General features: G+C 41.7%; 1 protein-coding gene across 2 annotated transcripts; it reads left to right on the top strand.

Annotated features, from left to right (window-relative positions):
* Positions 1-37,418: 37,418 nt before the first annotated feature.
* On the top strand, positions 37,419-100,178 carry Phf6 (PHD finger protein 6). Of its 2 annotated transcripts, XM_042668238.1 has the most exons (11): positions 37,419-37,647; positions 42,087-42,270; positions 42,524-42,625; positions 69,497-69,630; positions 69,887-69,930; positions 81,453-81,619; positions 81,770-81,913; positions 84,479-84,583; positions 89,616-89,749; positions 96,514-96,643; positions 96,986-100,178. In XM_042668238.1, exons 2-10 carry the CDS (start codon positions 42,133-42,135, stop codon positions 96,641-96,643), a joined length of 1,098 nt encoding a protein of 365 aa, XP_042524172.1. In that variant the 5' UTR covers positions 37,419-37,647; positions 42,087-42,132; the 3' UTR covers positions 96,986-100,178. The 2 variants fall into 2 exon arrangements, with proteins under 2 accessions (XP_042524172.1, XP_042524173.1); XM_042668239.1 differs by lacking the exon at positions 37,419-37,647 and adding an exon at positions 37,704-37,803 and having other exon boundaries at positions 96,514-100,178.
* Positions 100,179-144,179: the final 44,001 nt, after the last annotated feature.

Raw genomic sequence — 144,179 nt, 5'->3', positions numbered from 1 at the left:
AGGCATTGACAGACTGAAAAAAAAAACACTGGAGAGCAAATAAATGGCAAGAGGAAGGACTTGGGGCTGAAAATGTTGGTAGAAATGTCCCTAGCTACTTCTGACATCTGGTGACTAGGTAGAGGAGAAGTCAGGTAACAAAGGCAAGAATATAAACTCCTGTCCAGTGAAAGGTAGACAGGTATGGACATTAGATGGGCAGGCTTCTTACTTCTATTGACCTCCTGGCTCTGGTTAATTTTGAAAGGGCAGGCACAAAGTGGCTGATGTGACATCATCTCCTCTTACTCCTCTCCATGTTCCCTTGTTCCCCAGACTGGCTGAGTCTAGGTGCTCATTGCTAGGATGGCTTTTCCCAATTGGTATTCATGGAGGTTTGAACTCAAGGCCTGGGCATTCCCTGAGTACTTCTGCTCAAGGTTAGCGCTCTACCACTTTGAGTGATAGTACTACTTGCAGTGTTTGCTGGTTAATTAGAGATAAGAGCCTCTTCAGCATGCTTCCAGCCTGGCTCTTTGCAGGTTAGTTGGGAGATGGAGTCTTAGGATTTTTCAGCCCGAGCTGGCTTTGAACTACAATCTTTGCCACAAAAGCCCTTTATTATTTCCAATTAAAGCAACAAGGAGATCATGTAGAATAAGTAGAGTTTACTTGGTTTTGTTTTGTTTTTTGGTTGGTCGTGGGGCTTGATCTCTGGGCTTGGCCGCTGTCCCTGCGCCCTTCCAGTGAGTGCAGGAGGAATTTCAAAGGGGTTTCACGGCTCAGGTGTGACTTGCAGCACCCCAATAAATGTTAGGACAGTTATTCTGGTGAGTGAAGGAGAGCTGACCAAGCAGAAGCAACATCCCAACTTCCCCCAGAGCCCTCTAGAGAGAAATGGCCAAGCCCCCAAAAACAAGCGACCTCAGCTCCGGAGGTGACCGGCCTTTCAGCTAAAGGCCATAGGAGCTCTCTGGCATGGCACCACGTCTGGACACAGACTGAGTGACAGAGAACCATAGAGAGTAGTTTCACTCACCAGAGTAGAGAAGTGGTGTGGACGTGGATGTGAAGGCCAGCATGGTATTGGTGAAAAGTCTCACGTGGTGTCTCCAGGCATTTTGGTATGCACAAAAGGAGTGGTTAGGAAATTCTAACATTTCCATCTCAAAAACCCCATATGAGTCACGGCACTATGTGTAAGGTATATTAAATGGGTAGGTTTCATTAGGTAACCAATGAAGAGAACACCACGCGCTATTCAGGCAGGAGAAGTTTATTTACTGAACTGCTGCCCCTGCCATGCATGCTGGAGAAGCTTGGCTGAAAAGGAAAGGAGTAGCTGGGCGCTGGTGGCTCACGTCTGTAATCCTAGCTACTCAGGAGGCTGAGATCTGAGGACCCGGTTCAAAGCTAGCCCAGGCAGGAAAGACCTTGAGTACTATCGCCAGCCCAGGCAGGAAAGACCTTGAGTACTATCTCCAATAAACCACTAGAAAACCAGAAGTGGTGCTGTAGCTCAAGCTGTAGAGTACTCGCCTTGAGCTGAAGAGCTAAGGGACAGTGTCCAAGCCCAGAGTTCAAGGCCCACAACCTACAAAAAAAAAAAAAACAGAAAGAAAAGGAAAGGAGTGTGTGTGACCCTCCTCTGGGCCAGGACTTATCTAGGCCAGGGATAGGCAGAGGTGTGGCCAGGTGGGGAAAAGGTGTGGCCACACTGGATCTGGATGTGACCTCAGGGTCTGGGACCCTCCTAAGGTTAGATAGGACGTTTGTGACCAGAGGTGGCCCAGGATGTGGCCTAGCAGGAGAGGAAGGTGACTGCTTCCAGGTCTGCCAGTTACCTAGGTAACAGATACTGGGTGCAAACTTAGCCAAGGAGGGAGGTGTCCCTGTTCAGACCTTACACTTAGAGATTTTACTTTTTGGGGTTGAGAAGGTGGCTTGGTGGTAGAGTGCTTTCCTTGCATGCCTGAGGCCCTGGGTTCAATTCCTCAGCACCACATAAACAGAAAAGGCCAGAAGTGGCGCTGTGGCTCAAGTAGAGCGCTAGCCTTGAGCTGAATAGCAGAGGGACAGCGCTCAAGCTCAGAGTTCAGGCTACACAACCGAACCCAAAAAAGAGAATTTACTTTTCCATTTCTGCTTCTTTCTGTCATCTAAATTAAAACAAGCGGTATGCTGTATATAATCTGCGCATTTTTCTCTGTGGGTTTAAATATGCATTTATCTGAAGATTCATGTGTTACATTTGGAGATTCAGTGGACTCTAGAATAGGAGTTGACAGTCAATATTTTTTTCAATGCAGTAAATGAGCAAAAAGCATCCTACCTGCTATTAGAGAGGAAACAAAACAAAACAAAACAAAACAGCTGGGCACCAGTGGCTCACGCCTATAATCCTAACTACTCAGGAGGCTGTGATCCAAGGATCACAGTTCAGAGCCAGCCCAGGCAGGAAAGTCTGTGAGACTCTTATCTCCAATAAACCACCATAAAACCAGAAGTGTCATTGTGGATCAAGTGGTTTAGCACTTGGCAAAAAAGTCAAAAAATAAAAACAAAAAAAACTTAGCTACAAAGTCCAAACCCTGAGTTCAAGCCTCAGGACTGGCACACACACAAAAATACAATGCATGAAATCAGAGAAAATATTTGCAAACCACTTATGTGATAAGGGTTCTCTATCCAGAACATACAGAGAATATCTTACAATTCAATAGTATTTTAAGTGCTCAATTTTGAAATAGGAAAGAACCTGAATAGGTATTTCTCCAAAGAAGGACTTCAATAGCCATTAAGCACAGGAAAAGATACTCAACCTCATTAAGCCATTAGAAAAATACAAATAAAAATCACAATAGAACACCATTTCTTACACACTAGAACGTGCTGATAGTTAAATTTTATTTGCTTTTTGGAAGGATTTAGTGAGGGTTTATTTTAGTAAAACAGTTAAAATGGCCTTTAATCCTAGCTACTCAGGAGGCTGAGATCTGAGGATTATGGTTCAAAGCCAGCCCAGGCCGGGAAGTCCGTGAGACTCTAATTTCCAATAAACCACTAGAAAACTGGAAATGGTGTTGTAGCTCAAGAGGTAGAGCACTCGCCTTGAGCTGAAGAGAGCAGGGATAGTGCCCAAGCCAAGAGTTTAAGCCCCACAACTGACAAAAACAAAATAAAACAAAAAAGTTAAAATAGGGAGAAAAAGAGAAGAGAAACATTCTTGCTCCCCATGCACGAAAACAGAGTGTTAAAAGACTCAATAGTGGGGTGGGAAGGTGGCTCAGTGGTAGAGTGCTTGCCTTGCATGCTCGAGGCCCTGGGTTCAATTCCTCAGCACCACATAAGCAAAAAGAAAAAAGCCAGAAGTGGCGCTGTGGCTCAAGTGGTAGAGTGCTAGCCTTGAGCTGAAGAGTTGAGGGACAGCGCCCACTCCCAGAGTTCAGGCCCCAAGAACGACAAAGCAAACAAAAACAAAAACAAAAACAGACGACTCATAGCAATTCCAATTTGTAACTTCCATACTTTTTCTTCTTCTTCTGAAAGTCTTGGACTGGGAACTGTCCCTGAGCTTCTTTTGCTCAAGGTTAGTTAGCACTGTACCACTTGCTACCCTTTTTTGTAGTACTGTGGAATACAACCCAGGGCTCCATGCTTGCTAGGAAAGCACCCTACCACTAAGCCACATTCCCAATCCTAACTTCCATATTTCCTGAGCTAGGAAAAAGGTTGTGACTTCTCAGCAGTCTAGCAACTTCTAATCTGTATGCTGTGCTTTTGTGTGAGTTAAGATGGGTGAGGCCTGTCTAAACCCAGGACTTCCTTTTGCCTCAGGAACCTTTTGTTCTTTCAGCCTTTACTCATTCCAGAAGAGTTTTTTTTTTTTCCATTTCAAAAGAGGAGGTAGATTCAGAGAACCCCTCCTAAATCTCCTAACTTTGTAATTTAACATTTTTAGGATGGGGAGGGGGGAGGATGGAGTTTCTCTACCTTTCACTTTACTTTGTGGTTATAACTTCTATAGCCACAAGTCCTGATGACTCTTGCCCTTAATCCTAGGTTCTCAGTATCTGAGATCTGAGAATCTCGGTTCAAAGCCAGCCTGAGGAAGTGGCACTGTGGTTCAAGTGATAGAGTGCTAGCCTTGAGCTGAAAAGGTCAGGGACAGTGCCCAGGCCCAGAGTTCAAGACCCACAACTGACCAAAAAATCCCCAAAAACTGTCTGCTAATGACTCCCCGTCTGCCGTGTGTGTGTGTGTGTGTGTGTGTGTGTGTGTGTGTGTGTGTGTGTGTGTGTGAATGGAGCAGGAAGGGGCAGATGGCTGTTGTTGGTCCTTGTGTAGAGCCTTGGTGGGGTGAGGTCAGTGCCTAGCAAACCTGCCCTAGGTAATGGGTATGCAGGTTTAGGGGAGCCAAGTTGATCCTGGAGACGCTGTGAATTTCTCCTACAGGAGAAATTGAACTTTCTCAATTGTATCAGTAGTGCAGTATTTTGTATGAAAAGTGGGAAGGTGGCTCAGTGATAGAGTGTTTGCCTTGCATGCACGAGGCCCTGGGTTCGATTCCTCAGCACCATATAAGCAAAAAGAAAAAAGCTGGAAGTAGTGCTGTGGCTCAAGTGGTAGAGTGCTAGCCTTGCGTTGAAGAGCTGAGGGACAGCGCCCAGGCCCAGAGTTCAGGCCCCATCACCGGAGCCCCCCTCCCCCAAAAAAAACAAACAAAAAAAAAGTGGGAGACTTCTGAATAATAATTCATTTAACTGCAAGATATTTTGAAATAAAGACAAAACACCAAGCTGGGCGCCAGTGGCTCACGCCTATAATCCTAACTACTCAGGAGGCTGAGACTGAGGATCATGGTTCAAAGCCAGCCTGGGCAGAAAAGTTCATGAGACTCTTATCTCCAATGAACCACTAGAAAACCAGAAGTGGCACTGTGGCTCAAGCAGTAGAGCACTCACCTTGGGCTGAAGAGCATAGGGACCTCGCCCAGGCCCAGAGTTCAAGCCCCAGGACCAACAAAAGAAAAAAAAAAAGAAAAAAAATCTACTTTAAGAGTAGATGAATCAACAGATTTCAAATACCTGATTACTTCTTTGTATACTTTCCTCTTTTCTCCCAAATAACTTCTTTCAGATAAATGCAAAGTAGAATTCGTCTCCCTTATCTTTTGCCCTCATAATCAGATTCAATGCTCTTTTAATTTGACACATTCTTTTATTTTATTTTTTATTTCTTTTTATTGTGAACATACTGTACAGAGGAGTTACAATTACATGGGCAAGATAATGAGTACATTTCTTATCAAGCATTGTAGCCTCCTCCTTTGTTTCCCCTTCCCATCCCTTCCCATCCTCCCCCCCCCCCTTAAGTTGACACATTCTATAAGTGTAAAGTATCTTGTGTTGGCATTGTGTATGTGTTTCTTTTGAGATGGAATATTGGTAGCCTTTAACTCATAATCCATCTACCTCAACCTCCACAGTGCTGGGGTGATAAGTAGATATCACCACCCCTGAATTTGAGATAACCTTCTTAATGGCTGCTGCTGCTTCCTTTTCTTCTTCTTCTTCTCCTCCTCCTCCTCCTTCTCCTCCTCCTCCTCCTCCATCAATCAGCTCGAGGTCAAAGCTAGCACCCTACCACTTGAGCCACAGCACCACTTTCAGCTTTTTTTGCTTATGAGTTGCTGAGGAATTGAACCCAGGGCCTCATGCATGCAAGGCAAGCACTCTACCACTGAGTCACCTTCCAAGCCCTCTTAATGGCTTCTGTAACTTCTTTTACATGTTAATACTTGTGAATGTATTATGTAACATTAACCCTGTTATAACAACCTGTCTCTCCCCTCTGTCCCCCTTCCTTCCTTCCTTCCTTCCTTCCTTCCTTCCTTCCTTCCTTCCTTCCTTCCTTCCTTCCTTCCTTCCTTCCTTCCTTCCTTCCTTTTCCTGTCTCTTTATCTTTCGTCCTCTGTGTGCAGAGGGTCTAAGGGCCTCATACATATTATTCAAGTGCTTACCACTGTGAACTACATCCCTAACCCACATTAACCCATTTTATTGACTCCTATAACATTGCACAACCATTTTCTATTGCCATCTAGTCACTGGCCCTGTGTTGCAACAACAGGCTTGCTTTCCAGTCAAGAATTTAATTGCGTCGGGCACCGGTGGCTCACACCTGTAATCCTAGCTACTCAGGAGGCTGAGATCTGAGGATTGCGGTTCAAAGCCAGCCCAGGCAGGAAAGTCCAAGAGACTCTTATCTCCAATAAACCACCAGAAAACCAGAAGTGGTGCTGTGGCTCAAGTGGTAGAGTGTTTGTTTGCCTTGAGCTGAAGAGTGCAGGGACAGCGCTCAAGCCCAGAGTTCAAGCCCCACGACCATCCCCCACACAAGAACTTAATTGCTTTTTAAAATTTTAAGTGACAAATAATTCTACGTAGTTATGACATTGTGGAATGTTTGTAAACATCGAATTAATCAATTCATCCTCTCACAGAAGCCTTTTTTGGAGTAAAAGCATTTAGAATCTAGTTTTAAATTGCTTTGGATATGTGTGATACACATGATGATCACCATGCTGCCCAATAGACCTTAGCATTTTTTCCTTTTGTCTAACTAAAATGCATGCCTGTAATGAAAATCACATTTCCCACCCCCTTCAGCGTCCAGTATAATAATTGTATGTCATTAGTATACATGGTAATTATTTATAGTCATCCCACTGTGTAATAGAGCACTAGAACTTTTCATTCCAATCTGTGATTCAGCATCCATTGATTAATCTGTCATTCCTTGATCCCCCTATTTTCCCCAAGTCTCAGGTATTTAACATTCTACTCTCAACTTTTTTTTTTTTGTCATTTGCGGGGTCTGAACTCTGGGCCTGGGGCTGTCCCTCAGCTCTTCAGCTCAAGGCGAGCGCTCTTCCACTTGAGCTACAGTGCCACTTCCATCTACTCTCAACTTCTATATCAACTTCTTTTCTTTTTTTTTGTGGTCTGATCCCAAGACTCAAACTTGATATGTGACACTTTTGCTCATTGGCAGGTGCTCTACCAACTGAATCATGCCTCCAATTCGTCAATTTCTTCATTTTGTACATATGAATGAGATGATGTGATACTTGTCTTTCTTCACCTGCCTTATTTCACTTAACATAAGGATCTCCAGTTCCAATGATGTTGTCACAAATGATAGGGTAATGGGCTGGGAAGGTGGCTCAGTGGTAGAGCGCTTGCCTTGCATGCATGAGGCCCTGGGTTCGATTCCTCAGCACCACATAAGCAAAAAGAAAAAAGCCAGAAGTGGCGCTGTGGCTCAAGTGGTAGAGCGCTAGCCTTGAGCTGAAGAGCTGAGGACAGTGCCCAGGCCCAGAGTTCAGGCCCCACGACCTGACTCCCCCCCCCAAAAAAGAAAGAAAACAAATAATAGGGTAAGAAATGGATTTGATGGATCATTTGGTAGTTCTACTATTAGTTTTTATTTTGAGAAATTAGCATGTTGTTCTATATTATTTACATCTCCATCTTTAGTTGTTAGCAATCTTTCTTCATAATTTCCCCAGTACCATACTGTGTTGATTTATGTTCTTTGTAATGTATTTGTAAAGACAGAGGATATGTTCTTTTGGACCAAAGTTGCTTTTGCTTTTCAAGTTTTTGAACACAAAATTTGAGAATTTTGCACACAAATTTTAGAATTTTTGTCTATTTCTTAAAAAACAAATGCCAGTCCTGGGACTTGAACTCAGGGCCTGGGCTCTGTCCCCGAGCTTCTTTTGCTCAAGGCTCAGTGCTCTACTTGAGTCATGGTGCCATGGTTGTACTGAGGAATTGAATCCAGGGCTTCATGCACTCTACCACTAAGCCATATTCCTAGCCCCAGAATTTTTGTCTATTTCTAGGAAAAATGTCATTAGGACTTTTTTCAGTGGTTCTGGAGTTTAAACTCAGGAGTACCATACTCACCAGTCTGGTACTCTATCACTTGATTCATGCATCCAGCCCTGCTTTTGGTTGGTTATTTTGGAGCTGGCATCTCACAGACTTTTCTGCCCAGGCTAACTTCAAACCATGATGCTCCAGGTTTCACTCTCCTGCATAGACAGTATTACAGGTATGAGCTGCTGGCACCCAGGCAGATTTGTTTTTAATGTGTTAGTGGGACTTGAACTGAGGGTTATACATTTGCTAGGTAGGTGCTCTATCCTCTGAGTCACATCCCAAGTCCATTTTGATAGGGCTTACATTGAATCAGTGTATCACTTTGAATAGTGTGGATACATTAGCAATATTAATTCTTCTATTCCAGAAGCACAAGGCATCTTCATCTACTTCAATTTATTTTATTAATGTTTTATTGCTCTCATCACTACTCTTTCACATCCTTGGTTAAATTTACACCTAAGGAATTTTTAGTAGTTTTTTTATGTTAGATCTTTATTTGTTTATTTATTTATTTATTAGTCGTGGGGCCTGAACTCTGGGCCTGTGTACTGTCCCTCAAATCTTCAGTTCAAAGCTGGCCCACTACCACTTGAGCCACAGTGCCACTTCTGGCTTTTTCTGCTTATGTGGTGCTGAGGAATGGAACCCAGGGCCTCAGGCATGCAAGACAAGCACTCTACCACTGAACCACCTTCGCAGCCCTATATCTTTATTTATGTATAGAGATATGAGTGATTTTTAAAGTTTATTTTATTAGTTTGTTGGTCACGGGGCTTGAACTCTTGGCCTGGGTGCTGTCCCTCAGCTCTTCAGCTCAAGGCAAGCACTCTACCACTTGAGCCACAGCACTACTTCTATTTTTCTGGTGGTTAATTGAAGATAAGAATCTCGGAAATGGTGCTGTAGCTCAAGTGATAGAGTGCTCACCTTGAGCTGAAGAGCTGAGGGACAGCGCTCAGGCCCAGAGTTCAAGGCCCACGACCAACAACAACAAAAAAATTGTTTAGCTGGGTGCCGGTGGCTTATGCCTATAATCCTAGCTACTCAGGAGGCTGAGATCTGAGGATTGCAGTTCCAGGCCAGCCCGGGCAGGAAAATTTGTGAGACTTTTATCTCCAATTAACCACCCTTATCTCCAATTATCTCCAATTAACGAGAAAACCAGAAGTGGCTCATGTGGTAGAGCACTTGCCTTGAGCTGAAGAGCTGAGGGACAACACCCAGGCCCAGAGTTCAAGCCCCATGACCGACAAAAAAAAAAAAAAAAAAAAAGAATCTCACAGACTTTCTTGCCCAGGCTGGTTTTCAACTGTGAGCCTCAGATCTCAGCCTCCTGAGTTGCTAGGGTTACAGATGTGAGCCACCAGTGCCTGGCTCCTTGAGCTTTTTTGCTCAAGGCTAGCACTCTACCATTTGAGTCATAGGTCAACATCCAGCTTTTTGGTGATTAATTGGAGATGAGTCTCAGAGACTTTCTTGCCTGGGCTGATTTCAATTCACGATCCTCAAGATCTCAGTCTCTTGAGCAGGTAGGATTACAGGCATGTGCTACTTGTGCCCAGCAGGAGTTGCCATTTAACAAAGCGGTTTATGAATACACTATGTCTTGATCAATGCCACCCATTCCAACATTTGCTACTGAATATGTAGCTTGAATTTTGCGTCATGAGACTGTTGAATGTTTATGAGTTATACTTGCTTTGGAGCAGATTCTTTATGATTTTCTCTATGTTGTGTAAACAGAGATAACTTAATATATCCTCCAATTTGGATGACTTTTTTGTAGAGTTCAGTTGCTCAGACTAGGAGTTCACACAGTACCACAGAAAGCACAGTGATGTGTGTGGGCATCCTTGTTTTACTCCTGGTCTTAGAAGAAAAGTTTTCCATTTTTTCTCATTTACTATGTTATTACATGTGAATTAGTTGTACTTGGCCATCACTCTGTTGGGGTATATTCTGTTTTTGTTTTGTTTTGTTTTGTTGGTCCAGTCATGGGGCCTGAACTCTGGGCCTGCGCGCTGTCCCTCAGCTCTTCAGCTCAAGGCGAGTGAGTGCTCTACTGCTTGAGCCACAGTGCCACTTCCATTTTTTTTTCTTTTTGCTTATGTGGTGCTGAGGAATGGAACCCAGGGCCTCATGCATGCAAGGCAAGCACTCTACCACTGAGCCACCTTCCCAGCCCTGTTGAAGTATATTCTTTTTTTTTTTTTTGGTCCAGTCGTGGGGCCTGAACTCTGGGCCTGGGCACTGTCCCTCAGCTCTTCAGCTCAAAGTTAGTGCTCTACCACTTGAGCCACAGTGCCTCTTCCAGCTTTTTTCTTTTTGCTTATGTGGTGCTGAGGAATCGAACCCAGGGCCTTGAGCATGCAAGGCAAGCGCTCTACCACTGAGCCACCTTCCCAGCCCTGAAGTATATTCTGTACCGAATTTGTGGAGAACTTTCATCTTAAAAGTATGTCAGTGTTTATCAAATATTTTTTTTCTGTGTCTATTGAGGTGATTTATGTCTTTCATTCTGTTAATATGGTATATCACATTTTTAACGATTTTCATGTATCAAATAATCTTTATATCCTAGGGATAAATCTCACTTGATCATGGTGTTTGATCCTTGAAAGTACTGTTGAATTTGATTTATTAGATTCTATTGAGAATCCTTGCATTTCTTTCCATCAGGAATATTGCCTTTTAATTTTTCTCTATTTTGCTTTGGGAGGGATGGCTTTGAAAAATTAGTTTGAAAGTCTTTCTTCCTCTTTATTTTTGGGAAGATTTTTTTTGCCATTCCTGGTGTTTGAACTCAGGGCCTGGGCTTCTTTTGTTCAACTCTGCCACTTGAACTGTAGTACTACTTGCAGCTCTTTCTGCCTATGTGGTACTGAGGAGTCGAACCCAAGGCTTCATGCATACTATGCATGCAATCTACCACTAAGCCACATTCCCAGCCCTTTCTTGTCACTATAAATAATCAGTTTTACCCCTCTATGTATTTGTCTTCGCTTATATGTCTTCTCCTTTTTTGCTTTCAATCACTCATTCATTCAATCATTTTTCCTTCCAGTTTTCAATCATTCATTTATTCAAACAATCAGCAAGTGCTAATTGAAAACCATATTTACGGTTCAGGCTCCCAGTGGAGCATAGTGGTGAGCATGTCCTTGTGGAGTTTATAGTCTAGTGAGAGACACAGCTGAGAAGACATGTATACTACAGTGTGAAATGTGCTATAGTAAAGGTACAACAATGAATTCTGTAAAACTCAGAGGAGGGAGGGTATTAAGCTATGACAAGTGAGTCACACACTTGTGGCTCATGCCTGTAACCCTAGCTATTAAGGAGGCTGAGATGTGAGGATTGGGGTTCAAAGACAGCCTGGGCAGGATAATCCAAGAGACTCACCTTCAATTAATCATCAAAAAGCTAGATGTGGATCTGTGGCTCAAAGTGGTAGAGTGCTAACCTTGAACACAAAAGCTCAGGGACAGTGCTCAGACACTGAGGACACACACACACACACACACACACACACACACACATACACACACACACACACAAGGAAAAGAGAGCTAGATAGGAATATATTAGGGCTAGACTATAAGTGCACAGGACTACACTTATTGCAGTGGAGAAGTGATCTGAGTGGTAAACTTGCAGGGACTTCTAAATTATATTTAAATGACTTCACTTCATCCTAAAGGTCACAGGAAGTGTTTGACTAATTTTAAACATGAAAACACTAAGATAAGATAATCTTCTATTTGCTAGTCCTTCTGGGAGAAGAATGGAGAATAAGTTGTATGAAAATATTTAAGAGGGGCTGGGAAGGTGGCTCAGTGGTAGAGCGCTTGCCTTGCATGCTTGAGGTCCTGGGTTCGATTCCTCAGCACCACATAAGCAAAAAGAAGAAAGCCAGAAGTGCTGCTGTGGCTCAAGTGGTAGAGCGCTAGCCTTGAGCTGAAGAGCTGAGGGACAGCACCCAGGCCCAGAGTTCAGGCCCCACAACCGGACCCCCCCCCAAAAAAAGAAAATATTTAAGAGAAGAAAAAGATGAAAAAGACGAAGAAGAAGATAAAAAGGAGGAAGAAGAAGAAGAGGAGGAGGAGGAGGCTGGACGATGGTAGCTCATGCCTGTAATCCTAGCTACTCAGGAGGCTGAGATCTGAGGATCACCGTTCAATGCCAGCCCAGGCAGGAAAGTCCATGAGACTCTTATCTCCAATAAACCACTCGAAAACCAGAAGTGGTGCTGTGGCTTAAGTGGTAGAGCACTCTCCTTGAGCTGAAGAGCGCAGGGACAGCACCCAGGCCCAGAGTTCAAGCCCCATGACTGACAAAAAAAAAAAAAGAGGAGGAGGAAGAGGAAGAAGAAGAAGAAGTGGAAAAGGAAGAGGAGAAGGGGAAGAAGAGGAAGAGGAAGAGGAAGGGGAAGAAGAGGTGTGAAGGTCAGTGAAAAAGGAATTTCCTGGGGTGACAGGTTGAAAACCTAATCTGAAAAACTGGTGAAGCAAAGCAGAGTTTTCTGGAGTCTCCTAGTGCTGATGAATCAAAGAGCACCATTAAGGGCTCCCAGGGGGTAGGCCTTGGTAAACACTGAGGGCTCTGGAGGGCTCCACACTGGAGCCCAGGAGAACCAAACTAGCCCAAGCATTCCCCACTGCAACCAACCTCTATCAACTCATACTTTGTGTTGAGAAAACTATCTGACCTGACTCATTCAATCTGCCAACCCAAGAAGAGGTGGTGGTGAGCGGGGGGAGGACTTGAGGGGGAAAATGTCAGCAATATTAGCAAGAATCAGTTTTGAGCTGGGAATGTAGTTTAGTGGTAGAGTGCTTGTCTAGCATGTATGAAGCCTTGGGTTTGATTCCTCAGTACCACATACACAGAAAAAGCCAGAAGTGGCCCTGTGGTTCAAGTGGTAGAGTGCTAGCATTGAGCAAAAAAGAAGCTCAGAGGCAGTGTCCAGGCCCTGAGTTCAAGCACCATGACTGGCAAAAAAAAAAAGAATCAATTTTTAATTTTTATTTTGTTTTATTTATTTTCAGGGCCTGAATGCTGTCTCTGAGACCCTTTGTGCTCAAGGCTAGTACTCTACCACTTGAGCCACACCGCCACTTCCGTTTTCTATCTATGTGGTACTGAGGAACCCAACCCAGGGCTTCACGCATGCTAGGCAAGCATTCTACTCTACCACTAAGCCACATTCCCAGACCCAAGAATCAATTTTTAAATCTTTCTTTCTTTTTTTTTTTTTGTCGGTCCTGGGACTTGAACTCTGGGTGTGGACGCTGTCCCTCAGCTCTTCAGCTCAAGGCGAGCGCTCTACCACTTGAGCTACAGCACCACTTCCGGTTTTCTGGTGGTTTATTGGAGATAGGAGTCTCATGGTCTCTCCTGCCCGGGCTGGCTTTGAACGGTGATCCTCAGATCTCAGCCTCCTGAGTAGCTAGGATTACAGGTGTGAGCCATCAGCGCCCGGCTCTTTCCTTCTTTCTTTCTTTTTCTTTCTTTCTTTTGTCGGTCATGGGACTTGAACTCTGAGCCTGGGTGCTATCCCTGGGTCTTCAGCTCAGGCTAGTGCTCTACCACTTGAGCCACAGTGTCACTTCTGGTTTTCTAGAGGTTTATTGGAGATAAGAGTCTCACAGACTTTCTGACCCGGGCTGGCTTTGATTCATGATCCTCAGATCTCAGCCTCCTGAGTAGCTAGGATTACAGGCATGATCCACAGGTACCCGACTAAATTTATTTTTAAAAGTATTATTATAATGCTGATGTACAGAGGCATTACAGTTACATAAGTCAGGTAAAAAGTACATTTTGTTATAGAGTATGTTACCCCTTCCCTTATAATTTCTTTTTGTTGATTGTGCAGCCTGAACTGTAGGGCCTGAGAGCTGTCCCTGAGCTCTTTTGCTCAAGGCTAGTCCTCTACCACTTTGAGCCACAGCACCACTTCCCATTTTTGTGTGGTTAATTGGAGATAAGAGTCTTACAGAAGCTGAGGGCCTGTAATCCTAGCTACTCAGAAGGCTGAGATCTGAGGATCTCACTTCAAAGCCAGTCCAGGCAGGAAAGGCTCCCCCATTTTCTTAAGTCAAGTAATGATGATTTAGAATTTCTGTCAACTGCATTCATGATAAACACGCATATCCAGGGATCAATGACTTTTTCTTTTTTTTGCCAGTACTGGGGCTTGAAATCAGGGCCTGGGCACTGTCCCTGAGCTTCTTTTTGCTCAACTAGCACTCTACCACTTGAGCTACAGAGCCACTTCTGGCTTTTTCTGTTTATGTGGCACTGATAATCAAGCCCAGGGCTTCACACATGGTAGGCAAGCACTCCACCACTAAGCCATATTCCTAGCCCAGTGACATTTTTTTTTGTGACGGGGATATTATGTATTTCAGACTGGCCTAAAACTTTACATTTTTCTCTACCTCCTGAGTGTTGGGATTACAGTAGTGTGGCAACACACTTGGCTTAGAGACAAATTTTATTGTGATTAATTGATTGCTGGCCCTGGGACTTGAACTCAGGTTAAAGATAATGTGTGTGTGTGTGTGTGTGTGTGTGTGTGTGTGTGTGTGTGAGAGAGAGAGAGAGAGAGAGAGAGAGAGAGAGAGAGAGAGGATACTGCAGCTTGATCTCTGGGCCTGGGTACTGTCCCTTAGCTTTTGCACTTGAGTCATTCTTCCATGTCTGTCTTTTTGATGGTTAATTGTAATTAAGAATTTCCCAGGCTTTTCTGCCTAGGCTGGCTTCATGAGATCCTCAGAACTCAGCTGCTTCAGTAGATAATAAAGATAAAAATGCTTTAAAGCATCCAGAAGAGGAAAAAAAGATAAATTACTTTCAAAAAAGCAAACTGACATGTCCATTCCACCTTTAGGTTAAACCTAAAATCAAGGATACGGATACATGTATGATGATATCTTCAGTTCTTTTCAGTACAATTCCAATGCATTGTCAATACAATGACCTTCGGGGCTGTCAGCCCTTCCATATTATCAACAGGTTATTCAGAATGAGGTCCATGGCTCAGCAAGAGGTTGGATGTACTCGAGCAAATTAGTGCCCCTCTCTCAACCTTAGTGATGTTTCTCATCTGTAAAATGTAGCCGGTATCCACTTTGTGGGATTAATATGGCAGTTATGTGAAAATTGCTTTTACTAGTGTCCACAGGAGTTCTGTAAAAAGCAGTCACTATCTTCTTTGTGTTTGTTCTTTAAAGAGCAGTTTTACGTTTCATAGCAAAATTGAGAGGGAAGTAGAAAGCTATCATACCCCGCTTGCTTTCCAGTCCCATACACAGCCTTCTAATATCTTTTTTTTTGTATGCTTGTGAGAGTACTAGATTGAACTCAGGGCCTCATGCTCTAGCTCTGCTTTCTCACTCAAGGCTGCTGTTCTACTCCTTGAACCACACCTCCAGTTTGGCATTTTGCTGCTGAATTGGAGATAAGAATTTCTAAGATCAGTCTGCCTGACCTAGCTTTGAACCCAGATCATCTGATCTCAGCCTCTTAAGGAGCTAAGATTATAAGATTATAGGCTACTCAAAAATCTTTTAAAAAGTTGTATCTTGAGCCTGGTACTGGTGGCTCAAGCCTGTAATCTTACTCCGGAGGCTGAGATCTGAGGATTTAAAGCCAGCTCAGGAAGGAAAGTCCGTGAGACTCATCTCCAATAAAACCACTCAGAAAATTGGAAGTGGTCCTGTGGCTGAGGTGGTAGAGCAGTAGCCTTGACTGAAGAGCTCAAGGACAACACGAGGCCTAGACTTCAAGCCCAATGAGAGAGAGAGAGAGAGAGAGAGAGGTGTCTTTTTTTGGGGGGGGGGTCCATCATGGGGCCTGAACTCTGGGGGGAGAGAGAGAGAGGTGTCTTTTTTGGGGGGGGGGTCCGGTCATGGGGCCTGAACTCTGGGGGGAGAGAGAGAGAGAGAGGTATCTTTTTTTTTGGGGGGGGGAGGTCCGGTCATGGGGCCTGAACTCTGGGCCTGGGCGCTGTTCCTCAGCTCTTCAGCTCAAGGCTAGCGCTCTACTACTTGAGCCACAGCACCACTTCCGGCTTTTTTCTTTTTTGCTTGTGTGGTGCTGAGGAATCGAACCCCAGGCCTCGTGCATGCAAAGCAAGTGCTCTACCACTGAGCCAGTTGTGTCTTTATTTTGTTATTTACCATGCTGAAATAAGGATACAGGTTGACCCATTGTAACAATGAGATGTACAGGACACTATGTTGAAAACAAACTTTGCAACTTGGGTGGGAGGGAAGGAGGAGTTGGGGAAGTGGGAGAGAAGGGATGGTAGGGGAAAAACAAAGGAGGGAGTACCAATCCTGGATAAGAAATGTACTCATTACCTTACTGATGTAACTGTAACCCCTCTGTACGGTACTTTTACAATAAAAGTATATATATAAAGAAAAAAGAAGAGAAAAAAAGAAGTTATATCTTCAACAGAGCAAACACAGCGTTTACTAGATGTTTCCCTTTTGGCACAAAGGGAAGAAAGTCTCATCATCTGATGACAATGCTGATGGTGCGGATGATGAGGATGCTAGCCATCTTGATCGGAGCGCTCATTATGTGCCTTTCTCTCCTTATTCCCCTCTAATTTCCACCTTGGAATACAAGTCCTAATATCATATCCATTTTACAGTTGTGGAAGCTGAGGCTTAAGGAACTGAAGTATGATTGAAGTGGCAGAGTCCACATACAAACCATGTACGGCCTTTTGAAACTTTGGCTTTAGATGACCCTCAGCACTCATCTATGCCACGTTCCCTATAGCTTTGGTGAGCCTGTCCATATAGTTTGTGTGCAAGATCTGCCTTACACTGAGTCACAGCCCTTCTGTGCTCCTCTCATTAGCTGGACCCATTGTGTGTGTGTGTGTGTGTGTGTGTGCCTGTCCTGGGACTTGAACTCAGGGCCTGAGTCTGAGTGCTGTTCCTGCTTTTCTGCTCAAGGCCAGAGTTCTACTGCTTGAGCCAAAGCTCCACTTCTGGCTTTTTTTTTTTTTTTGTAGTCTTAGTGGAGATGATAAGAGTCTCATGGATTTTCCTGCCCCGGCTGACTTTGAACTGTGATCCTTAGATCTCAGCCTCTGTAGTAGCTAGAATTACAGGTGGGAGCCACCAGTGCCTGACCCTGTGATCTTGTTTTTAATAAGATTCCCATCATACTCCCTGGAGCTTCCTTTGCACTGGTCATTCCCACAAGTTTCCAGTCTCCTTCAGTGAGTAACATTGTTTCAATCTGCCAGTTAAGATTTGCTGCTTTTCCTCCAAATGCTCAGGGTCAGAACACAAAAGACTTTCCAGCATGAGCCAAAAGATTGAGAGTTTCTTTCTGTGTTCTCTGGATGCTGAGGCTTTTTAGGCTGGGGCTGGGAAGGAGGAACAGGAAAGCAGACTGCCATTTTCTCCGACTCCCCTACTTATAGATCATCATGGTAACAGAATGGATAGTAATCAGCAACCCCAAAAGGGTTATATGCACTCAGGGGAGATGCAATATTAGCAATTCATCCCTATTTGATTTTATGTTTATGTCAGTTGGAAGGCTTGAACTCAGGGCCTATCTGCTGTCCCTGAGCTTGTATTTACTCAAGGTGAATGCTCTACCACTTTGAGCAACAGCTCCACTTCTGGTTCCCTGATGGTTCATTGGAAATAAAAGTCTCACAAACTTTCTTGCTGAGGCTAGCTTCAAACCCCATTCCTTAGATCTCAGACTCCTGAGTAGCCAGGATACAAGCATGGGTCAGAACCTCATTAGTTTTTTTTTTTTTAATAAAGATTTTTTTTAATATTGTAAAGATACTATACAGAGGGTTACAGTTACATGAGTGAGGTAATGAGTACACTTCCTCTTGAACATTGTTACCCCCTCCATTGTTTTCCCCCTACCATCCCCTCCCTCCCTACCTTCCCCGAGGTTCTTTTTTTTTATTGTGATTAAGTGATTACATAATTTTCGGAATTTCACAGTATTGTGGAATAATGATGCTCATTTAAAGTCACAAGTTCATTCTAACTTACCTGGAGCAAATTGTCTATCACAGTCTGTAACATATAACAGTGTTCACATGTTACCTCATTAGTTTTTTAATCCGAGGGAAGCTTTCAGGGTCAGCTGTACTAATTTTCAACCTAAAAATTGATATTAGAATCTTCTTTGGAATTCTATTTTGGAGGGTCACACATCAAGGCCTGGAAGATTGTTCAAAAAGAGGAGCATTCTAGGCTGGGAATGTGGCTTAGTGGTAGAGTGCTTGCCTAGCACACATGAATCTCTGGGTTTGATTCCTCACTACCACGTAAACAGAAAAAGCTGGAAGTGGAGCTGAGGCTCACGTGGTAGATTGGTAACCTTGAGCACAAAGACGCTCAGTGCCCAGACCCTGAGTTCAAGCTCCAGGATTGGCAAAAAAAAAAAAAAAGGAGGAGCCTTCTACAAAGCAAATGGCAGGCTAGTAGTATTTTCTTATACTCCTTGACTTTCCGTTTTGTAATTTACAGTGGAGGGTGCTTTGGTTTGAAGGACTGTGTCTCTTCCAAAGTTCATGATGAATCTTAATTTCTGAACAACGAAAAAAGTAGAAATAGCTTGAGTGATACAAGCCCTGAATTGAAACCCTAGTACTGCCAAAAATAAAAGAGAATTTTTGAATAACAATAAAAAATTAAGCGAAAACAAAAGGGGAAGAGAAGGCAATAAGAAGGGTGAAGCTGGGAGCTGGTGGGTCACACCTGTAATCCTATCTACTCAGGAGGCTGAGATCTGAGGATCACGGTTCAAAGCAGCCCAGGCAGGAAAGTTCATGAGACTCTTATGTCCAATAAACCAGTCCGAAAACAGAAGTGGCACTGTAGCTCAAGAGGTAGAGCACTTGCCTTGAGCTGAAGAGCTGAGGGACAGCCCTCAGGCCCCAGAGTTCAAGCCCCACGACTGACAAAAAAGGAAAGAAAGAAAAAGAAAGAAAGAAAGAAAGAAAGGAAGGAAGGAAGAAAGAAAGGAAGGAAGAAAGAAAGAAAGGAAGGAAGAAAGAAAGAAAGGAAGGAAGGAAGAAAGAAAGGAAGGAAGGAAGGAAGAAAGGAAGGAAGAAAGGAAGAAAGAAAGAAAGGAAGGAAGAAAGGAAGAAAGAAAGGAAGAAAGGAAGAAAGAAAGAAAGAAAGGAAGAAAGAAAGAAAGAAAGGAAGAAAGAAAGAAAGAAAAGAAAGTCTGTCTTACTGACTTTCCTGCCCAGGCTGGTTTTGAACGGTGAACCTCAGATCTCAGCCTTCTGGGTAGCTAGTATGAACCACCTGCACCTGGCTTCCAGAGACTCTTACCTTCAATTTAGCACCAAAAAGTAGGAAGTGGAGATGTGGCTTAAATGATAGAGCACTAGCCTTGAGTGAAAAAGCTCCGGACAGTACCCAGGCTTGAGCTCAAGCCTACATCCAGAGCATGCGCGCGCGCGCGCGCGCACACACACACACACACACACACACACACACACACACACACACACACACACACACACACACACACACACACACACACACACACACACACACACACACACACACACACCCCTCAAATGTTTCTGATAAAAATGCTCTGAAATTTATTGTGCTGATTCTGCAGTGAGAGCTATGTGGTCAAAGATCAATTCATAAGAGTCAACAAGCACTAGCTATGAAATGTTGGCAAAATGCATGTGATGCAGGCAGGGCTTTTACATTGGAGTTGTTAAGCAGCAGGATATAAGCCTTGAGATTCCTCTGGCCATCTTTACAAAACAGTGGGAAGGCTTATCTGAAATGAATCCAAGACTGAAGGAAGCAGAGATGATAGATGTGTATTCATAGTTGTGAATCATAAAAGCCATTGGGTTGTACACTTTCAGCAAGCAAACTGTGAGGTATATGAATTAGATCTCAATAAAGCTGTTTTGAAAAGAGTATTGAGTAAATATACCAACTTCACAATAAAAAATGTCACCATAAAATTAAAACACAACTACATACAGCTTAGTAAAGCTCTTTCTCAAATATAAGGTCAAAAGAAAAGAATGAAGAAACATATAACCTGCTAATACTTCAAGAAAGGCAATTAAGCTGTAGTAATATCAGATAAAAATATGACTAAAGGGGTTGAGAATATGGCTTAGTGGTAGACTGCTTGCCTACCATGGATGAAACCCTGGGTTTGATTCCTTAGTATCACATAAACAGAAAAAACCATAAGTGGTATTGTGGCTCAAGTGGTAGAGTGCTACCCTTGAGCAAAAGAAACTCAAGGACAGTTCCCAGGCCCTGAGTTCAAGCCCCAGGACTGGCAAAAAATAGACTAAGATAGAGGATATTTCATGATAATAAAGAAATCAGGGGCTGGGAAGGTGGCTCAGTGGTAGAGTGCTTGCCTTGCATGCATGAGGCCCTGGGTTCGATTCCTCAGCACCACATAAGCAAAAAACAAAAAGCCGGAAATGGCGCTGTGGCTCAAGTGTTAGAGTGCTAGCCTTGAGCTGAAGAGCTGAGGGACAGCGCCCAGGCCCAGAGTTCAGGCCCACGACTGGACCCAAAAAAAAAAGAAAGAAAGAAAAGAAATCAATTAAGGAAATACAACAAAAATCTAAGAATGTGGATAGCTATTACCAATATGAAGCAAACATTTATGTAATTAAAGAAGAAATAGACAAATTTGAAAGTACAGTGCAAATAGTACTCTACCACTTGATGAATAAATCCTTTAAAAATTTTAGAGTGGCCGGGTTGCTGGTGGCTCTCGCCTGTAATCTTACCTACTCAGGAGGCTGAGATCTGAGGATCACAGTTCAAAGCCAGCCCAAGCAGGAAAATCCATGAGATTCTTATCTCCAGTAAACCACTCAAAAACCGGAAGTGGCGCTATGGCTCAAGTGGTAGAGCGTGTGCCTTGAGCTGAAGAGTGCAGGGACAGCACCCAGGCCCAGAGTTCAAGCCCCATGACCGACCAAAAAAAATTTTTTTAGAGTTGCTGAGCACTGGTGGCTCACATTGGTAATCCTAGCTATTCAGGAGGCTGAGATCGGAGGATCATGGTTCAAAGCCAGCCCAGGCAGGAAAGTCCAGAAAACCAAAAGTAGAGCTGTGACACAAAGTGGTAGAGTGCTAGCCTTAAGCAGAAAAGATTAGGGAAAGTGCCCTGCCTTGAGTTCAAGCCCCATGACTGACAAAAAATTCAAAATATTCAGATCATTTATAGTATGTCATATCATTATAATAAAAGTAAGCAGAAATCCATAAGGAAAATATAACTATAAAACTCTGAGAAATTACATCACATAGTGTACTTAAACAAGGTTCTTAAGAAACTACTGAAGCCAGGTACCTAGTGGCTCATGCCTGTAAAATTAGCTACTGTGGAGGCTGAGATCTGAGGATTATGGTTTGTATAAAGGCCAGGCAAACAAATCCAAGAGATTTTTATCTCCAATTAGCCAGCTAAAATCCAAAGCAGAGACATGGTTCAAATGGTAGTGCACCAGCCTTAAGAAAAAAAAAAACTAAGCAAGAGTTTGAGTCCTAATAGCACACAGACACACAGACACACACATACACAAAACAAAACAGAGGGGCTGGGAAGGTTGCTCAGTGGAAGAGTGCTTGCTTCGCATGCATGAGGCCCTGGGTTCCATTCCTCAGCACCACATAAAAAGAAAAAGCCAGAAATGGCACTGTGGCTCAAGTGGTAGAGTGCTAGCCTTGCACTGAAGAGTTCAAGGACAGTGCCCATTCCCAGAGTTCAAGAACCACGACCGACAAAAAAAAAAAAAGCAAAATAAATAAATAAATAAAACAAGCATCTCATTAATTCGCAAGTCACTTGTTCCTACTGCTTTTGTCTGGGAAGATGGCTCAGTGGTAGAGTGCTTGCCTGCATACATGAGGTCCTGAGTTTGATTCCTCAGCACATAAGCAGAAAAAGCCAGAAGTGGCGCTGTGGCTCAAGTGGTAGAGCGCTATAGCATTGAGCTGAAGAGCTGAGGGACAGTGCCCAGACCTAGAGTTCAGGCCCCACGACTGATAAACCTACCCCCCCCCAAAAAAAATCAGAATAAAATCACATGTATAAACCTAACTAAGTGGGTGAAAGAAATACTTCTATACTGAAAACTATAAAATACTGGAAAAAATGAAAGAAAACATAAAAAAGCAAAAACACCTGTCATGTTCATGGGTTGGAATAAAATAAATAATACAAATTAATAAATAATAAATTAATATTGTTAATTTATTAATTAATTGTAATATTGTCATATTACAAAATCTAGAGATAAACAGTAATCTCAATCAAAATTCTTTTTGTTGTTGTTGTTGTTGATCATGGGGCTTGAACTCTGGGCTTGGGCACTATCCCTGCACTCTTCAGCTCAAGGTGAGCACTCTTCCACTTGAGCCACAGCACCACTTCCCATTTTCTATTGGTTTATTGAGATAATAGTCTCACATACTTTCCTGCCCAAGCTGGCTTTGAATGGTGATTCTCAGATCTCAGCCTCCTGAGTAGCTCGGATTATAGGCGAGAGCCACCAACGCCCGGCCAAAATTCTTTTTATTTTTATCAGTTGTAGGGCTTGAGCTCTGGGCCTGGGTGCTGTCCTTGAGCATTTCAGCTCAAGGCTAATACTCTGTCACTTGAGCCACAGCACCACTTCTGTTTTTTTGGTGGTTAATTGGAGATGAGTCTCACAGACTTTCCTTCCTAGGCTGGTTTTGAAACAGGATCCTCAGATCAGCCTTCTGAGTAGCTAGGATTACAGGTGTGAGCCACTGATGCCGGGCTTCCAATTAAAATTCTAATGACATGCTTCATAGAATTAGAAAAAAAATTCTAAATTTCATATGGAAGCACAAAAGACCCTAATGAGCCAAAGCAATCATGAACATAAAGAGCAATGCTGGAAGTATTACCATTCCTGATTTCAAATTACACTACAGACCCACAGTAATCAAAGCATCAGGATTCTGGCACAAAGGCAGATGTCTCAAAAAAATAAAAGTTTACTGAAAATGGATTAAAGACCTTAAGGTAAAACCTAATACTGAAACTGCTAAAGGCAAACAAAGGGGAGATATATCAAGATGTAGCTATAGGCAATGATTTTCTAAGTAGGACTATAATAGTTCCAGAAATGATACCTGATATCTTTAGGTAAATCAGTTATTTGCCAATCAATCAAACCCTTTGTACTGATAAATTCATCAAATAGTTTTACCTATATCTGGAATGTCCATCACTGTTAAAGATTATAAAGCATGTTGAGTGTCATCTTAAGTCAATAGAAGTAACAGAAGTTACAGAAGTAACTTGAAATTGTGAAATCAAACTGCATTTCAAGCCAGGCGCTGATGGCTTATGCCTGTAATCCTAGCTACTCAGGAGGCTGAGATCTGAGGATCGCAGTTCAAAGCCAGCCCTGGCAGGAAAGTCCATGAGACTCTTATCTCCAACAAACCACCAGAAAAACTGGAAGTGGTGCTGTGGCTCAAGTGGTAGAGTGCTTACCTTGAGCTGAAGTGCTGAGGGACAGTGCCCAGGCCCAGAGTTCAAGCCCCACAACTGACAAAAAAAAAAAAAAAACATAAACAAACAAACAAAAAACCGACTGCATTTCAGTTAGGTTAGTCTTGGTAAATAAATTGTTTAATCAAACTGCCCCTTTTTGATGACATTTTGAGTTCTAATGCTGTCTGACTTCCAAATTTGCATTTTCACTGTCTGCTAAACATGAAAACAGATGAGCAAACTTTAGTTTTGATTTAGGCAATGTATGAACAGTCTTTTTGGTTTTATGTTTTCTGTAGATTTATTATGATCTTCATAGAAATCAAGATGATTTGAAACTTTTCAAATTAAAGTACGGAAAGGGTGGGAGAATGATTTTTTGTGTGTGCTGGTCCTGGGGCTTGAACTCAGGGGCCTGGGCCCTGTCCTGAGCTTCTTTTGCTTAAGGCTAGCACTCTACTACTTTAGCCACAGCTCCATTTCCACTTTTTTTGTGTGTGGGGGGGTAGTTTATTGGAAGTAAGAGTCTCACAGTCTTTCCTGGCTCAGATCTCTGCCTCTTGAGTAGCTAGGATTGCAGACATGAACCACAAGTGCCTGGCCAAGAGTGATGTGATACATCATTTTACATACCATAGGAAATGGGTTCTTGGACACCAGGTCTACACTGTTAGAGAATAACATATCTCCTATCACAATTTCCCCTTTGTTTACTCATGAGAAATTCTAGTGACAAAGTGTGAATCAAGAAATGTAACATCATTCAGTTTCACAGTGCTTTGAGGGAATGATACACACCACAGGTTTGTTTGTTTTTTGTTGGTCCTGGATCTTGAACTCTGGGCTGGAACACTGTCCTTTAGCTCTTCAGCTCAAGGCTAACACTCTACCACTAGAGCCACAACACCACTTCCAGTTTTATGGTGGTTAATTGGAGATAAGAGTCTCTCAGATTTTCATGCTTTGTTTTTTGTTTTTGTTTTTTTTTTTGGGTCCGGTAGTGGGGCCTGAACTCTGGGCCTGGACACTGTCCCTCAGCTCTTCAGCTCAAGGCTAGCGCTCTACTACTTGAGCCACAGTGCCACTTCCAGCTTTTTTCTTTTTGCTTATGTGGTGCTGAGGAATTGAACCCAGGGCCTCATGCATACAAGGCAAGCGCTCTACCACTGAGCCACCTTCCCAACCCTTGGGCTGGCTTTGAACTGTGATCCTCAGATCTCAGCCTTCTCAGTAGCTAGGATTACAGGCATGAACCACTGGCGCTTGGCTAGTTTTTTTTTTTTTTTGGGTCCGGTCATGAGGCCTGAACTCTGGGCCTGGGCACTGTCCCTCAGCTCTTCAGCTCAAGGCTAGCGCTCTACCACTTGAGCCACAGTGCTTCTTCCCACTTTTTCTTTTGATACAGTATTGAGGAATCGAACACAGGGCCTCATGCATGCAAGGCAAGCGCTCTACCACTGAGCCACCTTCCCAGCCCTCATGCTGCTTTTCATTGGTCTTCATTTCAGGTGATTAAGAGTTGCTTTCCCAATGCCCAGGGAACGCTGTACAGAATGAACTGAGAGCTGGGCATGGCTTCCAGCTAGATTATCCACTTTGGATGTATAGTCATTTCTTCTCTTAGTGCCTGAAGAAAAGGGAAATAAGTGGTGGATTAACATACAAAGCAATTAGAGAATAATATATAGCATGCAGTATATAATTAAGTGCTAAGTTGCAAATCATGATTATAAGTGCAACAAGGAAATACAGTATCTAGGACCTAGAGAACAGGCAGCAATCCTAGACAGGAAAAGTCTTCCAAAAGTATTGAGCATCAAACATACACTTGAAAATATTCATCAAGGGCTGGGAAGTTGGCTCAGTGGTAGAGCGCTTGCCTTGCATGCATGAGGCCCTGGGATCGATTCCTCAGCACCACATAAGCAAAAAGAAAAAAGCCAGAAGTGGCGCTGTGGCTCAAGTGGTAGAGCTAGCCTTGAGCTGAAGAGCTGAGGGACAGCGCCCAGGCCCAGAGTTCAGGCCCCACGACCGGACCCAAAAAAAAAAAAAAAAAAGAAAATATTCATCAAACATTTATTGGACAACTCTGTACTAGGTGCTATAGATATTTAAAAGATTAAGATGTGGTCTTTTTTTAAAAGTTCAGTCCTATGGAAGAGAATTGGTGTAGACAAAGAACTTCATCATAATATGGTAGGGGGAGAGGGTTAAGAAAAAGCAATAAATAACTGCAATTCCTCTGTAAATCGCCTTTATAATAACAATAAAAATATTTTTAAAAAAGCAAGAGCAGGAAAGGGATGGGAAGTGGAAACAAAGGAGGAGGCAACAATGCTTGATAAGAAATGTACTCATTATCTTGCCCATGTAATTGTAACCCTTCTGTACGGTATTTTCACAATAAAAAAAATAAAATAAAATAAGTAGTAATAATAAAAAAAGAGCTCAGGGTCAGCGCCCAGACTCTGAGTCCAAGCTGTGGGATAGCACACAAAGAGGAAAGCATAGGACTGTTCTCGTTGTAGTTGGCTTCTCAGAAAAAAAAGTGGAGATCATTAGATACTGATCACATACAAGTCCATATTGCTGAAAAAACTGTTGACTTTTGTAATGTTTTTGGGGTCAGTCGTGGGGCTTGAACTCTGGGCCTGTGTGCTGTCCCTCAGCTCTTGAGCCACAGCACCACTTCTGGTTTTCTGCTGGTTTATTGGAGATAAGAGTCTTCACAGACTTTCCTGCCTGAGCTGGCTTTGAACCATGATCCTTAGATCTCAGCCTCCCGAGTAGCTAGGATTATAGGCGTGAGCCACTAGTGCCCACCCTTAGTCTTGGAACTAACATTTATTGAGTTCTGTGGGTCAAAACTGATGTCTAGGGTTTATCTGGATCATCTCACAAAATCCTCATAAAAATCCTTGAAAAGTTAGCCCCATCATTTTCAATTTACAAATGAGACATTAACTTGAAACCTGCATTTGTGTCCAGGTCATTGAGTTCTTTGCCTCACAGCCTAGATTATATCTCATTGTGACTATTAGTTCCCTACAGATCTTATCCAAGCATGCTGCTCTTCTTATTATAATAATCGAGTATATCTCCACTTGATCATGCCATTTAACCAATAACAAAAATAGGGCCAAAAACTGAAAGTGAATGGCAGAGATTTTTTTTTTTTGTTGGTCGTGGGGCTTGAACTCTGGGTTTGGGTGCTTTCCCTCCCTCAAGGCGAGTGAACGCTCTACCGCTTGAGCCACAACACCACTTCTGGTTTTGTAGTGGTTTATTGGGGATAAGAGTCTCACAGACTTTCCTGCCTGGGCTGGCTCTGAACCGTGATCCTCAGATCTCAGCCTCCTAAGTAGCTTGGATTACAGGTGTGAGCTACCGGCGCCTGGCTGACAGATATATATTTTTTTTTGGGGGGGGGGCGTCCAGTCGTGGGGCCTGAACTCTGGGCCTGGGCACTGTCCCTCACCTCTTCAGTTGAAGGCTAGTGCTCTACCACTTGAGCCACAGCTCCACTTCTGGCTTTTTTCTTTTCTGCTTATGTGGTGCTGAGGAATCGAACTCAGGGCCTCATGCATGCAAGGCAAGCGCTCTACCACTGAACCACCTTCCCAGCCCTGACAGAGGTATTTTTTATTGTGTACCTTCACTACAATATATGCATAGAATGAATATTCATTTGAATAGTCTCCTTTTTTTTTCTGGTCCTGGGTCCTGAACTCTGGGCCTGGGCACTGTCCCTCAGCTCTTCAGCTCAAGGCTAACGCTCTACCACTTGAGCCACAGCACCACTTCTGGCTTTTTCTGCTTATGTGGTACTGAGGAATCAAACCCAGGGCATCATGCATGCAAGGCAGGCACTTTACCACTGAGCCACTTTCCCAGCCCCTTGAAAAGTCTCTTGAGCACTCCAATATAATTAAAAAGATGCTCAAACTATGATTATGATTATTATCTATTGATAGTGGGGTTTAAATCAGGGCCTCCCACTGTCACTTGAATTTTTTCTTTTCTTTTCTTTCTGTGCTGGTCTTGGGGCTTGAACTCAAGGCGTGGGCACTGTCCCAGAGCTGCTTTTTGCTCAAGGCTAGCACTTTACTACTTGACACAGCTCCTTTGCTAGATTTTTTGGGTGGTTAATTGGAGGTAAGAGTCTCACAAATTTTCTTGCATGGGCTGGTTTCTAATGGAAATGCTCAGATCTCAGCCTCCTGAGTAGCTAGGATTACAGGTGTGAGCCAATTGTGCCTGGCTCTCTTGGCTTTTTCACTCAAGGCTGGTGCTCTACCACTTGAGCCATTGCTATCCTTCCAGATTTTTGGGTAGTTAATTGGAGATAACCGTCTTACAGATGTTCCTATCCAGGTTGACTTCAAGTCAGGAACCTCACATCTCGGCCTCTTAAATTCATGTCCCTTAGCTTTTTCACTCCAGGTTGTTATGCTACCATTTGAGCCATAGCTCTACTTTCAGATTTCAGCCTCTTGAATAGGTAGGAATACAAATGTGAGCTATTGGTACCTTGTCCAAGTTATAATATATTTTTTCCCTTTTTAAAATATATTTTTATTGTAAAAATACTGTACAGAGGGGTTACAGTTACATGAGCAAGGTAATGAGTACATTTCCTATCGAGCATTGTTACCTCTTCCTTTGTTTTTCCCCTACCATCCCTTCCCTCCCACCTCCACAACTACACTCTCCCCACTTTTTTCCATGTTTATTCTTGCAGAACAGTGGTTTACAATTTTTCTGTCCTGTATGTCACAGTCTTAACTGAGGAGCACCTTAAATACAAAATTGTATTGTTGTTGTTGTTGTTGTTGTTAGATTGGTTCTGTGAAGTGGACTTGGGCTGCTCTATTATTCACAAATTCCTGAGATGACTTCATACCATTCAACTTCCACTTTTCCCCAAATTCATTCCATTCTTTTCCTCGTTCCCTGTGATCTTAATTCATCTCCTATTATCTTACTTCATCAAATATTTATTGAGTGCCTACTATGGGCAAGCTGCTGAGCATTATGGTCTGCCAATCTCTGATGAGAGATATTAAACACATAAATAAGAGGCAGTACAACACTGGGTTCAAGAGCTAGGGATTCCAGAGGGGGAATGGCTAATTTTTTTTTGAAAATTCTTTATTGTGATTAAGTGGTTACATAATTTCCCAAATTTCACAGTATTGTGAGATAGTGATGCTTAGTTAAAGTCACAAAGACATTCTAACTTTCATGGGGCAAATTGTCTATCACAGTCTATAACATTTATGAGTTCTATGAGCTTTGTGATAGTTATTTCTTCCACATTGGGTGATATGTACATTTCTTTTGTTTTGCATAGCATCAGCTGTTCCCTCTTTCCCACTTGTTCCCTCCCTCCTATTGCTGCCATTGAGTTGCTTCGTTCATTTTGATCAATGTCCAGTGCAGCTGATGGGTCCTGCTGTTTTATGTTTTTCCCTGATTCCCTCTAGTTCTGTGTCGTCCTCCTAGTTTCCCTCTGATGTGCACATATATACCATATATGTGATCAGCAGCAAGGGGTTATTTAGTACTGATTTGACCAGATGAGTGGAAGTCCTTTGTTTCTTAAGTCTTGTTAATTTTGTCATATCACCTTACATTTCAGATTTAACATCCACTTATTAGGGAGACCAAGTGCTGTCTGTCTCTTTGCTCTTGGCTTACCTCCCTGCAAATGCCATTATTTTGACCTTTCTAATGGCTGCATAATATTCCATTGTGTATAGTTACCACAATTTTTGGATCCATTCATCTGTAGTGGGGCATCTGGGTTGTTTTCATATTCTGGCTATTGTGAACAGTGCTGCAATAAACATGGAGGTGCATGTGCCCTTGTATCCTGGTTCCTGTTTTTCAGGATAGATGCCTAGAAGTGGTATGACTGGATCATAAAGGAGGTCAATATTTAGCTTTCTGAGGACCCCCCAGACTGCTTTCCAAAGTGTTTGTATAAGTGTACATTCCCACCAGCAGTGTAATTGGGTTCCTCTTTCTCCACATCCCCTCCAGCATTTGGGAATGACTAATTTTGTAGGCTTGTAACATGGTTTTTCCTTTTCTCGGTGGTGTAAACTTCGGGAAGTGATTGAATTGCTCAACAATTTCTTCCTCTGTAAAATGGGCCTAGCAACATTCCAGAGCTCTCCCTCAGGGCTGTGGTCAGGATCTAACAAGATAACATACACGAAGTATTTAGTGGAAGCCAGTTAAATTGTGTCCAGAGTTAATTCTTACCATTTGACAAGCAAGACATGGTGGATTTTAATGTGGATTATTTCTTGCCAGTCCTGGGCCTTGAACTCAGGATGTGGGCACTGTCACTGAGATTCTTTTGCTCAAGGATAGCACTCTACCACTTGAGCCAAAGCACCACTTCTGGCTTTTTTGTTGTTGTTGTTTATGTGGTACTTCAGAATCAAACCCATGCCTTCATGCATGCTGGGCAAGCAGTTTACCACTAAGATACATCCTTAACCTACCTTCTGTGTTTTATCCCACATTCAACACACCATCCTTGGGCTTGAACTCAGAGCTTGAACACTATCCCTAACTGCTTTTGTTCAGGGATAGTGCTCTACCACCTGAGCCAAAGTGCTATTGATGGCTTTTTTGGTGGTTAATTGGAGATAAGAGTCTCACAAACTTTCTTGCCCAAGCTGGCTTTGAACTGTTATTTTCAGATCTCAGCCTCTTGAGTGGCTAGGATTATGAATATAAGCCACTAGTGCCTGGCCAAGAAATCCTATTTTAAGGATATCCATACATCTCCAAACCATTCTCTAGAGACAGTTGCTAATTTCCTGAGGAGTGTCCATACCCTACAATCCTCAAGTTGCCAAATAAGTGAGATAATCAGCCACCAGATCCACTATAAACCAACTGCTCATTAGGTAACTAACTGCACAAGTGAGCAGAGTTAAGAATGTTACAAAGCCTTACCAGTACATTTAGCAGAAGTTTGAAAATGACAAAAACTGGCAGGCCATGGGTGGCTCATGCCTGTAATCCTACCTACCCAGGAGGCTGAGATCTGAGGATCACAGTTCAAAGCCAGCCAGCCCAGGCAGAAAGGCCACAAGACTCTAATCTCCAATTAACCACCTAAAAACCAGAAGTGGCACTGTGGCTCAAAGAGGTATAATGCTAGCCTTGAACAAAAAAGAGGGACAGCTCCAAGCCCCTGAGTTCAAGCCACACAGCAGTCAAAAAAAAAAAAAAAGGTAACGAACGGCATTAGGGATGTAGTCCAATGGTAGAAGGCTTGTTTACCATGTGCAAGGACTTGGGTTCCATCTGCAGTAACACACACACACACACACACACACACACACACACACAGAGAGAGAGAGAGAGAGAGAGAGAGAGAGAGAGAGAGAGGAGAGAGAGAGAGAGAGAGAGAGAGAGAGAGGGAAATAGGTTTGAGTTCTACTTTAAAATTCTGCTTTGGGCTGGGAAGGTGGCTCAGTGGTAGAGTGCTTGCCTTGCATGCCTGAGGCCCTGGGTTCGATTCCCTAGCACCACATAAGAAAAAAGAAAAAAAGCCGGAAGTGGCGCTGTGGCTCAAGTGGTAGAGTGCTAGCCTTGAGCTGAAGAGCTGAGGGACAGCGCCGAGGCCCAGAGTTCAGGCCCCATGACTGGACACCCCCCCCCCCCAAAAAAAAAAAAGAAAAAAGAAAAATTCTGCTTTAAAGTACTACTTAATTGTCACTTCTTTTTGTACTTGCCATAGTTGTAATTTTTACATTTGTTTAAGTGATTAAGTCTGTCTCCCCCACCAATGTAAACCATGTCTATTCTTTTTTTTTCTCTTTTTTTCTTTTTTTTTGCTTATGTGGTGCTGAGGAATAGAACCCAGGGCCTCATGCATGCAAAGCAAGCTCTACCACTGAGCCATCTTTCCAGCTCATTCATGTCTATTCTTATCTAACCTTTGGTTAGTGATCAATATGTATCTGGAGAATGAATAAGCAATACCTTAGTGTTGATTACAAACAACAGGCTCGTAGGTGAAATCAGTCATTGATTTACACAGGAGAAGAAATGCTGCTGGTATCCTAGTGGAAGACACTGAAGATAGGCAAAGGAGTTTTTCTTAGTTGACAAAGAAGTTGAATTTGCTTGTACAGGACTTGGTAATTTATGGTCAAGGATAGACTGGATGTAGACAGAGCAGTTGTAGTAACTAAGTATTTCTTTACAGGGTAGTAAAATTCAAGTGATTAGAATGGGGGAAGGGGGTGACAGTGTCCAAAAAGAAATGTGCCCTTGCTGAGTGCCAGTGGCTCAAGCCTGTAATTCTAGCTACTCAGGAGGCTGAGATCTGAGGATCGCAGTTCAAAGCCAGCCCAGGCAGGAAAGCCCGTGAGACTCTTATCTCCAATAAACCACTAGAAAACCAGAAGTGGTGCTGTGGCTCAAGCAGTAGAGCGCTCATCTTGAGCTGAAGAGCACAAGGACAGCACCCAAGCCCAGAGTTCAAGCTCCATGACCGACAAAAAAAAGAAATGGGCTCTTTACCCGACTTTATAATTGCAACCCCTCTGTATATCATTTTTATAATAACAATATTTTTTAAAAATTAAAAATACTTCAATTTTTAAAAAGTCAAGAGATTATACTAATCCCCCCAAAAGAAGATAAGGAACTTTAAGTTCCTTCTCTGTAGTCCGCAACAAACCTACAGCACAATATCTGGGAAGTTTAGGAAGATGGATCTTAAGCCAGGCACTAGTGGCTCACACCTGTAATCCTAGCTACTCAGGAGGCTGAGATCTGAGTATTGCCATTCAAAGCCAACCTGGGCAGGAAAGTCCATGAGACTCTTAATCTCCAATTAACTCCCAGAAAACCAGAAGTGGCACTAGCCTTGAGCTGAAGAGCTAAGGGACAGCATCCAGGACCAGAGTTCAAACTCCATGACTGACTAAATAAATAAATAAAAATAAATAAATAAATATGTAGATGTAGAATAAAGATGGAGAGAAGTCACTGAATATAATTTTAAAAAACACAAGAGGATTTTGATCACATTGTTACTAATGTCATTAAAAAAACAATACAGATTTTCTGTACTCTCAGCTGTCTTTTAAGGTCCAAACCAAAAAGTGCCTTCTTGTAATGTATTTTGTGATTGTGCTGCACAGAATCCAATGATCCTAGCAGGTATGTAATTCAGGTGATGTAGCTGGTATGTAATAGCAGGTATGTAATAGGTGAACTATTGCAGTGAAAATTTCTTTATATGATTTTCTTCCTCATTCAGTTAAAAAGATTCCTTAGAGGTAAGAATTAAGCCTTTAAGAATTAAGCCTTTTTCTCTGTTTTGATTATTGTCCTCCAGCAATATTGAGATATAATTGCAAGTGAAAAATGTATATATTTAGCTGGGTGTTGGAGGCTCAAGCCTGTAATCCAAGCTACTAAGGAGGCTGAGATCTAAAGATTGTGATTCAAAGTGGCCCAAGCAGGAAAGCCTGTGACTTTTTTTTTTTTTTTTTGCCAGTGCTAGGGCTTGAACTCAGGGCCTGTGCACTGTCCCTGAGTTTCATTTGCTCAAGGCTAGCACTCTACCACTTGAGCCACAGCACCACTCCTGGCTTTTTCTGTTTATGTGGTACTGAGGAATTGAACCCAGGGCTTCAGGCATGCTAGGGGCAAGCACTCTACCACTAAGCCACTTTCCCAGCCCCAGTCGGTGACTCTTATCTCCAATTAGCCATCTGAAAAAACCCAGAAGTGGGGCTGTGGCTCAAAGTGCTAGAGCACCAGCCTTGAGTAAAAAAGCTCAGGATCAGTATCTAGGTTCTGAGTTCAAGCCCCATAACAAAATAAATACATAAATAAATCAAATTTTAAAAAGAAAGACAAAAGGATATATTTAAGGTATATAACTTGATGTGGCTTTTCTTTTTAGGGATCAGGTCTCATGCTCTAGTTTAGGCTGGCCTTGAAGTCGTCGTTGTCGTCGTCGTCGTTGTCCTCCTCTTCCTCCTCCTCCTCCTGTTCTTCTTCTTCTTCTTCTTCTTCTTCTTCTTCTTTCTTCTTCTTCTTCTTCTTCTTCTTCTTCTTCTTCTTCTTCTTCTTCTTCTTCTTCTTCTTCTTCTTCTTCTTCTTCTTCTTCTTCTTCCTCTTCTTCTTCCTCTCCTCCTCCTCCTCCTCCTCCTCCTCCTCCTCCTCTTCTTCTTCTTTTTTTTCTTCTTCTTCAAAAAAGGGCTGGGAAAGTGGCTCAGTGGTAGAGTGCTTGCCTTGTATGCATGAGGCCCTGGGTTCGATTCCTCAGCACCACACAAGCAAAAAGAAAAAAAGCCGGAAGTGGCACTGTGGATCAAGTGGTAGAGCGCTAGCCTTGAGCTGAAGAGCTGAGGGACAGCACCCAGGCCCAGAGTTCAGGCCCCAATGTGGGCCTGAAAAGAAAAAAGAAAAGATGTCTGTAAATTCTTGCTGAATGAATGACTGGAGACCAATTTTAGGCAAAGGGCACTGTCTGGCACTGAAACTAGATGAGTCTTACATGTGTGTAGGCAAATGAGAGTAGGGCAATTGATGCTGGTATAATGGAGATTAAGTAGGTAGTCAGTTCTTCCAGAGTGCAAGCAAAAAGATGTGATATTTATTTTTGTCAGCTATGGGGCCTGAACTCTGGGCCTGGACACTGCCCCTGAGCTCTTCAGCTCAAGTTTAGTACTCTACCACTTGAGCCACAGAGCCACTTCCAGCTTTTTCTGCTTAATGTGGTATTGAGGAATTGAATGCAGGGTCTCATGCATGCAAGGCAAGCACTCTACCACTGAGCCACCTTCCTAGCCCAAGAGATGTGATTGAATGAACAATTTTAGTTTTAGAAAGTAGATGAAAAGAGAGATGGCTAGGTCTCCAAGTTTTGAAGGAAGCAGAGGTTAGGTGTACAAGATCCAGCTTAACTCAGACTGCCTTTTTCTTTTCTCTTCTTTTCTCATGCCTGGCCTGGGGCTTGTACTCAGGGCCTAGGTACTTTCCCTAAGCTTTTGTGCTCAAGGCACTCAACCACTTGAACTACAGCGCCACTTCTGGCATATTTGGTAGTTAATTGGAGATAAGAGTGCCACAAACTTTCCTGAGTGGGTTGGCTTCAAACTCTGACCCTCAGATCTCAGCTTCCTGAGTAGCTAAGATTACAGACATGAACCACTGGTGCTTTTCTAAATAAATATGAAGTTAAGACCTTTCCTGAGAATAAGTACAAAAAGCAAGATCTAGAGCCTAAGGAAAAAGACTAGAAGCTTATTGGGGGGAGTGCACTTGAGAATCAATAAGGGATTAATAGATCCCTAGTTACACTCACGGGCATTAACAGCAAGCTATCACCATCTGACTCTTTTCTGTAGCCTTTGAAATAACAGTCTGTATCTGTCAGTCATGCTAATTGAAACTGGCTCCCAGAGATCTGGGCTTGAAAGAAACTGAAGTCACCTATCTCTTGCTAGCTTGAACTCTCTGTAGTTTCTTTTTACCAATTAAGACATTGTATCAATTTGTATTCTATTTGCCATTTTCTTGCTACACTGGAAATAGTTGAAGGCAACAGTTGTATCTTATTCATTACAAGTGCTGTGCCTTAGCCTAGTGCTTTGTCCATAATAGGCAGAAAATCTTTGTATCACACACACAAAGTGTATGTGTGTCTGTGCTAGTAGTACTGGGGCTTGAACTAGGGGCGTAGGTACTCACATTTTTTAGGTTTTTTTTTGTTCGTTTGTTCTACTGCTTGAGACACAGTTCTACTTCCAGATTTTTGCTGGTTAATTGAAAAAAAAAAAGTCTCATGGACTTTCTTGCCTAGGCTGGCTTCAAACCACAATTGTCAGATTTCAGCCTCTTGAGTAGCTAGGATTAAAGGTGATAACCACTGTGCCCAGCAAACACACCTTTATCACAACATGTCACATTTATCACAACATATTGTATTTATCACAACATATTGCATTTGTTTGCTTGTATGTCTGTTGTTTTAAACCTTGAACACAAGAGTAGAGTATGAATTATATTGATCTGTGTCTCCTTTGTGTATGAAACAATAGTTTTGCAAATGACTATTGAATCAACGTTTTTTTAATTGTGAAAATCCTGTACAGAGGGGTTAAAATTACATGGGCAAGATAATGAGTACATTTCTTATCAAGCATTGTAGCCTTGAATCAACATTTTTTTTGTTTTGTTTTTGTTTTTTGGGTCCGGTTGTGGGGCCTGAACTCTGGGCCTGGGCGCTGTCCCTCAGCACTTCAGCTCAAGGCTAGCACTCTACCACTTGAGTCACAGTGCCACTTCCGGCTTTTTTCTTTTTGCTTATGTGGTGCTGAGGAATCGAACCCAGGGCCTCATGCATGCAAGGCAAGCGCTGTACCACTGAGCCACATTCCCAGTCCCATTGAATCAACATTTTTAAATGAATTCAAGAAAGGCTGAATAAGAGAGAGACAGATGTGAATTTGGGGTAACCTGACAAGAAAGATAGTGTACATTACATTTTTCACTTATTTAGTCATCTTTCTCATCCTATAAGCTTGTAAAGCTGATAAAACATGATGTTGGTGGACCTGCTTTTTTTTTTTACATATACCATAAATGTTTGGAACACATATTCTGGATCTTCTCCCAAAAATCTGTAGCCACTCCTTTTTAAAGTATATAGCCTTGGTACAAGAGCTAAGGGTTTCTTTCAACTAATTAGTGACTGATTTGTCTGCTTTTATGGGATACCTATTTGAATGGGGTTGACAGTATACTACAATCAGTGTTTTCTTGTAGATTACAATTTAAGGTGGACATTATGGAGAAAATGTACAAGATTCACACAAGAATGGAGAAATTAAAAGTAGAAATACACCTCCACTACAAAAGAAATGAAAAGAAGATCCCCCCCCCCTTTTAAAGAATATATTTAAAGGTTCAAAAGCCTTTTCTTCTTCTTTTTTTAAAAATGACTGGCTTGTAGTCTGTGGGGGCCAGAAGTAAATAACAAAAATTGTTCCTTACAATAGGGCATTGTATGTGCCCAGGCATCATTGTCTGAAATTTATATATCAACCGATTTTTCACAACAACCTTTTGACATGTATACCATTATGTTCTCCATTTTGGACAAGATGAATCTAAGGGACAGAAAGGTAATGTAATGTGATCAAGGTCATTCAGCTAGTAGTGAGGAAGCAGAGATACAAATTCAAGCAGCCTGGCTCAGCTATATGCAAGAGAAAAGCTCAGATTTAGGCTTTTGGTTTACCTGTGTGTTGTAAAGGAAATCACTTATATTTTCTGATTATGCCAATCCCAGGATTTATAAAGTGTGTGTTGTACGTCAGGGACGGTAGTAGTACACGCTTTCTTTGCAGTCTCTCATTCTTCTTCACGATAAACCCGGGATATATGATTATATTCCTATTTTAATGACAAAAAAGGGTTAAAGTTAAGAGGTTAAAATGATTTAACCAAGGATTGCTAAGGGCACTGTGAGCTTCTGTCTTTGCGGACAGTAAAACAAGGCGAATAGAGGACCTCAAAGGGATACCACGAGACTACAATGAAATAATGGATGTGAAAGGGCCTGGGTGAGCAAGTGCAAAGGATCTCCGGCCTATTTATTTGAAAAACTGTTGAAAAGGGGCTACCCAGAACCCGCATCCAACGGTTTCTAGTCGCTAGCTCTGCTCCTTCTCCTTCCAACCCATAGGGCAATCTTGCGGTGTCTTTCTCTGGCGTCCCTTAGATGCTGCCCCAAACATTCGGCGGAGCGGCGGAGCGGAGAATAGAAGGTAGGCGCGCGAGCAGGAGGCGGAGTCTGTTACCCGATCCGTACAGGGAATGGCCTATGCACATGCGCCGTGTCCTCGCCGCTTCAACCTCCGCGTCTCTGCAGCCAACCAAAGTCCGCAGCACGCTCAGGACGTATCAACGCTATGTGGGTCGTGTGCGTGCACAGGGGAGGGGGAGGCGACGTAAGGGCGCTCGGCGAGCCTGTCTCTCCTCGAATGAAAGGAAACAACCTCCGGCGACAGAGCCCCGCTCTCAGGCAGTGCTGGAGAACAGAGACCGACTTCTTTCTCTTTCCCCTCATTGGCGCTTCTCTCTTGCCATCCGCCTCGGGGCCCTAGTGGTGAGTACTCAGGGAGCCCAGAGGCCCCCCATTCTCTGCCAGGCGGGAGAAGACAAGGAGGATGGCGGTGGCCAGGCCGCCGCCCCTGCCTGTTGTTAAGGGGCGACTGTTGGTGGTCTTGCTTTATTGTCAGGAACCCCAGAAGCGCCGCTCATGGTAGGCACTTGGCACCGAGGCTGCTGAGAAAGTGTTTTAGGGGTACCCGAGGAGAGGCTAGGCTTATGCCTGGACTTCAGGGGTGGAGGGTCCAACCTTTGAGGAGGGGGGGGGGGGAAAGCTGGGATTTTTTTTTTTCAAGTCTTTGGACTGTTGGCTTCGAACACATTTTGGGAAGGACGGTAACTCCCGCTTTGGAAAGTGGGAGAAGAAGAATTGTTAGCATGGCAATGAGGGTTTTAGCCTTGACGGAATGAGGGGAAAAAAAAGAAAAAAAAAAAGAAAGAAAGAAAAAAAGAAAAAAAACTCCCGGGGTGGGGAAATGAGGGATGAAACTCTTGGATAAAGGCGAGGACGATCTCCTGGGGGAGGGGGGGGGTGCAGGGAAAGTGTTAGGATGAGGTTTGCCCACCTTGGGGAGAGCGTGGTTAAAGGACGATGAGGGGACCCCGACTTGAACACGGAAAGGGAGCTGCTGAAGTGTTTTAGAGGAAGAGAGTTTCTCTCGAGTTTTATCTAGCGCCTGAATTAGACAGAGATTTGGGGATCGAATTGTGCCCCGAGCGGGGGGGGGGGGGGTAAAATAACGGAGAAGATCGGCTATGCTAGGTGTAACCATCCTTTATTATATAGGCGAGCAGTCACGGTATTCTGCAATTTGCACTCGTTTCAATATTCCAAGTGGAAGTTAAACAATCTCTTGGGTTCCCGAGAACCTTTTTCCCCCCCCTTTTCATCTGATCCCTACGTAATACCAGATCATATTCATACAGCTCAAATTCTTTCTCTACCCTTGGGTTTGAAAGAACTGGAAAATTCCTTTAGTTTCCTTTTGAATAACCGCAAAAAAAAAAAAAAAAAAAAGAAAGAAAGAAAGAAAGAAAAGCAGTACGAAACATGTAACAATATCGTGCAACCAAATTCAGGTGCCCTTCCGGTACACCTCTTACTCGTTTCTTTCTCCTGTAACTTTTCCTTCTGAGCGATTGCGTTGATGGATCAGGATGTGCAGATTACACTCTGGCTGGCGTAGGGAATGTTTTAATCTTCCGGAACTGCAGTTTTTGTTTTGTTTTCTGTGAAAATGTTCTTTCAGATAGCAGGCATTGAATAAGCCCTCAACTTGGGTCGTGAATGCTCTCCTGGATGTTTCAAGCCATTTCTACCTTGGTGCCTCCCAAGCATCTTGGAAAAATCAAAAACGTATTGATTGCTTCAACCTGCCTAATCTGCCTTTTTTTGTATTCTGTCAGACGTTTCAATTAGGCTTTCCATGCCGTTATTGCTGCCTCTTTATTTCTGCTTTATAACTGTGTCCATAACATTAGGATTCTTTTAAGGGAAAGGTTTCATTGTTGGGTGAGAACATCAAACTTTGATCTTCGCTTGCCCTAAAAAAACCTTTGTACACTGAAATTAAAATACTATATAGCTCAGAATCATTTACCAGCCCCTTAGTAATGTTCTTCGGAATGCCCTGATTTTACTTAATACAGACCACAAATGTGACAGCATGAGATAAAAATCTGAATTTCTGTGATAGACATTTTTGCTAAGAGTCATTGTTTCCATGATGTTCTCCACTTCATGTTTTATAAGGAAGGAGGCTGTAAAAAATTATTAAGATATGCACAGATGCATTATTTGAATTTTAGTGGAAAAATCCATTTAGTCATTACATATTGGGGAAACTTTTTAAATTGGTTTCTTGTACTTTTTTTGTGTGGCTCTGTTCACTTTACAAATTATATTTAAACTCATTACAGGGGAATCCATGAGACTATTTCTGAATACAGTATAAGGGGAAGATTTTTTTTTCTCTTTTAAATTTTGGTGTCTTTCATATCTAGAAAAGCAGATTCTCAAATTTAGGATGAAATTTACCTGTTTACTAATTGAATGAGGCAGAATTCAACAGGGATAGAATTTGGGGGGAATTTCATTTCAGGATTAAATTTTACAGTAAAACCTAAATTTGTACTCTCAAAATTTTACTTGCCTTAGGGCAGTGTTATAGTCAGTGCTAGGATTGCATAGAAATTGCATATTAAAGATATCTATGCAGATTAGATTTACAATGGGTGCCTTCCTTTCTGCTGGCCAGAATGGCCGGGAGAAATGCTGAATACATTATGGTGACTTCAGAGTGTCTGTTCTTCATTCATGATAGTAATGAACACTAATATAACACTCAAATAGCAGATTTTGATGCTATTTGTGAATCTTGCTGTTTTGCATAGTTCTAAAAATTTGGGCAGTTCTATTCTGGATAAAGCAACTGAACACATATTTGCCTGGGCAAATGCAAACACACTTCCCCTTTTGTTTCTTTTGTTTCTCTGTTATATCTTTTTCTCTTTAATCCTAAAAGTATTTGCTGTCTGTTTTCAATCAGTTTCAGAGTTTATAGTTAGTGCTGTGAATCCAGTATCTGATACCACTTGGAGGACTGAGGTATTTAAAATTGTGAATAGCCTTAAGACTTCGTTAAATTCATCAAGGCACACTTACTTGTCAGGGCCTTTGGCCTTCTGTTGAAAAAAAGAAAATACTAGATGACATAAATTAATGAGAAGGCATTTTATTGATGACTTCATGTTAAATTTTCATGAGTTATCTAAATTTTTATGTCGAATAGCACTGAATGGTTTGTAGACACGAGCTTACTTTGCTGTTCCTATTCTTATAGGTGAACAGATACATCTCAGAAAGCCACAGCGTACTGTCAAATGAGTTAATGGTTTTTCAGCAGGGTTATACAAATGTTTAAATATGCAGAAAAATGAAACAATTTAATAAATTTATTTTACCATAGAAGTTAGAGATTTTATTGATTGTAATGTGGCTTATAGCATACTGTGTGCTGAATTACTTAGACCTGGAATGAGTTCACAGTCTCTTTCTTGAGAATCTATGTTGAAAATTATCTAAATCTGAAAACTTCATTTTTTTAACTACATTTTTATTGTAAAAATGCTTAAATCTGAAAACTTCTGTGTTATTCCTTTTCTTTCCCTTTTCTTTTGTCTGTGCTAACTATAATGATCATTTGATCAAATGTAAGCTCGTTCAGAAAAAAATTCCTTCCACTAAGCAGTGTCACTAATTGACATATGGAAGTTAACTGCAGTTAGACTATCCCTGGCTTTAATTAATAAGTAGGCATGAAATAAATCTCAATCATATAGTATATACCTTTTATGTAATTGGGTCCTAAGCTTGCATTTGTCAGAAGCTAATTTTTTTCAGGAATAGAATAGAAAAAAATCAGTTTATTTGGAATCATTTACATCAATTTTTTAAAATTTGAAAATAATTCAGGTGTTAAAAGTAAGTTCTCCAAAGCCATGGTTTATTATGTTCATTTTATTTCTATTAATTAAAAAATATTTTCAGCAATATGTGAACTTAAAGAAATTGAGCAGTTACAGATTCTGTTAGCTCTGGATATTTTGTAGCTTTCTTAGTAGTGTTTGCTCTACTCTTAGACACAAAATTCTGCATCTCCTTGATATGTACATCACTGTACTTAAAATGTTTTTCATAACTTATACCAGCACAGCAGATGATGACTTAGTATTATACATCGTACTTTTCTTTGTTTTTCCCAGGCTGTCCTCAAACTCTCATTCCTCCTGCGTCAGCCTCATAAGTACTATGATAATAGAGTGCACTGCCGTGCCCGGCTATGTTTTACAATTTATTTACTTAATTATTTTGGTGCCACACTTGGGGCTTGAACTCAGGGCCTGGACCCTGTTGTTGAGTTTATTTTTTCTTTTGCTTAAGACTAGTGCTTTGCCACTGGAGCCACAACTCCACCTCTAGCATTTTTATACTAATTAATTGGAGATGAGAGTCTCATGGATTTTTCTTACCTGGGCTAGCTTTGAATCACAGTTGTGAGATCTCAGCCTCCTGAATAGCTAGGACTACAGACATAAGTCATCAGTGCCCAGCTCATTGTACATTTTTTTAATCAACAAAAAACAATTATTTCACATGTTCCCCAGTTTGAAAGCAGTTGGATTTTTCTCAATTACTGTACACTTCATTTAGTGTTCTTTTTCTCCTTTGGTGTCTGTCTGTCTTTCTGTCTGTCTGTCTGTCTCTGTATGTGTGTATAATTGAAATAATGTTGGGTTTTAATATTAATTTACTTAGTAGCCATTTTTAAGTGTACATATTAAATCCTAGGTCAAACATCCAACTACTTATGGTACTCTGTACAAATTGATTTTAAAACGTAATTAACTGTTTGTTGCCATTCTTCTTCTCTGTAGCATTTCTTGAGGCTTAAAGTGGCATTCTAACAGCAATTTAAAAATCATGTCAAGCTCAATTGAACAGAAAAAGGGGCCTACGAGACAGCGCAAATGTGGCTTTTGTAAGTCAAATAGAGACAAGGAATGTGGACAGTTACTAATATCTGAAAACCAGAAGGTGGCAGCACACCACAAGTGCATGGTAAGTAGATGGGCAGCCACTCCAAACCGTCAAGCCATTCCCAAGAGAGCAACTTCCTAGCGCATGAGTATTTCTCAATACAACAAAGCCACTCAGTGAAGGTTTGAAGAAGTGATTTGTCACTAATGCTGTACTGCATTTAGTAGAACATTTCTTGTTAAATTTAACATCTTACTTGTGGTTTTACTAGAACTACTTTATATCTATTTATCTATATGTATATGAACCTTATTTTTTTCCATGTAATTTATAGCTCTTTTCATCTGCTTTGGTATCATCACATTCTGATAATGAAAGTCTTGGTGGATTTTCTATTGAAGATGTCCAAAAGGAAATTAAAAGAGGCACAAAGCTGGTAAGTTGGTATTTCTGTCTCTTGAGTATAAAAATTATTTTAAACTCATTAAAGAGGAAATTGCTTATTTTAGACTGTATTGCATTATTCACTGAGTAGAATTTTAAATGGGAAGTTTTTAGAAAAATATTCCCTAGCCTGTTAAATGCAAAGCTGGGTTTAATTTATTTACCACTCAACAAAAAGGAATAAATCAGTATTTATATTATTCAAATATTTTTCTTTTGAAAAGGAATGAAAATCTTTATAGAGGCCATGATTACTTACAAAACAAGCTGTTTGTTTAATTTGCATATACCATTTATTCTTCACATGTGTTTTTAAAAATAATTGTGGCATGTTTTTCTCTTCCACCTTTACTAAAGTTATTATGGTTATTACAAAGGAAGGTAACAGGATCATGTCAACAGGAAAATGGTCATAATTTCTGAGCAAAGTATTTTACTGTGGTTCAGCTATATGGTATAGCACTCAGGACTTTGGACAACCTTTGGTGATCATGTAATTTGTTACCTTCATGACCAGTGACCACATTGGCAGGATATTATATTCCTATATTGGAAATGGAGTGTCATCTCAATTATTATTTGTGATAATGTTTGTTTTGGAATATTATTGAATTAATTGAAAGGTTTATTTTCATGTAGTTATTTTTCTTGTCTGAGCCCTTTATTTAAATAATATCCATAAAGCTACCTACAGTAACTTCAGTATCAGGTGTTTCATTATTTGAAATAGTTTTATGAACAGCTTTATATGACTCTTTCATATAACCATTTTGGTTCTAATTACACCTTAACTGTGAAAATATTTTATCATCCTATTCCCATCCTTTAGATAGTAACAGTAAGATTTTTTTTTTTGCTGGTAGTAAAGTTTGAACTCAAGGGTCTCATACTTGCTTAGAAGGTGCTCTACCACTTAATCCATACCCTTTAATTTGGGGATGGGGTTCTTGAATTTTTGCCTGGAGCTAGCCTCAGACAACGGGTCCTCTTCATACTTATGAGAAACCTGGGATTACACATGTGAACCACCATACTGAACTCTGTGTGTGTGCGTGCACACGTGTGTGCGTGTGTGCATGTATGTGTGCGCACGCATGCACGCGTGCGCGCATGCACCAGGCCTAGGGCTTTAACTCCCTGCCTGGACCTTGTTTCTGAGCTTTTTCTTTGCTCCAGGATAGCACTCTACAACTTGATCCACAACTTCCAGCTTTTGGTAGTTAATTGGAGATGAGAGTCTCACAGACTTTCCTGCCCAGCTAGCTTCAAACCATAATCATCAGCTTCCCTGAGTATCTAGGATTACATGCATGAGCCACTAGTGCTAGCTCACACCAAGCTTTTTTTGTTGAAAGGAGTATTTTGCCAACTTTTTGCCTTGACTGGCCTTCACCATTGTGTCTCCCAGTCTCTGCCTTCCAAGTGCCTAGATTACATGTATGAACTACTACACTCACCTAGAAAACTCTATTTAAAAAAAACACAAATTCCCAGTTCTGTCACTTCTTAGCTGACCCTGAACAACTTATTTACTTCTCTAGCCCTGTTTCCCTTTTCTGTAAAAGGGATAATATTATAACTTACCTTAAAAAATTGTTGCCAGAATTAAAATAGAGAATATATAGGAGTGAACATGGTGGTCTACATGGTTAGCATTTGAAAAAGGGTAGTTTCCACTGTAGCAATTGTGTATAGTTAAAAAAAAATCACTGAACACTAATCATATCACTGAACACTAATGCAAAGCATACTACGGTAGTATTAATTTATTTTTGGTGCTAGGAATTGAACCCAAGATTGTACAAATGCTAGGCGTGGCACTTTACCTTTTGCTTTTTTGGTCCAGTTTTGAAGCTTGAACTCAGGGCCTCGGTTCTGTTCTGAGCTTCTTATGCCCAAGACTGACACTCAACCCTTGAGTTACATACAGCTCCACTTCTGGATTAAAAAAAAATTAATTTACTTTATTTTTATAGAGGTGATGTACAGAGGATTACAATTATGTGAGTCAGGCAATAAGTACATTTCCTTTCATACGATGTTGTCTGTTCCCTCACTTGCTCCCAGTCCCTCCCTCCCATCTCCACCCACAAGTTGTATACTTTACTCTTATCAATGTCCAGTGAGCTCCACTGCTGCAGTTTTTCACCCTTTTTCCCTCGAGTTCTAAGTCCTCCCTGCAACCCTGCTGAAGATATACGTGTGAATACACTGTATTCACACAGAATCATCAAAAAGCTAAAAACTTAAAAAAAAGAAAGAAAAAAGTCTTTTGTTTCCATATCTTGGAGTTTGTTTCAGTATGTGTATTATTTTGTTATTTTTTAATTTTTTGAACTCAGGGTCTGGGCACTATCCCTGACCTTATTTTTGCTCAAGGCTAGCACCCTATCACTTGAGCCACAGCACCATTTCCAGCCTTTTCTGTTTATGTGGTACTGAAGAATGGAACCCAGGGCTTCATGCATGCTAGGCAAGCACTCTACCACTAAGCCACATTCACAGCCTGTATATTATTTTATTTATTTTATTTTTTATTTTTGCTAATCATGGGCCTTGAACTTAGGGCCTGGGCACTGTCCCTGAGCTTCTTTTTCTCCAGGCTGGCACTCTACCACTTGAACCACAGTACCACTTCTGGCTTTTTCTTTTATTTAGTACTGAGGAATTGAACCCAGAGCTTCATGCATGCTAGGCAAGCACCCTACCACTAAGCCACATTCTCAGCCCGTATATTATTTTATATGAAAATGAAGAGGCATTGCGCCTTTATGTTTCTCTCCTGAGTATTTTCTTTTGGTCTCACTGTGTGTAAGTATCTAGAATCCTGTATAATTTACCATATCCTAATGCCTTTCGATCTAACTTCTGTATATCAGAAAGAACATGTCCTGTTTTTCTCTCTGGGCTTGACTTACCTCATTTAACATGATTTGTTCCCCGCAAATGACATTATTTTATTCTTTCTAATTGCTGTGTAAAATTCCATTGGGTATAGGTACTACATTTTTTGGATCCACTGATCTATTGTAGGGTATCTGGACTGTTTCCATGTCTTGGCTATTGTGAATAGCACAGCAATGAACATGGATGTCTTTATCATATCCTGGCTCATGATGTTCAGGGCAGATGCTTAGGAGTGCTATGGCTGGGTTGTAGGGAAGGTCTACATTTAGTTTTTTGAGGAACCTCCAGACTGCTTTCCAGAGTGGTTGTACTAGTTTTCATTCCCGCAGTAGGGTTCCTTTTTTCTCTCATCTCTGCCAACTTTTGTTGTTTGAATTCACAATGGTGGCCAATCTTATTGGCAATTTTCGGCTTTTTTGGTAGTTTAGTGGAGATAAGAGTCTCATGGACTTTCCTGCCTAGGCTAGCTTTGAACCTTAGTCCTCAGATCTCAACCTTCTGAGTAACTAGGATTACAGGTGTGAACCACCAGCACCCAGCTTCAGGCCTATCTTTTTATAACTGCTATACACACATTATATAACCTTAGAGAAATCATGAACTTACTTGTCTTTTCACCAACTGTCAATAGATAATGCTATAATACTACTTACCTAACAGTGATGCTGCACTATTAAAAAGTACTGTAAAAGATGTAAAGAATTTCTTTGGGGCGTGGTGTGGCTCAGTGTGTTCCATCCCTAGCATCACTTAAAAAAATAGTCATTGCTTATTTCAGGAGCCATTTGCTACTGTGGCCATCCAGAATTGAGGAAGAGCAATCATAAGAGTGTTATTAAGCCAGGGCATATAATTTTGCTTCCTTTGCTCTATTTTCAAATGTCAGAATTTAAATAACTTCTATCAGGAATAAGAGAGCGACATTTATATGTTCTACTTTGAAATAACCTTTTTGGAGTCCTTTTACTTTTCACTTTGGTTCTTCTTATTATATTGGTTTTTAAAAGAAGTATGTTTCCAGGTAACCAAAATTCTAGATTTTCATTTACTTGTCCTGATATAGATTTGTCTAAGCAATAAAAGGGCCATAAATCAAACGGAAGGGAGAAATAAAATTCAAAGTTTTATGTAGCTTGATGAATTGCCTCTTTTTTTTTGTGCTTGTCCTGGGGATTGAACGCAAGGCCCTGAGCTTTATTTTTATGCTCAAAACTAGCACTTTACCACTCTACCCCAGCTCCATTTCCTGCTTTTTGCTGGAGATAAGAGACTTATACACTTTTTGGGCCTAGGCTGGCTCTGAACCACAATCCTCAGATTCCAGCGTCCTGAGTAGCTAGGATTATAGGTGTGAGCCACTAGGTCCCTGCTGTAATTGTCCCCCCCTTTTTTGTTCTGTTTTGTTTTTCGTTTTTGTCAGCCATGCAACTTGAACTCAGGGCCTGGGCACTGTCCCTGAGATTCTTTTGTTCAAGGCTATTGCTCTACCACTTTGAGCCACAGCGCCACTTCTGGTTTTCTGGTGGTTAGTTGGAGATAGTAGTCTCACAGACTTTCCTGCCTGGGCTGGCTTTGAACCGTGAGCCTCACATCTCAGACTCCTGACTCAGTAGGATTACAGGCATAAGCCACGAGTGCCCAGTTGTAATTGCCTTTTGAATGCATTTTATCCTGTGAGCCTGTTTTCCCTGGCTTCTGTTCATCTGCATTTCTAGGTGAAAAGTAGGTCATAAATACCCATTGAAAATAATCACAAGTGGGAGCACTGGCTCCTGAGTAATTTCAGCACTGTCTTGCTATTGGCTCCAAAGGTGCTCACTTTTGCCCCACAGAAAAGAGGCTGAGGCTTGAGATGAAAACATATATAGGTGACCTATTCGGTCAGAGTCTCCAGAGGATGGGAGCAGTAATTAGGGCAGGAGATGCAGGTGTGAGGTTCCTATGTTCTTTTAGCCATATACAAGTTTCCCATGTGAGCTTCAAGAATCAAAAGAAGACTGTATAGCCACCAAGATAGACTAGGAGAAATTTGACAAAATATAACATTTTGTCCTTTGATGCCCTGTTTTTTGAAGTTTAGATAGTACCCTTTACTCACAATGATTTCCAGTTCCTATTGGAGCCATATAGAAATAACACATCTGTACTGTCTGTTCTTGAATAAGAATTCTCCAGATGCTTAGAAACCAGATTCCCAAGCAACTTTATCAATTATCATTGCTTTTGTGAATTTGTCTAAGACATTTGAGCAGTATTTTCCAAGACAGTTACCTTTTTTTCTTTATTGTTAAGATGATATACGGAATGGTTACAGTTACATGAGTAAGGCAATGAGTTTGTTACTTGTCGATCATTGTTACCCCCTTCCCTTCCTTGTTGCTGTCCCACTATCCCTTCCCTCCCCCAGGTCCCACACTCCTATCCCCCTTCCCCCCTCGCCACCCAAAGTTGTAATGTTCATTTCCAATATACTTTCCAGTAGGTATCTTTGTTGCAGTGGGTCATCCTGTGTCCTTGTTTCAGCATTTTATGAAGCTATGTGGTGAGATCACTGAAAAGATTGCATTGGCTAGCTACATTTACTAATTGGTACCTATGTTAGATTATGTCCCTGATTGCAAGAACAGAAAGAATTTAGGAGGTCATTTAGTTCACCTTACTTAGCCCTAGGCAAGAATACTTCCAAGTCATTCAAGGCAATATTTTTTTTTTCTTTTTTTGTGAAGGTACTGGTGCTTGAACTCAGCCTTGCACTCTTCATGGACCTTTTTTTTTTCCACTAATGGCTGAGACTACCGCTTGAGCCACACCTCCTCTTTTGGCTTTTTACTGGTTAATTGGAGATAAGAATTTCTGTTTGGCCGGCGCTGGTGGCTCACGCCTGCAATCCTAGCTACTCAGGAGGCTGAGATCTGAGGATCGAGGTTCAAAGCCAGCCTGGGCAGTAAAGACTATGAGACTCCTATCTCCAATAAACCACCAGAAAACTGGAAGTGGCGCTGTGGCTCAAGTGGTAGAGTGCTAGCCTTGAGCTGAAGACCTGAGGGACAGCACCCAGGCCCAAAGTTCAAGCCCCACGACTGACAAAAAAAAAATTCTGTTTATCAGAGCTGGCTTCAAACCTCACATCTCAGTCTCATGAGTGTGCCATCAACACTTGGATGTGTTCTTAAATATGCCAGGAAACAAGACCAGTGATATATAACCTTCAGAATTGAGAAATTCATATTTCTGAATAACTCCAGCATATCTCAGTTTAAACTATTTGTTCTATGTCTGTTTTCTTCCACAAAGGAAGAATTAAAAAAAAATCTGGGCTGGGAACGTGGGTTAGTGGGAGAGTCCTTGCCTACCACACATGAAGCCCTGGGTTTGATTCTTCAGTACCACATAAACAGAAAAAGCCCGAAGTGGCTTTTTTGAGCTGTGGCTCAAGTGGTAGAGTGCTAGCCTTGAGCAAAAGAAGCTCAGGGGGGCTGGGAAGATGGCTCAGTGGTAGAGCGCTTGCCTTACATGCATGAGGCCCTGGGTTCGATTCCTCAGCACCACATAAGCAAAAAGAAAAAAGCCGGTTTGGCGCTGTGGGTCAAGTGGTAGAGCGCTAGCCTTGAGCTGAAGAGCTGAGGGACAGTGCCCAGGCCCAGAGTTCAAGCCCCATGACCAGACCCCCCCCCAAAAAAGAAGAAGCTCAGGGACAGTGCCCATGCCCTGATTTCAAGCCCAGGACTGGTAAAAAAAAATCAAGCCAAGCACTGGCAGCTCATGCCTGTAATCCTAGCTGCTCAGGAGGCTGAGATCTGAGGAACACAGTTCAAAGCCAGCCTGGGCAGGAAAGTTATGAGACTCATCATTAATTAGCCACCAGAAAACTGAGAGTGGCACTATGGCTCAAAGTGGTAGAGTGCTAGCCTTGAGCAAAAAAGCGCAGGGACTGCGTCCAGGCCCTGAATTCAAACCCCACTACCAATAAAAAAGAAAAAAAAATCCTTCATATACTTGATGACTTACATGAATCTTTCCCTTTTTCAAACATGTCATGAAATTCTTTGAATATTTCCTTCTTTTTCTAGAATAAAAATAGCTAACATTTATTGAACACAGTATGTACTTAAGGATACAGCAGTGTATTTTAAATATGTGATCATATTTAATCCTCACAATCTTATGAGATAGGAAAGCATTTGTGTGTGTGTGTGTGTGTGTGTGTGTGTGTGTGTGTGTGTGTGTGTGTGTGTGTGTGTGTGTCTGTCTGTCCTGGGGCTTGAACTCAAGGCCCCCTGGGGCACTGTGCCTGAGCTTCTTTTGTTCAAGGCTAGCACTCTACCACTTGTGCCATAGCTCCATATCTGGTTTTCTGGTGGTTTATTGGAGATAAGAGTCTCACAGACTTTCTTGCACTCACTGGTTTTGAGCAGAGATTCACAGCTCTCACACTCTTGAATAGCTAGAATTACAGGCATGAGCCACTGGCACCAGGCTCATTCTAAGGAAACTGAGGCTCACAGAAGTTAAGTAACCTAACTGTGGTGCTCTAGTGACTGTGGTCCTGTGATAAGTGATTGAGCTGGGATTTGGATCCAAGGCCAGAACTCCTATCACAGGATTGTATTAGACTGTTTTGTAAGCTACCAATTAGGAATCATATTGAAAAGAAATACAATGATTAGAGCTTAGTAATATTCTAATAAAGTTAGAAATAGTGCTAAGTTTAGGGCATATTCAACTCCTATTAGTTAACATGTTCTATTAATAGCATTATCTTAAACCCCCCTCTGTACATCGCCTTTCTAGTAATAAAAAAAATTTAAATGCCATTATCTTATATTTTAGGGCAAAAACCCTGTGCATATCCTGTGTGTAACATTGTTCTGATTGTTTCCACCCCTAAGATACTTTGTAGCCTCTGAAAATAAGATACTGATTCTGTGTACAATTTTCTTGTTCAGTACCAAAAGAGTGTTCGGAGTGCCAGAGAAACAATTGTATCTGACTGAGTACTAGTGGATCCTGCCTAAAATGCTAGCTATTGAGAAGGTTGAATTGTTGTTTGAAGCCAGCCTAGGCAGGAAAGTCCATAAGAATGGTATTTCCAAGGGATGGTAGGGGGAAAACAATGGAGGGGGTAACTGCTCAATAGGAAGTGTACTCATTACCTTGTTCATGTAACTGTAACCCTCTGTATAGTATCTTTACAATAAAAAATTAAAAAAGAAAAAGAAACCAATTAACCACCAAGAAACTGCAAATGTAGGTGTGGCCCAAGTGGTAAAGCACAGCCTTGAGAAAAAGCTAAGAGACACTGCCCTGAGTTTAAACCCTAGTACCAGCAGTGGTTAAAAAAAGAAAGGAACAATAACTCACAAAAAGCCAAGTTGGAAGCATGGCTCAAGTGGTAGAATCACAGTATAACAATTGTAATGTGTTAGAGTTCAAACCCCAGTACTACAAAAAAATTTAAAAAAAGGAATAGTATATCTGACTTTGAGATTTTATAATACAGATTTTGGGTGTGCCATCAACCTACATATAAGACAATTCATCAAGAATACATTTTTGTCTTTTTTGTCAGTTATGGGCCTTGAACTCAGGGCCTGGACACTGTCCCTGAGCCTCTGTGTGCTCAAGGCTAGTTCACTTGAGACATTGAGTAGTTAATTGGAGAACTTTGAACCATAATCCTTAGATCTCAGCCTCCTGGGTAGCTAGGATTGCAGGAGTGAGCCACCAGTGCCTGGCTTGTCATTTTTAATGGAGATTTCAGGTTGTTCCCACACCATTTGTTAAAAAGATAATTTTGTAGATCCATTTGTACTTTGTGGGGCATCTAGGCTATTTCTATAACTTGTGAATATAACTGCAATAAACCTGGGAATATAGGTGGTTTTATTATATCCTGTCTTGCAGTCTTTTGGATAAATGCCCAGGAGTGGTATCCTGAATCATAAGAAAGTTCTATTTCTAGTTTTCTTTTCTTTTCTTTTTCTTTTTCTTTTTTTGTCGGTTGTGGGGCTTGAACTCTGGGCCTGGGCACTGTCCCTCAGCTCTTCAGCTCAAGACTAGTGCTTTATCAATTGAGCTACAACACCACTTTTGATTTTCTAGTGGTTAATTGGAGATAAGAGTCTCACAGACTTTCCTGCCTGGGCTGGTTTTGAACCACGATCCTCACAGCTTAGCCTCCTGAGTAGCTAGGATTACAGGCATGAACCACTGGCACCTGGCTATTTCTAGTTTTCTGAGGAATCTCCATACCTTTTTCCCATAATGGTTCTACTAATTTACATTCCCACCAGTAGTATATTAGGATTACTTCTTCCCCATGCCGTTGCCAGCATTTGTTATTGTTTGTACTAGTGATGCTGGACATTCTGACTAAAATAAGATGGAATCTTTTTTTTTCTTTTTTGTTGGTCATGGGGCCTGAACTCTGGGCCTGGGAACTGTCCCTCAGCTATTCAGCTTAAGGCTATCACTCTACTATTTGAGCCACAGCACCACTTCTGGCTTTTTCTGCTTATGTGGTGCTGAGGAATCGAACCCAGGGCCTCATGCATGCAAGGCAAGCACCTCTGAGCCACCTTCGGAGCCCTGTAATCTTTTTTTTTGTTTTGTTTTACGTTTTACTTACATTTATTTTTCACTTTTAGTGTGCTCACAGAAAATTAGAACACCTTAGGCAGGAGCTTAATAGCAATTTTTGTAAGCAAAGTTACATTCAATCTCTAAGTCAAATTGCTTAAAGTTTCTCCAGTATTTACAAAACATGGTAGACAACATGCTACACAAACACATTTCATTTGAAGATTTGTTTCCCTTTATTCTCAAAGGTAAGTGGAAAAGAAAGCACTGTCTGTTGTAATAAAAAAAACATAGCACAGTATAAACTAAACAGTAACCATTCTACTAACACAGCTTCTTTAAGTTTAAAATATGTGTGTGTGTGTGTGTGTGTGTGTGTGTGTGTGTGGGTGGGTGTGTGTGTGTGTTTTAAAAGGTCCAAGATGACTGTAGTTTTAAAAAAATGGGCAGGATGGAAATTTGAAGACTTCGTGTGCTTCTTGATGTTGAGATTTTTTTTTTTAATACAATAGTCACAGTTAAAAACACCCTGCTGGTAACACATAATTCCATTTTATTAAGGTCAAAAACCAGTAATAATAAAGCTTATACAACTTGTAGTTGTAAGATGAAATCTTAACGATGAAAATGTATCTAGCCATCAGAGAGAATAAAATTGTCATTTACAGGAAAAAGAGGTGATCTGGATAAAAATCAGACTGATCTCTCTCTGGCTTTGTATTTACAGAGAATTTGTTTTTATTAGTGAGTATTCTGCAGAGTATTTCCGTTGTGAAAATTTCATACACATTTTACATAAATGTCACATTTCATTGTGTTACCTCCATTTCCATATTATCCTCCATCACTTGTCTTTCCTTCTTCGTTCTAACCTATTTTTCTCTAATAATTAAACGAAATTTCTTATAGACACTGTATTTTTATTTCTGTTGTTGTTATTGTTGGTCTTGGGGCTTGAACTCAGGACCAGGGCACTATTCCTGAGTTCTTTTGCTCAAGACTAGAATTCTATCACTTTGAACCACAGCTTCACTTCTGGTTTTCTGGTGGTTAATTGGAGATGAGTCTCATGGACTTTCCTGTCCAGGCTGGCTTTGAACCACTTGATCCTTAGATCTCAGCCTCTTGAGTACCAGCAATATTTTTTTGGCGGTCATGGGGCTTGAACTCTGGGCCTGGGCATTGTCCCTGTGCTCTTCAGCTCAAGGTTGAGCACTCTATCGCTTGAGCCACAGTGCTACCTCCTTGAGTAGCAAGAATTAGAGGTGTGAGCCAGGAGCTCCAGGCATACTATCTGTTCTTGTCCCACTACTGTGCATGTGCTGATGCTCATCTGTGGTACCCTTTCTTAGCTGTTTAACAAAAGTTCCATCTGGATTTTCTTTGTGTTACTACTGGGATTTGAACTCAGGACCTTGTGCTTGCTACGCAAGCACCATTTGAGCCATGTCCTCCTTCCTTGCATTTTTTACTTTTGTTATTTTTAAATAGACTTTTGCTTTTTGACTAGGTCAGCTTGAACAGAGGCACACCCTTGTACCCAGTTTTTTAATTTATTGGATAGAGTCTTATGAGCTTCTTGCCTGAGCTTGCCTTGAAATACAATCCTCCTGATCTCTACCTCCTAAGTAGCTAGGATTACAGGCACCAACCATCATCCTAGCTCAGTCAGTTCTTTTTGTTTTCTGAGTTTGCAGGTCAAAAGTCAAGCTCTGCCTCTGTCATACTGTACAACCAGAATTTAGTGCATTTGGTGCATAGGTGCAAGCTTTCCTTCCATACTGTACTATGGACTTTGAGATAGTGAAGTCTCTTTGCCCAGCATAGGAGTATGAGGGGAGTAATGTGTGGAAAACACTTAGTGGGCACTATCCACTAAGTGGGTTCTTATTGCTGGTTGAAGTTTAAGAAGGAAAGAGCTTCCATTAGATTATGTGTGAACCCTTAATAATAGGCTAGGTATAGGCTGACCAGAGAAGTCATGGGATAGCATAAAATCCTTGTTTTAGCCAAGCACTGGTGGCTCACACCTGTATTCCTAGCTCTCAGAAGACTGAGATCTGATGATTGCAATTCAAAGTCAGCTCAAGCAGGAACGTCCATGAAATTCTAATCTCCAATTAACCACCTAAAAGCCAGAACTGGAGCTGTGGCTCAAGTGGTAGAGCACTAGCCTTGAGCAAAAAAGCTCAGGGACAGTGCCCAGGTCCAACACAAAAACAATTCCTGTTTTGATTGATCATTGTTTCAGTATTGCTAGCACCTTTAGCAGTTTGAGAAGAGAGGAGAGAAATATAGATAGAAAAATCTGATGGTGGAAGGCTTTGTATGCCTGAGAAATGAGAGTTTTCATGTTTTCACCCCTCACTCCCCCAATACTGTAGTGTTTTGTTTCTTTTTGTTGTTGTTATTGTTGTTGTTGTTTTGGGCACTGTCCTAAGATCTTTCCCAAGCTATCACTCTACCTCTTTGAGCCACAATGCTACTTCTGGTTTTCTGAGTAGACTATTGGAGATAAGAGTAACCCAGACCTAAAGAAGTAGAGGTCCCGTGGTTCCCCTTATTTGCAATAACTCGTATATGTCTAGGATAATCTTATCAGACAAGCAGAAAAGGTCAAAAGCTATGTACATATGACTATAAGATGATCCTAAGCGAAAAGAACCCCAAGATAGGGACACAAGAGGTTTTTTCTTTGTTGCTGTTGTTTTTAATGTCCTATGTGATTTTTTTTTTTGGTTTCTTTTGTATGTTCTTCCCACTATGGTATAACCCCTGTTGTCACTGTATTTGATTCTGGTGTACTGTATCTTGTATATACATTTTTTTAGTTTGGGGAGGGGAAGGGAAATAACAAAATGCTGAAATAAGGATATAATTTGACTCATTGTAACAAAGAGACATGTAAGACACTATGTAAAAACCAAACTTTACAACTTGCGGGGGGGGGGGGGGGAGGGATGGAGGAGTTGGGAAGTAGGAGAGGGAAAAGAGAGTACTGGGAAAAACAAAGGAGGGGGGTAACAATGCTGGGGTAACAATGCTCGATAGGAAATGTACTCATTACCTTACTCATGTAACTGTAACCCCTCTGTACAGTATCTTTACAATAAAATAAAAAAATAAAAAAGAATCTCACAGACTTTCCTGCCCATGCTGCCTTTGAACCATGATCCTCAGATCTCAGTCTCCTGAATAGCTAGGATTATAGGTATGAGCCACCAGCGCCCAGTTTGTGTTTTTGTTTCTTTTTTTTTTTGGGTCTGGTCATGGGGCCTGAACTCTGGGCCTGGGCGCTGTCCCTCAGCTCTTCAGCTCAAGGCTAGCGCTTTACCACTTGAGCCACAGCGCCACTTCTGGCTTTTTTCTTTTTGCTTATGTGGTGCTGAGGAATCGAACCCAGGGCCTCATGCATGCAAGGCAAGCACTCTACCAATGAGCCACTTTCCCAGCCCCATGTTTTTGTTTCTTTATACATTGTATTCGTACATTCATCTACCTAAATCTGTCTTACTTTTTGCAAGGCACAGTGTTAGATACTTTGGATATGAACATGAGTAATACAGCTTAGAGTTAGAAGTAAAGAATGGCACAGGAGAGCCGGGAAAGAAGCCTGCAGCTGATTCACCTGAGAAGACACAAGGCTCCATAGAAAGTCGTATTTGAGTTGGGCCCTGCTGGCCGGCACCTGTAATCCTAGCTACTCAGGAGGCTGAGATCTGGGTATAGTGCTTCAAAGTCAGCCTAGGCAGGAAATTTCATGAGACTCTTATCTCCTGTTAACCACCAAAAAGCCAGAGGTGGAACTGTGGCTTGAGTAGTAGAGCTAGTCTTCAGTTTAAAACAAACAAACAAAAAAAACAACTAGTCAGGGATAGAGCCAACGCCCTAAATTCAGGCTCTAGTCTAAGTACAAAAAAGGTGACATTTGAAATGTGTTCTACCAGAATGATGGTATGAAAGTCAAGGAGGAAGGAAAAGTTTCAAGGAAAATCAAGTGCTTGACTAAAGGCTGAGTGAATAGCCACAGTGCCACACTGCTTCTGCAGATCCAGGGGCAGATGCCAGGTGGCTATTGGTGCTTCTATGTCCTCAGAGCAGTAGTACCTAAAAGGTGGTAATTTGCAGACAGGTATCTTGAGAAAAGATTCCTTAGTGACTTGACAAATGCCTTTGACTATAGACCATAGCCTTAGGATACTGGGAGGCAAACTTTTTTGTTTCTTCTCACTCTTTTTCTTTAACTGAGATTAGGTTGGTTACATAGATTTCACATATTTCACAGTATTGTGGAATAGTGATACTTAGTTAAAGTCACAAACACATTCCAACCCTCACAAGGCAAACCTGGTCACCTTCCTGGTTTATACAGTTTGTGAATTCTATGAGCTTTGACAATACAAGTCATTTTTTCCGCATCAGGTGATGTTTACATTTCTTTCCTTCTGCTTAGTGTAGGCTGTTTCCACTTATTCTGTTCCTCCTCCTGGCTTCCCTCTGTTGTGTGCATGTATCTACCATATATATGTTTAAGAACAGGGAGTCATTTAGCAATGATATCACAAAATGGGTGACTGTCCTTTGTTTCTTGAGTCCTATTACTTTGCCATATCTTCTTGCATTTTGGCTTTAACATCCACATATCAGGTAGACCATGTGCCGTTTGTCTCTTTGTTTATGGCTTACTTCACTCAAAATAATCTGCTCTAGTTTCATCCATTTCCCTGCGAATGCCATTATTTTGTTCTTTCTAATGGCTGTGTAATATTCCATTGTATATAGATACCACAATTTTTGGATCCACTCATCAGTAGTGGGGCATCTGGGTTGTTTCCAAATCTTGGCTATTGTGAACAATGTTGCAATAAACATGGAGGTGCATGTGTCTTTGTATAGTGGTTCCTATTGCTCAGGGTAGATGCCTAGGAGTGGTATGGCTGAGTCAAGTCATAGGGGAGGTCTATATTGAGCTTTCTGAGGTACCGCCAAACTGTTTCCAAAGTGGTTGAATTAGCATACATTCCCACCAGCAAGGAAGCAGGGTTCCTCTTTCTCTGCATCCCCTCCAGCATTTTTTGTTGGCTGACTTTGGATGTGGGCCATTCTGACTGGGGTAAGGTGGTAACTCAGTGTAGTTTTTATTGGAGGCAAACTTTTTTTCTTATGAGACAGGATCTTGCTATGTAGCCCCAGCAATTCTTTTTTTCTTTTTTTGTTCAGTTGTGGGGTCTGAACTTTGGGCCTGGGCGCTGTCCCTCAACTCTTCAGCTCAAGCCTAGCGCTCTACCACTTGAGCCACAGTGCCACTTGTGATTTTTCTGCTTATGTGGTGCTGAGGAATCGAACCCAGGGCCTCATGCATGCAAGGCAAGAACTCTACCACTGAGCCACCTTCCAAGCCCGCCCCAGCAATTCTTGAACTTGTGCTCTTCCTGCCTTCACCTCTTGTGTTGTGTTTACAGATATCTTCCACCATAGAAACTATTTTTATAAATGACATGATAACAAATTTGAAGGCTTTGCCACCCATGTGATTTCAGTTGTAATCAGAGAAATGAAGCATGGCTGGATTCCAATTACATTATATTTACTAAACAAGTGCCAGGGTAGCTGGATCTACAGGACAGCTGTCTTAGGGTGTGTGGGGAATAAAAGAGTTAAAAATGTTCCTTGGAATGCTGAGGCAGGAGGATCTTTAGTTGGAGGCCACACTGGATTACATAGTGAGACACTATCTCAAAAACCAAACCAAACCAAATTAGGTTTGTTTATTATCATCTGTGTAACTAAATGTCCATATATTGTGGAGGTATTCATATAAATGGAAATTTAAAAAATCTCCAATTATGGCATGCAGGTGAATTTTTTTTGGTCAGTCATAAGGCTTGAACTCAGGGCCTGGGTGCTGCCTTTGAGTATTTGCACTCTAGGCTAGTGCTTTGCTACTTAAGCCATAGCTCCATTTCTGGCTTTTTGGTGGTTAATTGGAGATAAGTGTCTCATAGACTTTCCGCCTGACACATAGATTTTTTCTTTTTTTTTTTTTGCAGCAGGTACCTCCAGAGTAGCTAACTGCAATACTTGGCTGAGAGAATTTTTCCCTGTACCCTGCTAGTTATTGCTGTTTGCAGTACCTGTACATGTATTATAGTTAGGGTAGACAGAACTAAGTGATAGCCCTTTCTCCTTGGTTTTCAGGAGGAACCATTCTATGTAGCCACCATATTCCAGCTTTCCTCCCAAAGCTTTCTCTTACTGCCTGTCCTAGAGTTGGTAACATAATTTTTGTTTTACATACACCTACTAAAGTGATATTTTTCCTTTTATTCCTTAAGACTTTTTGTTGTTGGTGGTGGTCATTGGGCTTGAACTCAGGCTGACCTTTTGTGCTTAAGGCTAGTGCTCTACCACTTTGAGCTACACCACTTCTGGCTTTCCGGTGGTTCATTGGAGACGAGAGTCTCATGGACTTTCCTGCATGGGTTGGCTTTGAACCGAGATCCTCAGATCTCAGCCTCCTGAGTAGTTAGCATTACAGGCCTGAGCCACCAGCCTCCTTAGACCTCCTCCCCCCCCCCCCCACTTTAGTGCTACCAAGATTTGAACTCAGGTCCTTTATTGCTCAACTTGCTTGTTTAGTGGGCATTCTACTATTTGTGCCAAGACTACAACCTTGCTTTTTGAAGGTTATTTGGGAGAGAGTCTCATTGAGTTTTCTACCTGGACTGCCTTCAAAACAGGAGCCTCTGGACCTAAACATCCTGTGTAGCTAGGGTTAAAGGCACATCACCAGTGCTTTAAGACATTTTTTTTTTTTGTCGGTCGTGGGGCTTGAACTCTGGGCCTGAGTGCTGTCCCTCAGCTCTTCAGCTCAAGGCGAGTACTCTACCACTTGAGCTACAATGCCACTTCCGGTTTTCTGGTGGTTTATTGGAGACAGAAGTCTCACGGTCTTGGGCTGGGAAGGTGGCTCAGTGGTAGAGCGCTTGCCTTGCATGCCTGAGGCCCTGGGTTCAATTCCTCAGCACCACATAAGCAAAAAGAAAAAAGCCGGAAGTGGCACTGCAGCTCAAGTGGTAGAGTGCTCGCCTTGAGCTGAAGAGCTGAGGGACAGCACCCAGGCCCAGAGTTCAGGCCCCACCACTGGACCCCTCCCCTCCCCCCCGCCAAAAAAAAGAAGTCTCATGGTCTTTCCTGCCGGGCTGGCTTTGAACTGAGATCCTCAGATCTCAGCCTCCTGAGTAGCTAGGATTACAAGTGTGAGCCACCAGCGCCCGGCTGCTTTAAGACTTTTTGTAGACTGAATTTCAATCTTGGTTTGAGTCAGTTGATTGAAAATTAGTTATGTCCCAATGTCTGTTTCTTCATACTTGTCAATCTTAATAACCAAGAGGCTGAGAAGTGATCCAATTTCTCTTTCTTTCTTTTCTTTTCTTTTTTTTTTTTTGTTGGTTGTGAGGTCTGACCTCTGGTCCTGGGCGCTGTCCCTCAGCTCTTCAGCTCAAGGCGAGTGCTCTACTATTTGAGCCACAGTGCCACTTCCAGCTTTTTCTGCTTATGTGGTGCTGAGGAATTGAACCCAGGGCCTCATCCATGCGAAGCAAGCACTCTACCACTGAGCCACCTTCCTAGCCCTCTTTTTTTTTTTTTTGCCAGTCCTGGGGCTTGAACTCAGGGCCTGGGTACTGTCCCTGACCTTTTTGCTCGAAGCTAGCAGTCTACCACTTGAGGCACAGCACTACTTCCAGCCTTTTCTGTTTATGTGGTACTCAGGGCTTCATGCATGCTAGGCAAGTACTCTACCACTAAGTCACATTCCCAGCCCTAATGTCTATTTGTTTTTGTTTTTTCTTTTGGGTCTGGTCGTGGGGCCTGAACTCTGGGCCTGGGCACTGTCCCTCAGCTCTTCAGCTCAAGGCTAGCGCTCTACCACTTGAGCCACAGTACCACTTCCAGCTTTTTTCTTTTTGCTTATGTGGTGCTGAGGAATCGAACCCAGGGCCTCAGGCATGCAAGGCAAGTGCTCTACCACTGAGCCACCTTCCTAGCCCTGTCTATTTGTTTTTAATGTACTTTAGGTAAGTCTTAGTCTTTGAGTCCCTCGTGTCTTCTCTCATGTGTGACTTGGTTCCTTGGGTCAGCTTGAGACTGATTATAGGGAGGGACTAGGTAACCTAAGTTAGAATAGTATCGAAGAGTTGTCATGCAATAGGACAGGACCTCTTTTTTCCAGTCTCCCCACTTTGGAGCTATGATTGCTGACTGAAGTTCACCCGTCTACTAGAAGCAAACTGAATAGGAGAGCTAAAAGAAAAATCAGCAGTTTTTGTCTTTAAAACAGCAATATAAAATTAAGACTGTCCATAATTTGAAACCCTGCATTTTACTTTAATACCTTCAGCATTTTACTATTGTCATTACTCAAAAATGTCATTTTTTTCCCCAAAGGTCTATTTTTAATGTATTAAAATTGTTTTGTATTTAAGTAATTGTACAAAGGGCTTTCAACAAGTCAGTTTATTAAAAGAGGTCTATTTTAAAAGTTGTGCAATATCCAACCCTGTGAGTATACCTTAATTAAATCAGTCTCATTTAAAAAAAGAATAGGAAATTAGGTTATAAGTGGAATAAGCTGAGAGTTAGCATTTTTACCTATGTTGAAGGAAGGAAATTAGCTTTGAACAGCATATTTATAGGTGGGGCAGGCCTTGGGGGCAGGGAAAGCGATACACCATTGGTCTTTAAAAACTGTCAGGTTAGCTGGGCACCTGTGGCTCTTGCCTGTAATCCTAGCTACTGGAAGCCAGCCCAGGCTGGAAAGTTCATGAGACTCTTATCTCCAATAAACTAAAAAAAAAAAAAAAAAAAAGCCGGAAGTGGTGCTGTGGCTAGAGTGCTATCCTTGAGCAAAAGAAGCTGAAGGACAGTTCCCCAGGCCCTGAGGTCACACACACACACACACACACACACACACACACACACACACACACACACACACAACACACAACACACACACACACACACACACCCCTAAAACCTGTCAGGTTAACTTTCGTTTTCCCATATTTGAAGTAGCCAGGGGTACAATGTTAGCATGATGATATTTCCCATATTTGAAGTAGCCAGGGGTACAATGTTAGCATGATGATAAATGGCAACTCATAGTCATTCTAGTATGAGTAGGCACTATTCAGTTGAAGATCAAATTTTTATATCCTTATTTGGGTCTTGTCAACTAATACCTTGCTGTGGTGATGGTTGTAATGATGGTCGTGCTTGCAAGGATCTCATTTCTCATTCTGTTTTCAAGAGATGCTCTCTGTTTCATTTCTATTTTCCGTAACAGTTTGAAAAGCTATAATAGCCACTTGTCTGGTTTCTGAACTTCTGTGTGTGTGTGTGTGTGTGTGTGTGTGTGTGTGTGTGTGTGTGTGTGCGCGCGCACGCGTGTGCGCTGATCCTAGGGCTTGTATTCAGGGCTAGGGTGCTGTCCCCTAAGCTTTTTTGCTCAAGGCTAATGTCCTACTTCTAGCTTTTTTGGTAGTTAATTACGGCTATGAATCTCAGAGACTTTCATACCTGGGCTGGCTTCAAACCACAAACCTCAGACCTCAGCCTCCTGAGTAGGTAGGATTATATGTATGCGCTACCAGCACTTGGCTTACTTTTTCTTTTTTTTAATTTTCAAGCTTGTTTTAAAGCAAGTTTATTTTTTCCATCCAAACATTCTTGCCAGCACTTATTCAACTGGATTGTTCTGCCCACTTTTGTACTATATCAGACATTTCATAAGGAGATTTTTTCATTTTTTTGTTTGCTTACTTGTTTGTTTGACACAAGGTCTTACTATGTAGCCCAAGCTGGCCTCAAATATGTGATCTTTCTGCTTCAGCCTCCCTAGTGTTGCAATTATAAGGATGTACACTGTGCCTGACTTAGAAATATTTTTAGAAGTACCTGGAGATAATTATGTAAACCCTGCAATTTTTATAAACATAAATGAGAAAAATAAGCTGTAAGATATTCAAATTTTCAATAACAGAATAAGCTTTTAGTCAGCAGATTTATTCAGCATTTCTTTGTAATGCACAATGTTAGTCTTCAAAAGCATTTAGTTAAAAAAAAAAGCACAAAACCCCAAAAAACAAAGTAATTTAGTTCTCACTGGTGAGCATTTGCCTAATGTGCAAAATGTCCTAAATTCAACATCCAGCATCACAAAAAAATGATTCAATCTGGAAGGATTTGCAATAAAAAATAAGTCATTTTTTATAAAAATGATTAGCCATGTTAGGACATTAAATTAGTTCAAAGAAAGATTATTTCAGATGTTGGAATATAACATAGAAGAGTTGAACATAACAGTTGTTTCCCTCTTTATAGGTAAGCAAGCAAATGTAATTTTTTATTTTAGTGTATTATATATTATATATATTTATGTATATATGTATGTGTATGTGTGTATATATGTATTGCTACTCCTGGGGCTTAAAGTAAGGGTGGTGCTGTTCCTGAGTTTCCTTTGTCCAAAGGTAGTGCTCTAACACTTGAGCCAACAGCTCTACTTCTGTCCATTTTTTTTTTGTAGTTTTTAGGAGATAAAAGTCTTATGGACGGGGCTGGGAAGGTGGCTCAGTGGTAGAGCACTTGCCTTGCATGCTCGAGGCCCTGGGTTCGATTCCTCAGCACCACATAAGAAAAAAGCCAGAAGTGGCGCTGTGGCTCAAGTGGTAGAGTGCTAGCCTTGAGTTGAAGAGCTGAGGGACAGCGCCCAGGCCCAGAGTTCAGGCCCCACTACTGGACCCCCTCCCAAAAAAATATAAGTCTTATGGACTTTGCTGTCCTGGCTGGGTTCGAACCTCAATCCTAGATCTCAGCCTCCTGAGTAGCTAGCTTAATCTTGTGGTTAATTGTTGCTATTTTGTTAACACATTGCCAGAAACTTGCTTATATGTGAATGCTGCATAAGATAGATCCTATAAATTCTAATTCAGCAAAATTCTTTCTCCTGCCTGTCATGGTGGTATATGCCTATAATCCCAGCATTCAGAAGGTTGAGTCAGGAGGATTGTGAGGTCTACGTCAGTCAGGACTACATAGTAACACCCTGTTTCATAAAATCACCACCACAAATAATATATTAATCTTGGGAATAATTTTCCAAAAATGAAAATATTTTTTATTGGTAGATCTTCCTCTTTCTTCCTTGAATAAAGCTGACATTAAGTAAAGCCAGCTTTTGTTCATGTTAAAGAATCATCATAGCTACAGTACTTAACTGGTAATTTATAAAATAGATTTGTTTTACCATAGTAGCTTGAACCATTTACTTACCTCGGGCGCATCTACATTTATAACTAGGCCCAAAACCATTTTGACATATTTGGAACTTTCAGTTTCCATCTCCTTCTCACCAGACTGTAAGGCAGGTACTGAATGCATTTGCTAGAGTATTCCTGATACATTTAAAAATAACTGTTTGCATAACAAAATACTTTTGCCTGTTGTAGAAAAATCAGAAAATGCAGGAAATTAGGAAAGCCAATCATCCAGAGATAGCCACTCAGCATTTTGCTCTATCACTCCCACATTTTTTTCAAAAAATATATGTAATACACAAAATTTAGGAGCATAGTCAACATAATTTTGTATCCGATCCTATTTTTCCACTTAACATTATAAATAAAAACTTTTCCTATGCCATTAAATTTTCTTAACAGCCTGGCATGGTTATACATGCCTATAACAGCACTAAGGAGGCTGAGGCAGAAAGATTCCAAAGGAAGATCCTCTTATCAAAAAAAAGCAGAGTATCTTTTTTTCTTTGACAAGAGTGGCTATAGAATACTGTTTCATATGACCATACTATAATGAAATAATTTTTTTTGGGTCCGGTCATGGGGCCTGAACTCTCTTCAGCTCAAGGCTAGCGCTCCACCACTTGAGCCACAGCGCCACTTCCGGCTTTTTTTCTTTTTGCTTATGTAGTGCTGAGGAATCGAACCCAGGGCCTCAAGCATGCAAGGCAAGTGCTCTACCACTGAGCCACCTTCCCAGACCCATGAAATATTTTTCTGTTTTCCATGTGTTATTTTACATTCTAGGCTTCTCTAAACCTGCAATAAATGTAAATCAGTTGTTTAAGCCTCGTTATAGTGTGTGTGTGTGTGTGTGTGTGTGTGTGTGTGTGTGTGTGTGTGTGTGTGTGTGTGTTTGCCTGTCCTGGGGACTGTTCTCAGGGCCTAGGCACTGTCCCTGAACTTTTTTTTTTGTCAGTTGTGGGTCTTGAATTCAGGGTCTGGGCACTCTCTCTGAGCTTTTTGCTCAAGGCTAGTGCTCTACCACTTTGAGCTACAGCACCATTTCCAGTTTTTAGTGGTTAATTGGAGGTAAGGGGATGCAGGGTACCAGAATCCAAAACAGTGACTACCCTGGATAAACTAAAGGGAAAAAAGAAAAAATAAATAAAAAGAAAGAACTTGATACAGTATATTGACGACAACAAGGTTAACCACAAATGGGGAAGGGAAGGGGCATAACAAAATGGTGAAACAAGGACAAAGAGTGAACCAATGCAACAGTGACACCCACAAGACACTATTGGAAATGAACTTTACAAATTTGGGTGGGGGGGAGTAGTGAGGGGTGGAAGGATAGTGCGAGGAAAATGAATGAGTGGGTACCGATGTTCAACAAGAAATATACTCATTACCTTACTTATGTAACTGTAACTCCTCTGTACAGCACCTTTACAACAAAATTAAATTAAAAAGAGGCTCACAGGGACTTTTCTGCCCTGGCTGGCTTCAAACCTTGATTCTCAGATCTCACCCTACTGAGTAGCTAGGATTACAGGTGTGAACAATGGCCACCCAGTTTCCCTGAGCTTCTTTGTGCTCAAGGCTAGCACTCTACCACTTTAGACACATCTGTACTTCCAGGTTTTTTGATAGTTAATTGGCAATAATTAGGCACAGCCTGGTTATATATATATTTATTTTCTTTCTTTTTTTTTGGTCCATTGTGGGTTGAACTCTGGACCTGGGCACTATCCCTCAGCTCTTCAGCTCAAGGCTAACGCTCTACCACTTGAGCCACCACACCACTTCTGGTTTTCTGGTGGTTAATTGGAGATAAGGGTCTCACGGACTTTCCTGCCTGGGCTGGCTTTGAACCACGATCCTCTGATATCAGCCTCCTGAGTAGCTAAGATTTCAGGTGTGAGCCACTGGCGCCCGGCAGGGGTTATATTTAGACTACATTTATTATGGAAGTAAAATTACTGGACCAGAGGATATGAACTTTGAAAAAGCTCTCTGATTCAAAAAAAAAAAAAAAGCAAGTTTCCAGGGTTGGTGATTCATGCCTGTAATCATTAGCTACTCAGGAGGCTGAGATCTGAGAATTGTGGTGCAAGCTAGCCCAGGCAGTCCATGAGACTTATGTCCAATTATTCAGCAAAAAGCCAGAATTGGAGCTGTGGTTTAAGCAGTAGAGTGCCAGCCTTGAGTGCAAAAGCTAAGGGACAGTGAAAAATATGTATGTACATATATATACATATATGCTAATTGCTTTCCAGTGTGTACCAGTTTCTAATAGTATATGAGCGTGCCTATCTCACTGAACCTATCTATCCAATCCTATCTTAGATAAAGTTTCATAAACAAAATTGTTAATGAAATAGGTAATGCCCTACAGCTGAAAAAAACAAAAAGGTAATCTGGGAGAACTGTTCAAGCCTATAATTCTAGCTACTTTTTTACTCAGGGCCTGGGCGCTGTCCCTGAGCCTCTTTGTGCTCAAGGCTAGCACTCTACCACTTGGGCCACAGCACCACTTTGGGTTTCTCGAACCATGATCCTCAGATCCCAGACCCTTGAGTAGCTAGGTTTACAGGTGTGAACCACCTGCACCCAGCTAATCCTAGCTACTTGAGAGTCAGAGATTAGCAGATCACAGTCCAGGCCTAAAAGTCCAGAAAACTCCATCCAGTTCTGTCCCCAACCCCCAAAACACCCTAGGTTGCAAAACAGTATTTTCTATTACATAGAAAAATATTTTCATGGGTATAGGGTAGAAAACTTGCTTGGCACTGGCACATTTGTGGTCTTGGGTTCCATCCTTAGTACTACAAAATAGAAAAAAAGAATACAAAAAAGAGAAAAATGCTTTCATATAATCATTGCAACACTTTAAGGTGTCTGCTTGGTGAATATGAATGATTTTAATTTTTTCTTTGTGCTCTTTTGTGTTTTCCAAAATTTTTACAGTAAGTACATTTCCTAAGCCTAAATGTGACTGAAGTAAAATTATACAACTTCATAATTGAGCTACAGGCCAATTGCTCTACTTCCTCTAGAACTTACAAGCCATCTGAAAGCTCTCTATGCTTGATAATTTGGCACAATGTTTCTCTTTTACAGCAATACTTTGAATTTTTTATATTTATTTGAAGAAGCAGGGTATTTCTCAATGATTAGTAATGGGTCCTGGCCCTCTTGTTTTCTGGGAAATACCTGTATTGAGAGTATTTTTTTTTTTTTGTGATGGGTCTCAGGCTTAACCTCAGGCCTGTCTCTGAGCTTTTTTGCTCAAGGCTAGCACTCTGCCACTTAAGCCACAGCTCCACTTCAGGCTTTATTTTTGTCTTTTCTTTGTTGGTAGTGGGAGTCTATCCCAAAACATTGCACTTGCTAGACAAGTGATTTTGCACTGAGCTATGTCATAGCCATCAGGAGTTTTTTGTTTGTTTGTTTGTTGTCAGTCCTGGAGCTTGAACGCTGGGTCTGGGCGCTGTCCCTCAGGTCTTCAGCTGAAGGCTAGCACTCTACCACTTGAGCCACAGCACCACTTCTGTTTTTCTGATGGTTTTATGGGAGATAAGAGTCTCACAGACTTTCCTGCCCGGGCTGTCTTTGAACCGCAATCCTCAGATCTCGGCCTCCTTAGTAGTTAGGATTACAGGCGTGAGCCACCGGTATCTGGCCAAGGATTTTTTGACAGTTAATTGGAGAGAAGATTCTCACTGACTTTTTTGTCTCAACTGGCTTTAAACATTGATCCTCTCTCAGCCTCTTGAGAAGCTAAGATTATAGGCTAGCGCCACTGGCATTTGTTCTATTTATTTGTTTTTGATGTATGTGTATTTGTTAATGATAGCTTGCATGAGTTAGACTGCTTTGCTTAAAGTAAGAAATTTTAACTAGTCTGTTGGTATACCAAGGCAATTTATGTTAGCCTGTTGGTACACTAAAATTAGATGGGTAAGTGTTGAGGGTTTTGGTTTGGTTAGTTTTTGTTTTGGTTTGTGTTGTCTTTGAGATAGCATCTCACTGTTTAGCCCACACCAAGCTGCTCTGTGTTTATAAAATTACATAGAAAATTTAGTCTCTTGACTACTGGGATTATAGGCATGCGCTAGAGTTTAGAAGAGGTAGCAACCAGGAAACACATGAACAATTTTTTTTTTTGCTAGTCATGGGGCTTGAACTCTGGGCCTGGGTGCTGTCCCTTAGCTCTTCAGCTCAAGGCTAGCACTCTACCACTTGAGCCACAGCACCACTTCTGGCTTTTTTCTGCTTATGTGATGCTGAGGAATCGAACCCAGGGCCTCATGCATGCAAGGCAAGCACTCTAACACTGAGCCATCTTCCCAGCCCCCAAATGAACAATTTTTAAGTTTTACTTTACTATGCATTCATTCTGGTATGACATGTATAGCTTAAGAGATAGGTACAATGTGCTGTTTGAAGCAAAACCATTAACAATCATTGTTACGTACTTTTTTTAAAAGAATTTTTTTCTAAATATAGAACATGAGTTCATCAGTAGGAATTGTCTGATAAATTCAGATGGTAAAGTTTATTAAAATCTGCTGAAAAAAATCTGTTCTTTTATCTGTTTTCTTAAATTCATAATGTTAAGAGTTAAGTAACAGATTAAATTGAAATAGATGAGCATATTTTCTCAGTATAATCAACTGGAAATCACAAAATATTCTCAGAGCTCGAGACATTTAAAAACTAGTTAATTCTTTTATCCTCTTTACTTCTTTCACTTTGAATTGATTTTTCTCAGCTTCTCTAATAGTGTATGAAGGTTTTCCCTAAAGATTCTCATTGATTTTTTTTTCTTGTGCTGATCCTGGGGCTTTAATTCAGGGTCTGGGCACTGTCCCTTAGTATTTTTGCTCAAGACTAGTATTCTGCCACTTGGCCACAGTTTTAATTCTGTTGGGTCATTGAAGATAAGCGTCTCATGGTCTTTCTTTCCCAGGCTGGCTTCAATTTGCCATCTTCAGATCTCAAGACTCCTGAGTAGCTACGACTATAGTTATGAGCCACCAACACCTGGAAATTGTAAGAAAACAAATCACTTAGCCGGACATTGGTGGCTCATGCCTATAGTTCTAGCTACTTCAGGAGGTTAAGATCTAGCTTTTTTTGTTTATATGGTACTGGGGAATTGAACCCAGGGTTTTATGCATGCTAAGCAAGCACTCTACCACTACCACTAGGCCGTATTCCCAGACCCAAGCCCTGGCAGTCTTTGAGACTCTTATCTCTCCAATTAACCACCAAAAAAAGCCAGAAGTAGAGTTGTGGTTCAAGTGTTAAAGTGCTAGCCTTGAGCAAAAGAGCTCAGGGGCAGCATCCAGGCCCTGAGTTCAAGCCTCAGGACCTATACGTTTGCGCGCGCGCTGCGCGCGCGCGCGCACGCGCACACACACACACACACACACACACACACACACACTTTTTTTGAGGGGGGGGTCTGGTCATGGGGCCTGAACTCTGGGCCTGGGCGCTGTCCCTCAGCTCTTCAGCTCAAGGCTAGCGCTCTACCACTTGAGCCACAGCACCACTTTGGGATTTTTTCTTTTTTCTTATGTGGTACTGAAGAATCGAACCCAGGGCCTCATGCATGCAAGGCAAGCGCTCTACCACTGAGCCACCTTCCCAGCCCCGCCCCCCACTTATGTGAGGTATATTCCCCAGTTACACATATCCATGTAGATCTGGATTGCAAAAAAAGTGAAGGTTTTGTCTCTTTTATAATGTTAGCTCACATGTCTGATTTGCTGTATTTCAAACTTTCTCTTAGCCATAATTACAGACAAAAGAAAAATAGAAATATTATTTATAATGTTCCATTTATTTTGTCACTGTATAACCTGGTCATAAAAATTTTTACCCAAATATTTATTGAAATAATTCCTGGGAGAGAAAGCAAGACAAATAACTGGTAATTACAAAGTTTTTCAATAATCAGTTTGTTGTTTTTTTTTTCCAGATAAATTGATAGATATGCCTCTAAACTTGTTAATCACAGCCTTAGGAAACCCACATACTAATATCATTTTGTCATTTTTCTGTAGATGTGTTCTTTGTGCCACTGTCCTGGAGCAACAATTGGTTGTGATGTGAAAACTTGTCATAGGACGTACCACTACCACTGCGCATTGCATGACAAAGCTCAGATCCGAGAGAAACCTTCACAAGGAATTTACATGTAATTATTGAACATGTCTTTACAACATTTGAGCAATCATTACTTTTACAAGTTTCAAAGCATTCCATGGTTGCATCATAAAGGGGGTTTTGGATAAGGAATTTAATGCTTACAGAAAGGATATAGGGAGGTCCATGATAAGCTTTTTTTTTTTTTTAAGTACTCCCTTGTAAATGGGATAAAGTGTAATACTCATTTGTTACTTTGAAAATTGAATTTATTTATATATTGATAATTTTTGTCTTCATTTTTTAAGGGTTTATTGTCGAAAACACAAGAAGACTGCACATAACTCTGAAGGTACGTCATTCAGCCACTCGCCACTTTCAAAAAGGAGTTTAAATAAAATGAGTAATAATTCTATGTGAATTTTTACCTTAAGATCTCAATATCAAATATATTTAGAAGAATTAGGAAAAGTCTTGGTATAAACTAAGGTCTGTAGTAAAGATCTAAATTTTGAAAGAAGAATAATCCCCAAGATCTTAATAAAGTATATAGTTGAAAATTTATTTCACTTTCGAAAGAAATGATGCTGGGGACCACATCTTTCTGTGAGAGTGATAATTTGAATCCTTGATTCCAAAAATATTACAGACAGTATGAACTTAGGAATACTAGTAGATTTTGTGACCATCCAACTTTCTTTGAAAATTTTAGTCACATTTTAGTACCCTTATCTATTGGTTTTGTGGGGGGGGTTTTGTCCCAATTCTGGGATTTGAACTTAAGATCACTCAGTTTCACTTAGTATTTTCATACTTCCACCTCAGGCTTTTTTCTGGTTAATTAGGTAAGAGTCTCATGGAATTTTCTGCCTACACTGGCTTTGAAATGAGATACTTAGATCTCAGACTCTTGAGTAGCTAGGATTACAGGCATGAGCCACTGATGCCCAGCTCAATAATTCGAACTTTTGAGGTGATAAAGTACACTGAAAAATCTTCATAGTTTTCTTTTCCTTTGTTTGGCAGGGCGGGGGGGGGGGTAGTCCTGGGGCTTGGACTCAGGGCCTGGGTGCTGTCCCTGAGCTTCTTTTTCTCAATTGGAGTTTAGTTAATTGGAGACAAGCGTCTCATGTACTTTTCTGTCCTGGCTGGCTTTGAACTCGGATCCTTAGATCTCAGCCTCTGAGTAGCTAGGATATAAGCGTGAGCCACCGGCATCTGGCTACAAAACATTCTTTTTAAAAAATTTTTTTTATTGTGAAAAAACTGTACAGAGGGGTTACAATTACACGGGCAAGATAATGAGTACATTTCTTATCAAGCATTGTAGCCTCCTCCTTTGTTTCCCCTTCCCATCCCTTCCAAGCCTCCCCCCACCCACCCAATCATTCTTAAGATAATATAGTGGCCACATATGTTAGTAACTGAGGATCAAGACTTGTGAACTGGGGCTGGGAATGTGGGTTAGTGGTAGAGTGCTTGCCTAGCATGCATGAAGCCCTGGGTTCAAATGTACCACATGAACAGAAAAAGCCAGAAGTGGCACTGTGGCTCTAGTGGTAAAGTACTAGCCTTAAGCAAAAGAAGCTCAGGGAGAGTTGCCCAGGCCCTGATTTTAAATCCCAGGACTGGCAAAGAAAGAAAGACTCGAGGTGTATTATTAACATACTGGAATAAGATATTTGAAATGTTTAAGGTGATTAGTACATATTGATATAGCTGGCTCCCATTTTATCTTTTATATTTCTGATGATGATAGTACCATCTAGTGGCAGACAAAAGTCATTGCAGACTATATAAAGTATACAGTCATTTTGATAACATTTTTGCTTTGTGAAACTTAATAGGCCTGTTTACATGCTTTTCGAGACAAATTTGAATGTAATTGGTGGTATTGCTACAACTTTAACTTTGAGATTCAAATTAATTTGAGTTTAGAGTTCAGCACATTCTTGTATTTCTGCTTTATTTTTCAAAGTAATAGGTTTCATTCTGAAATTGTCATACATGTGTACAATGACTTGCATATATTGTATCATGGTTCTCTTCTCCCTACATTGTCACCAAATGTTTCTCCTTCAGTTTATATTTGTGTAGAGTGTTGGAGCCTCTTGTTTCGTTGGTATAGAATGTTTTTTTATGTCATATTATAAAATTTGAAGTATTAAGTTTACATGTTAAAAGAAAATCAGGAGCTGGGTGCCAGTGGCTCACGCCTGTAATCCTAGCTACTCAGGAGGCTGAGATCTGAGGATCGCGGTTCAAAGCCAGCCCAGGCAGGAGAGTCCATGAGACTCTTATCTCCAGTAAACCACTACAAAACCGGAAGTGGTGCTGTGGCTCAAGCGGTAGAGCACTCACCTTGAGCTGAAGGGTGCAAGGACAGCGCCCAAGCCCAGAGTTCAAGCCCCCAACCGACCAAAAAAAAGAAAGAAAGAAAGAAAATCAGGGCCAGGCACAGGTGGCTCAGGATTATCTCCAATTAACCAGTCAAAAAACCAGAAGTGGTGCTGTGGCTCAAAGTGGTAGACCAAAAAGAGTTCAGGGACATTGCCCAGCCCTGAGTTCAAGCCCTATGACTGACAAAGCAAAAAAGAGTATATGGATTTTTGTTGGTGGTGGTGGTATTCATGGAGCTTGAACTCTGGGCCTGGGCGCTATCCCGCAGCTTTTCAGCTCACCGCTAGCGCTCTACCACTTGAGCCACGGTGCCACTTCCAGTTTTCTGAGTGGTTTATTGGAGATAAGAATCTCTTGGAGTTTCCTGCACAGGCTGGCTTTGAACTCCGATCCTCAGATCTCAGCCTCCTGAGTACCTAGGATTACAGGTGTGAGCCACCGATGCCTGGCTATCAGAATTTATATTTATTGGATTTTGCCTTTTATCATATTGACCTTGCTTAAACTTATATTGAGTACTTTGTCAGAAACTACTTGCAATTGTTCTGATGGAAAACGTGTTCCCTTTATGATCATGATTTGTGATGGTGGTTATAGAATTGAATTCCAGGGACTGTCTTTGAGCATTGTGCTTCATTAGTTTCTAGAGCAAAGAAAATAATGCCTGAAGTAATTTCACAATCGCTTACCATCTGTGTCCTAACACTTATTTACTTAATATATACGATAAGTGCTCTATAATTCAGTCCAGTCTGTCATGTTAGCCTTATATAATGTGAACTATTTTGAAGTATTAAAAGAATCATTGTATTATGCTGGTACTGGTTGTTCACACCTATAATCCTAGCTACTCAGAAGGCTGAGATCTGAGTATCACAGTTTGAAGCCACTCAGGCTGGAAAGACCTTGACATGGTTATCTCCAATTAATCACCAAAAAAGCTGAAAGTAGAGATAGAGCTCTAGTGTTAGAGCCATAGCCTTGAGTTGATAGAGCTCAGGGACAGCGTACAGGCCCTGAGTTCAAGCCCTGAGACTGGCAAGAAAGAAAGTTCCCTTTGTTCCACCTACTCACCCCTTCTGGCCCCAATCTGCAGAAACCACTGACATGTTTTGCTGTCTTCATGCAGTTGTCTTTTCCAGAATAGTTGGAATTATACGGTGTGTAGCTTTTCCATATTGAATAATTGTTTGGGTTTTGTGTGCGTGTGTGTGCGTGTGCGTGTGCTTGGGCATGTGTGCACACGTAAACACATCTGACAGTGCTGGGGCCTGAACTTGGGGCTTTGAGCTCTCACTGGGCTTTTTCACTCATGGATAGTACTCTACCAGTCCTTTTTTGCAAGTTAATTTGAGATAAGAGTCTTGCAGAATTTTCTTCCAGGCTAGATACAAACCAACATCCTCAGATCTCAGCCTCTTCAGTAGCTAGGTTTGTAGATATGAGCCACCAGTGCCTAGCTCTTAAGTGCTTTTATTAAATGGAAATTTAGAAAAATTTAGTGTGATGTTAAATTCTTTTTTTTTTTTTTTTTTTTTGCCGGTCGTGGGGCCTGAACTCTGAGCCTGGGCGCTGTCCCTCAGCTCTTCAGCTCAAGGCTAGTGCTCTTCCACTTGAGCCACGGTGCCACTTCCAGCTTTTTCTGCTTATGTGGTGCTGAGGAATTGAACCCAGGGCCTCATGCATTCAAGGCAAGCACTCTACCACTGAGCCACTTTCCCAGCCCCAAGTGATGTTAAATTCTTAAATTTAGCCAGTAACCCTGATCTGAATACTATATAGTATATGCATATACAGTAATTTCACAATGTATACCATAAATGTGTTCAATTCCTATGTGTTAATTGAAAGTAAAAAAAAAAAGAACGGACAGTTGGGAATATGTCTTAGTGGTAGAGTGCTTGCCTAGCATGCATCAAGCCCTGGGTTTGATTCCTTAGTACCAGATAAACAGAAAAAGCCAGAAGTGGCGCTGTGGCCCATGTGGTAGAGTGCTAGCCTTGAGCAAAAGAAGTTCAGTAACAGTGCCCAGGCCCTGAGTTCAAGCTTCAGGACTGGCAACAAAAACAAGTAAAAAGTGTTGCTAAGTTCTGTGGTACATAGCTGTAATTCCAGCATGGACGAGGTGAAGGCAGGAGGATCATGAATTCAAGCCAGTCTGGGCTACATAGCAAGACCCTACCTCCAAACAACAACAACAAACAAACAGAAATAGATGTATGAGTGTACATGTGTTTATTTATAAACCTTTAAGCTTAGTAGTGTTAAATGGGCTTATTGGCTGTACAGGTTAAGAGTATGGACTATGAAATCAGATCTTAATTTGAATCTCAGCTCTATTTCATCTGATTTATGTCATCTAAGGCTCCCAGATAATAACTTTAGATATTACATCTGTGCAGTGGTGATTAAAGAAAATATGGCTGGAGTGAGACACCAGTGGTTTATGCCTGTAATCCTAGTTAGTAGGGAGGCTGAGATCTGAGGATTGTGGTTCAAAACTAGCCTGGGCAGGAAAGTCTGTGAGACTCTCATCTCCAATAAACTACTCAGAAAAAGCCAGACGTGGTACTGTGGCTTAAGTGGTAGAGTTCTAGCCTTGAACAAAAGAATCTCATGGACAATGCCTGGCCCCTGAATTCAAGCCTCAGAACCTGCACACATCCCCATAACCAGGGTGGGGACTTTAGATTATTGCAAAGATTAAATAATACTTGAGCAGCTCTTAGTAATATTCCTGGCATTATAGTACGTGTTCAATCAACATGATATTGCATGCCATTGTTATTCTTTTAAAATTCTACCTTCCTTCTTTTTTGGCCAGTTCGAGGGCCTGAACTCAGGGCCTGGGCACTGTCCCTGAGCTTCTTTTTGCTCAAGGATACCACTCTACCACTTGAGCCACAGCACCACTTCCAGCCTTTTCTGTTTATATAGTACTGAGGAATTGAACCTGGGCCTTCATGCATGCTAGGCAATCACTCTACCACTGAGCCACATTCCCAGCTCCTCTACCTTCTTTTTATTACTCATCTTTTCGTGTGTTCTTCCTTGGAATACAATGTAATTCAAGTTATATTTCTGAAAATACAATTGAAACATTTTGGTAACATTCGTATTTGTTTCATATAGAAATGATTTCATACTCTATTTTGGCAGGATTTGAACTCAAGACCTTAGGCTTGCTAGACAGGCCCTGTATCATTAAGCCCTACCTCCAGCCACCTTTTACTGGTTATGCTTTTTTTTTGGCAACTGGGATTTGAACTCAGGCCTTTGCACTTGCTTGGGAACCACTGTATCACTTGAGCTGCTCTTCTAGCCAATTATTGTTGAAATAAGTTTTCACTTCCTTCCTGGACTGAAATCCTCTATCTATCTATCTATCTATCTATCTATCTATCTATCTATCTATCTATCTATCTATCTAATCTATATTTTTGCTTCCAGGCAAGCACTCTACCACTGAGCCACCTTCCCAGCCCCCAGAGTGTTCTTTCATACCCAGTTTTTCAATCAGGTCAGCCTGAAACTACAATCCTCCCATATACCTGGGATGACAAGCATATACGACACCACTAAGCTCAGTTATTGGTTGTGAAGCTGTCTGGAGTGTTTGCCCATGGTGCCCTTAAATCATGATCTTCCCCAAGTCTCAGCTTGCCTACTAGCTAGGATTACAGGCATGAGCCACCACTATGTGTCTTAAAGAAGAAAAAAAAAACTTTAAAAATTCACCAGATTTATTGACCATCTATGTATACAATACTATTTGGATACTCTATATGCTCATCTTTAATTTAGAGTGCTTGATAAAGTTTCATTATAAGAAATTTCAAATGTACACAACGAAGAACAACATAATGAATCCCCATGTACCCATCAGCCAGACAGCAATCTTTTGCTCATAGCCAATCTTATTTCATCATCCCCCATCTGAATTATTTTGAAGTGCTTATTTCTCAGACATATTTTAGCACACTTAATTAAGAATAATGAATTTTGGATGCCTGCCACACATTTGCATATGTACATGTCTAATGCATATGCATAAAATACATCCTTTACTTGATACTTTTCCTGAAGAATCAGATAGCTGAATTCACTAGCCACAAAAAACATACAGAACAAGTGCACATGATTGTTGCATGACAGAGGGAAGGTCAAATAATTGCTTCTTTTCCTTTGGCATCCACTATAAAAATGCACAGTTGATGCTTGCCCCAGCTTTTAAAGCCTTACCTCTTTTGTTCTAATTCCAGCAAACATTTATTGAGTACCTGCTTGGTATGGGCACCTGCGAGAATTTATAAAAGAATCCTATTTGGCAAGAGGTTACATTCTACCTGTTACATGATGAGTAATAACAAACAAATGAACAGAACTCTATATACAAGTCCTTTTTCCAAAGTCATTTGTGTGGTGTGTGTGTGTGCATGTGTGTGTGCATGTGTGTGTGTGTGTGTGTGTGCATGTGTGTGTGTGTGTGTGTGTGTGTGTGTGTGTGTGCGTGCGTGCGCGCGCACGCGTGCGTACTGCTCCTGGGGTTCAAACTCAGGACCTGGGCTCTGTTTCTTAGCTTTCTTGTTCACGTCTGGTGTTCTACCAATTAAGCTACAGCTCCACTTCTGGCTTTTTGGTGGTTAATTGGAAATAAGACTTTCCTTCCTTCATAGACTTTCCTTCCCTGGCTGGCTTCAAACCAGGATCTTAGCATCCTGAGTAGCTAGGATTTTGGCATGAGGCACCAGTGCCCCAGTGTTTGTGTTTTTTGTTTAATTCATTTTGATTTGGTTTTATTGAGAAAAATTCTCACTGTGTTGCCCAGGATGACATTTGAACTCCCTGTGTAGCTTAGGCTGGCCTCAAACTTGTTATCTTCCTGTCTCTCTGCCTCTTAAGTACTCTCATTACAGGTATAAGCTGTCATACCTGCCTCCCCAGTCATTGGTTAAAGCAGACTTACAAGGAAGGAATTGCTTTCAGTTCCATTTGATAGATGAGGAAATTTTGTTTTTTGTCCAGTTAAATGGCAGTTACATGTTTTATCTTGGTGGTCCTTTCTGTTTTACACTGTTAATGTTGTGACACCTTCTGAGGAGGGCAGAAAAAGAGAGTATGCCAGGACAATGAAGGCAGAGGGGAATATTGGTTAAGAAGTTATTTAATGGGCTGGGAAGGTGGCTCAGCGGTAAAGTGCTTGCCTTGCATGCATGAGGCCCTGGGTTCGATTCCTTAGCACCACATAAACAGAAAAGGCCAGAAGTAGCACTATGGCTCAACGGGTAGAGCATTATCCTTGAGCTGAAGAACTCAGTGACAGTGCCCAGGCCTGGAGTTCAAGCCCCATAACAGACAAAAAAAAATAGTCATTTAAGGAACAGAAACAACTTTGTAGTACTTGGAGGCGAATTAGTGGCTCCTCTTGCCCCATTGTGACCAAATCAGAGACAAAGTGAAACTGAAAAAAACATCTGAGAGTTTTCTCCTTTTTTTTTTTTTTTTGCCAGTCCTGTAGCTTGAACTCAAGGCCCGGATACCATCCCTGAGTTTCTTTTGCTCAAGGCTAGTACTTTACCACTTGAGCCATAGCTTCATTTCTGGTGTTTTTAGTAATTTATTGGAGATGAGAATCTTGTGAACTTTCCTGCCCGGGCTGGCTTTGAGCAGTGATCTTCAGATCTTAGCCTTCTGAGTCTCTACGATTGCAGGCGTGAGCCACCAGTGCCTGGCGAGAGTTGTGTTTTTAAAAGACCAGGAACGGGACCTTGTTTTGTCCCCTACTTATATTTTTAGAAATTGCAACTGTACTGTAACAGTAAAGACCACCAGTAAAACCTACATTCACCTTAAGTAGGCTTTTCTTCCACTCTCACCGTTGTATCTCAATTTCCAAATTCCTTTACTGAAAGCGAACATTGCTATCAATTTCTTATGTATAGGTCCAGAGCAGTTCAGTGTAAATGTAAACATATGTATAACTGTCTATTCTCTAACTTCCAAGGGCATATGCAATTCTGTGACAGTGAGTATTCCCATTTTAAAAGCATACTTGTAGTTACTCATTGATAAAAATTTGCCCCACTCTGTAGCTTCCTGTCCTTGGCCCAAATTACTTAATTTTCCTGAATTTCCTTATCTTTAAAATAGGGCTGGGGATTGGGAAGATGATTAATACCACTTTATGAGGTTGTTCTGAGGGTCAGATAAGTCTCAAATACTGCATAAAAACTGCATAGCAGAGCCGGGCGCTGGTGGTTCACGCCTGTAATCCTAGCTACTCAGGAGGCTGAGATCTGAGGATCGCGATTCAAAGCCAGCCCAGGCAGGAGAGACCATGAGACTCCTATCTCCAATAAACCACCAGAAAACCGGAAGTGGTGCTATAGCTCAAGTGGTAGAGCGCTCGTCTTGAGCTGAAGAGCTGAGGGACAGCGCCCAGGCCCAGAGTTCAAGCCCCACGACCGACCAAAAAAAAAAAACAAACTGCATAGCAGTGGCTGGGAAGGTGGCTCAGTGGTAACAGTGCTTGCCTTGCATGTATGAGGCCCTGAGTTCGATTCCTCAGCACCACATAAGCAGAAAAGGCTGTAAGTGGCTCTGTGGCTCAGGTGGTAGAGCACTAACCTTCAGCTGAAGAGCTCAGGGACAGCGTCCAGCCCCAGAGCCAGGCACCATGACTGACAAAAAACAAAACATCAACAAAAACTGCATAGCAATCTGGTATAGTAAACCCCAAAAGCTCAAATGTTGGCTCTTCCTGTATTTCTAAAACACACCTGTTGTATGCACCTGTGCATGCGCGTGCACGCGCGCACACACACACAGACATTTACACAGGAAAGCTGTTAAAATAACGTATTAGTAAGCAAAGCTGAATGGAGAAAGTTCATTACAACATTTGTAACATTAAAAAAATGAGAAAAACTTACATTTGTATTAAAGGGCCTAGTTAGATGTAGTGGATTAGGATTAGCTCTCACACAGAAGAAAGTATTTGTAAAAATGGACTTGGAAGGTTTCATGGATTAGAAAAGGCATCATGCTGAATTGTATGCTTAGAATCCCATTTGTTATATACACACCAAATCCTTAAATATCTTTACGCTGGGCACTGGTGGCTCATGCTTGTAATCTTAGCATCCCAGAAGGCTGGGATCTAAGCATTGTGGTTTGAAGCGACATGAGAAGGACCTTAATGAAATTATTTTCTCCAGTTGACCAGCAAAATACCAGAAGGAAGAGGCTGAGATCCAAGGATCTTAGTTCAAAGCCAGCCTGAGCAGGAGATACTTACCTCCGATTAGTCACGAAAACCCTGGAAGTGGATCTATGGCTCAAGTGGTAGAGTGCTAACCTTGAAAAAGTGTAGGGACAATTAGAAAGAATAAAATAATGTCATTTGCAGGGAAATGGATGGAACTAAAATAAATCTGGGTAAGGTAAGCCAAGCTCAGAGAGACAAATGGCACATATTTTGTCTGATTTAGACCTAAAATACACTGGGATATGATAAATTATACAAGATTCTAGATACTCACACACAGTGAGACCAAAAGAGGATACTCGTAGGAGAGAATCACAAAGGCACAATGCCTAAGTGTCTCTTCATATTTCTATAAAATAATATACATACTGAAATGAACTCCAAGATATGATAATAAGAGACCTCTTTAGTTTTTAGTTTTTGATGATTCTGTCTTCTTTACTGTATATAGGGTGTATTCACATGTATATCTTCAGGTGGGTGGAGGGAGAATACAGAACTCCAGGGAAAAAGGGTGAAAAGGTGTAGTACTGGAGCTCACTGGACACTGATGAGCATGAACTATACAACTCGTGGGTGGAGATGGGAGGGAGGGACTAGGAGAGAATGAGGGAACAGAAGACACTGTACAAAAGGAAATGTGCTCATTACCTGACTCATGTAATTGTAATCCCTCTGTACATCACCTCATAAATTAATAATAATAAAAAAGAAAAAGTGCAGTGATGGCACCTAGGAAAACCCAGAAGTGGAGCTGTGACTCAAGTGGTAAGCACTAGCCTCGAACAAAAATGCTAAGGGGCAGTTTATAGGCCCTGAGTTTGAGACCCAGGATGGATACACACACACACACACACACGCACGCACGCACGCACGCACGCACGCACGCACGCACGCACGCACACAAACTTACCTAGAGAAAGCAATTGTTGATGTTTGTTGAGAATGGTTTTTTTTTTGTATTTGCACTCACATTATTTTTCCCTTGTTTATTGTTCTTTCTAATTTTTCAAGCATTATATTGAATAAGAGTGCAAGGTAATGAATACATTTCCTATCAAGCATTGTTGCCTCCTTCTGTTTTTCCCCTACCATCCCTTCCCTCCCACCTCCATAACTACCCCCCCACCCCTCAACCCCCAAACCCCGTGAATGTTTTATAAGCAAATACTGTTCTAAGTACTTGATCTGCTTAACTCAAGTCATTTACTCAAGGACCTCCTGAGGTAGGTCTCAGATCTAAGGCCGTTGTGTATGTGGCAAAGCCAAGACTCAAACTACAGCATTGAATCTGTGAGGCTGACAAGAAGCAGTTAGCAGTGGTTACTTCATACGGAGGGCAGCTAGGCGGTGTGATGAAGATGAGGCTGGCCACAGGCCAGCTGGGACTGCACAGCAGGTGCAAGTAGGAGGCAGAAGGAGGATTTTTGCTTTTATGCAGCTAGATCTTTTATAATTAGAAAAGGCAATTTTTAAGTGTTACAACATTTTTATAATTTTGACTTGGGGAGATAAAAGTAATAGGTTGCAGTCATGGAAAATATAAGCACGGGTCCTTGTGATTAGCTTTATATTAATGTTTTCATGGGCATTTTCAGCTACTTAGGAATCAAGTCTTATAACTGAAATCACTACCTAGAATATTCATTTTCACTAGAATATTAATTTTATTTTTTTCCTAGCAGAGATTAATTGTACAAAGTAGTGGCTTTCATTGTGACAAATGCACATAATATACTTTGATCATTTTGACTCCCTCTGTTACCCAAAGGGTATAAACATTTTTTTTCCTAATGATATTGAGATGTGTGTGTATGTGTGTGTGTGTTTGTGTGTGTGTGTGTGTGTGTGTGCAGCATGCCTGCATGCCAGTCCTGGGGCTTGAACTCTGGGCCTGGGCATTGTCCCTCAGCTCTTCAGCTCAAGGTGAGCACTCTACCACTTGAGCCACAGTGCCACTTCGGTTTTCTGGTAGTTTATTGGAGATAAGAGTCTCACAGACTTTCCTGCACGGGCTGACTTTGAACTGTGATCCTCAGATCTCAGCCTCCTGAACAGCTAGGGTTACAGGTGTGAGCCACCAGCACCTGGCTTTGGCTCCTCCCTTGTATGGACAATTTTGTCCTAAGGAAAACCTCTGTCCTAAGGAACCATGATCTCATTTTAAGATTGGTCTCTATAAAGCTTTTATTCATTTTTTTAAACAGCTGATTTAGATGAAAGTTTTAATGAACATGAACTGGAGCCTTCATCCCCAAAAAGTAAAAAGAAAAGTCGTAAAGGAAGACCAAGAAAAACTAATTTTAAAGGCGTGTCAGAAGATACCAGGTCCACATCTTCCCATGGAACAGACGAAATGGAAAGTAGCTCCTATGTAAGTAGAAAGAGGGTCGATTTTTACTTTTTGTTGAAATTTGAATATTTCATTTAAACTGTGTCTATAGGTAAGGCTTACCATTTGAGATGTTAAAAAGCTTGAAGTACTCAGCAATTTAATCATTTTTTTTCCCTTTGGCATTTACAGAGAGACAGGTCTCCCCACAGAAGCAGTCCTAGTGACACTAGGCCTAAATGTGGCTTTTGTCATGTAGGGGAGGAAGAAAATGAAGCCAGAGGAAAATTGCATATATTTAATGCCAAGAAGGCAGCTGCACATTATAAGTGCATGGTAAGTATGGTTCTTTTCATGTGCTTTTAAGCCTGTTTCTGAAAACCACTCAGCTAGTAATCAAGTACAGTAGCTCTCCTTCGGCATTAATGCTTTACTCATGAATAGCAATATTCTAGAGTCTCAAATCTTAATAAACTAGAGACGTTCAAAGGACAGCATTTATATTTTTGTAGGTTTTCAAGTAATACTAATTATAGTTAAGATATTGCAAAGGATCTTTAATTAGCTTATAATAATAATAATTATAATAGGACCATAATTTATTATAACACAATATGCAATATATTGATATAAGTACTATATTATAATAATTAACATGATGATACATTCTACATCATATAGTTTGTATTGGAAAGTATAACTATAATTCTAGTTAATTTACAACTATAAAAATTTTATCTTCATAAGTGTCTATAAAGATGTTGTAAGAGCCAGGCACTGGTGGCTCACGCCTATAATCCTAGCTACTCAGGAGGCTGAGATCTGAGGATGGTGGTTCCAAGCCACCCCAGGCAGGAAGTTCAAGAGACTTTATCTCTAATTAAGCACCAAAAAAGTTAGAAGGAGAGCTGTGGTGAAAGTGGTAGAGAGAAAAAAAGCTGAAGAATAGCACCCAGGCCCTGAATTAAAACCCTATGACATGCACACACAAAAAATATGGGGATTTTTTTTTTTTTTTTATTTTAGATAGTTGTGGGGCTTGAACTCTGGGCCTGGCCGCTTTCCCTGAGCTCTTCAGCTCAAGGCTAGCACTCTACTTGAGCCACAGTACTACCTGAAGAATAGCACCCAGTCCCTGAGTTCAAGCCCTAGGACCTGCACATACAAAGAAGATATTTTAAGACCTCTAGTATACCCTAATAAATCAATTACTATTGCTGTAATTAGAGCACTGTATTACAGTTATTTATTTATGAGCCTAGCTTCCCTAATATCCTCCTAAATTCCTGTAATACAAAAATAAGATACAGATATGTTTTTTATTTTTGTTTCTGTAGATCCAGGCCTGATTTTCAGAATGCACAAATGTTTTTTAACTTAAATTATATTAAATTAATCATCTCATTTGTGCTAGGTGTGTGTGTGTGTGTGTGTGTGTGTGTGTGTGTGTGTGTGTGTGTGTGTGTGTGTGTGTGTGTGTGTGTGTGTGTGTGTGTGTGTGTGTGTGTGTGTGTGTGTGTGTGTGTGTGTGTGTGTGTGTGTGTGTGTGTGTGTGTGTTGGGCCTGGGGCTTGAACTCAGGACTTAGGCATGTCCCTTTATCTTTTCTTGCTCAAGGCTGTCTGCTATTTGAGCCACAGCTTCCACTTTTGTCTTTTTGGTAGGCTAATTGGAGATAAGTGAACTTTCTTCTTTGGACTGGCTTTGAACCCAGATCTCAGATTCCTGAGTAACTAGTATTATAGGTGTGAGCCACCAGCGCCCAGCCCTATAAAAAGGCCTTGACTAGATTACATAACAGATTTACCTGGGATTTTTTTCTTTTTCTTTTTTTTGGAGGGGGTCTGGTTGTGGGGCCTGAACTCTGGGCCTGGGCACTGTCTGTCCCTCAGCTCTTCAGCTCAAGACTAGCACTCTACCACTTGAGCCACAGCACCACTTTGGGATTTTTTCTTTTTTCTTATGTGGTGCTGAGGAATCGAACCCAGGGCCTCATGCATGCAAGGCAAGCACTCTACCACTGAGCCACCTTCCCAGCCCTTTTTTCTTTGTCGGCCGTGGGGCTTGAACTCTGGGCTTGGATGCTGCCCCTCATCTCTTCAGCTCAAGGCGAGCACTCTACCACTTGAGCTACAGCACCACTTCCAGTTTTCTGGTGGTTTATTGGAGGTAGGAGTCTCATGGTCTTTCCTGCCTGGGCTGGTTTTGAACCGTTATCTTCAGACCTCAGCCTTCTGAGAAAAGGAAAGGCCTTGAGACTTATCTGTAATTAACCATCAGAAAACTGGAAGTGGTGCTGTAGCTCAAAGTGGTAGAGTGCTAGCCTTGAGCAAAAGAGCTCACGGAAGGACGGTGCACAGGCCCTGAGTTCAAGTTCCTAGGATGGACAAAAAAAAAGTGGTTTTAGCGGGATGCTAAAATTAGAGGCCTAGCTACACCGGAGGCTAAGATCTGAGGATTGTGGTTCAAAGCCAGCCTGGGCAAGAAAGCCCATGAGACTCTTATTTCCAAAAAAACTACTCAGAAAAAGTTGGGAGTGGCACTGTAGCTTAAGTGGTAGAATGCTATCCAGGACTGACAAAAAAGTAGTAGATTTAATAAATTTGTGGGAATGTAAAACAGTTGAGACACTCAGCATGATGGTGTTGAAACCTTCATTGTATAAAACAGGATATTTTTAACAGATACTACTGTCGATCTTAGAATTTTTTCAATGTCCTTATTATGAATCATATTGTAATCAGATACATATATTAAAATATTTGTGTTGGTACTTGATTATTGAGGGAAAAAAGGTCAGCCTTTCCTGTGGAAATTAAAGTAATATAACACATTTGATGTATGATTTCATCTCTCTCTCCTAAGGACTATGAATGATAATGTTCCTATATTTTTCTTCTAGTTGTTCTCCTCTGGCACTGTGCAGCTGACCACCACCTCAAGAGCAGAATTTGGAGACTTTGATATTAAAACAGTACTCCAGGAGATAAAGCGAGGAAAAAGAATGGTCTGTGATTTTTTTTATATTTGTGTTGTAGCACATTACTCTTCTTGAGTCTCTGTTTTAAATCTAGAACGTATGTCAAATTTGTCCAGCCATCAAGAAATTTAATATGAAGTAGTCCATATGTTATTACTACTATTATATTACTTATTTATAATGTAATAAAGGCTGCTGGTGATACTAAAGCTCACTCCTCATTCTCTGTAACTTCATTTCTTAAGAGAATTATATGGGGAAGGTTTATAGTTCAGGATATTTGTGAGCACTTTAATGAAATAAATGAGATTACAACTGTGACAAACCTTATTAAGTTTAAATACATAAGCTTGTTTAATAAAAAATTTCATGAACCTAATAACACTTGAGAACCTCTCCAATGTTAATTCTTTTTCAATAAAAGGAAAACTTTTCATGCGTGTGCTGGCTGTGGCACTTGAACTCAGGGCCCAGGTGCTATCTCTGAGCTTTATTTGCTCAAGGCTAGCATTTGAGCCACAGCCCCACTTCCAGCTTTTTTGGTACTTAATTGGATATCAGAGTCTCATGAACTTTTTCTCTGAGCTGGCTTTCAATTGCAATCCTCAGATGTCAGCTTTCTGAGTAGCTAGGATTAAGGCATGAGCCACCAGTGCTCTGTAAATTTTTAAGGTCTTCTATTTGAAGTCAACATAAATGTTTATGTCTGTTGTAATGTTTTTTTATCATATCCTTAAATTTTCCCTTATAAAATTTACTTCATTTTCAGGTTTTAAATTATTTACGCTTATTTATTTGACAGTATTAAAGTTAAGAGCCTTGTGCTTGCTAGTGTTCTAGAACATGAGCCAGACCCCAGCCTAGTTTGCTTTATTAATTGTCTGGATAGAGTTTTACTTTTTTGTCTGGGTTCAGCCTGGGACCTTGATCCTCCTAACTACACCTTCCTAACTACACTCCTCCTTACCATGCTGGAATTACAGGTATGTACCACAGGCCAAACTTGTTTGTTGATATAGAATCTCAGTAACTTTTTGCCTAGGCTGGCTTTTTGCCTACGTATGGTGTGAGCCACTGTGCCTAGACTTTAGTCTCATGTTTTTAAATTTGCTGAATTATTAATAAGTAGTTTTGAGAAATATTGGCATCAATATTGATCAGTTACTCCTTTAAGCTTTATGAAAATGGAATGCAGTCTTTAAGACAGCACTTATCTCTAGGAAGAATTTACAATTTTTATTGTGAAAATGTTCGGACATATCAAAATTAAAAAGATCAGTAACATTATGTGTATCTATATCACTTTGATTCATCAGATATCAAGAAGTTTTGGCTCACTTCATTTATGCCTTGGATTCTTGTTGCTTGAAGTTTTTTGTTTTTGTTTTTTCTTTTTTTCTTTTTTTTTTTGGGGGGGGGGTCCAGTCGTGGGGCCTGAACTCTGGGCCTGGGCGCTGCCCCTCAGCTCTTCAGCTCAAGGCTAGCACTCTACCACTTGAGCCACAGCACCACTTCCGGCTTTTTGCTTATGTGGTGCTGAGGAATCGAACCCAGGGTCTCATGCATGCAAGGCAAGCGCTCTACCACTGAGCCACCTTCCCAGCCCCTGTTTTTGCTTTTTTTCTGATGGTGAGGTTTAACTAAGGGCCTGGGCACTCACTGTCCCTGAGCTCTTCTGCTCAAGGCTACCACTATACCACTTTGAGCCACAACTCCACTTCCAGTTTTCTTGTGGTTAATCTCCAACTAGCTAATTGGAGGTAAGAGTCTCAAGGACTTTAAGCCCTGGCTGACATTGAACCCAGATGCTCAGATCTCAGCCTCCTGAATAGCTAGGATTACAGGCATGAGCCACCAGCACCTGGCCAGTATGCATTTCTTAATTGAATAATTTCTTACCCAATAGCAATGTCATTACAATTTAGCTATAACAGTTAATTTCTTAGTACCATACAGCTCCCACCTCCAGTTCATATTCATTTCCCCAATTATCTCAAAACTGCTCTATAAAGTAGATTTATGTGAATTGGATTCCAAAAGAGAATCTCATGTTACATTTGGTTCTATATCCTTTAAGTAGTATAGGGCAGTCCCTCTTCCTTGTCTGTGTGTATGTGTGTGTGTATACCAATCCTGACTCTTGAACTCAGGGCCTGGGTGCTGTCCCTGAGTTTCTTTTGCTCAATGCTAGTATTCTACAACTTGAGCTAGAGCCTTTCCTTCCACCTTTTTAGTGATTAATTGTAGATATGAGTCTGGCCTGGCTTTGAACCCTGATCCTCAGAACTCAGCCTCTTGAGTAGCTAGGATTACAGGCCTGAGCCAACAGTGCCCTCCTCTGTGTCTTTGTTTTGTGTTTTTGTATGTGTGTGGATGTTTTTTGAAGGCTCTACTTTTTTTTTGCATTTTTGGTAATACCACTTCACTTCTCTATCCTCCCTATTTCCATTTAAAGTGGGAATTACAAGCAAAAGTTTGATTCGTTTCAGTTTTAATTTTGGGGGAGATAAGAATAGTTCACTGGAAGGACAGGACTTGTACTTAGTCTTATCAGAGAGGTCGCTAAGGCTGATGTTTGCATTCAGACTGTGAGTCTGATCCTCCCACTCTAAAGTTCCCTTCCATCTTTTATGTCATGATTTCAGACACTTAGGATTATTATCTGACTGTACCAGCAATGACCGACCCTTTGTTTGTGAAACTTCCTATTTGAAGATGTTAAAATTGTCATTGGTTCCATTTAGATCTAATTTAGTTTGATACTTTACTTACTTTGAAAATGAAAGTGCTAAAAAAAAAAAAAAAAAAGAGAACCTAGCCTGATACTGATGACTCAGACCTGTAATCCTAGCTGCTCAGGACACTGAGATCTGAGGATTGAGGTTCAAAGCTACCCCGAACAGAAGAATCCATGAAACTCCAATTAATCATCCACAAGCAGGAACTAGAGCTGTGGCTCAAATGATTGCATGCTAGCCTTGAGCAAAAAAAGGCTAAGGGAAAGTACAAGGCTCAGGGTTCAAGCCCCAATATTAGCATATACATTCAAGAACAGAACTTCTAGACTAAAACAGGGAAATCATTTTATCTCATCATGTAACAATGTCATATCATATTTTAAAAAAATTCAAATAGTGAGAGGGAAAATAGTTCTCTTGGTCAACTTACTGTTCCTCTTCGTTGAAAGTTAAGTAACTGCTAACTTAACATGTCTCTCTCTGTATGTTAAAAGTAGTCCACCAGGGCTGGGAAGTTGACTCAGTGGTAGAGTGCTTGCCTCAACATACATGAGACCCTGGGTTCAATTCTTCAGCACCACATAAGGAGAAAAAAGCTGGAAGTAGTGCTGTGGCTCAAGTGGTAGGGTGCTAGCCTTGAGCTGAAGAGCTGAGGGACAGTGCCCAGGCCCAGAGTTCAGCCCCGACAACCTACAAAAAAAAAAGTGGCCCACCAATAGACTGCCCACCACTCCAAAATAAAAGAACATCTAGAGCTCTAAAATTGAAAATTCTTTATTATGCACCCCTTCCTAGAGGAAAAGCTATAAAAGGTTCTATAATAAAAAAAAAATCTGCTTAACTCATTGTTTTGTGAACTCACTGGGCATTAAAATCTTACATTTTGAGCAGTCACATTTTTTTTTTCTGTCGGTCGTGGGGCTTGAACTTTGGGCCTGGGTTCTGTCCCTCAGCTCTTCAGCTCAAGGCGAGCGCTCTACCACTTGAGCCACAGCACCACTTCCAGTTTTCTGGTGGTTTATTGGAGATGAGTCTCACGGACTTTCCTGCCTAGGCTGGCTTTGAACCGTGATTCTCAGATCTTAGCCTCCTGAGTAGCTAGGATTACAGGCGTGAGCCACCAGCGCCTGGCAGTCACTTTTTATCTCAGAATATTTTTTTGGTGTCAGTCCTGGGGCTTGAACTTATGGTTTGATTGTTATCCCTGAGGGTTTTTTTTTTCTTTTTTGCTCAAAGCTAACACTCTACCCCTTGAGCCACAGCTCCACTTCTGTCTTTTTTGGTGGTTAATTGGTGATAAGAGTCTTACAGACTTCCTTGCCCTGGCTGGCTTTGAATCTTGATCCTCAGATCTTAGTCTCCTGAATGGCTAGGATTACAGGCCTAAGCTGCTGACACCTAGCTTCTCAGAACATTCTTTCTTTCTTTTTTATTTTTATTTTTTGGCCAGTCTTGGGGCTTGAACTTAGGGCCTGGGAACTGTTCCTGAGCTTTCTTGTTCAAGCTGGCACTCTACTACTTGAGTCATAGCACCACTTTCAGCTTTTTGTGTTTCTGTGCACTGAGGAATCAAACCCAGGGCTTCATGCATGCTAAGCAAGCACTCTACCACCTTCCCAACCCTCTCAGAATATTCTTTAGGTGAGGATGATTTAGGCCAAACTGAAAATTGTGGAACAGGTTTTGGCTCTTTTAGTATCCCTCTGCCCTTTTGCCTAATTTTCCCTCTTCTGAGAATATTGCTTTCCTATTTTCTCATTCTTTCCCTCAATCAGAGGAAATGAGCTCTGGGAGGAAACGACATCAAATCAACTGGGGGCTGGTGGTTGAGGGCTCATGTCTGTAATCCTAGTTACACAGGAAGTGGAGATCTGAGGGTCACAGTTCAAAGCCAGCCTGGCAGGAAAGTCTGTGAGACTCTTAACCTCTAATTAACCACCAGAAAAACAAGAGTGGTGCTGTGGCTCAAAGTGGTAGGGTGCTAGCCTTGAGTGAAAGAGCTTAGGGACAGCACCCAGGCCCTGAGTTCAAGCCCCATGACTGCCAAAAAAATAAAAATAAAATCTCTGAAATGCAATGTAGTTTTTGTGGTTGGCATTAACAAGGAGTATCTTATCTATATATTGAGATATCAGGTCTTTCATGGTTAGTACAGTTTTAATTATGTGCTATATAATAGTAGGTTCATTGCTATACTTTTTCAAAAGAAAATGGCTGCTGTTTGTAAACTGGGATGTTTGACTAAGTTTATTACTGAAGTACATAAAATTGCCTAAACTTGTAAATACTGCTTATGATTGTTTTCTCTTTCTTTTAAACAGAAATGTACACTTTGCAGTCAGCCTGGTGCTACTATTGGATGTGAAATAAAAGCCTGTGTTAAAACCTACCATTACCACTGTGGAGTACAAGACAAAGCTAAATACATTGAAAATATGTCACGAGGCATTTACAAGTAAGAAAACCCAAGAATTGTCCATTTGGCTAAACATACCAGTAAATAACTTCCCTTAAATATATACCATGACTTTGCTCAATCTCTATTAGGTGGTATATAGTCATGAATACTGAAGGTATTCTCTTTTTAATATTTTTTATTGTGGGCTGAGAAGGTGGCTCAGTGGTAGAGCGCTTGCCTTGCATACATGAGACCCCGGGTTCGATTCCTTAGCACCACATAAGCAGAAAAAGCCGGAAGTGGCACTGTGGCTCCAGTGGTAGAGTGCTAGTCTTGAGCTGAAGAGCTGAGGGACAGTACCCAGGCCCAGAGTTCAGGCCGCATGTCTGACCAAAAAAAAAATAATGTTATAAAAGGGATGTATAGAGGGGTTGCAGCAACATAAGTCAGATAAAGAATACATTTCTTTTTGCATGTCAACCCTTCCCTTGTTCTCTCCTAATTTTTCCCTCCCATCTACCCACAAGTTGTATAATTCATTTCTGAAGGTATTCTATAAGGATTTTTTCCTGACTATGTACCTCTGGGTTACCATTCATTCCTCCAACATTACTGCTCACTCTGTGTTAGAATAGTATTTAGTTATAAAGATAGAAGCGAAAAGATTGTCTGCATAGAATGACAAGAGTTTGGGGTAGAACTCAGTGGTACTGAACTTCCTGCGTAGCTAGGATTATAGCTAGTAGGCCCTGAGTTCAATTATAAGCACAACCAATGGGATGAATAGACAAGGAGAGGGAGGGAAAGAAAAAGGACCAGAGATTAGGATTTCTAGGTACTGTGCTTTTAATGAGCTAGTAGTGTAATGGTTCCATTTCTTTAAGTTCATAAAAATTAATTTGGTAAGAATCCATGAACTTTTGTTTATTTATTTATCTTCTTTCTTTCTTTTTGGGCTGGTCCTGGGGCTTGAATTCAGGGCCTGGGCGTTGTCTCAGAGCTCTTTTGCTCAAGGGTAGTGCTGTACTACTTTAGCCACAACTCCACTTCTGGCTCAAATCTCAGCCTTCTGAGTAGCTAGGATTATAAACATGAGCCACCAGCGCCCAGCCTGAAACATTTTTTTTGTGACATTAAATAGTTTACATTTGTTTTGATGATTGCACAGTGTTCTATAATACACACACACACACACACACACACACACACACACACACACACACACACATGCACAGAGTTATATATAGTCATTTTATTGGTTCCTTATTTCGGTTATTTTTACTTTTTAGCTGTTAGAAAACCATGTTTTAGTGGTTATCTCTAAGCAAAAACATTTTTACTAGGATCTATGATGAGTTGGATTAAGTTGAATCGTTTTTACTTTTCGTATTGAAGTGTGTGTGTGTGTGTGTGTGTGTGTGTGTGTGTGTGTGTGTACTGGCACTTGATTGAATTCATGGCCTTGTGCTATGCTTGCTTATAGCCGGCATTCTACCACTTGAGTCATAACCTCAGTCTGGCATTTTGCAGGTTAATTGGAGATAGTCTCATGGACTTTCCTGCCTGGGCCAGCTTTCATCCTCACTTCTCAGATCTTAGCCTCCTGAATAGCTAGGAGTATAGGTGGGAGGTACTGGCACATGGCTGAAATTTGTTTGTTAAATTTATAATGTGGATTTTGGAATACTGAATTCAAATGAGCATCTACATGCAAGTAGTTTGGGATAGAGCTGAATTAAATGGCGTCCCTATCTCCCCAATATGGCTTTCATTCCTTAGCACCCCTTTCTGGGTCTTGACTATATATATAATGTAAAAGGCAAGGGTAGCTGGGCCTGGTGCCCATACTTGTAATCCAAACATTCAGGAAGTGGAAACAGGAGGATTTTTAGTTTGAATCCTTCTGGGGCTATATAAGAAGGACCTGTCACAAAAAAAAATAATCAAAGGGCTGGGAATATGGCTTTAGTGGTAGATTGCTTGCCTAGTATGCATGAAGCCCTGGGTTCAATTCCTCAGTACTATATACATTGAAAAGGCCAGAAGTGGCTTTGTGGCTCAAGTGGTAGAGTACTAGCCTTGAGCAAAAGAAGCTCATGGACAGTGCCCAGGCCCTGAGGTCAAGCCCCAGGACTGGCAAAAAAAAAAAAAGAGGTGAGGGAAGATATAATGATTTTTATTTATGTTTATTCTGTCTTGTGTATTATATTTTAAATTATTTAATATGAATATTCAAAAAAAAGAGCCTCCCATCATAAACATGCTCTATGACAGTGGAGGTATAATTTAACCAGTTGACGGCTGTGATTTTGTGCCTAGACTCATGAAAAACTCATAAAGGACTATGGAAAATAATCCACAAATGAATAATAATCCCATAAAAGATGAAAATTTGGCCAATCACCAGTGACTCATACCTGTAATAGACACTCAGGAAGCTGAGATAGGATGGTGGTTTGAGTCCAGCCAGCCTCAGCAGAAAAGTCTGTGAGACTCTTATCTCTGGTTAACCAATAAAAAGCAGGAAGTGGAGCTATGGCCCAAGTGGTAGAGCATAAAAGCTCTGGGAGTCCAAGTCCCAGGACCCCCACAAAATAAATCTGGAAGTGGAGGTGGGTTCAAGTGATTGAGCCCCATCCTTCAGTGAAAAAGCCAAGTGAAAGCAGAAGGCCTTGAGTTAAAGCCTCAGAACTACACACACACACACACACACACACACACACACACACACACACACACACACACACACACACACACACACACACACACACACACACACACACACACACACACACACACACACACACACACACACACACACACACACACACACACACACCCTGAAAAATAAATACAAAAGCTAGCCATGTGCGGGTGGTTTACACCTGTAATCCTAACTACTCAGGAAGCTGAGATCTGAGGATTGCAGTTCAAAGCCAGCCCAGTGAGGTAAGTCTGTAAGACTCTTTTCTCAAATTAACCACTAGAAAACTGGAAGTGGTGCTGTGGCTCAAGAGCTGAGGAACAGCTCCCAGGTCCAGAGTACAAGCCCCATGACCAACAAAAAAGAAAAAGAAAAAAAAAAAAAGCTAAGCAAGAACATGAGGCCCTGAGTTCAAGCCTCTGTATACTAGCACACAAAATGATAAAAATCTGTCTTGACAAGAAAAAAAAATCTTGTCCTTTTAGAGGAGACTTTCTATCAAAAAGATTGTAAAATTTATATAAAAATATAATAGCATGACAACTTTGCCCATTAGCAGTTACCAAATTATTGCCACAGTTGTTTCATTTATTGGTATTTTCCCCAAGATCTAGCTCAAATCTCTTGCCTTTAGATTCCCTACATACTTCAGTATATATCTCAAAACACTGGAATTTCTAATGTAATTACTACCTCATAATCATATGTTATAAAATAACTGTGCTGGGTGCCAGTGGCTCATGCCTCTAATCTTAGCTGCTCAGGAGGCTGAGATCTGGAGATCACAGTTCAAAGCCAACCTGGGCAGGAAAGTCTAAGACTCTAATCCCCAATAAACCAGCAGAAAACTGGAAGTGGCGCTGTGGCTCAAGTGGTAGAGCGCTAGCCTTGAGCTGAAGAGCTGAGAGACAGTGCCCAGGCCCAGAGTTCAAGCCCATGACCTAGAAAATTAATTAATTAACAATTGTTTTTCAGAACCATAACATATAATCCATATTTTCACATTTCCACAATTGTCTTTTTTTGGCAATCCTGGGGTTTGAACTCAGGGCTTCACACTTGCTAGATAGGTGATCTATCACTTGAGCCATTGTTTTTGCTTCCATTATTTTTCTTTTTCTTTTTGTTTTTTGGGGGGTCTGGTCATGGGGCCTGATCTCTGGGCCTGGGCACTGTCCCTCAGCTCTTCAGCTCAAGGCTAGCACTCTACCACTTTGAGCCACAGCACCACTTCCAGCTTTTTTTTTCTTTTTGCTTATGTCGTGCTGAGGAATCGAACCCAGGGCCTTATGCATGCAAGGCAAGCGCTCTCCCACTGAGCCACCTTCCTAGCCCCCATTATTTTTCAAATATGGTTTTATTTATGCCTTCACTAGCCTGGACTACAGTCCTATTTACATTTCCTACATAGTTGCAATGATAAGTATGCATTATTGGTTGGGATGGAGCCTCACTAATTTATTGTTTGGGCTGGCCTCAAACTGAAATCCTCTTATCTCTACCTCCCTAGCACCTGGGATTACAGGTATGTACCAGTACACCCAGTCACAAGTGTCTTTTTAGACTTAATTTGTTCCAATTTGTATATATACAAAGTCCATGCACTGCATTTTTTATTTAATTCTGTTTTAACATGAAGTCATCTCTTCCTCAATCTCACCTTTTCTCTCTATGTGAAGAACCCTGATGAATTGTCCTCTGGAAGTCCCAAACTGTAGATGTGTCTGTTTACTACTTTATGATGGTATTGCACTTGTTTTTACCCTTTCTCCTATACTTTCTATAAATTGATTCAAAGGTTTAGTTTAGATTCACGTTATGTTTTAGGGAATATGCTTCATAGGTAGTATAGGAATCTCATTTGATAATTGGAAAAGAAACAGCCGGTCACTGTTGGTTCTCACCTATTATCTTGGCTCCTCGCAGCAGGAAATTCTGTGAGCCTCTAATCTCCCATTAATTACCCAAAACAAACAAGCCAGAAATGGAGCTGTGGCTCAAGTGGTAGAGTGCAAGCCTTGAGCACAAAAGCTCAGGGACAGCACCCAGGTCTAGAGTTTAAGCCCTAGGAACACACACACACACACACACACACACACACACACACACACGCACACGCACACGCACACACGCACGCACGCGCGCACTCGCGAGGAGGAGGAGGAGGAGGAGGAGGAGGAGGAGGAGGAGGAGGAGGAGGAGAAGAAGAAGGAGGGGGAGGGAGGAGGAAGAGGAGTAGGAGGAGGGAGGAGGAGGAGAAGGAGAAGAAGGGAGAGGGAGGAGGAGGAGGAGGGAGGAGGAAAGAGGAGGAGGAGGCGGAGGGGGAGGGAGGAGGAGGAGGGAGGAGGAGGAGGAGGAGGGGGAGGAGGACGCGGCGGCAGTGGCGACAACGGCGGCAGCAGAAAAAAAACTAAAAAGAAAGGAAGTTTTCAGTGGATAGCATGTGAAGGCACAAGTCCTCCATAACTCTTTGACAGTTATTGAAAATAGTTTAAGACTGGAAAGAAAACTCATGAGCACAGATAGAAGTCAGTTGTTACTATACTTCACACCACACTTGCCCTTTTAGTTTATTAAAATGTTAGATGTAGCTTAGATGATCAGTGACACATATATTCCTATATAATCATTTATCCATTAGTGACCATGAGTACATACTTAGAGATTTTTTAGAGCACTTTTCCTGTCATATAGTCTGTAATTGACCTAAAATTGGGCTCAGATCAGCCTGCCTATTGCTGATTATGCAAAATCACATATCATTTTTATTAAAAACTGTAATAAAGGGCTGAAGGCATGGCTCAAATGTCATAGAATGTATTTAACAAGTTGAGGCCCTGAGTTCAAAGCAGGTACTCTATAATCCTAGCTATTCAGGACACTGAGATGTGCTGACTACCATAACCTTTATGGCTGCATAAAAGTCCCTTCTGTGTGGGCGTGGGTGGCTTATGCTCATAATCCTGGCTACTGAGGAGTCTGAACTCTGAGGATTATGGTTCAGAGCAAGCCCAGGAAAACAAATCTGGGAATTTCTTATTTCCAGTTAACCAGCAAAAAGCTGCAGTTAGAGGTGTGGCTCAAGTGGTAGAGCACCAACCATGAGTGAAAAAGCCAAATGAGAGCATGAGGCACTGAGTTCAAGCTCCAGTACTGTACCCCAAACAAATATTAACATAAACCACAAAAAAAACCCCGTGCCACCAAAAAAAAAAAAACTTAGTTTCAAATATACAGAGTATATACTGAAAAGGTGATGGGAACAACATGATGTTGAAGACTCATTCTGGAGATGATTCATTCTGGAGATGACTCATTCTGGAGAAGACTCATTCTGGAGATGACAGCCAAATATATAATGTGGGGAATTTTTGTATGATTTATGGAGATATTCTAGCAAAGGTTAAGGCACTCATGACCAAAAGTAATTTGAAACGTTTGAGGAGAATTGTTTCCTGCAATATGAGCAGAAAGTAGCAATGTACATAGAATATGTTTGTTGAAATATAATTGTAAATTTTGTATACGGGATTTCTAGAAATTTTTATATTACATCTATATATCTGAAACTTACTGTTTTTTCATTCGCTCAAAATTTGTTTTAAGCCAAGTGCCTGTGGCTCACATTTGTAATCCTCGCTACTCAGGAGGCCAAGAACTGAGAATCGCAGTTCAAAGGCAGCCTGGGCAGAAAAGTCCATGGGACTTGTATCTCTAATTAAACACCAGAAAACCGGAAGTGGCACTGTGGCTTAATGTGGTAGAGCACTAGCCTTGAGCAAAAGAGGTCAGGGACAGTGCCCAGGCCCCAAGTTCAAGCCTCATGACTGACAAAAAATTGCTTTTAATCTCTGGGAAAAATAAGGGATTGCTTTATAACGGTTGCCCTAAATAAACAGGAGGTTTTGTTTCAAATCAACTTCTATTATCTCAATAGTAGTGTATTTTCTTATCTTTTAGATACGAATGGCCCGGTAGTGAATTGGGGGTGTTTAAAATTGTGAATGAAAAACTCCTGTTTTACATGGGCACCAAGCTCTTCCACTAATGATTGCATAAATGTATTCTCATCAACAGTGACAAAGGATTTTGAGATTTTTGTCTTTCATCATTGTAGACTATATTGTAAAAATCATAGTGGAAATGATGAGAGAGATGAAGAAGATGAGGAACGAGAGAGTAAAAGCCGGGGAAAAGTAGAAATTGAGCAGCAACAACTAATGCAGCAGCAACTTAATGGAAACTAGGTATGAAAGTTCATTATACCACATCTGTTATCAGGATGCAAAACACACTGATAAATACATAGCGAAGTAATGAAATGCAGTACATTTTTAAAAAATCTATTCTGTTTAGCTAAGAGCATGTTACTGGAATGCTGAGGATTGTTTAGACTTGCCTAGTTCTTTGTTGTTTTTTTTTCTTTCTTTACTAGCCAATTTTGTAACCATAAAAAAATAAAGCTATCCACTTTATCAGTAAATGTAGTTCTAATGTCAAATCAGTAAGATATTCTCCTCTATAACATTATGTTGATTGTGTTCCCATCAAACATCCTATTTTACATGTTTTTATCATCTTTTAAACAGGTTCATGGGACAGAGTTAGAAAACTGGGAATGAATAAGACATCCATAACTACTATTCTTTTTTTCCACTGTTTTCTAAAATCCAAAAGGGTTTGTAACTTTTTACTGCCCAACTCTTAGATCCTTCATTGAACTGCCTGAAAGCATCTTGTTTGTTCTATATAAGCCTTCACTAGATGGCTGAGTTTGACATGTTGATGTTACGTAGCTGTAGCTTGCAGTTTCTGGGAAGCAGTTGAAAACACTATTAACCCTGTGTAGAGTGTCATCAGTTAAAGCAGACATTGAAATGAACTAAGCTCTATTTCTGGACTGAACGAAGTTCTACTGTTTAGAGTGTTTAAGTTGGTTTAGTGGATTCATGCTCAAGGGAAAACGTAAGCAAATTTTACTTTACAATGCAGCCATGCCACTGGTGGCAACCCATGATTCTTTGTGGAGATTTTTTTTTTCGCACTCCAGTAATGGAGGCTAGAAATGAAGAGAACCTTCTTCTCTCTTGGCTTTGACAGCACATGCTCTCAAGTCACTTCCAAGAAGTGTGCTCCAGCTTTTCTTTGGCTCCTGTTAAAGTTGGGCTCACTGACCACCGTGGATGCAAGCAACTGGTGATTAAAAGCTCTGATGCTCTCCAGTGCTTATGCCAAAATTCTCTTTGACAGTACCAGCTCTTCTCTTTCCAACTCACACCAAGAGCTTCTGGCAAAATGATCGAATCCTTTTCCAGGTTCAAAGTAGCATTTGGCAAACCAACCGCAAACTAAAACCTCTTTGAGATTTAAGGGGTTACCACTTGCTAAGGACTTTTAAAGACCCCACGTCTGAAACGGGTTCCTCCCAAGTGCCCTGTCCGTGGAACACTTCACGTCTTGACCCAGAGTATGTAAGGAGGGCTCGGGGGCTGTAGGAGTGAAAAACAGTCTTGCATAAAACAGGAATTATTTTGAATGTTGTGACCACTATTTTAGAAACTTGATTTCATGTTTTCCATGTTTTTCAGTCATTGCTTTGGTTGTATGTTTTCTAGGCTTCTGGGGCCCCACTCTTCTTCTTAGTGGGGTTTGGTATTTTGTCATTAACTAATGATCAGGATTGTTTATAAAAGCCTAAGAACCCAGCTTTTTTCAAAAGGATTTTGGACACTGGCATTTTTTAGCTAGTGATATTTTCTTCCACTTATCTGCTGAAGCACATTTATATGTTTCTTTATGGAAAAACCAAAAAACGAAAACAAAAACAACTTTATTTGTGGTCTGCCTGATAGTACCATAGCACCTCAAGGCAAAGGGTAGGGATTCTGATTACGGAGTTATTAGTTCACCTACCACAATAGAGCAAATTTGCAAGTAAGAAATAACATATTGAAGTGACTATACAATGAGCGGACAGAACAGCATTTTTTAAACTGTATACAGGTGGGAAATTACACTGTGCTGAATGAATTTTGTAACTGCTTGTCCCTTAGCATCCAATTTGTCAAGTGTGTGTTCACACATTTACTTCAATCAAGGGACTCAATGCTTGCTCTCTTTTAACTCTTTTATTGTTATTTTTAGAAGGAAACTAGCTTTAGTAGTGGACTGCTATGTATGTTTCTCCCTTTGCTTTTAATATGCCACCATTTGTGTGTGATTCATTTTCAAAATTTGTCATGACTTGAAGTACAAGGACAGATCTAAATGTTTGTTTACCAAGCTATGTGACTTTTCCCAAAGGATCTGTACTTTATTTCCTTATAACAGCTTGAAAACTATTATTTTTAAAGATCTTGAAATCACTGTGTCTAGATCATTTTTTTACATTGTGTGCCATACAACTTACCCATGGAGAAATAGGTATCCTTCATTTTTAGACAACTACTGTAATGAATTTTTTTAGGAAAAAAAAAAGGAAGGTGCCAGGGGTAATTGTGGCCAGTCACTAATTATGTAAAGGACTTCAACTATTGTAGCTGTCAGTTGATGGGTTTGTTGCGTAGTAAGATATAGAACTTGGTATGGGTTTCTTCAGCCCTTTCTCTGCTACTACCAACCAGAATAGCACTTTACCTTTTGGTTGGCTAGATAGGTGGCTGACTACCTGTTTTTTCTCACTGTGGTGTAATAGGCGAAATCCTCCATTCAAAATTGAAATGTAAATTGAAGTCACATGAAATATCACCTTGGGCTGTAAGCCTCCAATATTTTGATTCTCTACCTATGTTTTCATCACATGCTGAGTAAAAGTGCCTTACAATGTAAAAATTGTACAGTACTTGTGTTCCCAAGTAGCATCATCATCTTCTGGGTAGTAATTACATTGTGGTATTAATATTTAGATAAATGGACCTCAGCAGTGTATTTACTGTACATCTCTTAAGTCCTTAACTGTAGTTTTAATAAGCATGACATTATTTGATAAGTATATGACATTTACATTGTTTTCCAAAAATACTGCCATTACTGTCTTTTATGCATATTTTAGCCTGAAATTTCGAAGTGTCTTTTCTTCTTTATTTCCTTTTCTTTCTTTCTCCCCTTTTTTTGTTTTCACTTTTGTTGTTGTTGTTGTTGTTGTTGTTACGAGTATTAAACAGTGTAACCTTTGCAAGCGTATATTGAAGATGATTCTGGAGCATTTATTGCCTTACCAGAAAATGTTAGTAATAAATGTTCTTTAGAGCAGAAGGATAGACTTAAGTTTCTATACTTTAATAAGAGCTCTTTGTTCCTGGGGGGAAGACGGGAGGGGGGTGAGTTTTACTTTCATCTCAATTTATTAAAACCCACAACTTAAATTCTCTTGCAAGGATCAGCAGTTTTAGAAATTTCAAATTGTACTTGCTCAGAGGTACATGCTACTCGAGATATGAACAGAATAACAGTGCTGTAGATCTACTATTGAATCCGAATCTATGTACTTGAACAAATGTGTGAATCTCAAATATCTCAAAGCAAAAGTAAAAGTGTTCTGGCATGTTGTTGCTTTTTTAAAAAGCACTAAGGTTAGACCAAGGTATAGTTTTGTTTGAACAGACATTTAATTGTAAAGATGTGGAATGCGTCATGGGTCAAAAATCAAACATTCCTCTCATGTTATGTATATTTTGTTCCTGTTATATTGGCTTTATTTTCAAATTGTAGTTTGTAGTATTAGTTCCTTTTATTGGTATTCTTGCATATACTATTCATTCAATAAATCAGTTATGAATTTCATATTTGTATGTCTTTTTTGTGTGAGAGCTTATGATGAAGTTTTGACAACCACAACAACATTGTGTTATGTTTAGTCTTGCTGTGCATCAAGGTAAAATGCCTAAATTGTTTGATAGCTTGTCATTCAACAAATCTGGAGAAAGCGCTGGGGATATACTTCAGTGGTAGCTGCTGGCCTAGCATCACCAAAACAATAACAACAAAATTCACCTATCTCAAAAAACAGTGTGGGAGGGTGAATATGGGAGGGGAAAAACCCTTGGTTTTGAATTTCATTCAAAGTTTCATAATACAAGGTATTTTTATGGGGAGAAGTGACAATCTCTTTTCTTTTCTTTTCTTTTTTTGGTCAGTTGTGGGGTTTGAACTCTGGGCCTGGGCTCTGTCCCTGAGCCCTTCAGCTCAAGGCTAGTGCTCTACCATTTGAGCCACAGCACCACTTCCAATTTTCTGAGTGGTTTATTGGAGATAAAAGTCTCACAGACTTTCCTGCCCTGGCTAGCTTTGAACAAGGATCCTCAGATCTCAGCCTCCTGAGTAGGTAGGATTGCATGTGTGAGCCACCGGCACCCGGGCACAGTCTTTTTTAAGTACAATAGAATAGGCATTATGGCCTGGGAAAAAGTGAGGAAAGGGGCAACATTGTTCAAAAAGAAATGAACTCATTACCTACTTATGTAATTGGAACCCCTCTGCATATCACCTTTATAATAATCATAAAAATAAAATAATTGGTATTATACCGTGGTTCAGATTATTAGAATGTGATTTTGAAAATAAATACCCCCAAACTCCTAATACAATTTATCTTATAAAGGATTAGTACCCTTGCCATTTAAGTTTTCTCCCAGTTCATGAACAGCTTCCTGCTGGTACTATGCTCCTATATGAGGTTGCTCATATCTAGGGCAGAAATCGATGTTTTAGTTAGTGGAAATCTGCCATTCCACATACAATTCCTAGTCTGCATTCTTACTGCATTCCCCCCCAAGTATCACATTCAGATTATTGCTGGATCATAGAATAGTGTGTTTTACTGCAAATGTATATGTATTTAACATTCACTATTAAGTCTCATTTTTAATTGCTGTAATGGGAAAATACAACGATTGGAAGTTATATGCTTTTCTTTAGCTAATCAAAACTATAGACCACTTATTTATTGGTTCTGACTGCATTTCCTAGCAATTGTTGAGATCATTACAAAGCCAAAAAATGCAGAATTTCAAAAGAAAATTCTATGGCCAGCAAATGGTCAGTCCATATTTTTACAAGAAAATAATGAAACCACCTATGTTACAGTCCTCAATTGTTGGCAAATATTATATAATCTTGCCTTTGTTTAGATAATAAGGTGGCCAGACATTAAGGATATAAGGCATAATTTTGTATTAATTTTTAATCGGAATATAAAAAGTATAATGAATTACCAATTGCTTTTAAGGTTACTGACATGTGGTCAGTGTACTGGAGTCAACCAGTCTTGGTTCCCTTTCAAAAGACAGCGGATGGAAGCCAGGTGCTGGTGGCATACACCTATAATACTAGCTACTCAGAACACTGAGATATGAGGACTTCAGTTCAAACCAGCCCTGGCAGAAAATTCTATGAGACTTTTTTTTTGGGGGGGGTGTTGGGTTGTGGGGCCTGAACTCTGGGCCTGGGCACCGTCCGTCAGCTCTTCAGCTCAAGGCTAGCACTCTACCACTTGAGCCACAGCACCACTTCCGGCTTTTTTTCTTTTTGCTTATGTGGTGCTGAGGAATCGAACCCAGGGCCTCATGCATGCAAGGCAAGCGCTCTACCACTGAGCCACCTTCCCAGCCCCTCTATGAGACTCTTATCTCCAGTTAACTACTAAAAACCCAGAAGTGGAGCAAGGTAGAGCACTTTTCTTGAGGGGAAAAAAAAAAAAGCTTAGAGACAGTGCCCAGGCCCTGAGTTCAAGCCTGAGGATTGACACAAAAATATACATAACAAAGACAGTAGATTCCCAAACTTCCAAATCATGCATTTGTACCTCTGTGTCTGTGTGTAAATGTGTCTTTTATGATGCTGCTGGGGGAGATAGGAAAACTCAAGGCAGCTAAGCTAAGTAGGTCTACTATGAATAATCAAGAGGCACACATAAAAGCAAATAGTGTTTCAGGAGGTAATTTTTGAAATGAGAAGAAAGACTAGATAGCAAAGTGAGTATCAAGAGTGTTGAGATAGAAATACCTGGAGCTGAAAATATGGATGTTGGATGTACAGCTGTGGGCTTTGAGTTTTTCGGTAAAATGATTTGTACAGAGGGTAAAGTGATTTTAAATATGAGTGAGTTGTACTCATAGTTGGGGAGGTGGGGAGGGAAGGGATGGTAGGGGCTAAAGGAGGAGGTAACAACGCTCCATAGGAAAAGTACTCATTACCTTACTCATGTAACTGTAATCCCTCCGTACACTATTTTTACAATAAAAAAATATTTTAAAAAAAGAACGAATTCCTGATAACATGCTACAGTGTGGATGAACCTTGAAAATATTACGCTAAGTAACCAGACACAAGGCCACAAATGATATGTTTCCAATTATATGGAGTTTCCAAAGACACAGCCAGAGAGATGGAAGGCCAATTAGAGGTTGCCAGGGGCTACAAGAATGGGGCAATGAATGACTATGAACAGGTATAGAGGATCTTTGTTTGTTTTGGCTGTACTGCTGGGGACTACTACAGTGTATACCATACTTCTGGCCCTTTTTGCTTTAGATTATTTTTTCAGATAGGGTCTCAGGTGTGTTTGCCTTTGCGAACTTCCTCTCACTCCCACACAGCTAAGATGACAAGCCTGCCTCACCACACCTAACTTGTTTTATTGACATGAGGTCTTGTTAACTTTTGCCTGGGTTGGCCTCAAACTGCAATCCTCCAGATCTCTGCCCTTCCAGGTAGCTGGGATTACAGGTGTTAGCTACTCTGCCTGACCTAGAGTTTTTTTCTGAGACGGTGATGAAATGTCAGGAATTAGTGGTTGATGGTTGTTGACTTTATGAGTAGACCAAGAATTATGAATTATATATGTTCATAGAGTGAAGTTTAGCCTAAATTTTTAAAAATTAATAGTATTCCATGTAGTCACACATATATTCTCATGTTCTAAGTGATCTTGTATCAATTTAACAGTGCATCTATAGGATTAAGTTTGCCTACTTCTCTACCTTTCAAAAGATTGTTTTTTAGTAAAAAGAGGAGGTATGATGTCTTTATGTGTTTTAATCGGTCCTGGGGCTTGCACTCAGAACCTGAGTGCTATCCCTAAGCTCTCCACTTCCAGTTTTTGAAAATTGGAGATGAGTCTCATAAATTTTCTTGCCCAGGCTGGCTTTGAACTGTGATCCTCAACTCTCAGCCTCCCGAGTAGCTAAGATTACAAGCATGAGCCACCAGCATCCAATTACTTTTTTTGCATGTCAACTACTTGTTTTTGCTTTGCATGAATGAAGTTTAAATCTAGCCAGAAAAATTGACTTGATGTTTTTGGCTCATTGACTAGAAAATGATTTTTTTTTTCATTTAACAATTTAAAACAACAGTTGCCTGAACATCTGAAAATAAATTATTGATAAAAATAACACATACCCAATTATGCTGGTCAGTCACTGTGAAAGTTTCTAAATAAACAATAAAATGAATGTAGTCTAGGATGAAATGTGTCACATGAAAAGTGTTTTTCCCCTAATACTCAAAATCACATCTTGCCAGTTAGTATTTATAGTACTAGGGCAACTATTTGAAGAAGAGAGTTAAGTCAGATTATAGCATTACAAAACTAAGCTTGTAATGTTTTACCATAAACCAAGCCTTTGGTCGCAATTCTTTCCACTCATTCTTCCTAGGTTTGGTAAATAAGTTTCTTATGAAAGGGCAACAAAATGGAGTGAATTCGTTAGACAGTGTTTTTCTAACTTGGAACTGCAATGAACAGGGCAGCTGCTGTCATTTTCCTCTCTGAGGTTAGCTAGACAATTTAGCACAAAGGCTTATTTTCCAACATCCCTGATCCATAAGCCCAATAGGCTTACATTCTATATTTAGTATTGATTTAGTGTTACCAGGAAGCAATGATTCTTTGGACCCTTGCCTCATGTGTTCCTGATTAGAGAGCAAGCACAAAAGATAAGCAGCTTCAGAAAGTATACAGATCAGAGAGCTGGAATTTTGGCATTATCCTCAAATACAATATCCTTTTTGGACATCTCAGAATTGTTCTTAAGCATTTCAACCTAGCCCATGTGCCCCAATGGCTTTGGGCAGCTTGCCAGCCCGCTTAGGATGCTGGGAGAGTGCCTTTATGAAAACATGTTGCTTCTGAAGAAGGCTTCAACAGCTGTTCTTTCTCCCTTGAAAGAGACAGGGCAAGAGAGAGAGAGAGGCTTGAGCAGCCTTTTCTGTAATCTCTGGAATGCTTTAATTACTGGGCTCACTCCATTCCCTGAAACGTGGAAAAGCAGCCAACAGTATATGGGCCACTTCCTAGAAAGATCAACACAGTGCTTGAAACAGTCACATCTATTTTTTTTTTCTTCGGAGCCCTTCTGGAAACTCTTAATTTTTATCCCGTCAAGACCATTCCTCTTCGGACTGTTGTCTGTACCCTTAGCCAAATGGTTTCCTGCTCTATCAGTCAGGCTTTTGTCACTGTAAAACAAAAAGAAGGTACTTAGCTTATAAACTAAGGGAAGCTGGACATTAGTGGCTCACACTTATAATCCTCGCTATTCAGGAGGCTGAGATCTGAGGATCACAGTTCAAAGCTAACCCAAGCAAGAAAGGCTGTGGTGAGACTCTTCAACTCCAATAAACTACTCAGAAAAGGCTGGAAGTGGTGTTGTGGATCAAGTGATAGAGCGATAGCCTTGAGCACAAAGAGCATAGGGACAGTGCCCAGGCCCTGAGCTCAAGCCCCATGACTGGGGAGTAAAAAGCTAAGGGAAAAGTGTTGAGTAACAGTTGTGGGGTTCCACCCCAAGCTCAAGTGGTGCATTATTTTGGGCCTCTAATGAGATAGCACATAATGATGATGACAAGGATGCATGGCAGATGAAAACCACTCTCCTCATTGGCCAAGAAGCAAAGCAGAGACCAGGGTCTGACAATCTTCTACAGGGACACCCTTGCAAAATTTACCTCTTAAAGGTTCCATTAAATCCTAAACTGGGGCTGGGAAGGTGGCTTAGTGGTAGAGTGCCTGCCTAGCATGCATGAGGCCCTGGGTTCGATTCCTCAGTACCACATAAACAGAAAAAGCTGGGAGTGGTGCTGTGGCTCAAGGGGTAGAGTGCTAGCTTCCAACAAAAAGGAAGTTCAAGCCCCAGGACTGCAAAAAAAAAAAAATCAACACCTCCCAAAGTGCTACCTTGGGACTAAGCTTCTCATGTGGACCACTGGAGAACACTGATTAGCACCATAATATTGGTGTTCTGGTCCTTGCCGTACTGTTTTCTCACCAGTCACCATGTTGCAAGCTATCATTTGTATTCCACGTGGATATCCTTTAGTCACGGAAACCCTGGACGGTTAACTTTTCTTTGGGACATTCCGACCTCAACCTACTAGCCTCTCAAACATGAGTCCCAGGGTTGGGAAGGTGGCTCAGTGGTAGAGCGCTTGCCTTGCTGCATGAGGCCATGAGTTCGATTCCTTATCACCACATAAGCACAAAAAGCCGGAAGTGGCGCTGTGGCTCCAGTGGAAGAGCACCAGCCTAGAGCTGAAGAGCTGAGGGACAGCGCCCAGGCCCAGAGTTCAGGCCCCACGACCAAAAAAAAAAAAAATAGTTCTTCACTCCTAGACCAATATTGTCCCTGTACCTGTCTGTGTTCCTAACACTAGTGTTTACCCCATTTTTCTCCTCATCTAATTTTCGAGGAAGCTCAGTTCACACTTTACATCTCTACTTTCTTTGATTTTTATTGTTTGTACCTCAATCCACTGTACTTCCTTAAACAATCTCCTAGTTCAGCACTTTTTTCCTCATGAGTTGCATGCATAATGTCTAAAAAATAATGGTGAAGTGACTATTCTTCTCTATATAGCGTTCTCCTGTCTGATTATTTCCTTCAGATAAATTTGTAGAACAGAAATTTTTTGACTCATTTAATCTGCTAATATTTATTATTTCACAAATAGCTTTAGTTTGTTAATGAGGTCTTTTTAAAATCATCCCATTCATCATATTCTAGAACAGAAATTTTTAAGCCAAAGAGCTTTGTGCATATTTCATAAAGCCTATTGTTTTATGCCTGCAGAAAGTTGTTTTTTGTTTGATTTTTTTGGGGGTCCGGTCATGGGACATGAACTCTGGGCCTGGGCAATGCCCCTCAGCTCTTCAGCTCAAGGCTAGTGCTCTACCACTTGAGCCACAGCACCACTTCTGGCTTTTTTTTTCTTTTTGCTTATGTGGTGCTGAGGAATCGAACCCAGGGCCTCATGCGTGCAAGGCAAGTGCTCTACCACTGAGCCACCTTCCCAGCCCCAGAAAGTTTTTTTTTGTTTGTTTGTTTTTGTTGCCTTCATGGAGTTTGAACTCTGGGCCTGGGCGCTGTCCCTCAGCTCTTGAGCTCAAGGAGAGTGCTTTATCACTTGAGCCACAGTGCCACTTCCAGTTTTCTAGTGGTTAATTGGAGATAAAGTTCTCACAGACTTTCCTGCCCAGGCAGGCTTTGAACTGAGATCCTCAGATCTCAGCCTCCTGAGTGGCTAGGATTACAGGCGTGAGCCATCAGAGCCCAGCTCTCCAGAAAGTTTTTTTTGTTTTGTTTTGTTTTGTTTTTTGTTTTTTTGTTTTTGGGGGCCTGAACTCTGGGACTGGGTGCTGTCCCTCAGCTCTTCAGCTCAAGGCTAGTGCTCTACCACTTGAGCCACAGCGCCACTTCCGGCTTTTTCTGCTTATGTAGTGCTGAGGAATTGAACCCAGGGCCTCAGGCATGCAAGGCAAGCGCTCTACCACTGAGCTACCTTCCCAGCCCCTCCAGAAAGTTTTTACCATGAACATTTTATGCAGTTTCAACATTTGCCACCCAATTTCTCATCCTAGTTATTTTTTTTTCTTTTTCTTCTTTCTTTCTCCCTCTCTCTTCCTCTTTCCTCACATCTCAGCCTCCTGAGTGGCAAGGATTACAGGCATGAGCCACCAGTGCCTGGCCTTCATCCTTTTTCATGTATGCCCTTCCCATCCCCTTACCCCCATACGACAGTTTAATCTGAAGCAGTCCCAAGAGATATGGTATACTTCCACAATACAATAACTTAAAAATACAGTTTCAATACTCGTATTCACACCTTCAATTTTTAACAATAATCCCTGATTATCTTCAAATATCCAGTGTTTCAAATTCTGCAATGGTAAATCTTGTTAAGTTCTTCCTGCTATGTAATTAACACAGATGGAGAGAGCACAAACACATCTTGAAATCATCTTGAAGTCGAAATACTTGAGATAGCCAGGCGCCGGTGGCTCATGCCTGTAATCCTAGCAACTCAGGAGGCTGAGGTCTGAGGATCGCAGCTTAAAGCCAGCGAGGGCAGGAAAGGCTGTGAGACTCTTATCTCAAATAAACCACCAGAAAACGGGAAGTGGCGCTGTGGCTCAAGTGATAGAGTGCTAGCCTTGAGCTGAAGAGCAGAGGGACAGTGCCCAGGCCCAGAGTTCAAGCCCCACGACCAAAACAACAACAACAACAAAAAAAAAAACCACGTGGGGCCTGGGAAGGTGGCTCAGTGGTAGAGCACTTGCCTTGCATGCATGAGGCCCTGGGTTCGATTCCTCAGCACCACATAAGAAAAAAGCTGAAAGTGGTGCTGTGGCTCAAGTGGTAGAGCATTAGCCTTGAGCTGAAGAGCTGAGGGACAGCGCCCAGGCCCAGAGTTCAGGCCCCACGACCAGACCCAAACAAACAAACAAACAAAAAACATGTGAGATATAAGTTATAAGTGATGCGCTTTGAAAGCTGGCTTGGGCAGGAAAGGTGATGAGACTATCCAAGAAACTACATAGAAAAAGCTGAAAGTGTTGGGCAACTGTGGCTCACGCTTATAATCCTAGATAGCTAGGAAGCTGAGAAGTGAGGATTGTGGTTCAAAGCCAGACTGGGCAGGAATGTCTGTGAGACTCTTATATCTGATTAACCACCAGAATGTGGGAAGTGGTGCTGTGGCTCAAAGTGGTAGAGTGCTAGCCATGAGTGAAAGAAGTTCAGTGCCCAGACCCTGAGTTCATGTTCCAGGACTGGCAACAAAATAAAAATGTATAGGTTGGGTAAGGATATATTACCAGTATTTCTAATCAACTGCCTAAAATATGCTCATTAATCTAGTTATTAACTAAAGGTCCTAAAGTCACTTAAAATATTTGAAAATACAATCAAAATAATGGAGATGAATATAATTGTTAAGTAATTACTCAGAAACAAAAAGTGAGATTCTTTCATTTTTATGGGTCCAGTCGTGGGCCTGAACTCTGGGCCTGGGCACTATCCTTCAGCTCTTCAGCTCAAGGCTAGCACTCTACCACTTGAACCACAGCGTCACTTCTGGCTTTTTTTTTCCTTTTGTTTATGTGGTGCTGAGGAATCGAACCCAGGGCCTCATGCATGCAAGGCAAGCGCTCTACCACTGAGCCACCTTCCCAGCCCAATTCTTTCATTTTTAAAAGCCCACACACAGCTGGGGATGTAACTCTGGCAGAATGCTTAGCATGTGTAAAGTGCTGAGTTTGATCCTGAGCACCAAACAAAAGAAGTTCACACACAGAGGGCAAGCAAAAATATTTCTTCATCATGTAGTTGTAAAAAATGTATGTGTATTCAGCTAAACAAATAATTAGGAAATTTAGTTACTTTAGTAAATTGAAGCTGGGCACCAGTGGCTCATACCTGTATCCTAGCTACTCAGGAGGCTGAGATATGAGGATTATGGTTCATAGCCAGCCCTGGCAGGAAAGTCTGTGAGATTCTTATCTCCAATTAATCACCAAAAATCCAAAAGTGGAACTATGGCCCAAGTGGTAGAGCACTAGCCTTGAGCAAAAAAGCTTAGGTACAGATCCCAGGCCCTGAGTTTAAACCCCAGGACCAGCATAAAACATAAGTAAATTGAAGATGGATGCTGGTGGTTTACACCTGTAATCCTGAGTACTCAAAATGCTGAGAGCTGAGATCTTAGGATTCTGGTTCAAAGCCAGACCAGCCAGGAAAAAAAAAGAATTTTACCTCCCATTAACGACCAAAAAGTCAGAAGTGCATCTGTGGCTAGAGTAGTAGAGTTCCAGCCTCGAGTAGAAAAGCCAAGTGTGGTTGTAAGGCCCTGAGTTCAAGCCCTAGGACCAGCACATACACACACACACACACACACACACACACACACACACACGCACAAATTGATTAGTCAACAAAGTCATACATTGACTAATCAACTGCTTTTTGGGGGAGATGCTGAAGACTGAACCCAATGTCTAGAGTAAACCAAGCATGTGCTCTGCACTGAGCTACATAACTGTCTCTAATTCATGGCTTGTAAAATGTCTAACAAATGGTGGGAATGAAGCATAATCTTAAGTATATAGCACAGTTATTATTAGCGTTGTATGCATTCCTTTTTTTTTTTTTTTGCCAGTCCTGGGGCTTGAACTCAGGGCCTGGGCACTGTCCCTGAGCTTTGTTTGCTCAAGGCTTGAGCTCTATCACTTGAGCCACAGCGCCACTTCTGGCTTTTTCTGTGTATGTAGTACTGAGGAATCGAACTCATGGTTTCATGTGTGCTAGACGAGCACTCTACCACTAAGCCACATTCCTATCCTTCCATTCTTGTTGGTAGTATTCCTTTAACCTAGCTTCTTATATTAGGAAGGCACCTCCAAGTATAATCACATAACACATGTGCAGTGGGAGCTCTATCATGCAGCCTATGGACCTGGGTGTAGTAGATGCTGCTGGCACCCTGCTCAGGTCCGTAATTAACCAGCTAGTGTTATGTTCCACATTTGCTTCAAGTACAGCTTGTCCCTGTGACTTTCTCTGGTCATTCACCCTTCCCTGATGTAACCAGGAAACTATGCTCCCTCTATTGATGGGTAGGCAAAGATTGTACCATACAAAACCCCTGGCACAGCTACTCAGTTTTTTTTTCTCCTGATGGATTAGGCCCAGACAAAATTTTCCTTGAGGCCATATTACTGTTCAGCTATCTCCCCTTCCCTATCCTCCTCTGATTCCTCTCTTAGAAGTTTTCTTTAAGAGTAACCAGTCCACAAATCAGATGACTGAAGTAACATGGTTTTTGTTTCAAAGTTTAGGTTAAAGGGCCATTGGTCATGGTTATTTTTGGAGACAATGTAGTCAAAACAATGATTTTGAGAGACTGGAGGTTGTAGCTCAGTGGTAGAGCATTTGTGTAGCATGTGTGAGGTCCTGGATTCATCCCCAGCATCACACATACACAAATATGGATAAACTGAAGGTTGGAAGTAGACCAAAAATAAAAAAAAGAAAAGAAAAGAAAGAAAGGAGCCTGTCTGTCTGTGCTTGTCAGAAAACAGAACTTAAAAACAACTTCCAGGGGCTGGGAAAGTGGCTCAGTGGTAGAGCGCTTGCCTTGCATGCATGAGGCCCTGGGTTCGATTCCTCAGCACTACATAAGCAAAAAGAAAAAAGCCGGAAGTGGCACTGTGGCTCAACTGGTAGAGTGCTAGCCTTGAGCTGAAGAGCTGAGGGACAGCGCCCAGGCCCAGAGTTCAGGCCCCACAACCGGACCCCCCACCCCCCAAAAAAAAACAACTTCCTGGTCTGGGAATGTGGCTTAGTGGTAGAGTGCTTGCCTAGCACGCTTGAAGCCCTGGGTTCAATTCCTCAGTACCACATACACAGAAAAAGCCAGAAGTGGTGCTATGACTCAAGTGATAGAGCAAACCTTGAGCAAATGAAGCTCAGGGACAATGCCCAAGCCCTGAGTTCAAGCCCCAGGACTAGCACACACACACACACACACACACACACACACACACACACACACACACACAAATTTCCATAAAATTCTCATCATAATTGGATTCCTTCTGTTAATTTTACTCCATTCTATTGTGTTTCCCACTTTTAGCAGGAGCCTACTTTTTTTTTTGTCAGTTGTGGGACTTGAACCCTGGGCCTGGGCGCTGTCCATGAGCTCTTCAGCTCAAGGCAAGCACTCTACCACTGGAGCCACAGCGCCACTTCTGGTTTTCTGGTGATTTATTGGAGATAAGAGCATTGCAGACTTTCCTGCCTGGGCTGACTTTGAACCGGATCCTCAGATCTCAGCCTCCTGAGTAGCTAGGATTACAGGAGTGCACCACCAGTGCCTGGCAGGAGTCTACTTTCTTGAAGCCATCTGCTTCTGTACTAAGATATTCCTGGAAATCCTAGCTCTGGACAGGTGCACTGAAATAGACTGTCCACTTACTTGGCAGCAATAGCAGTTTACACTGAGAAGCTGGTTTCTAGTACAGTCCTCTACTGCTGTTCTGAGACCGTCCTGCCATTCCTTCCAGAAGTGCCAGAACTTTACACAGCAATGGAGATCTTCTCTGTTTGCACCATCCAATGAAGAACCACTAAGCTCCAAGTAGCTGTTGAACCTCTGAAATGTGGCAAGGTGAATTGAAGAGCCAGAGTTTAAAATGGAACTTAAATCAATTTAAACTTAGATTTAAATAGTAATCTATGCTTAGTGCCTACTATACTGGACAGCAGAAGCTCTATCTAATTTATAGCAAAGACCAATAGGCAATTATGAAAGGAAAGTAGAGCCACCCACTGAATGGCTGAGTGTTTATGGCTCATTTATTATAATAACTGAAAGTGCTGGGTGCAGGTGGCAGCTCACCGCTGTAATCCTAGCTCCTCAGGAGGCTGAAATCTGAGGACTGAGGTTTAAAGCTAGCCCAGGCAGACAAATCCAAGAGACTATCTCCAATTAACCAGCAATAAAGCTAGATGAGGTATGGCTCAGATAGTGGAATGCCAGCCATGAGCAAGAAAGCTAGGTAAGGCTGAGGCCCCAAGTCTGAGTCCTGGTACCACCACAAAAACAAACAAAGAAGAGAACTGAAAGTATCTGAATGAAGGGGAAAGGAATACCCTATTTGTGAATAGTGTGACTGAATGGATTTACCTGTAGCTAGCTAGTCTGTGATAATCCGGGGCGGGGGGAGGGGGGTAAACCTTGTTATAAACAGAGAAGGCCCAGATAAATTCTTAGGTGTTCAAATCTGTCCTTCACACTGTGTACTATAAGTCCCTGTCAAACCACATAGGGATTTTATACAGAGTAACAACATCTTTGGCTAGGCTCTGGTGGCTCACCCCTGTAATCCTAGCTACTCAAAAGGCTGAGAGATTCAGAGGATCTCAACTCATGACTAGCCCAGACAAAAAGGTCGATGCTGAGCAAGAGTGTGAGACCCTGAGTGTTAATCCCCAGTACTGGCACCAAACAAAAATTTTTGAAATTGATTTGTTAATAGTTGCTTTATTGCCCTTTTATATGAACATAAAATAAATTGGTCACTGCTCTACTTGAAAAGATCCAATTTCATTACAGTAACACTTTAAAACTACCTAAAGGAAAGCACACTTCTTTCTTTGACTTGACAGATTTCCCTATATTATGTGCCTAAAATAATAAAGTGTACTCTTTGAGGTCATTAAAAATATATGTAGCAGCCAGGCACCGGTGGCTCACGCTTGTAATCCTTAGCTACTGAGGAGGCTGAGATCTGAGGATCACAGTTAAAAGCCAGCCCGGACAGGAAAGTCTGTGAGAGACTCTGATCTAGAATAAACGACAGAAACCCGGAAGTGGCACTGTGGCTAGAGTGATAGAGCGCTAGCCTTGAGCTGAAAAGCTCAGGGACAGTGCCCAGGCCCAGGGTTCAAGCCCCACAAACAACACAAAAATAAAACAAAGCCAGCACCAGTGGCTCACGCCTGTAATCCTAGCTACTCAGGAGGCTGAGATCTGAGGATCATGGTTCAAAGCCAGCCCAGTCAGGAAAGTCTATGAGACGCTTATTTCCAATAAGTCACTCAGAAAATCTGAAGTGGCGCAGTGGCTCAATTGGTAGAGTGCTAGCCTAAAGCTGAAGAGCTGAGGGGCAGCATTCAGGCCCAGAGTTCAAGCTCCATGACAGACAAAAGAATAAAATAAAATAAAATATATAGCATATCTATAGTACCTATTTATCTTTTTCTTTAGCAGTGCTAGGGATGGAATGCAAGACCAGCAAACACATTGTGTAGGGTTAAAGTACTTGAGGCAGTGACCATTTGTTGCTTGTTTCAGAGCAGAGCAACACGTGGTGCTAAACCACCTGGTTGTGTGCCTTTAAAAGACCTGCAAATCCTTAGCTCCCGGCTCTCCTCCTAGGCTCCGATGTGTCGGAGTGTAGGACGAGGCGAGGCCCGAGCTGTAGTCCCTTTAAATAAAACCTTAAAACAGCTGTAAAGTCTGACTCTCGGTGGTCTTCTTGGTGGGGGTCCTGCGACCTAGGCATAACAATTGTAGGCCATGAGGCTGAGTAGCAATCTTGTCTACTAGCAACCGTCTAGTAAAACACTAAAGATGGTTTGGGTGGAAGAAATTTGAATAGGGAAAAATCTGTTTCTCCTAATCTGTATGCACTGAATATAGCACAGAGCCTCTCTGTAGCCAGATGTGTGGGAAATTCCCACCCACCAAGAAATTCCACAGCAGGCACCAGCTGGATGTCTGTGACTGGAGATAACATCAGACCCCACACGTTAAGGCCTCAGTCCTACACACTACCTCCCTCTCACTTCAGATGCCATTGCCAAATCCTAGGCTGTAACCTGTACTTCTGACCAACCAGCTCTAAATGGGGAAGGAGGGAGGAACTCCCACAATACCCTGCTGAGGTTTGATTAATTTGCTAGGACAGCTCACAGATTCCAGGGAAACCTTACCAACCCATTTGTGATAAAGGAGATTACAAAGACTTTGGATACACAGCCCAGTGGAAGAGATGTATACAGCAAGGCATGGGGAGTGGACATAGAGTTTTCATTCCCGAACCTAATGCCTTCCCAGCACCTCAGTGTCCAGTCACAAAGGAGCTCATGAAATTTGTTTTTTTGGGGGGTGGGGGCGGGTGTGATAGTTGGGTTAATAATCAGTGCTTCAAGGTTGCTAGACAGCTGCTCTACTGCTTAACACCATGCCTCTAGCCCATTACATTGTGGTCATTTTTTTTGGTCAGTCGTGAGACTTGAACTTTGGGCCTGGGCACTGTCCCCAGCTCTTCAGCTCAAGGGGAGCACTCTACCACTTGAGACACAGCACCACTTCCAGCTTTCTGGTGGTTTATTAGAGATAAGAGTCTCATGGGCTTTCCTGCTTAGGCTGGCTCTGAACCGTGATCCTCAGATCTCAACCTTCTGAGTAGCTAGGATTACAGGTGTTAGCCACCAGCATCTGGTTTGTAGTCATTTTTTTGAGATTAGGTCCTGCTTTTTGCCCAGGCTAGCCTGGACATATATCCTCTGATTTACGTATGCCCCCACACCCTTTACTCTCCCTTCTGCTGTAGCTGAGATGACAGGTACATGCCACCGTACCAAACTGTTGGTACTGTTGGTAAGTCTGTCCTCGAATTATGATGCTCTTCATCTGTGCCTCCCAAAGTAGCTAGGATTACAGGTGAACTCTTTTTTTTTCTTCAGAGTTTTAGAGGCTGATCTCTCCACTTCCCAGAAATGGATATTAGATGGCGAGTTCTAGCCCTGTTATCAGTTGGCCTATCTGGTGACCAGACCTATTCCGAGGTTATTGAGGGACCTCACCCTAAATTGTCTATTATCATAGCCTCAGCTGTGACCAAAAGGAGGTCCTTACACAAGGGCTAGGAATGTAGCTCTGTGGTAGATGTGCTTGCTTGGCATGCATGAGGTCCTGGGTTTGGTCTCCAGTACTACAAACAATCAAACACACAAAAATTAACTTAAAGCTTCTGGCAGTGGGCTTCACATCCCACCATGTCCTGTTTTACTTTCTAGACCTATTTTACTTTCTAAGCCCTTAATACAGAAGTAACAAATACTTCTCGTGGACCTGTAGCTCTTAACATGAAGCACTGTGACAACACAGCATTACTATTGAAATTCTGGCCCCAAATGGAACACTGGAAATGGAATCGACATGATAGCATCCATGCAACCCAAATTGAGAGACATTTACAGAATAACCTGCTAGTGCCTTTAAATATGCCCAGGGTGGCTGGGCGCCAGTGGCTCACGCCTATAATCCTAGCTACTCAGGAGGCTGAAAGCTGAGGATCCCAGTTCAAAGCCAGCCCGGGTAGAAAACTCCATGAAACTCTTACCTCCAATTTACCACCAGAAAACCAGAGGTGGTGCTGTGGCTCAAAGTGGTAAAATACTAGCTTTGAGCAAAAGAGCTCAAGGACAGTGCCCAGGCCCTGAGTTCAAGCCCCATGAATAATTTCTGTCATGCCAAAGGCATGACAGAAAAAAGACTTGAGAAACACTTTCAGAATAATGGTAACCAAGGAGAGTTTACCAATGAAATACAGCATGTGCTCCTAGATTCCATCCTAGCCCAGAAATATAGAGCTCACATAAATCTAGCCAGAGAAAAGACTTTTCACCTCTGGACCTGGAGCAAAGGGGAAAGAAGCCATATGGGCCAGACGCCCGTGGCTCACGCCTGTAATCCTAGCTGCTTAGGTGGCTGAGATCTGAGGATCTTGGTTTAAAGTCACCCCCAGCAGGAAAGTCCGGGAGACTCTTATCTCCAATTAATCCCCTGAAAACTGGAAGTGGTGCTGTGGCTCAAGTGGTAGAGCGCTAGCCTTGAGCTGAAGAGCTGAGGGACAGCAACCAGGCCCAAAGTTCAGGCCCCATGACTGGACCCTCCCCCGCCCCCAAAAAAAGCTGTACGGATGTGGATTCAATGAAATCCATGTGGTTAATACCTGAGTCATTCAATCTCTTCCTAAAATAATAGGTTGGCTCTATCTTTCCGTGTATGTGCATCTGCACTGAGAATTGAACTCAGGGTTTGAGCACTGTCCCTGAGCTGGCACTCTACCATTTCAGCCAAAGCTCACTTCTGGCTTCTTGGTAGTTAATTGGACATAAGAGTCTCATAGATCTCCCCTCCCCCCCGGATTATAAGCATGAGCCATCAGCACTTGGAAAGCCTTTAAAAAATAGTTTACTCTGTTATTATTATAGAGGTGATTCACAGAGGGATTATAATTACATGAGTCAGGTAGTGAGTACATTTCCTTTCATACAGTGTCTTCTGTTCCCTCATATTCTCCCTGTCCCTCCCTCCCATCTCCATCTAATTAGTTGTATAGTTCACTTTCATCAGTGTCCAGTGAGCTCCACTGCTGCGCTTTTTCACCCCTTTTTCCTTGTGTTCTGTGCCCTCCCCTAACCCATCTGAAGATGTATACTTGAATACATGATACATACGGTAAAGAAGCATCAAAAACTGAAAACTCTTGTTTCCATATCTTAGAGTTTATAATTTTTTTAATATAAATATCAAGGGGCACTTAGGGATTGAGTCTTTGTGTTTCTCTCCTAAGAGTATCTATCTTCTTTTGGTCTTACCATATGTGATTATCTAAAATCCTGTTTAAGTTCTCATATTCTAGTGTATTTTAGATCTATTTTCTGCATATTAGAGCATGTGCTGTTTGTCTCTCTGAGATAGGTTTGCCTCAGGTAACGATTTCTTCTAGTTCCATCCATGTCCCCAAATGACATTATCTTATTCTTTCTAATGGCTGTGTAAAATTCCATTCTGTATAGGTACCACAGGTGTTTTTGGATCTACTAGTCTATTGTGGGGCATCTGAGTTGTTTCCATATCTTGGCTGTTGTGAATAGTGAGGAAAGTCTATCTTTTAAGAGTGGAGATCCATGTGCTGGGAAGGTGGCTCAGTGGTAGAGCGCTTGCCTTGCATGCATGAGGCCCTGGGTACAATTCCTCAGCACCACATACACAAAAAGAAAAAAGCCAAAAATGGTGCTGTGGCTCAAGTGGCAGAGTGCTAGCCTTGAGCTGAATTGCTGAGCGATAGTGCCCAGGCCCAGAGTTCGGGTCTCATGACCGGAACACCCCCCCCCCCCAAAAAAAAGAGTGGAGATCCAATGCAGAGAGCTGATCAAGAACTTGGAAAGGATTGTGAAGCAGTGTTGAGAGCTTAGTTATGATCGAAGACCATGACTCTGTAGAGTTATCAGTTTCTTTTTTTTTGGGGGGGGGAGGTCCAGTTGTGAGTGCCTAGCCTCATTTTTTTCATATTTATTTATTTATTTATTTATTTTTGGGGTACAGTTGTGGGGCCTGAACTCTGGGCCTGGGCGCTGTCCCTCAGCTCTTCAGCTCAAGGCTAGCACTCTACCACTTGACCCACAGCGCCACTTCTGGCTTTTTTCTTTTTGCTTATGTGATGCTGAGGAATCGAACCCAGGGCCTCATGCATGCAAGGCAAGCACTCTGCCACTGAGCCACCTTCCCATCCCCTTTTTTCATTTTTAATACGAGCTGGGTGCCTTGGTTTTATCTGCTAGCTTGGAAGACATATATACACAATAGAGACCTCATTTTAGTACAGGGTGAAACAAAGACAGTCAGTGATAACCTTTGGATATTCTAATGTTTTCTGGGTGCAATTTAACTAACATTGCTCTCAAAAGTACAGCATGCTAGGGATTCACGGAAAATGGCACAAGGGCATTCCGACTCCAGAGGTAAAGGACACTCACTGCAGACCAAGGAGGGAGTGGAAAACGTGTTGACCATTGTATTCCTTCCTGAGCACTTGCTGTACCAGCCAATTTTACAAATGCCAAAGCCTGGATGGTAGAAAGAAGGAAGCTGGGAGTAGGCCAGTGGATATGGGAAATTCTACATTCCCATGAGCATAAGAAACGTTCAGGACTGCCATGGAACATATAGCTGATACTTTGAATGCCCTTGGGCCAATGGCTGTGTTATTCCTTTTGTGGTACACATCTACAGCCCATTAATTTGCTTAACGCATAATGAACTTTTCAGTTTGTGAAATTCAAAACCGTGAAGACAGCCACCTGCTGGAGAGAAGCCTCAGAAAAACCAGTGTTTTGCCATGACCTTGATTTTGGACTTCAACTTTCCAAAACTGTAAGAATATAAATTTCCATTAGCTTAAAATAATGCTCTTAAGAAACTACTGGAGGCCCCACACTGGTGGCTGCTTAGGAAGCTAAGATCTGAGGATCGTGCTTCAAAGCCAGTCAGCCAGAAAATTTTGAGAGGCTCTACAATCAACCAGCAAAATCTACAAGTGGAACTCTGGCTTAAGTGGTAGCATGCCATCCTTGAGTGGAAAAACCCAGAGTATGAGGCCCTTAGTTAAGGTCCCAGTACCCAGTACTGGCACATACACATTCAAAAAACCTACTGGACCATAAAATATCATTAGAATTGGTTATGGTAGCTGGGCGCTTGTGGCTCACGCCTGTAATCCTAGCTACTCAGGAGAATGAGATTTGAGGATTTCGGTGTTTTGTTTTGTTTTGTTTTGTCGCTCTTGTGGGGCTTGAACTCTGGGCTTGGGCGCTGTCCCTGCGCTCTTCAGCTCAAGGCTAGCTCTTCAGCTCAAGGCTAGCGCTCTACCACTTAAGCCATAACGCCACTTCCGGTTTTCTAGTGGTTTATTGGAGGTAAGAGTCTCACAGACTTTCCTGCCCGGGCTGGCTTTGAACCAGCTTTGAACTGCGATCCTCAGATCTCAGCCTCCTGAAGTAGCTAGTATTACAGGCGTGAGCCACCGTCGCCTGGCTAGGATCTTGGCTTAAAGTCAGCCCCAGCAGGAAAGTCCAGGAAACTCTGATCTCCAATTAACCACCTGAAAACCAGAAGTGGTGCTGAGGTTCAAGTGTTAGAGTGTTTGCCTTGAGCTGAAGAACTCAGGGAGAGTATACAGGCCCAGAGTTCAAGCCTGATGACAAAAAAAAAGGCATGGTAAACAATTTTTATTTTATTTTATTTTATTTTTTTGTCGTGGGACTTGAACTCTGGGCCTGGGCGCTGTCCTTGTGGCCTTCAGCTCAAGGCGAGCACTCTACCGCTTGAGCCACAGCACCACTTCCGGTTTTCTAGCAGTTTATTGGAGATAAGAGTCTCACGAACTTTCCTGCCCGGGCTGGCTTTGAACCACGATCCTCAGATCTCAGCCTCCTGAGTAGCTAGGATTACAGGCGTGAGCCACCGATGCCCGGCGGTAAACAATTTTTAATTGTGTCCAAACAAACAGATTACAAATTGTTTCAGAAAAGACAAGAGTACAGTGGGAACTCTCTTCTTCTTAAATTTTGTGGTGTTAGATGTCAAACCCAGGACCTCACACAGTAATAAGAAAGTGCTCTACCACGAAGCTACATCCCCATCTCCAGCCCCATTTTTAACTTCCATTGATCATTTTTAAGCTCTTCTATATGGGAAAATTATTTTCAATAGTATCCTATGGAAAATTTAATAATAATCATTTCATCTTTAGCTTTGAAATACAAAAGTTTTATTTTATTTATTAATTATTTATTCTCTTTTTTATTTTTTATTTTTTGCCAGTCCTGGGGCTTGAACTCAGGGCTTGGGCTTCTTTTGCTCAAGGTTAGTACTCTACCACTTTAGCCACAGCATCACTTCTGGCTTTTTCTGTTTATGTGGTACTGAGGAATCAAAGCCAGGGCTTCATGTGTACAATCACTTTACCAGGAAGCCACATTCCCAGCCCTGAAAAACAAAAGTTTTTGTTTTTTGTTGGTCGTGGGGCTTGAAGCCTGAACTCTGGGCTTGGGCACTGTCCCTTAGCTCTTCAGCTCAAGGTTAGTGCTCTATTACTTGAGCTGAGCCACAGCACGACTTCCAGTTTTCTGAGTGGGTTTATTGGAGCTAAGAGTCTCATGGAATTTCCTGCCAGGGCTGGCTTTGAACCACAATCCTCAGATCTCAGCCTCCTGAGTAGCTAGGATTACAGGCGTGAGCCATTGGCGCCTGGCTGAGACAATGTTTTAAAAGAATTCATTTGCTAGTGCAGGCGGTTCACACCTGTAATCCTAGCTACTCTGGAGTGAGATCTGAGGATCGCTGTTTGAAGCCAGCACAGTAGTTTATAGTAGTTTATCTCCAATAAACTACTCAGAAAAGGCCAGTAGTGGGGCTAAGTGGCTATTGGTAGGGCACTAGCCTTGAGCCTGAGAAGCCCAGAGACAGCTCCTAGGCCCTGAGTTCAAATCCCAAGACCAGCAAAAAAAAAAGAATACATTTCAATTTTAAAGATATTGTTTATGAGAGGAGTGGGGGATACAAAAGCATAATGAGGGCTAGGAAGGTGGCTCAGTGGTAGAGTGCTTGCCTAGCATGCATGAAGCCTTGGGTTCAATTCCTCAGTATCACATACACAGAAAAAGCTGGAAGTGGCGCTGTGGCTTAAGTGGTAAAATGCTAGCCTTGAGCAAAATCAGCTCAGGGACGTGCCCAGGCCATGAGTTCAAGCCCTAGGACTGGCAAAAAGAAAAAAAGTGTAATGGAAGGGGTGAATACTGTCAAAGTATATGCATGTGCACAAGTATCACAAATTCTCCACATTGTACAATTAATATGCACTGATAAAAAATGTGAAAAGAATTTGATTATATGAAATAAAAGGTGCAGATTCAGTAAAATACTTCATATATGGACCAGATTTTCACTTATCAAAACAAAAGCATTATATCTTACAATTTGGACCCTGTGCGCTATTTTCCTTTGCTTACTTGGTTTTTTTATTTTTTAATTAAAAAAAAAAATTAGAGCCTGGGAATGTGGCTGGGTTCAATTCCTCAGTTCCACATAAAAAGAAGTGGTGAGATGTCTCAAGTGGTAGAGTGCTAGCCTTGAGCAAAGGAAGCTCATGGACAGTTCCTGATTTCAAGCCCAGGACTGGCAAAAAATTATTTTATAGGTGATATACAGAGGGTTTACAGTTACATAAGTCAGAATATGTTTTGGGGCTGGGAAGGTGGTTCAATGGCAGAGTGCTTCCCTTGCATGCATGAAGCCCTCAGTTTTATTCCTCACTCAGCACCACATAAGCAGAAAAATCCGGAAGTGGCGCTGTGGCTCAAGTGGTAGAGCACTAGCCTTGAGCTGAAGAGCTGAGGGACAGTGCCCAGACCCAGAGTTTAAGCCCCACGACTGACAAAAAAAATAAAAAGAAAGAAAAAAGAACATGTTTCTTTTTGGACAATGCCATCCTTCTCTTTGTATGCTTGGTTTTGTGAAAGTACCAGGACTTGAACTCAGGACCTTGTGTTTGTACTCTACTTTTCCACTCATAGCTGGTGTTCTACTACTACTTGAGCCATACCTTCTGTACTTGTTTTCTATTGTAAATATAAATTAAACCAGGCATGGTAGCCCACATTATTTTACTAGCACTCAGAAGAATGGCATAGGAAATACCAAATTTGGCACCAGGCTAGGCTAGAGAGCAAGACCTTGCTTCCCCCCTAAAAAAAACAAAAAAAGGTTTACTGTTAAAATCCAGATTTTTTTGGTCTACATAAGATCTGGAGAAAGGAACAGCAAGCCAGATTTAAGCTGAAAGAATTTGGAATAGTTCAGTACCTGATTTAGAAACAAACTTGAGGGGCTGGGAAGTTGGCTCAGTGGTAGAGCGCTTGCCTTGCATGCCTGAGGCCCTGGGTTCGATTCCTCAGCACCACATAAGCAAAAAGAAAAAAGTCGGAAGTGGCGCTGTGGCTCAAGTGGTAGAGCACTAGCCTTGAGCTGAAGAGCTGAGGGACAGCGCCCAGGCCCAGAGTTCAGGCCCCATGACCGGACCCAAAAAAAAAAAAAAAAAAAAGAAACAAACTTGAGGGCTAGGCTTAGTGGTAGAATACTTGCCTTGCATGTATGAGGCCCTGGGTTCGATTCCTCAGCACCACATAAGCAAAAAGAAAAAAGTTGGAAGTGGCGCTGTGGCTCAAGTGGTAGAGCGCTAGCCTTGAGCTGAAGAGCTGAGGGACAGCGCCCAGGCCCAGAGTTCAGGCCCCATGACCGGACCCAAAAAAAAAAAAAGTTGTTAAGAATGTATTTCAATGGGCTTTTTAAGAGTTTGTGTGTGTGCGCGCGTATGTGTGTGTGTGCTCGCATGCTTGCGCACAAAAGCATGTGTACCAGTACAGAGTGGGGCTTGAAGTCAGGGCCTAGGTACCTTAGCTTTTTCACCTAAGGCTAGTGCTCTACCACCTGAGCCACACTGCCACTTTTGCCTTTTTGGTGGTTAACTGGGAGTAAGACTTTCATGGACATTTCCTGGTGAGGCTGCCTTCAGACCACCACTGTCAGATTTCAGCCTCTGGAATAGCTAGGATTACAAGCATGAGCCACTGACACCTACCTGGTGGTAGAGTTCTTGACTAGCATGCTGGAAGCCTTGGATTTGTTCTTTAGCATGGGAAGGAAGTTAGGAAAGGAGGAAGGGAAAGAGGGAGGGAGGGACAGAGGAAAGAAGGAATTAAGCAAAGAAGAAAGGTAGGAAGGCAGGCAGGCAGGCAGGAACAAAGGAAGGAAGGAAGGAAGGAAGGAAGGAAGGAAGGAAAGAAGGGGAACAGAAAAATAAATGAGTCAATGTGAGTAGCTAAATCTACAAGTATCAGGAGCCAAATATGTAACTGGAAGTTATCAGTATTAACTTTCAGATACAATGCGATATAATAATGCAAATAATAAAAATGTGCTATTATGTACTGTTTTAGTACAATACACCAAGGTCCCAAGTAGAATGCATTTATATAGTCAACAAAAGGTATGTAAAGAAATGTTCATAGCAGTACCATTTCTAACAGCTCCTACTGCCCAAATGCCTATCTGCTGGAAAATGGAGTAGAAAAATAGTGTAAATACCTTTTCAAGGCAAAATTAAGGAACATACAACTTTGATATTAATATTAAACTTAGTTCTCTGCTAGAGCATTTTATACACATTATTTTGTGTAATCTTTAACATAATCTGTGGTGAGGCTAATATCTGTGTTTGACATCTGAGGAAAGTAAGGCACACAGAGGGCTAGGACTTTGCGCAAATCCACAATACTAGATAGTGAATTCAAAGTGTGAATTCAGATCTCTATCAATTCAAAGTCTACAAGAACATTTTCTCCATAAGAGAAAATAGGAAGTGTAGACATAACACATTCACAGTAAAATTGTAACAGCTAGCATTTCTTGAGCACTCACTATACAATAAGTACTGTGCTAAGTAGCTTCCAAAATGAACTTTACAAAAATGGATTCTCGGAAGGGATGGTAGGGGAAAAACAAAGGAGGAGGTAACAATGCTCTATAGGAAATGTACTCATTACCTTACACATGTAACTGTAACCTCTCTTTACAGTATTTTTAAACAAAAAAAATGGATTCTTATACGCACTTTTCATAGCTGGAATTAGGATGGGGGCTTGAACTCAGGGTCTTGAACTGTCTTCTCCGTCAGGTTGCTTGCAGGTTTTTTTCCCAGCTGGTGCTCTAACACTTGAGGTATACTTGAGCCTAGCTTTTTGCCAGTTATTTTATTTTTTTGTCGGTCTTGGGGCCTGAACTCTGGGGCTGGTCGCTGTCCCTCAGCTCTTCAGCTCAAGGCTAGCACTCTACCACTTGAGCCACAGCGCCACTTCCGGCTTTTTGTGCTTCTGTGGTGCTGAGGAATCGAACTCACGGCGTCATGTATGCAAGGCAAGCATTCTACCTCTGAGCCACTTTCCCAGCCCTTTGCCAGTTATTTTTATTTTTTTTGGGGTTTGGTCATGGGGCCTGAACTCTGGGCCTGGGCGCTGTCCCTCAGCTCTTCAGCTCAAGGCTAGCGCTCTACCACTTGAGCCACAGCGTCACTTCTGGCTTTTTTCTTTTTGCTTATGTGGTGCTGAGGAATCGAACCTAGGGCCTCTGGCATGCAAGGCAAGCGCTCTACCACTGCGCCACCTTCCCAGCCCTTTGCCAGTTATTTTGGAGACAATGTCTGCAGTTATTAAGTACATGGGCTGGCTTCAAACTCCCAGCTTGCAGATTTCAGCCTGCGGAGTAGTAGGATTACAGATGTAAGTCACTAGTGCCTGGCTTATTTTGTTTATTTTTGGGGGTGGGGTGGGGGGCAAAATTTTATTCTGTTGCCTAAGTTAGCCTGGAGCTCCATAGGCTCATAAGATCTTCCTACTTGCATCTCTACCCCAGGAGTAGGTGGGACTTACAGGTGGGAGCCCCCCCCTGCTGATATTCAATTAACGCAGCAGAGAGTGAAATTCACAGGACAATGACTAGTTCCTTTTTAGTATTCCATCGCTATATATATATATATATATATATACACATACATACATGTATTCTTCAGTGTCCTTAGTAAAGAGGAAGGGCAGAGAGCGTTGTGATGGTGGTGGAGCATATATAGATGAGGTTATTCGGAATGAGTGTTGATTGCTTACTTGACCGATTTGCATGTACCTAGAGGACGATTTTGTATTGTTATTCCATGTAAGAAAACAAATATCAGTTATGGCAGTACGTCCCATTTATTGATTGTATAGTGTAGTACCTCCTTCCCCCCCCCCCGCCCTCGTTTTTCCTTAATCCTGTTTACGCACTTTAATTAGCTCATTTTATTTACTGAGCTCAAAAGAGGCTGCAGGAGTCGGACTTTCACACGTTCCGTGTTCTTCTGGGGTTTAGATCCTGAGCTGGCTGTGCTAGGGCTCTAGATCTCAATTCTTACAACCACGGAAGGATTCAAAAGAAAAATAAACCAAACTGGGTGACGAATCAAAAATGGAAGCCGGGATATATAGTGCAAGGTCTTGGGAAGGGGACTACTGGTCCCGGAGGCACGTGGTAAATAGAACGTGCAGAACTGGCGCCCAGTAGGAGGGCGCGGGGAAAAAAATGCAGGCGGAGGCAGGTGTGGGAATTTGTGGGGGCCCTTCCGGACACTGCGGAAAAGACATAAGCGGCAGCACAAGGAGAAGCCTCCGCTTCCTCCGGAAAAAAATTCCCACGGCCACTAGATCCTTTGGAGTCCGGTAGAAGCTGGCGGGGACGCGCCATTGAGCGCGCAGGCGGTGCCGTAGCCGGAGTGGGCGGGGTATGGGCGGGGCAAGGGGCGGAGCCTGTCGCTCAGCGGCTCTGAGCGGTTGCTGAGGAGGCAAAGAGCTTTGAGTGAACCCTTCAGCTTTCCCGCGCCGCGCCGCGCCGCCTCTGGTAGCGCCTCCTCCTCCTCCTCTGCTCCTTCACCGGCTTCTTCCTTCCTCCGTTTACCCTCAGCCGTCAAGCTGGCTGACTCCGATATGGCGACCCGCAGCCCTGGTGTTGTGGTAAGCAATTTGAGTCGCTGAGCTCAACCGGGCCCAGGCCCACGAGGCTGGGGACCGAGAAGCGGTGGCGGCCGGGCCCTGAGGCGCCGGGGCCCGCATTGCGCGTTCAGACGTGGGTGGCCCGGGGGAACCCCCGGGGGCGGGGATGGTTACAGGTTCCCCGATTTGGTTTGACGTCACGCGACGGCGGCGAGAAGGACGGAATGGCGGGGTTAGGAAAGGATCCCTCGTCCAGAGAGCCCCGGGAAGAGGACTGCGTGTGGGTAAAGAAGGTGGAAATGGCGTTGGGGTGAACATGTGCCTCCAGCAAGCGTGCTGTGGGGAGGGGCCGAGGGCTGCTTCCAGAAGGATCGGGCGGGGTGAGGGCGTGGGAGCTCTTTTTTTTTTTTTTTTTTTTGGGAGAGGCCATTCCACCAAAGTTAGGGGGATGGCGAGGACGTCTGCAGTGCTCCCCGGGAGGATCCTCAGTACGGAATAGGACCGCGTGCGAGCGCCTGGGTGTGGGACAACTGGATTGGGGCATTTAGTCTTGCAGGTGCTATGATTCCTGTTTGCGGGAATGCGCATTGCTTTGTAGACTCCTCCCCTTTGCCTCGTGAGCGGGTGACCAAGCCAGCATTACCCCAGAAACTAGTGCAGGCGTTTTCCCGTGGTTCAGGGGAAGTGGGCCTTGAGTTCAGATACACACAAGCCTAGATCCCATGCTTTCTAATACAGGTTCGCTTTTTTATTTTCTGGTGTGTGTGTGTGTGTGTGTGTGTGTGTGTGTATGTGTGTGTGTGTGTCAGGAAGAGAGAGACAGACAGAGAGTAAATCCGATTGATCTGATCCTTACATTCAAGGACACCTTAACCACAATCAGTGTCTGATATCTTGCCTCTGCCTTCATTCGTTCTTTAAAATAAAAAACGTAGCGAACCTCGCCCTCCCCCTCCCCCCCCCCAGGATCCTGCACGCTAAAATAGGCCAAGTTTCTGCCACCTGTTAAAATGGTGTAGCCTGCTTTATGATGATTATTGTCGTTGTTGATTTAACCGTAACCTGGTTATCTGTTGGCTGCATCTACGACATACACAACCTTTGTTTATTTCTATTTTTTATTTTTTGCAGGGCTAGGGATGGAACCTAGGGCCTTGCTTGGAACAGTCACGCTCTCTACCATTGAGTCACAGACCTGGCTTCTAACCAAACTGTATAAGGGCAGGAATCAACACTGTAACTCCAACGTATAGCACTATACCTGGCTTATGGGAAGTTTCCAACTACGGCTTGTTGAGTGAACAAATAACCACTTGAACCCTAAGAAGAAAAGATTGTTTCATATTAGGCTGTATGGTTTAACGTAAAAAGCAATGTCATTTAATGGAGCCTGGCCTGGACTTGTTTGAGCCAGCTGTGTGGTCTTCCACATCTTTACCTCTGTAGACTTCAGTTCTATGGTTCTCTCAGAGGTCCTTAGCTGCTGGTGTTGGTGAAAGCATTACAAGATGGTCTGAATAAACAACCCTTGCAGAGTCTCTGCTTGGAGAATAGTAATAGTAGCCATCATTGTGTTTATATATGTGGTCCTAATTAATTTTCAAAACAACCCATGAAGTTATCATCATTACTATTTTACAGAATGAAGAATGGTCTAAGCCCTAAACAGGCTAACACACATGCCCTGAGTCCTATATACTTGGTAGGTAGAGAGAGGCTGGTGATGTGGCTCAGTTGTATGACTGGCCTAGCATGCAAACTCTTCTGTTAAATCTCCAGCATAAAATGGGGTGGGGAGAATAAATACATTTTAACTGGGAAGGCAAGTAATAGGATGGTAATTTGCTGTGAGTACTCAACAAATAGTAATGGTTTTTATTTTTATCCAGTTGCTGAGGTAATTCTACAACTGCTTTTAGCTTAGTGATATAATGCTTGTCCCAGTATACAGTGCATTTGTAAGAACTGGCTGTTAGTTTTGTTTGAACATCTAGAAATTCATTGTTTTTACTTTACAAATTCCTGTTTCTTTTTTTAAAGTTCCTTCCCCTAAATTGTCTGCTTGTTAGCAATAACAAACGCTTAAATTGTGCTTACTAAGTACTACTTACAATTTGTGGACCGTTGCATGTATTAACTTACTAGTTCTTTAAAAGAAAATATGTGGCCCAGAGGGGCTAAATAGCTTCCCTAAGGCCACTCAACAGTAAGGTCCCACATTCTAATCTTAACCTCTATGTAGATATTAAATGCTTATTCTGTCTAGGCATGAAAGTAAATGTTTTGCCAACATTATTGAATGTAAATGCCCTAAAGTTACACAATAGGTATCTAGTAGGGTAGATAAACACCCGTGTGACCTTGGAGGCTCAAGATAAGTGTAGTAACTTGCCCTAGATCTGTTTGATGAAATTGGACTTCAGATTGGCCTGATACAACCCATGTGGCTTGTAACTCATTTTAGAACAAGCTGACTGGGGATGTTTCAAATAGTAGTAGCCAGTGTCTGCCTGCCTGGCAAGTGGGAAGCCCTATTATGGACAAAAGAAAAGGCACTATAGAATCTCTAATTGCAAAAAGCATCAGAGTTTTTGCAAATTAATGTGAAAAACCATGCCCTTTATAGCTATGTCTTTTAAATTTCAGGATGGCAGTGCTAGAAATATTGTACAAACTGAACTTATTACCTTGCTTGTGATAATTTTAGACTGGGTCTTACTATAGAAGAACCTAGGCTGACTTCAACTCCCTGTTCTCTGGTCATGGCTTCCTGAGTGTTGGGATTACAGGTGTATACCACCATGCCTGATGTGCTAATGATTGTGTATATATCCATATATGCTGTGCACGTACATGGGCTGAGGGTTTTTTTTTTTGGTCGTGGGGCTTGAACCCTGGGCCTGAGCGTTGTCCCTCAGCTCTTCAGCTCAAGGCAAGTGCTCTACCACTTGAGCTACAGTGCCACTTCTGGTTTTCTAGTGTTTTATTGGAGATAAGAGTTTCACAGACTTTCCTGCCCGGGCTGTCTTTGAACTGCGATCCTCAGGTCTCAGCCTCCTGAGTAGCTTGGATTATAGGTGTGAGCCACAGGCACCCGGCTAGGCTGAGGTTTTAACTCAGTGCCTCTCACATGTTAACTGCATACTCTACTACTGAGGCATACCTCCAGCCATCTGTTAGTGATATTTTTTTTTCAAAATTGGTAGTATATTTTATTGGCCGACATTAATGTTATTGTTATCAATAGGATTTATGCTAACATCTGTAGGTATAGATGAAAATAACTTTGTTAGTGTACCAGGACTGGGGTTTGAACAATGAGGCCTGGGCACTGTTCCTTAGCTTTTTCTCTTTAGTCTGGTGCTCTATTACTTGAGACACATCTCCATTTCTGGATTTTTTTTAGTGGTCCAGTCACTGGGCAATTGCCACCTGGAAAAAATTATTTTTTTATTTTATTTTATTTTATGTGCCATTCCTAAGGCTTGAACTCAGGGCCTGGGGCCTGTCTCTGAGCTGTATTGCTCAAGGCTAGCGTTCTACGACTGGAGTCACTGCTCCACTTTAGGTTTATTTTTTGGTGGTTAATTGGAGATAACAGTCCCAAGGAGCTGGGTGCTGGTGGCTCTCACCTGTAATCCCAGCTACTCAGGATCTGAGGATCTGAGGATCGTGGTTCAAAATCAGCCCCAGCAGTAAAGTCTGTGACACTTTTATCTCTAGTTAACCACCAGAAAACTGGAAATGGCGCTGTGGCTCTAGTAGAGTGCTTGCCTTGAGCTGAAGGGCCCAGGCCCAGAGATCAAGCCCCACACCTGAAAAAAAAGAGTCTCAAAGACTTCTTGTCTAGCATGGCTTCCATCCATGATCCTCAAGTAGCAAGGATTACAGGCATGAGCTGCCAGTGCCCAGGTATTTTACTTTATATTTTAATTTTCAGTGTTTGTACTAAGGGGTTCATTTCAACAAGTATGAGTACAATGTTAATTGAGCAATGTTACCCTTCCCACCAGTCTTTCCTCAAATTACTCTTGACTTCAAGAACTGAAGTTTAGGGTTTCTTTTTTCCTGTTAATTGAATACTGTGTCATACATACTATAGATTCATTTTGTTTTCTGTGTTTTGTTTTTTGCCAGTCCTGGGTCTTAAAGTCAGGGCCTAGGCCTTGTCCCTGAGCCTCTTTGTGCTCAAGATTTGTGCTCTACCACTTGAGCCACAGCACCACTTACAACTTTTTCTGAGTAGTTTATTGGAGATAAGACTCTCATGGACTTTTCTGCCTGGGCTGACTTTGAACCTTGATCCTCAGATCTTAGCCTCTTGAATAGCTAGGATTACAAGTGGGTGCCTACTTTGTTTTCTTTTTTTATTATACATATTGATATTAAAATATGTGGGATTAGCAGATTAGTATAGTTGTCTCTAAGTCTTCTTGTAGTATTTAAAGTTGTTTTTTAATATGTTTTTTTTTTTTTTTGCCAGTCCTGGAGCTTGCTTGAGCTCAGGGCCTTGGCACTGTCCCTGAGCTTCTTTTTGCTCAAGGTTAGCACTCTATCACTTGAGCCACAGTGCCCCTTCTGACTTTTTCTGTTTATATGGTACTGAGGAATTGAACCTAGGGCTTCATGCATGCTAAGCAAGTACACTGAGCCACATTCCTAACCCTAAAAAATATTCTAAAAGATAGAATCTGATTAGGTTGCTCAGGCTGGCCCCAAACTCTTGGGCCCTGATGATTCTCTTGTCTCTGCCTCAGAAGTAGCTGGGACTATAGGCACGTGACCTCACACCTAGTAGAATTTCATTTCCTGTAGTTACTCAACAGAAAATGGTAGAAAAGGGATACTAAAGGTGTGCTTTTTTATAGTGTAGTAACTATACTATGGACTCAGTAGAATTTCAAATCCACACAAGTGCCAATCACTACCATTAATAGCAATAGTTTGAGACTCATCAGTTATTTTTTTTCTTAGTGATTACCTGATTACTAGGATTTAAAATAACGTACTACTAATAAGAATTAAATGCCTGTAATCCTAGCTACTGAGGAGGCTGAGATCAGAGGATCACAGTTCAAAGCCAGGCCGGGTAGGAAAGTCCATGAAACTCTTATTTCCAATAAACCAACAGAAAACCAGAAGTGGCACTGTTGCTCGAGCCCCTGAGATTCTTCTCTCCAATTAATCACCAAGTGGCACTGTGGCTCTAGTGGTAAAGCACTAGCCTCGATCTGAAGAGCTCAAGGACGGTACACAGGCCCAGAGTTCAAGCCCCATGTCTGACCAAAAATGACAGTGCCCAGGCCCTGAGTTCAAGCCCCACAACCAACCAAAAACAAAAGAATTGAGACATTTCAAATCACTATGGAAATAGTATCTTTAATAATGTGTTTCTGATAATTGATAGGTATAATTTTTTCTGTTCAGAGTGAATGTCTATTATCCCACCATGCACATTAACAGAAGAATAGATTATGGTATTTGATTAATTTATCTCCTGCACATAAGGTGTTTATGGACTCTCTTGCCTAGAGTGAGTCATAATTTATCCTTGTGTTGAATAGTGAAGATGTGATACTTAGTTTTGTAATAATTTTAACCCTTAGATCAAAGACAAGCAAATTAAATATGTAATTTAGTTGTAGAAATTGGAAGATGAACATACTACTAGTTTAAGTTCTTTTCCCATTTAAGAATATTTGCATCAGTAAATTATAGTTTTGGTTTTCTACTGTCCAGTATTAACACAAATTATCCTAAGAATGAAACATTTTCTTTTTTGGTGTTTATTGAGATTTTAATATGTTTGAATTAAAAGTAAAAATATATCACCTAGAAATTTCTTTTTTTGTGTGCCAGTCTTGGGGCTTGAACTCTAGACCTGGGTGTTGTCCCTGAGTTGCTGTGTTCAAGGCTACCTACAACTCTACCACTGGAGCCACAGCGTTACTTCCAGCTTTCTTTTTTGTAGTTAATTGGAGATGTGTCTCAGAAGTTTTGCTGCCCAAACTGGCTTAGAACCACCATCATCAGATCACAGCTTCCTGAGTAGTTTAAGGTTATAGCCATGAGCTATAATGATAACAGGCAATTTCTTTTTCTTTTTTTTTTTTGTGGGTCATGGGGCTTGAACTCTGGGCCTGGGCGCTGTCCCTCAGCTCTTCAGCTCAAGGTGAGCGCTCTACCACTTGAGCTACAGTGCCACTTCTGGTTTTCTGGTGGTTTATTGGAGATAGGAGTCTCAAGGTCTCTCCTGCCTGGGCTGGCTTTGAACCGTGATCCTCAGATCTCAGCCTCCTAAGTAGCTAGGATTACAGGTGTGAGCCACCAGCGCCCAGCTTGATACCAGGCAATTCCTAACCATTTTAGAAGCTTGGAAATACTTGGTTATTAGGAATAAAATCTAATGTGTTTTTTTCCCTATTATTAAACAGTTCTTAATTCATATAGTTATTTTTGTGTGTGTTCCAGTACTGGGCTTTGATCTCAGGGGCTGGGATCTATCTGCCCCTGAACATTTTTGCTTGAGGATAGTGCTGTGCCATTTTGAGCCACAGTTTCATTTCCAGCTTTTTGGTCTCAGCCTCTTGGGTAGCTAGGATTACAGATATGAGCCACTGGCCCTTGGCTCATACAGTTAATTCATTTTAAAACTCACTTCCAGCCGGGTGCTGGTGGCTCACACTTGTGATCCTAGCTACTCAGGAACTGAGATCTGAGGTTCAAAGCCAGCCCAGACAGAAAAGTCCCTGTGAGACACTTATCTCCAATTAACCACTCAAAACTGGAAGTGGCAGTACAGGTGTAGAAGTAGCAGTACTAGTAGTAGAGTGTTAGCCTTGAACAAAAGAGCTCAAAGACAACACCCAGGCCCTGAGTTCAAGCCCCATGACCATCAAAAAAAAAAAAAGACTTACATTTTAGTCTTTGAACTCACAAATACAGCCTTTTTTTTTTTTTAACCACAGAGACTAAAGCAGTCCTAGTTACAGGTGAGAATTGATGTTACAAAGGTTGTATTACTAAAGATTATTATAATTTCCTTGCTTATGGAAATTTTAGATAGTCTTTTTTTTTTTTTTTTTTTTGGTGCTGTTTCTGGGGCTTGAATTCAGCTCCTGAATGGTGTTTGTGAGCTCTTTTTGCTCAAGGCTAGCATTCTACTACTAAAACCACAACTCAACTTCCCTCTTTTCTTCTTTTTTTTTGGGGGGGGGGGTCTGGTCATGGGGCTTGAACTCTGGGCCTGGGCTCTGTCCCTCAGGTCTTCACCTCAAAGCTAAGCACTCTACCACTTGAGCCACAGCGCCACTTCCGGCTTTTGTTTTCTTGCTTATGTGGTGCTGAGGAATCAAACCCAGGGCCTCATGCATGCAAGGCAAGTGCTCTGCCACTGAGCCACCTTCCCAGCCCCTCAACTTCCTTCTTTTTTTTGTTTTTTTTGTTTTTTTGGGTCTGGTCGTGGGGCCTGAACTCTGGGCCTGGGCGCTGTCCCTCAGCTCTTCATCTCAAGGCTAGCGCTCTACCACTAAAGCCACAGCGCCACTTCCAGCTTTTTTCTTTTTGCTTATGTGGTGCTGAGGAATCGAACCCAGGGCCTCATGCATGCAAGGCAAGCGCTCTACCACTGAGCCACCTTCCCAGCCCCCTGCCTTCTTTTTTTGTAGGTTTTGTTTTTTTTTTGGCTGGTTGTGAGGTCTGAATTCTGGTCCTGGGCGCTGTCCCTCAGCTCTTCAGCTCAAGGTTGGCACTCTACCACTTGAGCCACAGTGCCACTTCCGGCTTTTTTCTGCTTATGTGGTGCTGAGGAATCGAACTCAGGGCCTCATGCATGCAAGGCAAGCACTCTACCACTGAGCCACCTTCCTGGCCCCCTTTTTTGTAGTTTTATTGGACTTTCTTGCTCTGGCTGGCTTCAAACCATGATTCTCAAATCTCAACCTCTTAAATTGCTAGGATTACAGGCATGAGCCAACAGTGCCCATCTTTACAATTAGAGATTTTATATATAAACCACAAAAATTTTTACATTGAGGCCATTAGTACAAATATGACAACATAATAGTAAGAGTTTGTGCTGGACATTGTGTTCCATGCCTGTAATACTAGCACTTGGGAGTCTAAAGTGGAAGGATTATGAGTTCAAAGTCAGGCTCTATCTCAAGAAAACAGGATAGGGAAGTGGATCTCAAGTGGTAGAATAGCTACCGAGCAAATACGAGGCCCTGTGTTCAAACCCAAGTACTGCCAAATATAAAAGATCCAGGCGCTGGTGGCTCACGCCTGTAATCCTAACTACTCAGGAGGGTGAGATCTGAGGATTGTGGTTCAAAGCCAGCCAGGCAGGAAAGTCTGTGAGACTCTAATCTCCATTGAACCACCAGAAAACCGGAAGTGATACTGTGGCTCAAAATGGTAGAATACTAGCCTTGAGTTGAAGATCCCTGAGACAGTGCCTAAGCCCAGAGTTAAAGCTCCACTTCCAACAAAAAAAAATAAAAAGAATTTGTGACTTGAGCTAGTGGCTCATGTCTATAATTCTAGCTACTCAGAAACCTAAGATCAAGATTGTAGTTCAAAGCTAGCCCATGCAGGAAAGTCTATGAGACTCTTAACCTCCATTAACCACCAAAACAGTCAAAAGTGGACCTGTGGCTCAAGTGGTATAGCACTAGCTTTGAACGAGAAAAGCTCAGGGACAGTGCTCAGACACAGACTTCAAGCCCCAGGCTTGGCAAAAAAAAAAAAAAAAGTATCTGTCGAGATTTTATCACTAGACATTTATCACAAATAGATTAGAATCTCAGACTTGTATTCTGGAACTGCGAGGCGATGATGCAGTCAGAATTCTGAACTATCTGTGCAATTGTGAGTAATTCAGAGCTATTAACAACATGTTTAGCTAGAGTCAGTAGATTTAGAGGGAAGCTACCTTTTTACTTTTACCACTTCTGACCACTTCTCAAATATTTTTTACTTGTACACTTCTCCCCTAAAGCCATTTAAGAGCATTTTGTGATCTCTGGCTTTTTTTTTTTGGGTCCGGTTGTGGGGCCTGAACGCTGGGCCTGGGTGCTGTCCCTCAGCTCTTCAGCTCAAGGCTAGCGCTCTACCACTTGAGCCACAGCGTCACTTCTGGCTTTTTTTTTCTGCTTATGTGGTGCTGAGGAATGGAACCCAGGGCCTCAGGCATGCAAGGCAAGTGCTCTACCACTGAGCCACCTTCCCAGCCCTGGCTTTTTAAAAATTGTTTTTTATTGTGAAAATACTGTACAGAGGGGTTACAGTTACATGAACAAGGTAATGAGTACATTTCTTATTCAGCATTGGTGCCTCCCCCTTTGTTTTTCCTCTACCATCCCTTCCCTCCTGCCTCAGCAACATCCCCCCCCAGCCCCGCCTTTTTTTTTTTTGTCGGTTATAAGGCTTGGGCCCTCTCCCTCAAATTCATAGGTTGAAGCCTTTATCCCAATGTAATAGTATCAGGAGGTGGGTATTGGGAACATGATTTTAGGTGAGGTTTTGAAGATGGAGCCCTGATGTTATTAAATTAGTGTTCTTCTGAAAGAATTACTAGATAAAGCCTAGCTCTGGTAGCTCATGTCTGTGATCTCAGCGCTCAGGAGGCTGAAGTCTGAGGATTGGGGTGGGAAGCATCTGGGTGGGAAAATCTGTGAGAGTTTTATCTCCAGTTAACCACCAGGTGGAGATATGGCTGTTATAATAGTGCATCAGCCAGCCTTAAGGAAAAAAGTTAAGGGGGCACTTCCCAGGCCCTGAATTTTTTTTTTTTTTAAGTCGGTTGTGGTGCCTGGACTCTGGGCCTGGGTCCTGTCCCTCAGTTCAAGGCTAGGGCTCTACCACTTAAGCCACAGTGCCACTTCTGACTTTTTCTGCTTATGTGGTGCTGAGGAATTGAACCTAGGGCCTCATGCATGCAAGGCAAGCACTCTACCATTGAGCCACAGCACCACTTTCAGTTTTCTAGTAGTTAATTAGAGATAGGGTCTCATGGCCTGGTCTGGCTTTGAACCGCAATCTTCAGATCTCAGCCTCCTGAGTAGGATTATAGGTATGAGCCATAGCGCCTGGTTCAGGCCCAGAATTTAAGTCCTAGTACTGGCTTCTTTTTTTTTTTTGTCGGTAGTGGGGCTTGAACTCAAGGCCTGGGTACTGTGTCCCTGAGCTTTTCTGCTCAAGGCTAGCACTCTACCACTTTGAGCCACAGCACCACTTCTGGCTTTTTAGTGGTTAATTGGAGATAAGAGTCTCATGGCCTTTCCTGCTTGGGCTGGCAGCTTCCTGAGTAATGAGGATTACAGGTTTGAGCCACCAGCGCCTGACTCTGGATTCTTACTTAGAAAGAAAAGAAGTAGTTGAGAGGTTGCTACAAGATGTTAAGTGAACACAGTGATGAGCTAAGAGGAGAGACTTCAGAAGGAAGCCTACCTTCTACCTACCTTGATCTTGAACTTCCCAGTCTTCAGAATTTTTTTATTATTTTATCTTTATTTTTATTTTTTTTTAGTCTTCAGAATTTTGAGAAATAATCTATTATTTAAACTACCCAGTTTGTGGTATTTTGTTAGTGCAAACCGAGCAAAGTAACATTTTTTTTTAAATTGTTCGTGGGGCTTGAAATCAGGGCATCAATCAGCTGCACAAGGGGTTTTCATGTTGACATGTCCGTATATGAACATAATTAATATCTTAATCAGACTCACCCCTCCACTCTCCTTAATTTATCTTCCTTCTTGAATCAATCTTAATAACTTTATTGGTATTATTTTATTATTTGCTAGTCTTGGGGCTTGAACTCAAGAGAGTGGGTGCTATCCCTGAGCTTTTTTTTTTCACTCAAAGCTAATGTTCTACCACTTAAGCTACAGGTCCACTGCTGGCTTTTTGATGGTTAGAGGGAAGAAAGGAGAAAAAGGAGGGAAGGGGTAACAAATCCAACAAGAAATGTAATCACTACCTTATGTAACTGTAACCCCTCTGTACATCACCTTGACAATAACATTTAAAACAAGAGTCTCACAAGCCGGGGACTGGTGGCTCACGCCTGTAATCCTAGCTACTCAGGAGGCTGAGATTTGAGGTTCACGGTTCAAGCCAGCCCAATTAATCACCAGAAAACTGGAAGTGGTGCTGTGGCTCAAAGGGTTAGGGCACTAGCCTTGAACAGAAGAGCTCAAGGACAGCACCCAGGCTTTGAGTTCAAGCTCCACAGCTGTTTTGTTTTGTTTTGTTTTAAAAAGAGTCTCCCAGACTTTCCTGCCCTGGCTTACTTCGAACCACTATCCCCAGATCTCCATCTACTAGGTAGTCAGGATTACGGGTGTAAGCCACTGATACCCAGCTATTCTTTTTTATTTTAAATAGTTGTTCAAAGGGGTTTCAATTTAACAAATCTGATTGTAAGTACAGTGCAGCTTGATCATTTTCATTTTCACATGTGTACATAAAGGTTTTTTTTGCCAGTACAAGGGCTTGAACTAAGGGTCTCACACTTGATTACTTGCTCAGCTTCCTCGCATGTCTGGTGCTCTACCACTTGAGACACTTCCAGGCCAGCTTTTTGCTAGTTAATTGACTTTCATGGACTTTTCTGCCCAAGCTTGCTTCAAACCATAATCCTTCTGTTTTCTGCCTCCAAATTAGCTAGGATTACAGGTACCCTGCTTAACTTCCTTTCATAAAATTTATGTTAGTTGTTCAGAGGTTTCACTGTGGTATTTCACAGGTGAATAAACGTTGCTAACCAGAATGCTAGGCTGAAGAAAAATGAGAAAGCACTGAGATATAGACAGATAGATAAAAGGGTGAGAACAGGGGTCTCAAGGCTCTCCTGCACTTGGCCCTACAAGTCCCCATAAGCAAGCATATTTACTTGAGTTCACACGAGGAAGGTTGCCATGGATACATGCAAAAAGTAATGCATCTATATTAATATAGAGCTAAAACAGAGTTTGTAAGAGACACTGGTTCTCTTACTCTTTTGAGACAGGAGACTGCAGCCCAGCGAAAGTCCAGACACAGTGTCCATATATTTAGCCCAAGGTTAAGTTGTCAAGGTCCTGGGCACAGCTGCCAGCCCAAGGAAAGGTGGGGGCAGCACCCCAGTCTCTTTACCCTCTCCAGGGCTGTCTGTTTTAACCTAACTTCCATGGCCAGCTCTCAGTGTTCTGAGTGTTGTCAAGGTGGTATTCAAAACTCTCAAACATTTTCCAGATTTCACTGCTCAGCTTCAGAGTTCGCTACACATAAACAGTAATCAGATTGACATCTTGGCTTCCTCTTACTTCAGACCCCTCACTACCCCTATTATTCAGCAGCTTTCAGTCAATTTCATTTTGCCATTTTCATTCATAGATGCAATGCAGTTTGCTTCCCCCGCCCCCCAAACAGCCACACAATTATAAACATGTTTCATAGATGATTCTGTGTGTTTACATATATATTTTTTTAGGTCTAGCACCCAGAAATGACAGAAGACATGCAACCTCTGGCCTTCTGAATTTGGGTTAGTTTATTTAACATGATGATCCCGGTTCTATCCATTTCCCTGCAAAGGATATAATTTTTATTCTTTACTGTGGCTGAGTACTCAGGTTATTTATTTTGGTCCATCATGAGGTTTGAACTCTGAGCCTGGGCAATGTCCCTCCACTCTTCAGCTCAAAGCCAGCACTCTACCACTTGAGCCACAGCGCTAGTTCCGCTTTTCTGAGTGGTTTATTGGAGATAAGAGTTTCAGACTTTCCTGCCTGGGCTGGCTTGACTTTCCTGCCTGGGCTGGCTTTTGAACTTCGATCCTCAGATCTCAGCCTCCTGAGTAGCTAGGATTACAGGCATGAGCCACTGACACCTGGCCTCGGGTTATTTTTATGTGGGGGATGCTGGGGATCAAACCCTTGGCCTTTTGTATGCTATGTATGTGCTCTAACACTGAGCTATGTGCTAGCCCTAGAATATAGATTCTGAATAGTATTCTCATTATTTAAAAGTATTCTAGCATTTGATTGTTAACCATGAATTAGTAGAGCTTTGACTTTTTGTTAAATGTAAAATTGACATCATCCTCATTCAAATAAATTGATCCTTATGTAACTTTGTATTATACCTTTTTAGCATCTACAAGTAGACAGAATATAATGAACCCGTTTATACTCATTGCTCAGTTCTGACAACTGTCTATTCATAACCAATGATTTCTTAAATTGGGAACTTTATATAATATATATAATATATAATATATATAATATATGTATATATATAATAAATATACACATCACAGTTTTATATAATGAATTAGAATATAGAGGAATTCCTGTCCTAAAGTATCTCAAGTGATATGTCTTGTGAATTTTTTTTGTTTTGTTTTGTTTTGTTGGGGTCCAGTTGTGGGGCCTGAACTCTGGGCCTGGGCGCTGTCCCTCAGCTCTTCAGCTCAAGGCTAGCACTCTACCACTTGAGCCACAGCACCACTTCCGGCTTTTTTCTTTTTGCTTATGTGGTGCTGAGGAATCGAACCCAGGGCCTCAGGCATGCAAGGCAAGCTCTCTACCACTGAGCCAACTTCCCAGCCCTGTCTTGTGAATTTTTATGACACTTTTAGAAAATTTTGTGTTGATTTTTCTTTTTTTGGTCAGTCATGGGGCTTGAACTCAGGGCCTGGGCACTGTCCTAGCTCAAGGCTAGCCCTCTACTACTTTCAGCCACAGCGCCATTTCCAGTTTTCTAGCGGTTAGTTGGAGATAAGTGTCTTATGGACTGTCCTGCCCAGGCTGGCTGGCTTTGAACCGTGATCTCAACTAGAATTATAGGAATGCACCACTGGTGCCTGGCTTTTTTTTTTGTCTGTCATGGGACCTGACCTCATGGCCTAGGCTTTAGGCTTAGTTCCTGGGCTCTTTTGCTCAAGGCTAGTGCTCTGCCACTTTGAGCCACAGTGCCACTTCCTGTATTAACATGTGTTTACTTTAAATAATGAAACATAACATAAATCTTTTAAAGAAACAATAAAACTTAGTATTCAGTAAGAAAAACTGATCATTTTAACATAAAAAGTGCTCTTGAATTGGAAATCTATTTGGTGTGTTGACAGAGACTATTTTGGAGTATATCGTTGCCGCTCTGTCTGCTTTCTTAGGCTACAGGTCTGGCATGAACTCAGAAATCACATTGGTTTGATTGAAACAAAAAAGATTTTTGAACTTGTTATGATTCCTATAGAACGTATAATAGCTAGGCACCAAACTATTTTAATTGATGCAGTAGTCTTTAGTATCTCATAGTTTATACTTGTGGCAGAAAAACTGATTGAAAGAGCAGGGCATGAAAAATTCATGAAAGCCATTTTAAAACACTAATCTTGATTTTTAAAGCACTTTGAAACATCTTTTCATTCATTCTTTTTTTTTTTTTTTTTTGGTCAGTTGTGGAGCTTTAACTCTGGCCTGGGTGGAACACTCTACCACTTGAGCTACAGCACCACTTCCAGTTTTCTGGTAGTTAATATGAGATAAGAATCTAATGGACTTTCCTGCCCTGCCTGGGCTGGCTTGAACCATGATCCTCAGATCTCAGTCTGCTGAGTAGCTAGGATTACAGGCGTGAGCCACTGGCTCCTGGCCATTTTTTCATTGTTGTCAGGTATTACAGCTACATTTCAATGATCCTGACATGAATGCTTAATGTATTATCCATCATCATGTTTTCTCAAAACTTGAAGTAAATTTCAGTTTATAAAATTAATAAAAGCATTCCTTCCCCATGTAATTGTAACCCCTCTGTACTGTATTTTCACAATAAACAAAACAACAAAAACAAAAATTAATAAAAGCAATTGTTGCTTGTTGTAAAATAGTCTTGTATTGCTCCTATATGTGGCACAAATGTCTATTTCCCTTGTTTTGGTAGTAAATGTGTTCTGATATAAATGTGGAGTATTTAGTAGTTACTGTAGAACTTTATTTTAGAAGATCTGATATAATCCTTTTTCCTCAACAAAAGAAAAGTTTTTTGCTTATGGAAGTATTAGATGTTTAGGTACAAACTGAATATAGATTTGTACACGTTACAGAGCACCAATGTCTAAATTAAATGGAGCTTTTAGGCTGAAGTGTGCCTCAAGTGGTAGAATGGCGGACTAACAGTCACAAGGCCCAGAGTTTAAACTCCAGTACTGCCCAAATATGGAGCTTTGGGACTAAAAAACAACATGAACCTCGAATTTTCCAGCATTAGAAACCTGGAAATGTAACTGGATATGGTGGGACATACCAATACTTGGGGAGGCTGAGGCAGGGAGAATTAGAGGCCAGCCTGAGCTGCATACCAAGAACTACATAAGTATTTTTAAAAATTTTATTGAGCCGGGTGCCTGTTCAAGCCCCACGACTGAAAAAAAAATTATTGAAATTCAAGCTGTTTTTTCTCTTGCACCTAATACAGTGCTAGCTGAAGAGGAAATTCTCAGTAGATATTAATTGATGCAGTGACATTTAATTATGACTTGACCAGTATGTATTGAAATCTGCCTCCGGGCCCTGGTGGCTTATGCCTGTAATCCTAGTTACTCAGGAGACTGAGATCTGAGGATCGCGGTTCAAAGCCAGCCTGGGCAGGAAAGTCTGTGAGACTTTTTTTTCCCCCAGTCGGTCGTGGGGCTTGAATGCTGGGCTTGGGTGCTGTCCTTGCACTCTTCAGCTCAAGGCGAGCTCTACCACTTGAGCCATAGCACCACTTCCGGTTTTCTGGTGGTTTATTGGAGATAAGAGTCTCACGGACTTTCCTTCTCGGGCTGGCTTTGAACCATGATCCTCAGATCTCAGCCTCCTGAGTAGCTAGGATTACAGGCATGAGCCACCGGCGCCCGGCTTCTGAGAAACTCTTATATCCAGTAAACCACCAGAAAACCGGAAGTGGCGCTGTAGCTCAACTGGTAGAGCGCTCGCCTTGAGCTGAAGAGCTGAGGGACAGTGCTCAGGCCCAAAGTTCAAGCCCCACGACCAACAAAAAAAAAAAAAAGAAAGAAAACTGCCAGTGCTTTTGTCACCAGCTTTTTTAATGTGGTTTGAAAGATATTTGGTTTTAAATATGTGAAATATGCTATTATAATTCTTCCTATTTTTCTGAAAAAGCTTTGAATATTTTGTATTAATACTTCTTTAAAGGTTTTCCTGTACTTCTTTGGTATTAAGAACTAAATAGTCGGGCACCGGTGGCTCACACTTGTAATTCTAGATACTCAGGAGGCTGAGATCTGAAGATTGAGGTTCAAAGCCAGCCCAAGCAGGAAAGTCCATGAGACACTTATCTCCAGAAAACTGGAACTGGTGCTGTAGCTCAAGTGGTAGAGCACTCACCTTGAGCTGAGTGACACCACCCAGGCTAATAGTTCAAGCAGAACAGACCAAAAAAAAAAAAAAAAAGAAATAAAACTTCTTGTCAAAAGTAATGGCTTTGCTGAGTGTATGTGTGTGTGTGTGTGTGTGTGTGTGTGTGTGTGTGTGTGTGTGTGTGTGTGTGTGTGTTGGTGAGTGTTTGTGAGTGTGAGTTCTGGGACTTGAACTTAGGGTATGGGTACTGTCTCTTAGGTTTTTCACTCACTGCTGGCACTCTACCACTTGAGCTATAGTTCTACTTCTGGCTTTTGGTGGTTAACTGGAAATAGAGTCTCATGGACTTTCCTACCTAAGCTGGTTTCTACGAATCTCAATCTAAGTAGCACTGGTAACTGACTGTAATAGCTTTTTTGTTGTTGTTGGTCATGGGGCCTGAGCTCTGGGCTTGGGCACTGTCCCTCAGCTCTTCAGCTCAAGGCTAGCACTCTACCACTTGAGCCACAGCACCACTTCTGGCTTTTTTTTTCTGCTTATGTGGTGCTGAGGACTTGAACCCAGGGCCTCATGCATGCAAGGCAAGCGCTCTACCACTGAACCACCTTCCCAGCCCAAGAAAAATTTATTATTATTATAGAGGGGTTACATTTACATGTGCCAAGTAATAAGTACATTTCTTTTCTTACAGTGTCATCTGTTCCCTCATTCTCTCCCATTCCCTCCCATTTCCATGAATGTATAGTTAGCTTTCATCAATGGCTAGTATGCTCAACTACTGCTGCACATTTTCACACTTTTTCCTAGAGTTCTATGCCCTCTCCCTCATCCTCCTGAAGCTATACATATGAATGCACTGTATAGAAGGTAAAGAAGACAGAATTATCAGAAAAAGAAAGAAAATTAAGTCTATTGTTTCCCTATCAGGAGTTTCAGTATGTATATTATTTTTTATAAATATGAAGAGGTGCTTAGGCATTGTACCTTTGTGTTTTTCTCCTAAGACTGTCTTCTTTTGGTCTCACTGTATGTGAATATCTGGAATCTTGTATAATTTGTCATATCACAGTATATTTTAGATCTAACTTCTTCATATCAGAGAACATGTGCCATTTGTCTTTCTGATCTTGGCTTACCTCGCTTAACATGATTTGTTCTTATTCTACCCATTCCCTGCAAATGACATTGTTTTATTTTTTTCTAATGGCTGTGTAAAATTCCATTGTATATAGGTACCATAGTTTTTGGATCCACTCATCTATTGTGGGGCACCTGTGTTGTTTCCATATCTTGGCTATTGTGAATATTGTGGCAGTGAACATGGGTATGCAAGTGTCCTTATCATATCCTGGTTCACGATGCTCAGGGTAAATGTCTAGGAGTGCTATGGCTGGATTGTAGGGAAAGTCTACATTTAGTTTTTTGAGGAACCTCCAAACTGCTTTCCAGAGTGGTTGTACTATTTTTCATTCCCACCAGGAGAGCAGTAGGGTTCCTTTTTCCCCCACATCCCCGCCAGCATTTGTTGTTCAAATTCAAAATGTTGGCCAATCTAATTGGGATGAGATGTTGGGATCAGAGTTGGTTTGATTTTCATTTCCTTTATGGCCAGGGATGAGGAGAATTTCCTCATGTGTTTCTTTGCCATTCTTAGCTCCTCTTCTTACCTCCTCTCCTTAGCTTCCTTGCTTATTTAGAGATTGATTTATTAAGTTTGGAAGGGGTTAGTTTCTTGAGCGTCTTGTATGTATTGGATATTAGACCTTTGTCTGATGTATTGCTGGTAAAGATCTTTTCCCAATTGGTTAGCTCTCTTTCTAGTTTAGTAACTATGTCATTAACTGTGCAGAAACTTTGTTCAGTCTCCTATCTGTTGTGCCCCTGGGACTCTATTCAAGAAGTTCCTGTCTATACTAATGTTCTAATGTTTCACCTACTTTCTCTTGCAGTAGTTTCAGAGTTTTGAATCTGACATGGAGGTCTCTGATCTACTTTAAATTGATATTAGTGCCTGGTGACAAGCGGGGATTCACTTTTAGTTTTCTGCATGTGACTGCCTAGTTTTCCCAACACCAATTATTGAAGAGGCTATGTTTTGTCCACTGTATGTCTTTGGCTCCTTTGTCAAATATCAGGTGACCATAAATATGTGGTTTTATTTCTAGGTCTTCTAATCTGTTCCATTGATCTTTGGGTCTAGTTTTGTTCCAATACTGGGCTGTTTT

Source organism: Dipodomys spectabilis, unplaced genomic scaffold (assembly GCF_019054845.1).
Source record: "Dipodomys spectabilis isolate Male_0828 unplaced genomic scaffold, ASM1905484v1 ptg000423l, whole genome shotgun sequence".
Lineage (NCBI taxonomy): Eukaryota > Metazoa > Chordata > Mammalia > Rodentia > Heteromyidae > Dipodomys > Dipodomys spectabilis.
This window is presented reverse-complemented; position numbering and strand designations above follow the sequence as displayed.

Bases quoted from the DNA above. Each gene is read 5' to 3' on its own strand.
- Phf6 (XM_042668238.1), top strand. From the start codon at position 42,133: ATGTCAAGCTCAATTGAACAGAAAAAGGGGCCTACGAGACAGCGCAAA. The intron at 69,631-69,886 runs GTAATTATTGAA...TCATTTTTTAAG, and splicing joins CCTTCACAAGGAATTTACAT to GGTTTATTGTCGAAAACACA. The intron at 69,931-81,452 runs GTACGTCATTCA...TTTTTTAAACAG, and splicing joins GACTGCACATAACTCTGAAG to CTGATTTAGATGAAAGTTTT.